Source organism: Struthio camelus, chromosome 22, assembly GCF_040807025.1.
Source record: "Struthio camelus isolate bStrCam1 chromosome 22, bStrCam1.hap1, whole genome shotgun sequence".
Taxonomy (NCBI): Eukaryota; Metazoa; Chordata; class Aves; order Struthioniformes; family Struthionidae; genus Struthio; species Struthio camelus.
In genome coordinates, this window is record NC_090963.1 from 7,671,499 (window position 1) to 7,815,677 (window position 144,179).

The following is a 144,179-nucleotide window of genomic DNA, read 5'->3' on the forward strand; positions in this document are numbered from 1 at the left end:
TGCACCCTCTCCTTTGATATCCTACTTCGTTCCATAATGGAAAGTCTACAGGTTTATCTTTTCATCGGGTTTTTGGGCATAGGCGGTCCCAGTCCATAGTTTGCTAAAACCGAGCTGTATCACTGGGCACAATTTGGACGAGAGAATTACGAATTAAGCAATATAACAGCATTATACATAAGGATTAGGTGTGAGAATCAATTACTTTTCCTTCTGAGCCAGAAGGCTCCTAAAGGGAAAAGCCCGACAACCTGATGCAGCCCTAGCTCTTGTAATTCCCCTACCAGCAATGCACTGCCATCACTAAAGATCTATGCTTTCTCCTCCTAAAGTCTATGATAAAACTTCTGCAGAGTTGAGAACAAGACTGAAGCCTAAAGAGGGAGGCCCTAAATCAAATTTTTGCTACTCCAGAGCTCCAAAGCACCAGCATCGCAGAAAGAAATCATTCCTAAGAACATTTTTGTGTCACCTTCAATTGGGAAGGGCAGCATGCCAGTAAGGGAAAAGCAGTAAACAATTAAAGCCCCCCAGCACCTCCAAATCTGAGATGCAGTAGTCATGTACCAGCTCTTTCGAAAGAGATCATCATCCATAGCAGGTGCAGGTCCCTTGAAACGCATGGGTCTCTGGCTGGGGACACAATGTCCTTATAGATGCAGCAAATTCAGAATAGCCTGTGAGTCACCAGTGAGGCTATTATCCTTCATGTTCTTTATTTGTTTTTAAGCTGAAGCATTCTGCCCCTGAGAAATGTGATTATAGGACACAGCGAAATTTAGCTGCCTGAGAAGTATCTTATTCAACAATGGCTGAATAAATAAGAATACAGTGTACATTTTGGGGGCAAGTTAGTGCTGTGTGCTAATCTAACAAGTCTTCTCTGGCAGTGGAACATATCTTTTGCTTGTAGAGTGACCAACTCTGCCAGCAATCACTTCTTCCTCTAAGAACACTCCTAAGTTCTGGGTCAAAACCTGACCCTAGATCTGCCTGTGAACGTAGCAGGCAATCTTCAGCTCTACAACAGATCAACCTCTCCCTATGCCTGCGTGTCTGAGTACCTCCAAACCTGAGAAATTTCCAAAAGTGGATCTATTCAAATTCCAGTTTTAGCACATCATAGCATCTTCCTCATTAGTGACTCACATTCCTTGGGTCTCTTGTTAGCACTGCCACTCATAAGGGACAAAAAACAGGGACACAGAGCTAGAGTTGGTCCCTTTAAGGAAGGATTCCAAATTCTGACCCTTTTTTAGCATTACCTCTGGAGAGGAGGCATAATTCTCCCATTGAAGTTTAATCTTTTTTTAATTCAGACCTAAGAGTCCTATTCTAAATGCTTTTGGAATTTCAAAGTTTGAAACTCACACCTTCAAGCCCCATCTATGAATATGTTAAAAATAACTGCCTCGCCAGCTTAATGATGGCAAATTTCAAGATGCCTTCTGCATCTCCTCCCATTTCTTCTCAAGTTCACTGCCCACATTGCATCCAGGGTCTCCTAATGCTGATGTACAAACACATACACTTGCTTAGACAGGCACTGCTCCATCTTCTAAAAAGGCAGAAACCTCAAAACCCAACCACTCCCCACCTGCTTCCCTGATGTAGGTCTATGAAGAAATTACCTGCTTCTCTATGCCTCAGCTTATTCAAATGAGTAGGGTACAATATTAACAGCTGACTTATTCAAAGGAAGTTGTAAAGTCTAATAATTTGTTTCCAAAGTTTGCCTAGCAAACAGCAGTGATTATTTTCTGCTGGAATGCTCCTTAGGCAAGAATCTGTTAGTTGCCTCTGATACTGACTAAAACTTTTGCCCACTAGCTGAGGGAAAATATGCAAATGATATAACTTTTTCCTAAACAAGTGTCTTGAGACTTGGGCAGAATTTATTCCTTGCCTGCAGGAACAAATGAAACCTGTGTTACCCTTAATTTTTATTATTTCGCATTCTCCAGAACGCTGTCAGCAGAAGGAATGTTCAACTACCTCCGGAAACGCTTTACCAGCCACATCACAGAACGGAGCCGACGAAGAGCAAGGCTCGTCTCTAAAGATGGAAGGTGTAACATAGAGTTTGGCAACGTAGAAGAACAGTCAAGGTTCGTCTTTTTGATTGATATATGGACAACAATCCTGGATCTCAGATGGAGATACAAAATGACTATCTTCATTTCAGCATTCTTAGGCAGCTGGTTTCTATTTGGTCTCCTCTGGTACGTTGTGGCATACATACACAAAGACCTTCCAGAATTCAACCCTTCCATAAATCACACCCCCTGCGTTGAGAACATCAATGGCCTGACTTCGGCTTTCCTGTTCTCCTTAGAGACCCAAGTAACCATTGGTTATGGTTTCAGATGTGTCACAGAACAGTGCGTCACAGCCATCTTCCTGCTGATTTTCCAGTCTATCTTAGGGGTAATCATCAATTCTTTCATGTGTGGTGCCATCTTGGCCAAGATATCCAGGTCCAAAAAACGGGCTAAGACCATCACCTTCAGCAAGAATGCTGTCATCAGCAAGCGTGGTGGGAAGCTGTGCCTCCTTATTCGGGTGGCAAACCTCAGGAAAAGCCTGCTGATTGGAAGTCACATCTATGGGAAACTGCTGAAGACCACCATCACCCCAGAAGGAGAGACCATCATTTTAGACCAGGTCAACATAGAATTTGTAGTTGACGCTGGCAATGAGAACCTGTTCTTCATTTCCCCACTAACTATTTATCATGTCATAGATAAGAACAGCCCGTTCTTCCACATGGCAGCAGAAACCATTCTGCAGCAAGATTTTGAATTGGTGGTCTTCTTGGATGGCACTGTTGAAGCTACTAGTGCTACTTGTCAAGTAAGGACATCCTACATCCCAGAAGAGGTGCTCTGGGGTTATCGCTTTGCTCCCATTGTGTCCAAGACCAAAGAAGGGAAATACAGAGTAGACTTCCAGAACTTCAGCAAGACAGTGGCTGTGGAGACTCCCCACTGCGCCTTCTGTCTCTATAACGAGAAAGAAACCAAAGCTAAAGAGAAGAAAGGTTATGACAACCCTGGCTTTGTCATGTCAGAAGTTAGTGAAACCAGTGACACAAAAATGTAGTTCTGAATGTTCGCGTGATTTAACTTCCATCATAACGAAATCAATCTTGACAGGATTCATAACTTAGTAAAACAAGAGAAACATGCAGGTTCATTTTAATTCTAAAAGAGCATTTATCCTCTCAAAAGCCTTAAATCAGGATGAGCACAGTGATCTCCAGAATCCTATTTAACTACGCTAGAGATATATATTTCACAGAAGTTTATTTTTATACCTGTGGGTCATTTTATGAAGCTGCTAAGTTGGAACGTCCAACTCACTTAAGCTCCCAGAGGCATACAAGCCTGTTAAAAGGCCTGAAAAGATAGAAAAAAATTTAGGGCATGCTAAAGATACACAGCTGTTGGAATTAAAGAACAAAGGAAACAGAAGGCAAAATTCTCAAAAAACCTAAGAGACTTAAGAGCCAAAACCACAAAAAAGTATGTTTCTAATTGCCCAAGTCCTCTCTAAGAGCAGACTCCGGCTCCAGAACACTTAAGCACTTTTGAACATTTCAAAACTATCCCTTCTTTGAGGCTGGTACATCTACAAAAATGGAGCATTAATGGACGGTATGTGCTTAGAAAGCTAGTAGAGAAGACAGCTTCAGCCATACTGCTGCACCTAGAGTTGGTTAAAACACCTCTTCCGTGAAAGTTTTTGATTCCTTTCATGAAAAGGGAACTAAATGGAAAAGAAAAGTGAAAAAGAACAAGGAAAGGCACAAAGAGACCCACTATGCGAGAAGAGGAATTTTGTAGCTTCTTCCTAATTGTCTCACCTTATGGTGATTCTTTTTGCCATTTCTCCAGGGGCTGGCTACCTGTGAAGTCAGGAAGCATACGAAGAAAGAAGGCAAGCCACAGCAAGGAGATCCAAAATACACTGATTCTACCATGCATGGCAGAAAAATAATCTACTGGGAGGAGAAAGGAGGAAATTCCCTGGATGTATCTTTAGGAAAAAACACAAAGCAAATACAGATTCTCTTTTCTCTTTGAAGCACAGTCGTCTTAAAATAAAAATATTGCAAAGATACACAGATGCTTCCCATCAACAGTAGACTTCAGATTTAGTTCCAAATGGTTTGTCTCATCACAACAAAACGTGCTGTTCTACAGGAAACAAATTCTGCTCAGTGGTGTTAAATCAACTGAGTAGTGGTGAACATTTTCCTAGTTTGATTTTTTTAATGATATTTAAGTTTCAAAAGCGACAAGAAGCTTCAGCATTGAATTTCCACTTCCTAACAGCCTGGTTTTTTTCAATCGCTTCTTTTGCTGAGAGTTCAAATGACACACCATAGAGGGAGTTTTTCTGGGGAACTCTTTCCAGTGATGAATTGACTTCATTATTCTCAACATTATGGTAAAATGGAAGTGTTTAAATGATGCTGGACTGATTGGTTTTAAAAGAAAGGGAGAATTAGGCAGGCCAAACTGTAACAAGACAGTTATTTCGCGAATGAATGGAATGTGCGTGGAAATCAAAATCTTGGACACAGGAGCGCTCAGGTCTCAGTCCCAATCTAGTATCAACTCCATCAATGGGAAACAAATCATTACATTCATCAGATTTGCTATCTGTAAAATGGAATGTAAAGTACTTTGTGCAAAGAACAACGGTAAGAACAATTATGTCTCCAAAGGACTTTAAAAGCCAATTTTCAACTGTATCAATCTTTCCTCTTCTATGCACCGCTGCTGTACCCTTCTTCATTTCCAGATGGAAAGGTCAGCACAAAGTTGTTCTCATCATGCTGTGTCAGAATTACTAAAATGAATGCACTATGGTTGACTGCAGAGAATGCTAGAATTACCAGCTAAGATATTCAAGGTAATTCACAGATGCTGCCCAATAAGTTAAGTGTACTGTTTTTGCTGTCTTGCAAGTAACATTGGTATCTGTAAAGATGCTTTTACAGTCCTAATCACCGCAGCATCTGAGCCTCTCCAACCAGTAGACCATCTCACAGATTATCTGTTCGGAAGGACAGTTTTATTATCCTCGACTTACATATGGTGTACCAAAGCACAGAGTGAACAATTAGTCACCTACAGAAACCTTGGAGTCTGAGTTGTCCCAGGCCTGTCTGAACCAGAAGGCCACACTTCTTCCTCAGTTGCTACTACATGCCCTTTATTAAGCTTCCAGTACAGCCGCTCTGTGAATAACATCCATGGAAAGCAGAACTCAGGTATTCAAGAATTACAAGTTACACTCTTTACCCTTGGAAGAGAAGCACCAAGATGTCTCCTTACTGAAGTCAGGAAGACAGTCTCCCTTGTACAAGGAAAAGTGTAAATCACTAGCAAATCCATTCAAAGGCCCAACCCAGTCCTGCAATGAGGTGAAAGGAAAAAAACCCATTATCTTTAATAAAAGCTGGTTTGGGATGTTAAGGCTAGGAAGATAATCGAATACTACTTAGCACCTGTTCAAGAGCCAATGTACATCCCCCAGCTGAAAGGATCCCTAAACAGTGTGCTTTTAGTCACTGCCCTTGGAAAGCTGGCTCAAAGTCCTGAGCCTGTAAGTGCTTTATGACAGTTTTTCCATCCTTTTGCTCTATGTCACTACAGCACAAGTGTGAGGAGACTTTACTCCATGTCTAAGTCTTAAGCGGAACCGCAATTCAAATAAAAAGACGCTGATCTCATTGCAAGGATGATTTTCTGTTGTTCAGTCTCTTCTGAAGTTACACCTCCTTCAATAGCTATATTGCCTACAATGAGTTGGCACAATACAGGCAGGGCAATTGTATTTTTGCTTGTGTTTTGCTACTACAGAGGTAAGATCAGCTACTGCATGAACAGAGAAGATCAGGGTGACAAATCCCAAGCTGATGGGGCCATGGCTGAGCTATCAAGCTGTTACTTAGAGGGGGATCACATAGCGACCTAAATGGGAATCTAGAAATGAAACGCTCCTCCCACAAGGCTCCTACTGATTGTCACTTCAGGAAATGCTAGCTAGTGGTGCACCAAGCAGCAGATAGAGCACTTTAGTCAGACCCCAGCAGCAGGGGAACAATGAGTGGAATTTCCTCTTTCTGTCCAGAGAGGGCTGTTTGTCACCAGAGAGATAAAGTCCCAGGGCAGGGAAAAAAGGTTATCGGGAGACATGCTGCATACAGTGCCACTCAGGACAGACTCCATAGGAAATCTATTTTGGGGCCTGTCACCCCTACTGCCATTAAAAGAAAGTTCAGTTAAGAGGATGAAAATAAATTTAATCTCGCTGAGCAGAAGTGGCTGGAGAGAACCCACAAACTCGATACTGGAAAACAAAGACTCGTTTCTTTATGCTGCCCATGACAGCATTTCATTTTCACATCACCACAGCATTCTTGAAGCCTTTTGGTTCTCTCCTCCTTCTGTCTGTCCATTCTGCAGCAGCAACAATTAGCCCTTTTCATGGAGTGGAATAGGATGCACAGAAGCTAACAGCCTAGTCAAAACAAAAGACTGCTGTAGAGTTAGACTTCTGCTTGCCCCAAAAGGACTGATGCATGTCCACGCTAGATTACGTCAGTGAAGTTTTTCACACTTGCTACTACTAGTTTGGCTATATTGCTCAACTAGGATACCTTAGAAGACCTGCAGTCTCCACAGTGGTCTAACCACTGGACTTGGACCACTTGAGATCCTGATGACTTCACCACGAAAAGAAATCAGATCACGTACATCTTGAGAGATTAAGGCCTAAAGGCTTTAGCTATGAAAGTGCTAGCCAAGCTGCTAGGCTTGCAAATAACACATCTACACTAAACTTAAATTATCTTCTCATTTCACAAACATGTTTCTTCTACTGTATTTATTTTAAACATTCATTCAAGCTGTGCATAACATTTCAATCATTTTGAAATAGATTTGCCCTCCTGCCAGCAAATGAATAAGGCATCCTGCTGGCTGCTGGAGAAAGGGCCATGAATTAAAGTAACTGCTTTTAGTAAACTGACACATGCTAGTTAGCAGTCTCCACAAATTCTTTGGTAGTAACGGGTGGAAAGAGACTCCTAAACAACACTACTACTACAACCTCTGGCAAACTGTTTAGATACTCATAGTGACTTGCATTGTCAGAATGTGGCAGACCACTGCTAACCAGCACATAGCAACTGAGTAGCTTCTGCATGTACATACTTGTAAACTCAACTACTCACCCATAAACAAGTCAGTAGTGTACAAAGCCCCAACACGAATGGGGGCAGTTGAGGTGTCATATCCTCCTTCCTCTCCCCAGGCAGCAAACTGATGTGGTTATACTCATATGTGAACTCATCTGGGAAGAGCCTTTATTTCCCCCTCCCTTTCATTTTGCCCCCTTTGATTCACCCCCGCCTTGAACTGTCATGGTGCTGGCCCCAATTCATGTTCCCAGCAGAAGCAGAGCAAAACCACAGCACAATGCAAGGAACGTGAAGAGAGTTCCTGCCACAGTAGGGATATGGGGAACAGAGCAAGTTCTTACACCCTCCAGTAAAGCTGTGCCTGCAGGTTATTGCTGCAGCCTGGGGAACCTCTATGACAACACTGCCACGGGCCCTAAATCAAGCACAAACCTGTGACAATTCTGTTGTAATGAGAGCAAGGAAGGCTCAAGCCCTCTCTCCACAGTTGCTAGAATACACAATATGTTTCCTGAGGCCAAGTTGACATTCCTGTGGTGGAAGCATCTGCCTGGGGAAGCTTATGGCTTGAACAAACTCTGCTGCACAAGAAATAAATCCTCCCTGCTCCAGAGAGCTGAACAAGCAAGGGGAGGCTGGAAATCAAAGTCTCACTTCCCACCTCAATCTGCATATCGCATTACTAATCAACTAGCCAGCATGAAGCACAAAGTATTGAAGCCTTTGCTCCCCCGGGTGACTGCATTCCAAGCAAGCTCCGCAGCTCAAAGGCAGTTACTGCACTATTCTGTCACGACAGCCTACCACGAAGGCAGGCTGGGACGCTAGAGACCACGCAGGGGTGCTATCAGTCGGATCGGGAGCTCCACTAGTGTCTTCTGTCTTGCTGCCGCTGGATGGCACCCCTTACCTCCAGATCGACCAAACAGCCAGCTCACATCTCAGGCAACAACCCTAAACTTAACACTGGCAGTGCAGCAAACCTAACAGCGCTAACTATGGCAATCCTGAAAGAGCAAAGCAAGAATTTATTGGGACTGTTCCTTATTTTATTACACGAAGTTTAATGCATTTAGTGACTTATTTTTGGCATGAGCCCTGCTAGCTGGATATATTTAGCCACTTCACAGAAGCGCTGGGAGACTTAATTCACTGCAATGAATTCAAAGGTGATATGTAAGTGGAGGGTTGGGGGCTGTAAACATCATGTCTGTAGTGGCATCTAAAGCACCCTTAATCTAGGTGGAGCTGGAGTAGTAGGTGGAGTGGGTTAGTAGCAGCGAGGCTGGGTCTGGGGAGACCCATATACCATTTGCAACTCTGTTCTGCAACTTCAAGCAAGTTGCATTCCCCATTCAGAGCCTCAGTTTCCCCAGCTGTAAAAAAAACAACCAAACAGGCCACCTTGGGAAAGCTTTGAGTTCTAGCTCTGTGTTAGTTTTGCAATAGTGCCCAAAAGTGCCTTTCAGCTGAAGCCCCCGCTGATTTCCAAGTGTTTCTGGTATGTTGCAGAGCCTACGAAAACTTCACACAAAGGATCTGCTGCCACTGTCGCAATGTTTGCAAATCATTTTATCACTTGTCCAGCAGCTCGAATTATGGCTCTTTGTGCTCCTGTGCTGGGGACTTTACACACACAACCAAGAGAGGCGACCTGAGCCCATTAATCCCTACGGGGTTACTACTCCTCTGCACTGCTGCAGCCGAGAGCAGACCCCAGCCCTGAGCCATGCCAGGTTTCCACCACACTCCCACCCCAAACAGGACCCTCTCAGCCTTACAGCTGCCCTCGGCCACGTCCTTAAAGCACCTGAGAACTGGCACCTAACCCCCAACTCGGCACACCCCACGGGCCACGGGCTAAAACCCGCTTCCGGGGGCAGGCGGAGGCTGCGCAACAGCGACTTACCGGGGGCAGGACCGCGGGGCGGGGGAGGGGGGCGGCGGCGCCTCACGGCGGTTGGCGACCGTTACCTCAGGGGGCGGCCGAGGCGGGGGGAGGGGCGCTCGCGGGCAGCGCCGCGCGCAGGAACCCGCCCAATCGCGTGGCGCCCCTCGTGCGGGACCCCCCCCATCACGTGCCCCCCCCTCGTGCGGGACCCCCTCCCATCACGTGGCGCCCTCCCCCGCGCCGTGCAGCGCCCGCCCGGCGGCGCCCCCCAGCGGCGGCGAGCAGCGCCGGACGCTCCCGCCCGGTTCCCACGGCCCCAGCCCGGCCCAAGGCGCCTCACCGGGCTGCAGGGTGAGGGTTTGGGCTGCTGCCCCCCCCACCCCTTCCCCCCCGTCCCGGGCAAAAGGGTGCTGCCGGGCTGCTTTTAAACCACTCTGAGAGTTTCACATCACCCCCAAGCTGCAGGAGCTAGAGCTTTGCAGAGCACATCAAAGGCTTTGCAGTAGCATTCACCCTGAACAGAAGTGCCTCCGATTTTTAACTTATCACTGTGGTCTGTTAAGCTTGCAGGGCCACCGCAGGCAGGCTGAATCCCAACCAAACCATGCTCCTTCATAGCCTTCACACCCTGACTTGCCTTAGCAGGCACATCCTGCTGCCTCCTGCTCAGACCTCTCCACAGAGCCCCCACCACATCCCTATCTCCCTCCCAGCAGCCCAGGCCCAGGCACACTCCGATAGCTGAGCGCTCGTGGCCATGAGGGTTGCAGAAAGCCCAAGGGCGAGGCTGAGGTTATTTCAAATACCAGCTACCAAGAGTCATAGCACAACCTCCTCCAGCAGCCATATACAGACACTGAAAACAGACCTTGCACTCCACAAGGGCAGAAGATGCAGATCTTTCCCACACACAACTTGCACAGCAGCAGCCAAGGCAGGAGAGGCTTCACTGGCTTGTGGACAAGGCTCTACAGCAGCAGGGAAGGTAAAGCAGATCCAGCATCAGGCTTTACAGCTCCAGGAGACAAAGTTAACAAAAAGCCAAAGCAAATAACAACTTTGCAGCAGTTCCTGGAAAGGGAGAAGCAACTTCTTGTGCTGAAGAGCTGTGCATCAAACAGCCAGAGCCCCTGTACTTCTCTACCTTTAGCAAATATAATTTAAAATAAATACAGCTCTCCACCCCTTTCTGCCTGCTCCTTAGCCACATAGATAATGAGCAGCCAGGCCCACTCACACTACCTACCCCTGCTCACAAGAAACCCTGTTGCCTGCTTGGTGCAAGTATTTATACTGGCTGAAGTGGCTGCTCAGCTGCAAACACACCTGGCCGTCACTGACACACCTGCTTGCACCACATCTGGCTTTGGATGCAGCTCAGGTGCCAGTGCTGGTAAAAGAGGAGTAGTGGTTCAGTGAGAGATGTTGCTGGGGCAGGAAAAATAGCCTCCGAAGACTTCCCCCCCCCCCTTTACTTTTTTTCCCTTTTTAGTGGATTTAGTATTGGGGTCAGTTTGGTAGCCTTGGAGACTGAAAAGCTGAATTTGTCTATGTAGCAAGCGTAAAAAGAAAGCACGTCATGCTAACATCTCTCTCATCTGAGTTAGGAAATATGAAGAATGCGTAGCTCTGACTTCTTGCTATTGCTATTGCAGGATATAGGCATGGTCTAAAACTGTGTGGAGGGTATGGGAGCTCAGGGATCGGGGATCCAACCCTGATTTTTTCTCTTAGGTCTCTGTATGACCTTACGCAAGGATTTCTAACTTTTTTTCTAATGTGATAGAAAAGTCGGAGCTTTATTTGCAAGCATTTCTGCTTCTACAGATGAAAATCATAATACACAAATTACTTCTCTGTCTGACCTTAGGCAAGGATTTCTACCTCTTTTCTAACGTGATAGAAAAGTCTGAGCTTTGCTTCCAAGCAAAGCTTGTACAGATGAAAATCATAACACATAGGTTAAGTTATGCTAGGTACTGTGCAAACATATACAAATAGGGTCTCTGAAGAGAATGTATAAACTACAGTCTGTGCCTCTAGATTACAGCTCTAATTAGCACCAAATGGAGCAACAGTTAGTGTGATGTGGGGGTCTGCTCTGCTCAGAAGCAGGCTGGATTCTAACAAACTAATTTCACAGAGGTCATTAAACATACTATATCAGTATAGCAAAGCAGCTTGTAAAAAAGATCTATTGTAATAAAGTGAACCTAGCCCCTTTACCTAGAATTTGCAGACCAGTGGCTCTTTGCTTCTGACAGTAGGGGTAGGAAATAGCAGCTGGGCTCATCAGTGCTTTTGATATAAAGCTTCAGGCATAGTCATTTACCGTCACTGTGATTAGTAAAAATGCATGTGAAATATTATTATTCACATCATATGTTTGCACCAATAGAAGTTTCATGGCTAATATCCTACCCAGTTAATGTCTCATTAGGGCTGGAATTGTCTGAGATGTTTGCTGGGCATTTATATGATAAATACTCCCTTCTCTTTACTAACAGCAAGATGTCAGAATGGGCAAATACCTCTCCACTGAAATAATATTAAATGCATGTTAGAAATCCACGACTGTTTGGAAATTCAACATCAGGTCTGAAATATATAATTCTTTGATATATAAAATCAGTGAGCAAGTCTCCCAAGAGCTGATAGTGCCAGGTGCTTCTGAGGAAAGGTTGCCACTCATGTATGCGCAGGATGGGTTCTGTGAGCCTTTCTTTTTGGTCACGGCTTGCAGTCTACTTAAGTCCTGGCATATGAGGATTATAGATGGGAGTAATCTTAGATGCTTGACTTAAGAAAGACTTGACATCTCCTAGCATTAGGCATCTAATAAGTGCTTAAGCTAGGAGCTCCATCCTCTAGACTGTAAGGAGTGATTTAGTGGCTTTTTCAAAGTGTAATTGAAAGCAAAAATGTCTTAGGTGCTAAAGTTGATGCCTGTAATTAAGTAGTTAGAATACCTCCTGTTCTCCCTTTCCAAGTTCCTCTCATATGTGGACACAGTGACAAGTACATCTCAAAGGGAAAACTGTCACGAAGATCCCAGCCAAAGGAGCTTGAGTTTCGAGTCTGTAAAGCCATGGTTGCTTCTACTTTATAAGCTGCAGTATCTATGTACAGAAGGTGAAATAAAAAGCTAATTCCAGATTTGCATATTTAAGCTAGATCCTTTACAACGTTTGAACTTGGAATAGAACAGAAATCCTGGGTGAATAGTAGATCTCCAGAAATAAATAGCCAAATTCCCACTGATTTCAATGAGAACAGGGCTTTCCTGGTGAGGTTTGAATTCTGAGCTTCCATGCGGAGCAAAAGATTTTCTGCTGTCCCTGTTGACTCACAGCTCACAATCATGTGATCCCAACCATCTGTTTTATAAACTTTCTGATATAAGTCTGAAATACTTGAATTCAGTCTGACTTGTCCTCCTGGGAAAAGCAAAAAGTACTGTCAAATTCCTTGTTTATTTTCTCTCAGTTTGTCTCAGAAACTTGTGTTTGAGAGGGAGAAGATGCCCTCATCATCATCCCTCGAGCTTTCACCACTGCAAGGTCAGCCTGCTAGCTCGAGGTAGAAATGGGCTGCTTAGAGGTAGATAGGTTGCTTATCACTTGTTCTTAACCTGAGGAATTTAAATTAAGATCTTATGAAAATGCTAAAAAGTGCCTGGAAGGCATCTCACCAGTCTGAGGCTGTCTGGCACACTGGTATAACCTCTCCTTGCTCCAAGTTAGAGTCCGTGGGAACGCAGCCTGTAGTGGGTGGCAAACTCCATCTAAAGCTAAAATACTAGCAGAGATTAAAGTCAGCAAGCACTATGAAGAAAGAGTTCAAAGGAGATTGAAAGGACCTGATGCTGCTGATCACCTTCCATCTTCAAGCCGGCGTCCTTTAGGATCTTTCAAGCTGGACAGCCAGAAACAGATGCTTCTCAGATCGCTGGTTGTTTTCAAGTGTGTTTTCACCAAGGATCCTTCTAGCCAAACTTTGCTGTCAAAAACATCTTTGCACTCTGACAAACTTTATATTCTGCCTTGAGACATTTTTGTGCAAACTCAGTCTTCAAATTGTCCTTCAAATTTGCCTATTACTGGCAGATGGGCAGGCACGCTGTATTAAAAGCAAATACTCAATATTTCTATTGATGAGGCATAGCCAGAATGAATCCAGATCACGCTAAAGTGAAAAACAATATACAGAGATAAGCAACAAAACACACTCTTATGACTAAATTGAGCAGCTATGGTTGAATACACAAAGGGAACAGATCTGTGGTGGTTGAATGTACTATTTAATGTAGCTGCTTTTCAGAGCAAAGGCTTGCTAATCAAGCCTATGACCGCTATTGTACTAGAAACTTAGCAACAAAAGGTTGTGTGTGGAGGAAGGAAATGGTGTACTTGTGCAGTTATGCATTTCTAAGGGTTTATCAAATCTGTAGAAAGATCAAGCTATCTCTCAGGACCACCGTGCGTCTGCAAAAATACAGGAAGTGCCTTTGCCTGACCTTTATACACAATCAGAAGATTCCTTGGCAGGGCTTGTTTATGCAGCCTCTTACTCCGTCTCAGGAATGCTTTGGAGCACTGGCCTTCCCTGGGCTTTGGGGATAGGTGAGAAATATGAGCAGACAGGCAGCCTGGTACTATATGTCGCATTGAATATGCATGCTGTCACTGACTTGTTGAGGACCCTGAAGAGTGAATAATCAGAGAGACATTGGTTAGCTCAGTTGTGGCTGAGGGAGGCTGTGTGTGCTGGCACTCGGCATGGGGCTGTCCCTAGTCGCCGGAGCACTGGGCAAGGCTCTGCTCCCAGCTCGGCCACCATCCTTGTGCAAGACACTCCACCTCCCCGAGGTACAGCTACTCTATCACTTCTTTCTCTCTCTCTCTCTCTCTCCACATGGACAATAGATAGGTTTCCGATTTAGACATTTCAGTTAAGTACCTAAAATAAGCCTGATAAACGCAGGCTCCAGCGACGTAAATTTCCTTCAATAAGAGGTCGACAATGATGATGGTCACTCCTACTACTATGGAGATTCGTTGGTTTCCTTTTAGCTAAATTTAATTTAGAGGCAAAGTTCATGCTTTATCTGCAAGTATGAGAGGGGAGGGAGAGAGTGGGACAATATGATGCCTCAGAGAAGAAAACGACCATTTATTTTGTCACATTTTTTTACATCATACTCCTCATACAACAGCTTAATTGTAACACTTAATACATTTTTTAAAAAACACCAAGATTACTTGCAAAATTATATATATTTTAATATCCAAAAAGTACATTGCATATATATAGTAGCAAAAGCCCCATTTCCATGGGTAATTTCTTCATACTTCTTAAATTTTGCGATTATTGCAGTAATGTTACTTATAAACATCCCAAAAGCACTAAGACCTAAACTGATTAGCTTGATCTTATTTTTCCTTTTTGTTAAATAATGGCATCAGTGCTTCTGTTTAAAGTTATGAGCAGACTATAATGTTCTGGTTTTAGGCTCTCGTCCTGCAACTGGATGCACATAGACCAAATCTTGCACCCACACAGAGTCCCAGAGGTTATGTCTAGACTAGACGTTTGTGATCCTGTTAATTGGTTGCCAATTAATACTAGTTAGCTAATAGGTTGTACATGTAAGTCTACCCCCGCCTCGACATCTGTTCTAAAACGCAAATGCTTGCGGTTTAGCCTTCTGTTTATGGCACCAAACTGCCATTTGCAGCTCATCAAATTAACATCTGCAAAATTAGAAGGCTGAAAACTTTAAAATGTTTAAAATTTAAGTGAAAACACTTAGCAAAAGTTTTCAAAAGATGCACGAGAAATATCTGAGAATTTCTTTAAGTGGTCAAGATATTTCCAGAGTTTAAGATTCAATGAAAAATAATCACAAAATATTGAAAAAGTTGCTTTAAAGTGTTGATGCATGTTTTCAGTCAGCTTTAATACAAACATGTTAGCTAAATGAGGTTAATTGGCAGACAGTTTTGATGGGCTAGTACAAGAAAATGCTCTACTCTAGACAAACCCAGAGAAGTCTGGAAGGTTTCTGGTTAGTTTGGGGGTCATTTAAGGATCCAATTGCAGCACGGAGGCTATCTCCAACATATACATTACTCATGTCTTATTTTTTTAATTTTTTTTTTTAGTAAAAAGTACAAAGCTACAGCCCAAATGTACAGATTGAAAAGATGTACAAATTACATTAAAAAACAAAAACAACCCACAAACAACTGAGCTGATAGTAAAAAACAAACCTGCATTTGTGACCGAGGTCAACTCGTTTTATTTAATCTTTCTTTTAATACTGTGAGATATAGGGAAAAATAACTCTGCATAACTTATACAGTAATTTGCCTTCTGATTTGTTGACCCTTTGCATGACGGTCTGACAAACGCACAGCGTTCGCGAATCGGTAGCATTTAGCGATCCCTAAGACTCTGGCAGAGCTCAAGGGCCTGCTGTCATTTATTTCGCTTTACTCTTGCTTTCAAGGAATGTCTGTGCTTGACATTAGGTTACTTTATTTTGTTCTGGTCTCTGATGTTTCTGGAGTTAATACACAGTCTAATGAAGTTGTATAGTCTAGAAAAGTTCCTTCAATGCCCTTTACTTCTTAAAATATACATGTACATATATATATATATATATATATATATATATATATATATATATATATATGAATATATATATATATATATATATATATATATATATTTAATTTCCAGTTGGGTGAAACTCCTCATTTGCCTTAAAGCTAAGATTCCAGTTGCGGTCCCCTGCAGCCCAAGGTCCTCCTGACTTAATGGTCAAATTGCCTACCCTCTGCAAAGCGAGAAAAAAACCCATGTAGTCATCTTTTCCTATGACCCACTGTTGGATCTATGTCTTCTAAAAAGCCTTTGAATTCTTAAAAATTTCTGTGCTCACAATGCTAATAATCATTCCAGGTTATGGTGAACAATCTTCATAGTCAATTCCTACAGAGGACATAAGCATTAAAACCCAAAGAAAATGCAGAGTACTGGCCCAAAGAAGCATCCATCTCTCAGTTCAAGACACAAGAGGCAAAGTTACAAAAGTAAAAGGTTTGATCCAGGAATAACCAATATCCAGTTTTAATAATCCCCTAGAAAGGCCACAATTATCCATTAAGGGTCCCCCCGCAAAAAAATAAAAAATCCCAGAAGTAAAGAAAGTGTCCAACCAGACTGATAAAGGCCACTTGAAGATAAAAGCATCTAGTAATAGCTGCCCAAGTGTGGTGATACATGGGCGTTGGGATGGCGAGGGACATTGGGGTTTGGATAAATGCTTCCTGTAGGGGAGGTCCAATAAGGTGAGGCTGCTCCAAAGAAACTGGATGATGTGACAGGCATAGAGGAAGGGTGCGGGGGTACAAAGTTCACCTTCTGCTGGTGGGCATGGTAGGAAGGCATATAGGAGAGATCTGATGGATACTTGTATATCGAAGATTCAGTGGGATGAGGCTGAAGAGCCTGAGCAATGCCATGAAAGTCAAATTTGTAGGCATACCTTTTGCCATGCACTTTGGTCATAATGCTCTTATCATAGTAGTATCGGAGGGCTCGGCTCAGCTTGTCATAATTCATGTTGGGCTTGCTTTTGCGTTCTCCCCAGCGCCGTGCCACTTCATCAGGGTCCGTCATCTTGAATTCCCCATTGGTCCCTTCCCACGTGATACAGCTGGCATTGGAACTGTCCGACAGCAACTCGAGGAGGAACTGCCACAGCTGGATCTGCCCGCTCCCTGCAAGGAGCAAGCCAAAGAGGAAAGGAAATGACATTGTGTTTCCTGCTTAAAAGCAAAGACAAAGGCAGGAAACAGAAGGACTATCTCGATCTTTACTGGGAACTACTCCTTCAAGCCTTCGAAACTCTTACGTAGGAATGGATAAACTATTCCCAGCAAACAAGTTAGTCAACCCTTTGTTCTGTTTATGAGTTTGAGGTCAGATTAGATTTCATAATGGTCGCCTTTGGCCTTAAAAATCTTTGGGCTATTCATAAACAGGCTTTTTCTGAGCATACTGTTCTGCACAATTTTTCACTGAATGGCTGACATAGTATATTTTAACTCTTGATTGCTTACTGTTTACCAAGGATATTGTCTTGGATACCTACAGTTTCCTTTCCAGCTGAGCTGAGTTACATAAGATTATGTCTTCCCCAGACTAGGCGACTCCTAGTTTTATTCCATGTGGTTATACTAACAGCAAAGGTAAAGAACCTTATGGGGATGCTTCCTCACAAGCGTTCAGTCCCATTCCAGCAATAAACAGATTTGTCATCAATATCAATACAAAATGCCTACAGTTGTCATCCTCTAATGATGTAGTCCAGTTTTTTGAATCTCCGTGACTGCTCCGGAGCAGTATATTAGCTTGTTTAGTTCAAGTAAGATTTATTCAAAGTTTTTTCACAAAAGTCAGGGTCAGTCATCCTGCTGCGACTTTCAGAGTCGTTTTGTGCCCTCCTTTGCATTAATCCTTAGCTGGTATTGGAGAACTAACCTACCCTGCCAATCTGAGAGACTCAAATTCTAGTCCTGTATAAGGCTGTCCTTAGGGAATGCTAGTTTTGTGTAAGCACATTCAGGAAGGTGATTTCGTTCAGGTAAAGATGTTGCACGGCTTTCCTCACTTTACTGTAAGGATTTTTGTGGAAGCAGTTGTGAGACCACAAGTACTAAAACCAATGGCCCTGACAGCTTACCTAAATAGTGGAGGACAACAGCTACTCATCTAGTAGTCTGGAGCAGTAGATAACAAGAAAGCTAACTCCTCTGATAACAGAGGATTGCCTTCAAAATGGTGGTTTGAGTTTAAAGGTGAACTCACCTGGATTGGCAAGACGGCTACTAGTGGGCCCCAGGATTTGATAGGGATCTAAAATAATAATAATAAAAGAACAAAAGCTATTTTAACACATGTTTTATCAAAAAAGAAACAAAACTTCATTATTACTTATTCTGGAAATGTAAAAAATTTTTCACGTTCTTTCTTTACTTGTACTGCCTTTTTCTAGCATTAGGGGTCTGGAACAGTCCTGAGGTGTTCCTTATTTCTTTTTAAGCAAACAACCACCAATTAAATATGGAATCCAGAATGGCACAGTGGTTCTGGCAGTGGTTTCAGAGTGGCCCATTTTCAACGGTCATAATCTCTTTCGGACATATCCTACACATTTTGTGTGTCAACAAGAATGTTCAGTTGTGTGGAAAAAAAAAAACAGGTGTATGCTAGTATAGCAGTAACAAATCGGAAGTGAATATATTCCTCCTAATAAAAAGAGCTCGACAGCAGATGGGATTTTCAAATTCACTTGTTAACAATTCAGTTTGGTATCCACTGAGGTCAATGAAACACTCACCCAGCTCTCCCTTATTGAAGCAAACAGAGCATTAGACAAATGAGGGTAACAGGAGTTTTATCGCTGGCTCCAATGAGGCTGAGTGTTTCTTGAAAACCTCACAATGCATTTATTAGGAACGAATTCCTTCTCGTTTTGTGGGGCCTCCACAGCCCTAATCTCTACCCTTCTCTTTGCTTCTCTCTGTTTTTTGGTGATTTGGATCTATAGCATTTGCTCGTGGATTGAATTGATGCCAAAAGAACCAACCCCCTAAAAAAAAAAAAAGATAGAAAGCAGCTGTGCAAAGCAGAGAAGGTGGTATTTAGCTTTTCAAAAGCCCCTTGGGAAACTAGCAGGAAACATTACTGCTTGCTGTCCAACAGGGTTTGCTTTTCTTATTTGGACTGCTTTGACACTGGGGAAGCCCTGTTGATTCTAATTGGAGATACTTCCACTGAACATTGTTGCAACAGAGGTTTGGAGGTAAGAAGCAGACACGCCACCACCGCAGCACAAACAACTCCGTGCCCCAAACTGCATCAAGATCTATTACGCTGCATGTTGTGATGCTTCAAAGGAGATGCTAAAGCAACTGATGCTAGGCATTGCGTGTGACTCAGCTGAAACAAGGATGTTTCTTTTGAATGGGGAAGGACAACGCAGTAAAATAGAAACAGTTTGGAACAATTGCTGTCACTACTTGGTCACATTTGACTCATTATTCTGAGACTTCCCTGTAAGGCTCTGCTTTTTGTCCTACGCTCATGATTACTGCTGCTTGACACGTTTATCCTCCCAATCTAGTACAAATATAAATACTTAGCAAATGCAGTGGGGACACAACTAACAGTTACCTGGTTGGGGCCGTTGCTGTTCTGTTGTCTTATTCACATTTTGTGTCCCTGCAACAGGAGGGCCTGTAAAAACAGGAAAAGATCTTATATGTACAGGAACAGAAGAGAAGGAATGAACAGAGAACAAAATACATACAACACATACTGAACAGCAATAATACAGAGATTGCGATGGGAAATGTTTTCTCATCCTAAAAACTGATATATTTGAGATTTCACTGGATAATTATTAAAAATCTCATTATAACATAAAAAGTATGCAGTCTAGACAAGGAAAAATATTATGTAGATGTTTTATTCATTTTCCAGTTTTTGTTATAACTTAATGGATATCCTAATTTACATCCATGTTTTGAACAGAAAATTGGAAAAAAAATTAATGTATAAATTTTGACCCTCTTCCATGTTGGAACTTTTTCCGTATCTTTTAGAAATGGGAAAATTTTTTACATCAACCCTTTTATGCAAAAAGTTGTTTTTATCAATTGAAACACTTAGTTGAAAATATCATGGCCATGATCATGATTTCTATAAATCAGGTCAACGTTGACATCTGCTTCTCCTAGTCATGTAATTGCTGATAGCAGAAAGCTGTAACTCAAAGAATAGTCTTCACATTCAGAGTGCACATACTTCAGAAAGCTGCAAAGCAAATGAAATGTAATCTGACCACCTGGTTCTGCCACATTTATTCAAACCCTGTAGTATCTTGCTGAGAGCCAAACGTGCCCATCTTGCACTGCTGTACAGGGATATGCCCCAGCAGTGGAAGTAGGGGAAGAGTATGGCTTCATACCAGCTGCTTATGTTAACTAAATACAATCTCTAGAGGTAGGGAACCGATATTTCTAAGGAGAAGTCAGCTCATGACCCAGAGTCTACTGTGTACTCAGGGACACAATAATAAGAAAAAAACCTGTTGCATGAGTAGGGGCTCGTTCATTTAATAATCTCAAAGTAACTTAGTTATTAAGGGCCTGCTAGACTTCATATGTAGAATCTTACTTTCTCAAAAGTAGTAAGAAACCTTCAGAATCTGCCCAAGCTGTCTATATTTGTCCCTTAAAAAAAATTGCACCTCACTACAGGCTGGTGGATAACATGGAGTCTACCTTTGTATGGAGCATCCAGTCCTGGCCCCTTAATCAAATCCTGGAAGTGGTTTGTTCCACTGTAACAGCTGCTATCATCTTCAATACATGATTCAATTATAAAATAATCTGTGCTGATTTTTTTTCTTTTCACAATATAATTCTAGCTTTTTTATGTTATGGACTGTCCTCAAGTCTTCCACTGTTCTGCTGCTCATAACACAAGCCAGCCAAGCCCATCTTCTCCCACAGTCTCTCTTTCATTGCAGAATTTGTGATTCCCGTTGGGACAACTTACTTTTGGTGAGGCCAGAATTCATATTACTGCCCCATCCTGTTCTCCTGACTGCATCATAGGAGGGATCTAATGACAAAAGAGAACAGGCACAGAGGGGTTGAAATCAATTCTTCCCAGACAAACTTGCAAGAATCTAGCTTTGTTTCTTGGTCCCCCCAGCTTGGTAGTATACATAAACTATTGGTTTTCCTTCTCCCACATGTCCTATGCTCCCTTGGCCCCCTTACAAAGGCAAGGCCCTGCTGAATAGGCTGCAAACGCAGTGGTTTGGGACTTGTTTCCAGCACGACCCCAATCACACACCTTTGTGGCTAGGCTGGGCTCCCTCAGGCTTTCCTCCTGCTAGAGGTGACCTTGCCAGCCGTGGACCTTGCAGCAAGGGCATGAGGGCGTTTTGGGCAGTGCTCGAGCCTGGCATCTCTTGACCAGTGAAAAACCAGTCGTTACAGTCGATGGAGCTAACAGCACAACTCATCTCTCCCCAAAGCAGCCCCCATCCGCAAGACCTTCCCGGCTGCGCCGCCGGACAGGGGCGGCAGGAGGGCCGCTGCCCGTGGCCGCAGCGCTCCCCACGGAAAGCTCCGCGGGCACTTGCGCATTCCTCCAGCTCTGGGAAAGCCACTTCAGCTTTGAAATTACAGCCTTTCAGTCATCGGCACGGAAAGGAAAACAGAGGGGAGGGGAGGGGAAGAGAGGGAGAGAAAGAGGAGGAGGGAAGAGAGGGGAAAGGGGAAAAAAGAGCTCATTTAATGCGCCTGTTTTTATTTTTATTTTACTTTTTATTTGTGTGTGTGTGTATATATATTTTTTTTTTTTCTAGAAACCGCAAACCCCACTGCAAATAGATCAGACTGAAAAACAAACTGCTACGGTTTCAGCCTGGTACAAAGAGCGCGTCGGGCCATCTCTGCAGAGGGACAGGAGGCTGCAGCGGCGGCCCCGGGCAGGCGGGCCCTGGAAGGGAGCCGGTCGCCGCTCCCGTGGCCGGCCCTGGGAGCCGAGCTGGATGCTGGCTCGCAGCCTAGCGCTGCCGGGGTGCTCTGTGCCCAAGCTCAAGCCTCAGCAGTTGCCATCGTTGTAAATAAGCAAAGCTGTTATTTGCATGTGTGGCATTTTTCCTTGCCGGGAACCCATCGTGCAAACGCTGCCGCATCCGAGCGCACCCAGAGCTTGAGCTGCTGCTGACTGAGATCGGCACCAAACGGACGAGGCCTCAAGCAACCACTGGCTTTTCCCATGTCCCCTTTGCAGCCAGTCTCTGATTTTCATTTCTCCCCTGGGAAATCTTTCAGAAGTATTACAACTAGAGCTATTAGGGAAATGTTTTGGGAAATATTTTAAGGAAAAAAAAAAACAGTTCTGAATTGGGAGAGAAAGACAAAACCTCAGAAATGTCCACAGATCAAGGTGCTGATGTACATTTTGGGCTATCTCAACCAAAAATAGTTTTATCATTATGTAATTTTAAAGCAAAATGTCACTTACATGGTGATCCTTTGTTAAAAGTAGAGGTAGCAATTACTTTTCCAACAGAAGAATTCTTTCAGATTGAGGGGGAAAAATCCTTTCTAAAAAGTGGCAAAATTAACTTTGAAAATTTTCTTTTTTTTCTGATTTTTTTTTGGGGGGGTGTCAGAAAAGAGATCAGAGTTAATCAACTGCTAAAAATGGGTTGGTTGATTCAGACGCATCAGTATGTCTTGAGTAAACAAATAGGCCATCATCTGGATAGATGATCATCCTCCTCTTCCAGATGGAGAAACTTTGGCACAGAAGAGGACTCTGCTTTGCTCGCAGTGTCACAGAAAAAGAGTGTAAAATGCATCTCCTGAGGGTTTTTTTTACTATTAAGTGACACTATTATAATCAGATGTGCTGGCCAGGTGTGTATTGCAGTGCCTGCTTAGGCTTTAAAGGAGCAAGGCTTGGCCCTCCAGATGGATTTGGCTGAGCCTGTCCAAAATTATGTTCAAGTCATGAATCGTTCAGAAGCTCCCTGAATGGGTTCCCTTGTAGCGTACATTTTAGGTCTTAAAATGTCAGCCTAGAAGGATGGTATGCATGTGACTCAGCCCAGATTTAATCCAGATTTAATGCACCTCAGATGATTCCCTTTGCCTCACTTTTCCACATATAGGATGGATTAAAGGTACTTCTCTATCCCACTGGAGTAATGTGTGGGCATATATATGGGCGGCTGCACTTGTCCTGTTATGATGAGGCCTAGCTATGAGTATGACTGCAACGGTGAGAAGGGTTAAACAAGGCATTCAGCAACGCAGGCACTGCTATTGAAACAGTGTGTTCACTCAAACAGTGCAAGTTTCTAACGTTTTTCTCTCTCTCTCTTAAAAAAAAATCAAATTCACTAAGCTATTTTTGTTTTGCTTTCACAAAAATCTGTGCAACGTAAATGAACTACACCAGCCCTCCCGGCTTCCAGGCCCAGACTCTAAAGCTGAACGTGTTTAAAACAAAATGGAAAAGGCAGGGCCAGGGAACCTATCCAGAGACTCGAGTTTCTGCAAAAACAATATCGTTCTCAGGACCTGACGCCCAGTGGCTCGAAGAGATTCTACAGAACTCCAGCCAGACGGTTGGTTACAGGCAGAGTCTTATCTGTCATTAAAACCACTTGGATTTTACACCAAGACTTGCCGAGCTGGGGAAATTCAATTAAAAGATTTAGGCTGAGGTCCTCTTTGGGTGTAAATCAGCAAATAGCTACAGTGAAATTAGGGGCCAATTTATACTAGCTAAGGATCAGGTCCCTAAGTCTGTTTTAGACTTAAAAGGCCCAGTGGAACAACAGTCCTATGACAAATGTGTGTTCAAAACAAAATGGAATTAAAGAGCACAAAATAAATCATAGATGCTTTCAAGAAATGTCATTCTGCAGCTGTCTGGTTTATGTCCAGAAATTCCCCAGAATGAATGCATACTCTATTATGAGTAAGGTAAAGGATATTAATAACGCTTTGCACTTTCACAGCACCTTTCAACTAAGGATCTCACAGCTTTGCAAACTTTCACACTCATAGCACGCCTGGGAAGAAGGTTAAATATCATTTTATTTATTTACATGCATAAATGTACTTTCCTAAGGCTTTAGCTGCTTTTTCCAGATGAAGCGCCTTTCCCAGAAGTCGGACTGTGTGGAACAGAGCATGTAGCATTGGTCTCTGGACCTCCTCTAACCTTTGTCTGTACTTTCTCAGTCCAGGTCTCACCTCAGCTCCTGCCACCCACTATGCCATTTGGACTTTCTCATCCTCTGCTGGGTACCTCCCCTTTCAAAGCCTATTGATTCCCACGGAATCGGATGTAAATGTGAAATAACGCGACTGCTAGGCTATGCAGAAGGCTAGGAAAAGGCTCAGAGCATCTCAAAATCCCTGAGATCCCGACTGGGCCTTAGGCAGGTTGTCCTATAAAGTTCAGGAGATGAGCGTATTATCTGTGTCTCTGGAGTTTCTCCTTGTCAGACTGTCTGGTGCGACAGGGGGCCATAATGTAAGGGGGAAGTTGATGAGTGTGCCCCAGGGATCCCCTTGATGAGTTTGTGGGACATGGAGGAGGAGAAAGGCTGCATATTATACTGCATAAGTGTAGGAGTCACGTCATTGCAGTCAGGAAGATAAGGCAGGCTCTGCTGAACCACAGACCCACCTTTACCGATCCCTCTTCCCCATCTCCTTTTTCTCATCTCACAGCTTGAATATTAGTTTGCTCCTGTTCCCAAAACCTCTGGATCATATTTGGCCTAAATAACTTCATAGGCTCAAATACTGCCGTGGGCTAGGGTCAGATGGACAGTCACCCACAGGCTCATTTTCTAGGAAACCAGGTTTAAAATCCCCACACAGATTTTCACGCCACAATGAAAACCATCCCAGATGTCTTGCAGTCCTTTAAGCTTGAATGCAGTCCCATAAGCAAGACGTTAGTGAAGCTGTGTTTAAGATATGATATATTAGAAAGTAAATCCTCCCTCAAAAGCTTTAAAAAGTTTTTTTTTTTTTTTAATTTAAAAATAGTCTTTTATAAATCTTAAAGCTTAGGGTGGGGAGAGAGATGTGAGGGGGGTTCAGCTGTACAATAGGCTCACAGTGCCTGGCCTTCCTGAGCTGCTCAGTGAGTGCTGACAGCCCTTCATCCTGCTCTCCCCCTAGGAACCTTATTCAGTCAAACCAGATTCAGACACAAGTTTGTGCTACTAGCCCTGATAAGGCTTTCCAGGGGAAGGATGGCCATGGGACCTCTAATGTGTTTCAGGCCTCCTCGCTCTAGGATCGATACAGTGGGGCTGGCTCATGTATGGACTAAACACTTAATAGGCACTAGAGGAAGATCTTATCCAAAATACTATCTCTCTTGGCGTAGCAGCATCTAATTCCCAGTCAGGCTGGGAAGGAAAAACATGGCATATTGCAATCACTAGCAACAGCGGCAGCTCTTCTGCAGCCAAGCACCATCTGCTTTGTGAACGGCTGGAGCTCCCTGTCAAGGTGGGAAGTGACTGGTCTGAACATTGGCTCCCTCTGTCAGACCCCTGAGCAGTATCATGCAGGAGTTAATGCCGTAGCCATGGGACTGCATGTCCGAACTGAACAGGGTCCTGAAATGCCATACTCTCTGTAATACAGCAGTGTCCAGATGCTGAGCTATGCCTGTGCAACTACTATCCCCATCACACTTCCCATGCGAGGAGCCCTGGGAGGTATTAGAGAGGCACCTAAAAAGTGCTAGAAATCATGCTGTCACATATCACAGGCCAAATCCCAATGGGGGACTGCAGGGCTGAGCATGCTTGAAATCTCCCAGGAAGCCTTCGTCCCCCGAGATGGGATTTCTTCCTGGAGACGACTTTTGTAGAAGTTGTCTGGTAATACACGTATGCAGCAAACTCACAGGGGCACCTAGGTTTCCCAGCGTGGTAAGTGCTAAGCGATAGAAAGAACCCACTAATCCCTGCCTAACGGAGCTGATACGTCCAAAGAGATTAGTCAGACAAAAGATGGAGCGGGATAAGAGCTAAGCTGACTTGTCTTAAGTCATAGGGGCAGAGCTAGGAAGAAGATAAATGCAAGTCTCCCAAGTCCCAGCAGATCATCTAACAACTTACTTATGCTGCCTCTGTTTTCTTTTGAGACATACGGGCAGCCTCTGGCCAAGTCTGTCATGCTGTCTCAGCTGAATAATAAAAATGATAATAACTGTAGTCATTTTGTCATCTTCTTTTGGAGTCTTACCATGAGATCTTGGGGTGCTTTACAAAGAAGACCCAGTTTACATTATGAAAAGAACCTGAAATACAGAAGGAACTGCTCCTGAATACCCCATCTTATCTACTCTGAAAGACCATGGGGTCCATAGCTACAGTGGGTTAGGGAATGCAGGCATCTTATTTCCAGACAGGACTTGGCCTTACAGATTTCGGTGATGCAAATCAGGGGAAGGAGAAGGCTGCAAATTTGAAACGGGCAACGGGATCTATGAGATTCTTCATGCAGAACCCATTGTGGTTTTTGCAATGAGTCCTTCTGCTTCAGAAGGAAGAAAGATCCTGGCTTGGTGGCTGGAATTTAAATTAGCTTCTCTAAATAGGGAAAGCAGAACCAGGTGTCCTAGGGGAGCCAGACTTGTGATTAATCTAAGTGGTCACTTGGGGTCTATTTTGCAGCAAGTAGTTTAGAGAGAGAGAAAGGAGGGCATAGGACGTCTTTGCTTTTCCTCCTGAAGTGGGGTTGTGTGTGGTGGCTAGCACTGGCACTATTCGGGTATCTTGGAAAAGTCCCAGCCTAAGCACACGGGAACAAAAAAACACTAGTGCTGCAAACCAAACATGTAAGCGAGGCCTGCCAAACTTCCAAGCATCCAGCCCTCGCACTCCCATCATTTAACCTCCTGGAGTTCACATTGAAGAGGTGGGGTTGTGTTTAAAGCCAGTTGGAGAGAAGAATCCCAGACTGTGGGTTTCTGGAGGGGCAAGGAAGCCAAAGACACCTCCGACTCCTCCTAGAAACATTAGAGGCATTGTTTTAAATGACAGCAGCAAATATAAAGATTATAGACTCTTCCCAGGCCCCCTCTGGCTCAAAGGGTATGTACCAAATGCTCAATCCATACAGAACTGGAGAGCAGAATGGGATGTGAAGAGTCCTATGGCCTAGTTAAAACTGCTGTGAGAGATGGTTCACACCAATCAGTAATTCACTTCTCATAAGATTAGTCCTATGGTATGCCGAGGGAGGAATTATTATGAGTTACGGTTGCCTGAACTGCGTACACCGATGCCCTGGAATCTCACCCACAAAGCTGATTGTCTTGCAATGAATTACTTTTCAAATTACTATTTCTGCTAGTTATAAGAATTTCCAGCATGTAACCCCTATGTCGTGCTGTACGTCATTCACAACAAGTATTACGATGACTGTTCTCATGATTTTGTACGACTTTCCAGTACCTTCGAGCCCCTGCTTCAAGCTCACAATGTCCTGCTCCTCCTGCTAAAGCAAGCTACCACTAACATCAGCAGTACAGGGACCAGATGTAGAACTAAGTAATTCTAAGTCTCTCCAGTAAACACTTTGCACTAGCTGAGTGCCAAAATAATTGTAAACTACATCCACTTCAGCGTATCTGTTTTACTGCCACATTATTATACGATTTGATTACTTCACAATTTTTGAAAAACACATTTATCACCAAACATCTCTACATTGCTATTGATCTGTTTTACAGGTGAGGAACTGGCGCACAGAGATCAAAGTCCAGGCTTGTAACACACACACTGATTTTTTGACTCCAAGTCATCTCGAACAGAGTGAAACTGGCCTAAGTAACTTGTTGCATTTACTTAAGAAATCTGTGGCAGAGCATGGAAGTGAGGAACAGGTTTAACACGCTGACCACTGTGGAGGTAGCTGAGAGCCCTGAATCTGCATTGCTGTGCTTATGGAAAGGCAGAACGTAGCTATCAAACATTTCCAGTTTAACTCCTATTCTAGATCCAGTTTGGGGTTAAATTACCATGGCTCAGGCCCGCTTATAATTTCCAGCATCAGCCAGGGTCTGGAGTTGTGTGCGTGCACAAAGCTAGAATTTGGGATTTTCAGAGGGGATTCATTCAGCTTGCACAGCCTGAGGCATGCTTAGGGCATCTCTGATCCCTTCCGCAGCAGGTCACTCCTGCTTGTGCTCTCTGATCCCTCTCCCTCATCAGATGTCGCCTGGCAGGGTGACACGGAGGAGTTGCTACACACAGCAGTTCCAGAGCCTGCAGTGCTGCTCCCCCGCTCAGAGGAGTGCTCCTGCCTCCAAAACTTGGAGTCACTCCCTATTTGCTTTGGGCCATAGGCGACAGCCCCCAGTTGTGCGAGTGTGGCTAGAAAAACATCCCAGAGCCGTGCAGCGGTGGAACTTCCTGATTCATGTCTGAGTTGCCCTGTGCAAAGCTTACAAAGACACATTATGAAGAAAAGGAGGAAGTACTGAGAATTTTTTTGTTGTTGCTTTTTTTAATATCGGCAGCAGAAGTCCCGATGCACAGGCCATGATGAAGACTGAAGTATGTGCCCTAAGAATCCCTCCCAAAGCCTGCTTTGAAAGGCAAACAGTCACTTTTCAATTAGCACGCGCAGTCACATACACGTTACTGAGACGTACAGTCCTGCGTGCACGAATCGCCACACGTCTGCGCGTGCGTGCATGCAGACAGGCGTGCTCCTGTGCAGAGATGCAGACAAACAACTTGCATATCCTGAAAGGCAAGTTGCTGAACACCCGTTCACACCTGTATACTCGCACTCATCCAAAAGAGAAACATATACCAATAACTGTGTGCGCAAATATGCAAACAGCACCGTGTAGTCCCAGAAACAGGAGAAAACCCAGCACGTTTGCAGCATACGCTTATTGAAAAAGACACAAACACAAATGGAGAAGTAAGGAGAAAGAAAGGCGTATTCATGGAGAAAAAAGCTAGACGCAGCAATACACACATGAGAAAAGGGAAGAGAAGACACACATGCGCACACTTTGCAGCTAGCGTTTTTACAGCGGTTGCCCATTTAACCCATTATCAAGAAACAAATTTACTCTTGTCTTAGGAAACAGCCAAAGTGGTTCCAAGAGCTTTTCAAAGGAGGGACTGCACCCCAGCAAATGTGTAACCCACACACACATGTGCAATAACATTGCTTGCAGTGCACCCTAGGCAAAAAAATAATAGCTCTTTTGCTGGGAGAAAAGGAAGGATAATGGTTACTTAGAAAGTGCTCCAGACAAGCTGTCAGGTTGAATTCAGAGAACTGGAGTCTACTCTGGGACAGCGCTGGCTCAGGGTGATCCCTTGTGAGTTGGGTTTCCTGCCTGCTACAGCTTAAAGACAACGATTCTTTGTTTCCAGTTTTTCTGGTGAAAAAACACACGGCTGCCTCCGAAGAGGGTCAGGGAGAAAGCAGACAAAACACTAACTCTGGAATTTCAAAGGAAAACAATTAAAAAAAAGGAAGAAAAAAGAAAAAACCAAGAGCGCTAGCTACTGTCTCTCCTGAAATCATAAATCCTCGGGTTGGCCACACAGTCGCAATATCAAGAAACACCAAAAAAGCTGCTACAGAGCTAAATATGGATAAGGGATATTTCATCACCAGGCACACAAATATCATCAACAAATGTTGCCGCATGTTCAGGCCAGTCAGAGGGCATGAAGCTGCTTTCTGACATGAATAAGACCAGAGGGCTTATAACCTTTTCTGCGAATGAGGGGCCTTGCCGAAACGCTGGAAAGAGCAGTTTACTAGAAGTGGTCAATCTTTTTCAAATGACAACCTCTTAGAACTGAAAAATGGCCTTTTTAAGAGAGGAGTTTTATGCAGGAATTTGAGGCTGTTTTCCTGTGGGAACCAAGCTTATGCAATCCTGCTGCTCGCGTGTCTGTTTTACCCTCTCTCACCAACCCCCAAAGCTTTTGAACCTGTCACCTGGTTGCCACCAAATCTGACAAGGTGGAGAGGTGGTGGGGGGGAGGTTAGTGAGTTCCTGCCAGTTTAAAGGAAACTGCTGGGGAAAGGGGAGAGAGCTTGCAGCCCCTGACTGGGAGAAAAACAGCAGCCTGATCTCATATTTTATTAGATATCGGAGAATCTGCATGAGGGAGAGCTTATTAATGCTCTAACATCAGGAGAGTCTTTCTTTAGGAGCTCACACCAAACATGGGTTACAAACCAAAGCAAACCAGGCTACTTTTGTTTCAGTGCTCACTGCTTTGTTTATCTTTTAATTTGCCAACTTGGAGCAAAACATGGAAGCAAATACACCTTATACCCAAGCAAACAACCTTATTGTTCACATGAATGCTTTTGTAACGCCTAACAGCTACTAGCTCTCATTACCAAGACTAAATCCTTAAAACTAGTCTCCTACATCTGTATTCATGTATTGACATACAACTCTCTCCCTTCCTTCTCTGAAATCCCAGGTTGTGCATCAGCCTTTCCTGTGTCCTTTTGCAAAGGCAGATAGTTGCTTGTATTTAGGCTGGATTTACGAGGCTTTGGGCTATCTCTGATCTACCACTATTCTAAGCCGATTACATTGCCTTAGGCTGAGACTAAAGTATGAAGGGGACAATGCTGGAGAAGGATGAAGACTCCTGCTGTGTGCAGCATTTTAAACAAGACAATATGTAACCTGCAATCAGCCAAACAGCCAATCGCTCCACTAAATTCTTGCACACAACACATTGCTATGGCTCTTACCAGCCAAGCCTTCCTTCATCCTGTGCTGACAACTCGCTGCTCAAATACCCACCTAACTGTTAATCTACATATATGGCGATGTGTTACATATACAACACCAGATACATACACATGTTTGCTTAGACATATGCAATTTTGCACATCAACATGTAACAATTCTGCCTGTTTGGAAATGGACGGCACTGTCCTGCTAAGAGCTGCTCAGCACTTGGCTTCCGCTCCTTTACACCATTTAGGCTTGTGTATTAAACATGCGAGTTATGCAGACCCAGATATGCTTAAAAATAAGCATGGACTTAAAAAGTGTGTTGGACTGAGGCCAGAATGCTCACAACCATACAGGACACGGCACTTTGGCCTTCAAAATGCTCTTGTATGTGAATAACTTTCCGTTTCCCTGCGGAAACCTTCTTCAATGACACCATTCTGAAGGCGAGCAATTTAAAATCTCCGTGGACTTGTGCAGATAATGTAGTCTCAGATTCTCCTCCTGTGTCTCCAGTACCTACAGTAGGTCAGTCATTTCTCCAAACAGTCATGGAAAATGAAACAGACCATCTCTCCAGTAGAGCCCTGGGAGTGGGACACAAATCTTTCCATTCAGCAATGAGAGCAACCTCATTTCATTTTCCAGAAAATTGTTCTCTAGCCAAAAAATACTGGTGATTTTCATTAGAGCAATTTATTTCTCAAAGGCAGCTGAAGACAATTTGTACCAATGACGCTAAATACCATACTTTTGAGTGTTTATGAGGCTGAGGAGCAAAGCAGCTCAGGCAGCAACGAGAGCGCTTTGAACACCACAGAAGGATTCTACCTGTATGATCTGAGAACAAAACGAATATGTTTTGTGCACCAACTGTCCACATTTACAGTATCTGCTACTGCCACGAAAGCGCTTTAACTCTCCTGAAGTAGTGCGTCAGGTTCTTCTGGCATGTAGAGCTGGCATTGCAGAAGAGAAGTGAGAGGGAGAGAAAATGGAAAGAAAAGGGGGGTAAAGTCTCCAGCTGCAGCTAACCAAGATGGTTCTGCTGTCTCCAGAGCCATGATATGAAACCCTGTCCTGGCTACTACCCTCACCAACTTCCCTCTGGTGCTCTGCACCCGGAGCAGCTACACGGCAGTCTGGGCTAAAGCACAGACTATTGCTCCCGGGTGATGCTGTCACTGCTGCAGCTACAGAACATGCCCTGCTGTGTCACGCAACAGACTGGGGAGAGGGCAGCAGCCACAGGCTGCATCCATCGCAGCCTCCGAAACACGTGCATCTGTCCGTGCTGCAACTGTACCTTTTTTTGCCATGTAGATTGTTTTTTATAGTATGCAGATGGACTATGATTCATAAAGCATAGTGAAACCATATGCAAATAGCATATAGCATTCCCCTGGAATTTGCAAAATTACAACAAACAGGTTATTTGTATTTGTTATGCGATCTTAAGAGAATGTGTAAGAAAAATTACAGTAGGAGTGGAGAAAATAGTATTTTTTTTCCTGTCCCTGACATGTATTATATTGTTCCATCATGCCCTCCTGCTCTCCTTTAGAATCCTCAAGGAGAAGTGGTTAGAAAAATTTGCCTGTTTTCATTTCATAGGGGGAGAAGAAGAAAATAAATTTACACAATTAATAGATTAAAGATGCATTAACATAAAAATCACATTTAATCTTCTGAGGAGCTAAGGAGACAATAAAATATCTTAGGAAAAAATATATGATTTTTAACCTAAAATTCCTCTTTCAAAGGAACACCATCATCTCAGGACCCATGAAAAGACTTAAAAGGAAGCAAGGAAAATCTTGTTGTTTAACAGGCTAGACGAGGCTAAGGAATTCCAAGTCCAGTTTTATGTCCATCAGAAATTTTTTGAGTGATACTGGACAATCACTTAGCTCTGCCCCCCAATTCCTTATCTGCGAGCCTGTGATGTTCACATGTTTTTTTATCCTGCCATCTTATCTCACCAATAATATCTGGAGCATGAATCAGTTTCAGCAGGTTGACATGGGTCACCATATCCTAGAACAGCATGCAAATGCTAAATGAATGCAGAGGTAATTTCTGCATTGTAGGAAAAGATGGAAGAGGACTACATGGGATTTCAACATTTCTCTGCTATTTCTTAATTTTTATTTGTATATCCCATGGGTATGTATAGTCCTTTATTGACAGATGATGAACATACCACATAAACTAAAAATGCCTCGCTGACAGAAATCAAATGCAAGTTTCTATCAGCTGCACTACAGAAACACACTTGAGGGCAGTAAAAGTGGAGGGAAAGGGAAAAACATTTTTTCCCTCAAATTTCTTTCTGCTTGAGTGACTCTAGGCCCAACTTGCAAAGATAACAAGTATAAAAAATTTCAGAGGAGTGCAATTTTACCCAGAGCATTTCTCTTTAATAAAAATCTCAGCTTTCTTCCCTTTTTTTAAGCAAGCACCTGGCCTGAGACAGAAAGAGCACGGTCTTGGATGTGTGCGTATGTTTATGAGGGAAATAGAGGGGCAGCACGTGCATGTATGTCTGCTTTATTCAAATAGGACCTAGCCAAGCTTTTATTAATTTTAAATAGATGACTGTGAGCACAGGAAGAGTCAGTGACAGAAAAGCCTCAATGGCTTTGTCTCTGTAATGTTCTATGTTTTATCAACTAACGCCTGTCTTGGAGAGAGAGAGAGAGAGCAGCATGCTAGGGAACAGACAGCTCAAGTGGATGGTTATAGGTTGGACAAAAGGAGCTGCTGCAAAAAGCAGCACTGATATTGTGTCCAGGGTCCAAAACAGATGCTGGAGATGAAATGCAGCATGGTGCAGCGAGAGAAGTGCTGACTCCGAGAGCACTGCTGGTCAATGAAGCAGCCAGACGCACCATGCAGAAGCTTGTTAGATGTGTGATCGCAGTTTGCTGTAGCCTTTCAGGGAAATAGGGGTTTTGTCCCTCTCTCCAGCTGCTTAAATAGAAGACTTTTTGCCTTCTCCCACTACCCACTGAAATACAAACTTGTGGCTCATCAGTGAAACCATGTTGTCCTAAAAATGTTTACTGCTAGGCAAAAATCCTGTCTCAGAACAAGAGCAGGATGCTTCTAGGTGGATTATCTCATGCATGAGATTTCAAACTTTTCACTAAAGTTTTTCAAATGGAAGAGCTGAACCCTGTTCAGTGAATGAAACCAATGTTCCTGTGGTTACAGTAGGGGAAGGACAACCAAACTCAAGGTTCCTAATCCTAGGCACCGTGAAAGCAAGTTATAGTGCATAGGACAGGATTTCTGATCTTCAACTCGCTAGTTGTTCTTTATCAAGACAACTATCTCTCTGTGACTTACTTATCTAGATAAGGGATGTGCATCATACCCATCACACCAACTCTCATAATTTTATCATGACCGAGAATCCAGGTTTTCATTAAAAACAAGAAAAAAGAAAAAGACTATAGCTGCAGAAGAAAACTTGAAAAAACTGACTGAAGGACATACAAATGCAAATGACTCAAAAGCCTCAAGAAAGTGGGTGACTAACTTTTAAACCTCAAAGTTTTTAATCCCCATCTACATGATCTGTGAATCTTCAGAATTTCTAATGGCAGAAAAACTGCTGTAACTGAATGATATTTTGAAGACAAGGATTAAAGGTTCAGGCCTATATCTTAATCCTTTTGTTCTTTAGTTAGAAACTCATAAATGTTTTATTCCTAAATTTCATTAGTGGCAAAAACAGTTGTAGCAGATGCCAGAGCTGTCAACAGCAGATCTTGTCTCCGCACAGACAAGCGCTACCTGGAAGTGGCTTGAGTACCACTAATTATATACATGGCAAAGAGGAGACATCCCAAAGCAGTGGAGGGAACCTCTCTTCCTCTCCTCCTCCAACACCCCATTTTCTTCTTTCAATAACTGAATCATTGCAGGACCTCTGGAAATAAAAGAACTCAGTGTAGTGAGCACCTTTTTATGGCCCACAGTGCCAGCCAGCAGCCAGGTCTCTGTGTGCCAAAGGGTTATTGACAGGATAAGAGAATACACTTATAAAGGTGCATTCAGCCTACAAGCATGGTATCTCTGTGTACGCTGATGAGGCAAAGAGCAAACACTACATCTGTAGCTTAGAAAAGGCCCTACGTACATTTAAAAAAAAAAAAGAATGTTATGAAAAGAAATTGTAATTAGATTCAAGCTTTTTTACTGATAGCAAGATGTAATTAATAGCCTGCCAGGGAGGCCTGTGTATTTTAAAAGAGCACCTAAGTAACGCAACAAAATAAGATGATACAGGTTAAAATAGTAAAAAAGAGTCCAGCACTGTACCAAGTCTTTCTTAGCTCCCAGTCTGAGTTTTTAGCAGGATACTTGGGCTCATTGAGAAGACTCTGCAAGCCTTTTGTTCAACACAAGCGTATGGAACATATCAAAGCCCTTACTGGATGTTGATACAATTTTGATAAACGAATACTCATACACTAGAGAAACAGAAAAAAGTGGGGGAGGGAATTGCTTTGGGGGAACCAAAAACAAATCACAGAATTTCCATTGGCCAAAAAGAAAAGTCTCAAAAATTTTATTTTGGGTCAACTTAAAGGTTTAAATTATTTTAAAGTCTTAAATAAACATGCTAAATTTGGGAATCAACTGTTATTTGAAAAGAAAAGTCAAAATGTTCCAAAATGAAAGCGTCAAAAAGATATAATTGGCCACCTTCTCTGTTCGTTGAAACTACCTGCCAGATTCATTAATTGTTTTTGAAGACCTAAGTGACTTTTATTCAGTAATGTAATTTATTGTGAGAAAATTTTATCCTGCTTAACTACAAACTCACTTAGAGAGAAATACTGTCTCAGTCCTTCCTATGTGGAATATATGAGATTTAAATTGTTTCACATAAAGAACAAAGCATGCAATCAGTTCATCAACTCAGTAATACATAAGTGTAAAAACGACAAATTTATATCTTGCGCAACAGTATTGGATGGCAAAAGCATATATGTGGATTTCTGCATGAATGGTGCTGCAAATTGTGAATTATTCCATTTTAACCATGCTGTCCATGAATAAGAGATCATGCCATTTTCGTGCCAATGATATTAAAAAAAAAAACCAAACCTTCTTTTAACCCAATCAAAAACATTCTGAGAACAGAGGAAGCCAGCGCATTTGTATACAAAAGACTGACCTTCTTTGGTGGCAAGACGTGAGGAAGCTTCTGTGTGGGATGGAGTATTGTAGACCAGCAATGAGCTACCTGTAATTCAAAGAAAAGGGGTTACTGCAGTTTGAATGTAGTCTGCTAGTGGGGGAACAAAGCATGTAGGCAGAAAATGCTGTCCCTAGGATGTAAATACCAAATTTTTCACGCAGTTGGGCACACAATTTCCATGGTGGACACAAAGTTGTTCTTAAAGTGTGGTAGCCATATGTCACACACGTGCTACTGAGTGTAGACCAATGAAGAAAGTTTTAACCTGCATCAGGTGTCCAAGTAGGAGCTGAATTCTTTAGGAAATCTTACTCTGACTGCGCCTCCTCATGCCCTGGTTATCCTGATTTCTGATCCCTTATGGAAATCTGTTCTTCAGCGAATGCATCATTACATACACCCGGTCAGCAGGGTTTCCTATGCCTTCTAATAACCACTACATGACATGGCTCAGAAGGCTCTGCCATTTCTATATCTAGACTATTGGATGTCTCTCTTTCTCCTTTTGGTTTGCTTGTTGGCACTGTCAGCCCTTTGCAGCATGGACTCTCTCTTTACATAGACAGGAAGAGACCAGAAGACCTGAGTTCTGTTCCTTGCCAGCAGGACTTACTTGGTGACCCTCCCCTCTTTCCGACTATTTCTCCACTTGCAAATCAAAATGAAGACATTTGCTTCCTTCATAGAGTGCTTTGAGGTCCTCTGTTGAAAGCTGCTATAAAAAGGTAAGGTTGTATACTACATTTATGCAGATACAACACCTGTCACACCTGAGTGTCTAGAGATTACTATGGCATAGATTGTATTACAGGATGAGGAAGAAGCTTTCCTCTTTGCTAGCTGTGATAGAGAAATTTCCTGTTTGAGGAACATACAGTAGAAATGCCACAAATTGCATTGTCAGGATCCAAACATTTTTAGTGGCGCATGCTTGGTTTTGGTCTTACAGCTGCACAAATCTGATCAGTATTCCAGCATCTCTCCTGATCTGTGGGGTTTGACAGCAGCTTTCTTGATTCAGGGGGGCCTTTCGAGCCAGCCCCATCTTGAAACAAAAGTATTGCAGAGGAACACCAAGAAGAACCCATTGGAAGGGTTTCTGCTTTGTACTATCTACAGTGGAAATGTTTCTTTCTAAGCATTTCACTTTGATTCCCCTGCAAACTCCTCTGGAAACAGAGGGAGAGGCCCTGTGAGCTCTTGGAAGCCAGCATGTAATACACATTTCATGGTTGTCTAGTTATATGTATTTACCCTACATAATCTTGTGGGCTCACTTTTCACACAGATCTTTGAAAGTTTCCACTGCATGAGGTGGTGACATTTGTAATGAGGCCAAGGGCTTTTTCCAGTAAGGACTGATGATGTAAACTGGAGCAGGGCAGCTATCTTGGCATGGATGGGTATCGATGAGAAGTGCTCTTACAGACACTTTCTGTCGTTCATGCCTACACATCCCTCTGTTCAGGGAGATTCTGTACCGTTTAAGGTACTTCATAAACCTGGTCCTAAGCAAAGCACAGCAAACTGTAGCTTTCTGTGCGTGATGTGCTGCCCCTGAACATCCCCAGACTCTATGGCAGGACTAAGAATACTGCTTTTGCAGGCACTATCATACTAACTGATCAGGATCCTGCGACTAAGCTACACAGTCTCCATATTCCTCTAATTCACATGATCCCAAATAGCACTAACCTCACCTACCCCTCAGTAGTATTCACAGTATGTCTTGCTGTCCTGTGAGAGCTGAGGATTAAGCAGTTGCCTGTCAGAAGTAATAGCTATTGCAGGTGCTGGCTTTAATTAGCCCTGCGTTTGTATGGATTTCTTTTATTTCCCCAACACAAACAAAACCAAAGATGTGCACAAACCAGCTTATACACAAAGGTAGAAGGTGTTGGAAACCAGGACTTTGCTAACTCGGAAAACAAAACCTGCTCACATGAGGTAAGAGGATGGATGCAAACAGATGCTGCAACATAGAGGATGTTCCAAAAGATCAGGATGGATAAGATGGCAAATCAGGAGGGAAAGAGTGCAAAGTGATCCCAAGGACATCTTGGTTGTGAGGGTCACAGATAGCCATAGTGAGTGGTATGAAGATTCAGAGAGATTGGCTGGTCTTTTGCTGCTGCTGGAGGAATGCAACAGTTTTGTAGATGTTTTCTGGCTTTGGTATTTCTTTCTTGAGTATCTGCAGGAAACTCCTGTTCCCTGCTCTCTCTTTTTCAGGTTAATTTGAACTAGATTCTGAATGTGAAGCCCAGCCCAGCTTGCCCCAGCCAGACGGGGAAGTGCTGGGGAATTCAGAAATGCAGCTTTCTATGACTAAATAGGCTGCAAATGCTTGGTTGCCTGACTGGCTGAGAGGTGGGGGTGGGGTGGTGAATAGCACAGAATAAGCTTGTAAGATCAACCTATAGCTACTTTATGCTAAAAAATGCAGCCCAAGCCACTGGAAAGGGATGGCGCCTCCCCCAGTTTAATTGCTAAAAGTTCTCACCTTTGCCCGACAGTCTGAGGTTTCTGGTGGGAACACCACAGAAAAGGAAATGTGTTTCCTATTAAGGGTTTTCAATGAAGAAGGAAAAGGGAGAAAGCCAGAGAGACAGATCAGGACAGAGAGAAGCAGACAGACAGAGGCCAGGCTGCTCCCTCCCTTACTCTGATCATTCTTGGGCAAAACTCTGGCTGTGATGAATTTTCATTTTGTTCTTATTCCCCCTACCCCCACCTGGGGTAGGGGGAATAAAATAAAATCAGCGCTTTCTGGAAACACTGGGATTAGTAATTAAGTGCAAGGCTATTCTCCTGTAATTAATACCAAACACGTTATCTTATGGTTCCCCCCATCTTCTCCTTTCTTCTTATATTTCTTTTGTATTAATTAAAAAGGGAAATGGAAAAAGAATGAAAAACAGACAAGGAGAGTTCTTTCCCCATAAAGCCTTCCCTCTCACAAGGCAGCTCATCCTTTTGAGATGCAGGAATATCTTGGCTTCACAATCTTGAAGCCTATTTAACCTGGCAGTGTTTTTTATCCTGTCCTTATGGAGGCTGTCTGGACTTGCCCCCATAGAACCAGGGTTCCAGTGCTTTTAGCACTGAAGTTTTGCTTGGCATTAATATATGGGTCAAAACCACAAAGCAATTTTCTGCTTCCACCTTTATCCACAATCTATTCTTTCCCCTTCAGCCTCTTTTCTTTTGCACACACTGCATGCAACTGAACCCCCCCATGACTACAGAGGAAAAGGACCGGGGTGGGGGGGGTGTGTGACAGTTCAGGCTTCTTTTGATGTTCATCCCAAACATAGCATGAAAACGTCTAAATCTCCCTTCCCACTGCCCACTGAATGAATGGAGAAGATTCACCAGGCAGACTGCGTCTGAAAAAGATACCAGCACAGCAGTCAGTCAGTCTGGAGTCTGAAGGTACAGAGGAATGAATGAGAAGCAGAAAAGGACAAGGCATGGCTCTAAGTTTGACTTAATCATCACAATTCCAGACGGGAAACTGGAAGAAACCCTTAAAGAAAGATGATCTTTTAGGGAAAAAGAATGGTATATTTCCTGGAAAAACTAGTGGCTGTTTTGGGAGACTCAGACGGATAGCTTGTGCTGCAAAACTGTGTTCTGCAGGTCTGAAATTTCCTAAATATCAGAGTGTTCTGAATTTCTGACTTTAGTTTGATAGATTATGAAAACAGGAAACAACTGCACAATTCTGACCTAGACCTAAGTTTTGTCTGATGACTTTGCTTTAGTCTCATCTATATTAAATAACTCACCTAAGCTTTCTATCTCCAAAATTAAAATTGAGCTTTTGTTGAGGTCTGACAGATGCTACCTGTTTTTTTTTTTTTTCAATCTGGACTCAGATGTGCCACTATAACATATTGCATTGACTCTTTTCAGCATGCTTTCACTCTGGTCAGGAGTGTGAAAATTGAAAACCTTCTGAGGAAGCTCATTTTCAGAGCTCTTTTGCCCGACGAGCAAACAGGTTCGGAAATTTCACATCAGCTTTGTTTCCTTCTTGGTTCACAAACACCAAAGTTTAGGATCCTTTAGATGTCACAAATCCAGCTCAGCACCCTGAGAGGACAAACACCTTACGTGAGAGAGACTGGGTAGAGGTACTCTAGCCTATGGACCTCCAGCTCCTGAAAGGTCTCCTGTGTTTTGTTACCACCACCTCTTCTCCACCCTAAACAGTAATGGAGCTGATATCTCTGAAACAACCAATCTTACAAAAGGGGAAAATTCAAGGAAAAAACCCATCTCCCCATGGCACTGAGCTCAGAGGCTCGGCACTAAACATCCGCTGGAAATCAGTCTGGAAAAACAATAAACTCCTTCTGAAGGCGTTACTCCATGAGGGAGTTAACCAGCACTCCAGAAACCAGACTGCCATTAGGCAGTGCTAGGAACAGCTGTGTGGAAAGGAATGCTCTTCAGAAGGCTGCCCGACCTCCACTCAGACAGGAGCTTGCTTTAATAAGGACAGCACTCGCATGACATGTTAGAACAGCCCAAGGGGCTGAACAGAGGGAAACTTATAATCATAAAAGCTGGGAATGGACTGGGATTGAATTCTCCTTTCATATACATCTATGTAAAATTGGAATGAGTCACTTCTCTGAATCCAGCAAAGTTGCTCAGGTTTTGCACTAGCTTCATAGCATGGAAACCACGGTAGGCATTCCCCTGGCAGAACGTTATATTTTTATGATTATTATTCTACATGCATTGCAGTAGCACGTAAAGTTGCAACCGTGATTAGGGCTCCATTATACTGGGTCCTGAGAGACAGGAGACACAATTCCTGTTACACAGAATTTGCAATCTCAATAGACAAGGCAGATAAAAGGACTGAGAAGGCAGTATTATTAGCTCCATTTTACAGACTGTGAAACTGAGGCACAGAGAAATTCAGGCTGAGGTTCATCCCTCCTTCTTTCAGGCACTGAAACAGGATACCTATGCTAGGGGCCTACTATCCTGAATTTCAGTGTGCCCTTCTGCTCTTCTGCTTCTTTTCTATAGATGGAGACCAATGTGACCAGACTTCTGGTTTAAGAACTTTGGGTGCTTAAACTTAGATTGTATCAATCAGAAAGTTGCTCCTGAATAAACAAAAAGCAGCAGATGGTAGGGGCAGCAATAGAATCCAGTTCTTCAGGCTAATGCCATAAGAGTTAGGATGTTATTTCCTCTAATACTCTCTTTAAATACCCCAAGTGATGAGAAATGTAACGCTTGACACCACCACTGAAGATGCCTTCTGAAGCAATGAAGAATTTAACTCTTCTATCAACCTTTTCAAATTCAGCCTCATTCACTGATTCAAAAAACATATAACTTTCTTCATCTTTCTCTGTGACTTCTCAAGTCTTATCAACAAGACAATTCAAAACTAAGTGTCTCACTTGAGTATTTATCTTGTGGGAATTTAAAAACATTTCCGCTTACAAAGCGCCTGATTTGCCCAGCCGAAGACAGCATGCCTGTCAGAAGCAACACTTGCTTCACAAAACTGCCTTAATAATTTCCCTCAAAAGCGTGTAATTCTCTCAGCTAACCTTAGTTAGAAAGCTGTTTATACCTATGATAATCTTGAAGTGTTCTGTGAACCGAGAGCTCTTTGCTGATGAAACAGGATGAAATTTGCAAATTATTTTGGATAGGAAATTTTTTTATTGTGCAGTCACAAGGGACAAAAACCACTCAAATCCAGCAATTTGTTGTGAATCATTTCCTTGGCTCCACTTCCCTAACAAAATAAAGGTGGGGCTTACAGAGGCACCCATCTGTGATCTAACTCTTCTCCCACTGTAATCTGTAAAAGTCCCACTGATTTTGACAGAGGCAGGGAGAGACTAGTGCTGAATAACTTTTGAAAAACCCATCCTAAATAAATATTGTCTTGTTGCATTATTGCACTGGCCAGATGGAGGCATCTTAAGCTGCTTTTATTTCATGATTTGATTTCCCAGTGGAGACAATATTTTTCTTTCTCTCTCCTACTTTGTTATATGGCACCTTCCCCTGATTTTTCAGTCCTCAAATAATTATACTCCCATAAACACTGTTTCACTTGCAACCTTCACGATTCCAAACCCCGAAGGCATGAAATGAAGGGCAGGCGATTTAACCAAAATTTTGGAGCATGTGGGACTTAGCTCCAGTGCTCTGGATTCAGAAGTTATGAACATGGTCATGGTTGCCCAGGAAGTCTTAGAAAGGTCCAAGTCTAAGACTCCCGGCCTCAAGAGTGTGTGCTGAGCATGAGGTGATCATTCCTGTTTTGGGCTGCTGCAATATCCTTTCCCAGAAGTAGCTCAGAAGACTGCCCACAGCTTCTGTCTTAGGGGCTTAGTAAAGCAAAATGGAGTATTATATTCATCATATACTCTAGTATGGGACAGAGAGAGTGGGAATAAAGGGATTCAGCATAACTTGTCGTTCTTTGAGTACTAGGCTATTTGCACTGTGTCTGCTTCAGTGCAGTTGTATTTGGGGAATCACTCCTGTATTTTTTTTTCTCTTTCCAACAAATCCAGTCCTCAAGGAACATAGAAACTCTTAAACTCTGGCCAGACTCAGGGACAGTCTCTACCAGGAGCCTCAGGGAAAAGTGCACAGCCCTCTAACTGCAAAGCTATGGAATAATTTGCCTGTGACCCATCAGTTAATATTTGGTTTAATCATCACAGCAGATGGATGTATTTTTATCATATAGCCACAGATGTTTTTATTATCTATAAGACTATCTAATCTTCTTAAGAATCCTGCTCGGTTCTTCACCTCCCTGATATCTTGTAGCACCATTAACTCCATCTAAGTTAAAATTAACTTTCCCACACACTTTTTATTCCTTTCTTCTTTGTTTGCTTTCTCTTCTTACTGTCTTTCTCTGTTCTTTTTCCCTTATCCCTGCCTCTGTCTCTCCTCCAAGAAGAGTCCCAGAAGTTCAAACCTCATGGCAGCTTGTCTTACCAGCATGTCACACCAGAGCTGGGTTTAGTCAGGGCAATACTTACTTTCCCTGAGGTAACTGAGGTGAGACAACAGAACTTCTGTGTTGTAGAGGGAGGTGGTTCGGAGGAAGTCGTCCTTGTTCATTTTGCAGAGTTCTTTGCCGTCCATATTCTGGAAGAGGGAGGTGTCAATCTCCATTAATCCATACTCTTTTATAGCCCATTCCAGCCACTGGCGCACATGTTCCTGTGTCCATAGAGTGGGATCTGGCAGAAAAGCACAAAGGATGGTAACACTATACATAAGCCTCAATCCTGTAGCACTCACTGTAGTCCAAGCATAGCATTAACCATTGTTTCCATAGCCAAATGCATTTAATCTACTGATTCCATTGCATTTTGCCAAGATGAGCAAGAAGTGTGTTTTAAAAGGGCAGAAGGCATAGGCTGATCACACTGACCCCCTGGCAGGGTAAGTTTACGTGACTGTCTCCCACCTGCCTGAATCTTATACCTACTGCTTGAGAGCAATCTCAGCACCATTTGACTGTGACTTTTCTCTCTCTGGAAAAAGCTTCCAAAAGCTAACTCATCCCTTCAAAAAGGGTATGTTTGTTACAGCTTCAGTTCTGCAATGCTACATAATTACATCAGTGCTGTGTAAGTCATACCATCCTTTGCAAGTGCATTACAAAGTCCCAACAGATGGCATTTTAAAATTTGAGGATGGCAGTATTTATGGTCAGCAAAGGGACTCTGAAAAAATTACTGCTTAAACAGAACAGCTTGCCATGTATCCCTGAGTCACATTTGTTTGCCCTGCTGACAAGAACACAATTCTACCTCTGCTAGCCTTGTAAAACCAACATAGCTATTGGAGGGCGATGTGGATTTTATACTGTCTCATGCATCATTATCAACTGTCAGCAAAGTTCCAGCTGTGGAATCTTTATTACTGGTGATGACGTAAGAGAGAGATTGAACCCGGCTGGAGTTTCAGACCCCATGGTGATGGTTTGCTGCATCAGTAGTTAAAAAAAGAAATCATCCTTGAGTTTTGAAAAGAGCATTAGATCAGAAAGTCCTAGCAAGAACTTGTGCCGCGATGCCATTTTTACAGAGTCATTTTTCAGAGCATATCTGCATTCTCAGATGTTTCCTGTGCTACTTCTCCCCACGTATTCCATTTGAAAATTTAAGCTGCAAATTCCTGTTCCATTGCGTATGGAGAGAGTTGTGAGGCCAAGCTCATAGCCTAAACTTTGGAGAAGTCTGGATGTGATCTGTCTATCACCACTGGCACATTCCTCTAAGATAAAGCTCAAACACTTCAGATCCCAAAGCAGGTGAGAAAATCAGGTACATGTAGTCATTGCACAGCTGGTAACTTGTGCTTTGGGGAGGGACAAGAAATGCCTGTATCATGCTTATAGAAGCAGGACATAAAATAATGCCTTGGTTCAGAACTGTAAGCTGTGTGTGCTTGGGCTGCAGGGATCCCTTGCACAAAAGGTCCGGTAGTGGCTGTACGTGGTACGTTCCTGGGCAGCTGAGTTCTAGAATAACAGCGTAAAATGAAGGAGTAAGAGCAAGGAATGTTACTTATAACAATGATGTTTCATCACTGATTTTCTAATAAACGTGGGTTGTTAAAGCTGAATTTTAAACATGGAACTTACAATCACATATGTTTGTAAGTCTGCTCTGGGAAAGATCTCCTTTAACGTTCAGCAACAGTCAGTTTAAGTTCTGCTTTCTAAGCACTGGCAAAAAGCTGCAAATTTTACAATGCAAGTATCAAGGGAGGATCCCTTTTTAAATTGGAAGAGTTATTTGTCTTGTTTTCTAAAACCCAACATTTAGGGGCAAAGTGAATTTGTGGTCTCCCTTCAAACAATGATTTTGAATTTCAGATATCCGTTCAGCCTATTTATCACTGCAAAAGATGCTGAACAATCTCTGAAAAACTGCCTTCTTGAAACATTGCATAGAGTTCATTATTATGACTATTGCAAGCCTAATGTGACATTATTTTTGCCTATCTTCACCCTAATGTGCTGTAAATCTTTTCTCTGGATTGTATTACCATTTCCAAATGCCTTTCTTGGATAATTTGGGCCTCATATCCTGCAGCCAGAGATCTGGGATGATGTTCATTATTGTCTTCCAGAGTCTGGTAAATCACTGCTATTTCACAAGTATCTCAGGGTTTTGATTTGAGGGTGCTCATGAGGAGAAAAGTCCCTTTTTCACTTTCCTTCAAAGAGGAGATTTTAAGCCTTCTCTTCCTCTGAGGGCACTAAAAATCATTTCTCCCATTTCAACACGAATGCAAAAAATTTGGCCCACCCTTGGTCTTTTTAAGTATGCATAAATAGTGTGGTGAAGAGCAGGATAAGTGTTCCTTCTTCAATATCTTTACCATCCTTTTTAATGACCAGTTGGTATCACCTAACACCTTTCTAGGCAAGGCTGATGCTGAAAACATATCTGATCCTGTCACCAATTAGGCTAGCCAGCCTCTCTAAGCAGATCCTAACAAAGGCTTAACTTGTACTTTGAGATTCACTGTCAATCTTTTATTGGCTTCCCTTCACTACATGCAGTTCAAGCTTTTCCTTTTCATCCCAAATGGCAAACAAATGCTTGGGAATTGTCATCTGTTCGTGGTCAAGCCACGATCAGAAAACAGAGCTAAATTCCACAAGTACATTTCTTTCTGCCAACAGTTCATCTGCTTGAATCAGCCGCAACCCTCAGCACTTTGGGTGAAAAGCTGGACCCCTGGAAATCAGTGGAAGTTTTGGTACTGAAATTGGGCCAAGACTTGACTCATAATATTTCCTTTGCTGGAAAGTTCCCGGGCTAAACTGCTTATATCCATGGTGTATATAAACTTTGCAGGGGAAAGTCTCTCTCTCTTTCCAGGTTTGGACTTCACAGGTTGCCTGCCACAGCAACTCTCATCCTTGACTATCCAAATACATTTAATGTATCCTACCAACTTCAGATTGCAGATATGAATATCAAATAAAAACCGAGAACTGGACAAGGACGTTCCCTTCTAATAGTTTTTGGAAGGAAAACGCAGGTTCTGCAAAATACAGTTTTTCTGGTTGTCTACTACTAACAAAAAAGATGAAAACAAAATAGCTCATTTTGAATCAATATGACATGAAAGTGCATCTAGATCCTGCAGAGCGTCATGGGAGTTATAGTCTGGGTGCACTTCGTGCCTATTCTTGCTTACAAACTGCGCTCTTTTGTCACATTGTGCTTGTCCCAGGAAGCACTGCGGATTGTCCTCTAACACATTACAGGAACCGCATTTGGTTCAGCACACCAAAACAATACTTCATTCCAGGAAAAAAATGCCAATAATTGACTTCTCATTCTGATTCAAGGTCAAAACATATACTCAGGTACAGGAAATTCCCACTAGCCAGAAACTTGGATTTTTTCCCTCACTTTTTACATGGTTGGTAAGAATTCCTTAGAGAGCAGATAAACAAGCCTTATCTATTCAACTGGATATTTAAGACAGTGCAAGGAAATAAGACACGTAGAGTTTGATGTTGGGGTTACCTGCTGGGACAATGACTCTCCTCTCGTTGGTGGTCATGTTGGGGGGAGGCCCGTTCTTCTCATCCATGTAGGTGCTGTAGCTCATTGGGTTGGACTCTGTCCCTGCTCCGACAAGTTTGCTGCATTTGTTCACGCTACAGTCTACTGGGGACTCCCTGAAATGGGAAAGGAAACAGATGACTTGTCATCATGGTTGCTATTATGCACCTTTTACCTCTGCTGTAGCAGAAAGAGATTTGGGTTACAAAAATGTTAGCAGAGGAAGGGCAAGTGTCCTGGAGGTGGAAAGTTTGGAGGAGTTTCTTTGTATGTGGGAGAGGCTATGCCTGGGCTGCCACATGAATGTCATAAGGTGCTCTATAAACCACAGGTCTCATGAAAGGGATCTCTGATGATGAAATCAGTTGGAGGAAAGAGAGTTGGAGGGGCAAGGAAGAATGACTTCCAGATAAAACCAATCGTAGCTATAAGATCACAATACATCTGAAATATCAAAATTTATGAACCAGACAAAAGCAAGTATGTATAAGTGTCCAACAGTAGGTTTTAGGTCTGCCTATCGGTTACATCCTCCCTGCATCCTGTATTGCTCAGTTCCATTTTAGTGGCCCTTCAGATACAGCCTGATACTCCTAGGAGTCCTTGTTGGACTGTTTCACTCTTGGGCTGGATCATAAACAATTCTGCATGCTGTCTTTTTAATATAGTTAGGTCTGTCTATCAACTGACACAAAGGCCGTGCTTCTCAACTTATAACCTAAGGCATCTCTGCAGTGTAAATCAGATGCACCGTCCCCTACCCCAATTTTATTAACAAAGGATACAAAACACCCATGCAAAAATGATAGGTTAGTCAGAGAAGAGTAATACAATACTAGCATAGTATCTAAAGAGTCTCATTTATACAGGGCTGAATGTAACTGATCTTGTCTTTTCTCAACGGCTAAACAGTCCCAGGCTTGCCTACTACTTGCATGGGACATCCAGAAATCTTAGGTGCCTTAGGCACGAGTCAGGAACTTCAGACCACAGAAACTGCATGTGAAAAAAGACTTTGGCCCCAATTTGACCTCTGAGGTGATGGAGTTATGAGGAGGGGGCCTTTAGCAGCTGAGGTCGCACTGTGCTAAGACCTGGACTACATGCAGAGCCTTGGCAAGCAAGCGCTGTAGTCTTTCTATGTCCTCTTTTGGTAGAATTATAAGCCTACAAACCACAGATAGGGAGCACTGATTTTGTTTTTCTCCAGCTGCCATAACTCATGCTTTTAGCTCTAGAGGTCACTTAAAATACTAGTCCACAGCCTGCTACATGCACCCAGCACACCTCTAACCTGAAGAATTTACCAGAAAGGGGCAGGATTATTACCTTGATCCTTACAAGGGTGTATTAATGGGCAGTCTTACTCTCTGTGCAAAGCAAGCATGTAGCCTGTATCCAGTACAGTTCAGTCCACTGCTTTAATCACACAACCATCCTTCTTCCCTGCCAGAACCAAACTGGCTTGGGAGGAAACTATTCACTGAAGGGTAAGAGCTATGACAGTGCACCAAATCCCACCCTGTGAGTTCAGTTGGCAAGACTTCCAAGTTTGGACACTAAACAAATTTGCTTCTTAATCTGAACAGGGGGGAGAGAGAAATTACTGAAATTCAGTTATCATGGCTAGGAGATAAATGCTCCACCGAGATATTCTAAGGCAGATGGTAATTTTTTCCTCATGTCTTGCTGAGGGAATGTTGCTTGAAAATGGAAATAAGATGTATAACTTACACATGTTCGAATTTAAGGTTTTACTATTTCGCCTACTGTTTTTCCAGGCAGGGAACCAAAACCCGCCTTCAGAGAAGCAAACTGCTGAAGGTTTAATGTCCCCATGGCAGTCAGAGGAGAGTCTGAGCAACTGCAGGGACACCAGGGTTTTCATAGGGAATGTGATCGTTTCTAACTTTCTGTTGAAATTCTCTGTGTCAGGTGTTAAATGCTGCCTGTGCTGGCAGAGAAAAAGTCCTGAAGCAGCACAAAGGATCTTATTCTTTGCTGAGGTACAGGCTGTCCTGAGAAAACTCAGTGAAACAGCAAAAGCATCAGTGCTCAAGGTGCTGGTTTCTGTTCGGGTCAGTCCTGACCGTCTCCAGGAGTGACCAGCCTGCTCACGTGCCCTGGCTGGGGCTGGAGGAGGCTGGGTTCTGACTTTAAATGGTGTGCGCAGCCCAGCTGATGCGGCAGGCCCAAACACACACATCCTCACACAGTGAGGACTTCATGGGATCAAGTTCTTGCTCCTTCAGAATCAACAGTAAAATTTTCTTTGACTTCTCTGCAGTCAGCACATCTCACCTGCTAGGAGTTCCAGCAGCTGCCACTGCTCCCTGCTGCCCAGGGTCCTTCTAATAGGTCCATCTTAACTGCCCTGTAGTTAAATTTCCTTGGAAAATTACCCTCTTAACTGAGATAGGCAATATTTATGATAGTACAGTTACATATATAATTATTTATACAGAACAATGGAATATATTCAGACCCTCAGATAAGTATATCTTCTGAAGAGCTTATCTGCCTAGGAGTATAAATACTTGGTAATGGAATGAAATGACACACATGAAGGACTGCAGGGTCCTTCGCTGTCATTATTCTCCCTGCTAAGTATTGCGCATATTCACATGACCGACACAGCAAAGTAACACAAAAAACAGCAACACTGTAAGATATCCCCACAGCGGGTTTGTGATGATTTTTCACTTTGCAGACACAGTCATCTCCCTTGGCTTGGCAGCTAAGGCCCTGCCTGTCCTCTGTCTCGCTCTGTACATCTCAACAGCCAAAACCAGACAACCAAGTATCCAAGGCTGAGATATGAAAAAAAGTTCAAGGGACTGAGGTGTCCTAACCAACTCCTGATTTTGCCCCAGGAGCATACTGTGGGAAGAGAGACCGTTCCATTAATCATGTGTGATATGTCGAATGCTCTCCAGATACATGACAGAGTTGTGCCCTTGTGGCTGTATAAAGACCTCCCTTCCCCCTGAGAAAGTTTTCAAGACGGCTGGATCCAGAGCTAAACCCAGTGGAAATCTGATAGGAGGAGGAGAAACATTCCTGGGAGTAGGATTACCAATGCTTAATTGGGCAGGAGACCAAACTGTCCTTCTCTTAAGAAAAATACCATGAAATGTTTAATGACAGCAAGCGGGAAGATCCTTACTTCCACATCCTCTATAACCCATAATTTCCTACCAGATCCAAATGGGGCCTTTTACTGGGAAATGAGACAGCACTACCTGATTGAATCAGCTTTGCAGCTCCCGGAGGTCCATTTCTGTACTGCCTCAGCCCAGCCTGTTCTAAGATGGGGAATTTAACACTATCCCAGCAGAAGACAGGTGAGCTGTGGGCAATACAAAGAAGAGTTCAGTACGAGGAACAACTAAAAGATCAAATGGGAGTGGGGAGCTGCATGCCGTGAATAGTGTATTCATTGAATATAGCTCCTTTCTTGGTGTATGCATTACCCACAAGCAGATTTAGATTTCTATAAAAATTTCCTCATTATTTGAAATGGTTTGTGTGAAAGCATTTCAGATGCCAAATTACTCCTTGACTATTAACAGACACCCTCTGCTTTAGACTTTCGAATGGCTGTACATGCTGGAGTTGCTCAGGTTCTGGGCAGAAAATGCTGTAGATCTACTAAAGTAAATGGATATAGGCTGCTTTCACAACATCTCTTAAGTTTTTTTCACTGTGACAGTGGCAGAGTCCAAGGAGTATGAAGCAGTACTCGTTCCCACTGTCTGTCCAAAGACTCTTCATTCCAGCAGCACCAGTAGCAGTCTCTGGGGATGCCAAGAGCTTGGTGTTTTGGGAAAGTTTCTGCTAGACTGGCCAAAATGGACAAGCAGCTAGCCTGGCATTGACTAATAAATCCTCTAAACAGCTTCATCCTGTGCTCCGGATACCTGGAAATAAAGCAATTACTGTCCCAGGGCCTCTGTCTAGGAATTGCTTTCGGCTTTCATTCAAAAGAGCAAAATAAGGGATTACAGCGATTTCGGAACCTGACTCAGCTGTGGTCAGTGGGATATTTCCTCCTTCTTTCTACCCTTTTCTTCTTACCCTTCTATTCCGCCTCTCTTCCCATCATTTTTAAGTATCTATCATCTCACTTATTTGCCTAGGTCCCCATTTGATCGTCTCACTTTCAATCTTTACACTTGAATTTCGATTCACATTGAAAAAAATAACCTGCACTGTTTCTAAGACTGTAGAGAGAAGAGAGAGCTGAAAAAAAGGATGAGAGAAGAGATATGGTTTATAAAATTCAAATTGCATGAGGAAAGCCCAGAGGCTCAGTGAGGTCTAAACCAATCGTGTTTCCCACACACAGGTAACACACAGACGCTAGGTGCTTGCACAGTCTGCTGCTCTGGCTGGTGCCTACAGCAGAGCATAGTGAATCCCACTAGAGGGCTCACATGCTATTTGAAGGAGATTTTTTATTCTCTCATCAGAGCTTATCCCTTTGTTTTATTTTGGGAAAATTGTTATGGCATAAAAATGTTTTGAGATTCCTGAACCTTAACATTATTTTAATATTCTGAAGCAAGAGCATGTTTTCAGAGCATTTTCAAAGCACTGACTTCATTATTTTAGCTAGACAAAATTCTTAATGTCAGTTGGAATTGCACAGCTAAGTTCATCCATGTCCATGCGTGCATCAAGCACACTGAAATATTCTTTCATATTTGAAGATTATATAGATTTTGTGATATCTTTTTAAAGATCAATCTCTGACCTCTGGTACAAATGCAGATCTGCAGTAGATCAGCAAATACAGTCAAAATTTGGAACATCTGTTGTTTGGTTCACTCTCTGCATTTGGGGTTGGTGGAAAATATAAGGAAAAACCTATCTATTATTTGTTAAAACTGACTGTAAATTGCGTTAATTTTTTACCCAGCACTTTTTTCTAAATAACTCTCATCCTTTATTCTTTGAAATTTAACATTTAAAAAAGATATTTGTTTTTAAAAAGACATATATAGGATTGTTTTTACATTACAACAGAACCTAAGGGCCTCAACTGAAATCCAGGCCTAGTATGTTGGGAACTGTACAAGCACATTGTAGAAGACAGATTCTTCCCTTAATGGGTTATAAACTAAATAAACAAAAGACACAAAACCAGCAGAGAAGACGATTGCAAGCAACGCTTTCAGTCCCAGACTGGATGCAAAGAAAGATGAATGGTATACACAGTATCTTTCAGTAAACCCATGGAAAAGCTAGACCTCTATTTTTTGTGCAACAGGTCAGCACTATAAATACTGAACTATTTTCCTTTGCTAATGCTTATGATGGGGTAAGAAGCACAAGAATTTTAAGTTTTCTATGTTGGATTTTAACTGCTTCACGTTTGGACACTAACCACTGTAAAATACAACTGTAGCAGTGGGGTTTTGTCTGCACAAGCAGCTGTCTATAAAGGCAAGGACAGATTTTGGGCCTGTATACTGCATCCCGGGCTGATAATAATCACTTGAAACTTTCACAAAGTGTCTACCTCTGAATCCTGCAGTAATACAGAAGTCCCATTGTCTCACCTACAATACAGATTTCTGTCACTGCCCAAATATCCAGTATACCCAAGGGAGTGTGCTGCTATCGGGGAAATTCTTTCCTATTTGAGAGTAAACCAGGAAAATGTGACATGGGGTAGAAAGCTGGTCAGTGCTGCAATACTGTTTAGCAGTTAGAGGGACAGCCCGGGAGAACAGGTTTGGAGATGTTCTTTCTATGAACCACTCTCTTCAAAGATCCCTGGCTCCCACCCACCTAGGGACCAAACCAACTCATCACACTACCCCTCGCCACTATCAAACCTGCTTCTGCTTGCTAAGAAAAAGAAGAAAAGCTGGACACTGTCCCTTACCGTCATCCAGCTCCCTCCACTGTCAGGTTTCCTATAGCTTTATCACTGCCTAGAGTACACAAACCATTCTCTCGACAGGCAGAAAATGCTAGTGCTTCATGTACAGGTGAAACACAGAATAAAGGCTGCCCTCTCTAATGAGGCAGCTGGAACCGGGTAAGAGGGTGTGCTTGAAAAACAAGAGAGAGAAAGAGAGGGAGAGAGAGAGAGGGAGGGGGAAGAGGTTTTGTTATTCAGCCTGCAGTTCAAGTTAATCTGTATTGAGACTGGCGTTTGCTGCTCAGATGGTGTCAGTTTTGCCAAGCAGCTGATGGGCAGAGGAGCAAGCAATGGAGCAGCCCAACCCATAACAATGGACTGGGATGGACGTGAGGGGAAAGAGCAGATTTTTAGCCATGAATTGGAGGAGAGGATGGCTAAATTAGATGAATGAGAGATCAAAGATCACAATGGAAGGACAGCCCAATATGTCTGATTCCCAGGTGCTTATAATACACATACCAGAAGGATGTTACATAGACTTTTGGACATACAGGTACACATACGCGCAGAATCCATACAGAGCATGTGCTTACAGCATCCGAAAAGCACAAACATGTGCTGTGCTGCCTACGGGAGGATGTGACAGGACTACTTGTTCAGTAGGCCTTCTGACATTTGCTAGAGTGGGACTGACAAGTAGAGCAATGGGAGGAAACACAAAAACATCTAAAGTCTGACCAACCAATGCACTGGTATAAAGGGCTTCCCTGCATGCTTGTGGGAGCGTGTTGCCTGTACCATATGTGAGGGTGATGCTGCCACCTCAGTTCTCATGACTGGTTCACAACTCCATGGGATGGAGAGGTCAGACCTGTGCAGCACCATGCACAAGCCTCTTCTGTTAGAAGGCAGTCCCTTCTGTACTGCCTTCATGAAGACCGTAGACACAGCTTAAGAAGACTAGCCTTGCTTGCCAAAGGCAGTCCTTGCGACTAGCAGAAAACGCCAACCTGCTTGTACTTTCGAGACCCCTCCCCATTGCCTGTGTTCTGTAGGGATGGCATTGTTCAAGAAATAACTATTTTATATAAACATTTTCCTGTGTTTCAGTCCTGATTCTGAGATTAGAATGAGATTAGAATTGTGAAAAAATCCATACAGATCTTCCAAAGTCCAGAAATGATATTAAGGTACAGCCAGGGCAAGATCAAATTCAGTCTGTGAATTATCACCAGCAAAGACCAACTGACGCAAAGACTTTTATCTTACAGTAAAATCAGCATCTACTGTATACTTACGAGGAAAAAGACATGCTGCTGTTTGAAATCTTTAACAGCATCCTCTCTCTAGAGAAATCTAAAAGTGTGAGGCTGCTTTCTGTTTCAAACTAGACTTTGCTAAGTTCTCAGAAACCAAGAAAATAAGTTGTTATGGAAGTCCTAAACTAACAAGAAGAAAAAACTCCCCCAAATGAACCCTTGTAAAGATGCAGGACAAAGGGAAGAAAACCCTACTGCTGAACACTTTTAGCTATGACTGTTATTTACAAAGACTTTGACATAGCCAAACTTGGCATGAGCAATTTATATAATTGTTTAGTCTCTGAAAATTTATGTTGAAAACTTCTCCCTTCTGTTATGCGTGCAAAACAGTTTGATGCTGAGCATGGCTAACAGGAATCTGAGTGAGGCCTTCCGGACAAAATCACAACTTTAGTTTATTCAAATAGTAATAACTGTTGGGTTATTTTGCTTTCAGGGTTTTGGAAATTTTAGGCCATATAAAGGTTAAATTTGTATATTTTTTCATAATCACAAAAGCAAGAAAATCTCACCTTTCATATACCAAGAAAAAGATTCTCCTATGTGTCAGCCATTCCAGCATGTCTTTTTAAGGTTCTAAACAACATAACGTAACATCATGAGGGACTACAAATGTTCATAGACTCTTTCATCCACAATGCAAAGCCGCTATCAAAATGGCCTATCCTTAAGACTGGATTTGCAACTGTTTAAAAATGAAGTAATTTTTCATTATTGTATACATTTAAAACTGAAATAATTTGAAACTTTTATATGTAAATATTTTGTCCAAAATAGAAATGTTAAAAAAAAGACAGTTTGAATTGTGGTAAGAAAATTCAAGTCTTTGAAATTCTTATTGAACAACAAAACTGTCCATCTCCCCCAGCTCTAACTACAAATTCTGGTGGGCAGGCCTCAGGCTTCTATGGCTAAAAGCCATAGAGGGTACATCATAAGCAGTGTCTCTTTGGTGGTTAACATCACTACTCTGATCTACTCCTAGATTCTCTTTCTCACAAACGGCTTTCCAGTGAGGTGATACTTTGCCCACTGGTATGGTATAAGTACTGACTATTACTGCATGGCCAGCTCCATCTTGAGGAGCCCCTTGAACCATTGGCACATTTGTGGGATGCTGAACCCAGTGATGAAATGGGTAATTTACAATAGTGTTTCCAGCGTGAACTCTGTCCTGGCAGTCCCACTTCCCAGTCTGTACAGCGTTCATGGAGACTGGTAGGGATGCATGCTGCAGAACTGCAAGAGCCTGAGGCCATTAAAAAAAATCAGTGAGAAAGGAACCCTTGATTCCAGGGGGAGCAGAATATGGTACTACACAAAGAGGTGATTTGGTGATATGTAGGACAAGAGCACAAACGGATGACACACACTTTGCTTTTATTTAAGATTCAGCACATGGAGAGATGGTCTTTCCTTACCTTGATCCATTCATGTGGTCATACTCCCTTTTAACATTAACCCGGACTGGCTGATTAATCCACTCTTGCTGAGGTGGCAAAGGGTTGATTTTGTGCGGCTGGCCATAGTCAGGGTTCCCTGAGGCTGTCATATCTGCCTTGGGGAGGTGAGTGGCAGCGCCGTATGTGGAGTCAAAGAGGGACTGGTCGTCGCTCACCACCGACAGAGCCTCCTGAGGAGAAAAAAACAAGCGCTCAGAGTCATGACTAAACTAGTAACTTCACTCTCATTCTCTCTTTGAGCTGGTGAGCACCTGCAAGGGCCCCACAGCTGCCCAGCTCTGTCTGAAATTGCCATCTGTCCGGATCGCAGATTGAATCAGATTCTTTGGGGTCCATTAACCCGTATGCAAAACTAGTGGGTTCCTTTGCTGGCTGTTGTGTGTTGCTCTGGGTGGGGCAAGAGTTAAGGTTAATTTGACTTCTGCAAAGCAGTAAAGGTGGCTGCTGGATGCCATACTATTCTCATTGCTTGCTATAAACAGTCTCTGAAAAGTATCTTCATCTGTGAATTTCTGTAGTTGTATGCCCACCTGTCTGCATTTGCTGGTCCAAAAATAACCAAAGAGATATGGAGTATGTAACATTTCTGGAGTGTCATTTGAAGGTGCATATTATTTCTATACATCATCTTTCAAAGGATTTTGTGTGATGTTTATATTTTGAGGTTACTAGTGAAGGAGCAGCAGTCAGTACAGGTCAGAGTTATGGGTGTTAGTGGTGGAGTAAAATATGCATTACTTTACACTTTTTGTTTATTTTGTGGGAAATATAGGGCTGGTGAGTTACCAAACCAGGCATTTCTAGGAACGCTTAAAAACAGGAAATTGTTATCCCATTTTTTCCTGTTGAAACTCAAAATGTTGACAAAAAGTTTTGACTATCAATTTCCTTGTGCTGATGCACTTCGGTTTTCTAAATGAAGCATGCCAGGCTCATAAAGGCTTTGGCACAGTCCTGCCTTATTCCAAGTGCATCTGACAGGGTCTGCGTGTTCTCTGTGGAAGTACACTGAGCACATATAACACAGCTGCCATTATGGCTGGCAAGTCAGAAACTGAACGAGGAACCACCCAAACTAAAAGCGCACGCTACTTTTAAGTGAGTTAATGGACCAGACCTCCAAAACAAAGACAGTAATAGACTCACCTACGCTGTGGACTGAGCAATCAAAAGACCTGTAACATCTGTGTGTATGCAGCGGTGGGTTACTGGTGAACATACAGAGACTGTTTTTACTTTGAAAGCTGGTGGGTTGCTAAATCCTTGGTGCTCAAAATTCACAAGACACAGTCCAAATCATAAGGTCTTAAAAATAATAAATTATTGCTTTCCCCCTTCTCTCCACCCCCCCCCCCCCGCCAAGTTGTTGTTTTAGGAGTTAGACTTTCGACGTTTTTGCACAGCCCAGGAGGAAAAAAGAAATTCTGAAAATGTATAATCTCAGGTAAGCAGGGGATTCCAGCAGCTCCACATTTCTAAGTGAAAATCATATTATCAGGCTCATGATATCATCACAAAAAATGTCAATAGTTACAGTTTACTGGGCAAATATGAGAATTCCTCTCAGCTTGAAATTAACCCACTTAGAAATAATAGTCAAGTCAATGCTCTGAATTTACAAATATCAGTACTTTTCATCTCCGATCTCAGGTCACGTAACAAACAAGCAAACTTGAGCAGCCTAGAATTTAAGTGGGCCTGACTAAGCTGGAATTCAATGGAACCCTCAAACGTGTGCAGAAGTCCTGCTGAGGTCACAGTATTTGCTATAATAATGTTGTGAGCAACCTCTCACACTGATCAGCTGGGATGGCTACAGCCTTTAAACAACAAAAATGAGAGCTCTGGCCCCACACTGCCTAATGCTGCGGGTGGCGAGGCGCTCGGCCTGCACACATCCTTTCCAGCTGCTTCAGCTTGGTGGGTGCGTAACCTTTCAGAAGTGCCTTCTCCTGTTCCTCGGTTTAAGTGCAGTACTCTTGGGAGTGGAAGACATCCCTGGGAGGAGTTTCCTTCCAGTGCCATCATGCATCTCACAGGCTTGGGTCAGAAACTCCTCAAAGAGATTTGAGAATATGTTCAGGCTATTAACTTTGCCTGTGTAGGAAGGCGTAAGAACTCAAGATCTTCAGGTGACAGCTCCTAAAATAAAGAGTATGCGTTTCTATCAATCAGAGACAAGGATATAGTGACTAGCTGCTTCTCCCTTTTGCCAAAGTCTGGATGTGTCAGATGGGGCTTCTGAAATGACACATCTTTCATAAGGCTCCGCTTCCTCTCAGTGCAAAAATTGTGGGGCTCCCCTTACTATGGCATGAGGTGGTGGGTGAAACCCAAATACCTGGGATGCTTTGAAGGAAGGACTTGTGACTCTCTAGACCCAGCCTCAGCTATGCATCTCAGGGCAAAGGTGATCTTTACTGGTCAAAGACAGGGAAACTATGAGTGCCACTGTGAAGTCATGGAAGAAAATGCCCTAAAAAGCTTGGCTGAGATTCCAAAAATGTTTAATTCTGGAGATTTCCAGTTTAAAAAGATAAATGAAGCTTTTTTTTTTTTTCAGGAAGACAAACAATATCTGGGAAAATTCTGATCCTGCCAAAAGTCATTTTTGTTCTGAAGAAAGGTTCTGATGGACAAAATTTGGAAAACAGGGATCTTTCTGGCAAAAAAAAAATAAAAATAAAAATAAAAAAAGGGCAGGCTAAAGAGCAGACCTGGACTAGGATCAGTTGTTAGGCCTGCATCCAAATACAGCTATCTTTACATACATAGAGCTAAGAAAAAGCAAGTACACACTTTTTCTCTGATACACAGAATGTCAGATGGAGAAGTCTGCCTTCTCAGATAAATATCTTCCTTGAAAAACAAAGTGGCTCCTAGGCACTGCCTACAGCAGCGATCAGAGTTAACGAGAATAATGGTAGTCTTACACCCAGACCGCAGGTCTGCTGAGAAGCTATGCCTTTTGCTGCTTGAATGCATCCAGACTGCAAACTCTACCGTCTTTTAAATCCTGTCCCACACAGGAAAAGAAATTCAAATGTGATGGCTGCCATCACGGCAGGCCCAAACAGTTACTGAACCAGGAATCGTTTGAGCTAAAACCCTGAGTTACAGCCACAAACGCTACAGAGTCAGGGCTCTGGGGGAACCGAAGACGCACAGAGCTTCTGCAGATCAGGGAGAGATAGTGGCTTGTAACACCTGCTCCCTCTCGGGCTGCGCATGCAAATAGCAAACAAGTATTGCCGATTGCATGCAAGGGAAGTTAAGTGGCACGCTGCCAGCCCCTGCTGCAGTCAGCTTCTCAGTGTGTACCTCTACATCTTGAGAGAAGAACAAAGGGGCGTCAAGCAACAGGTAGCCTTGAACTTGCAGGGCGTACAGGGACCATGCAGATAACATCCTAGCAGAAAGAACTACCAGGAATCCAATTCATGCTCTTGGAAGAGGACAGGGCTGGGCTGGCTTCACGAGGATTTTGGGCTACAGACCCAGATGGTGAACGTTTAGAAGCGTCTTTGTATTTACTATCAGCGACTCTGCGCGGCTAGATTCAATTTTGAGGGGCCTAATCTGATCAGGAAATGTTTAGCTTCAGTTCTGGCTGACGAAAAGATCAACAGTTAAATCAAATACTGGAGGGGAAAATTTCCATCCTGTTGGGATCTAGAGTTACTGAGTGTTTGGAGATGGGCAATTGGGAAAGCATGGCAAGGCGTTAAAGGTGCTAACATAACCTAGCCAGACAGGCCCACCTCACCGGAGATCCCCCCCGTGCTATCACCTCCTGGGCTGTGTCCTTGAGCTGGCCAGACTGAGTCTAAGACAGGAGTCTTGTGTGTATTACTCTGGCATATACGTTACGTTATATTGCCTCTGGGAATACACTGGCTTCAGCTTTTCCAGTTTTTAATCACATTCCTGGCATAAATGTGGCAAGTCCCATCTACGGCAGCTCCCAGCACAGCAACAGGCTAGCCCAGTTCCCTGCAAAGCACAGCCCCAGCCTCTTCAAGGCAGCCTGCTGGTGGACTGCTGCAAATGAAAGGCTGCTGAAATGACTTGAAACAAAATGTGCTATGACTATTAGCTTTAATAAAAGCTTATAGTTGTAGAAGGTCAAATTTGCAGGGTTTTTTTTTTTAATATATATAGGCAAATCATCTAGACCCATGTCTGGAGAGGTGTTTAGGTTCCTGGCTACTATGTAAGTGCCTAACACCAACTGAAATCAACTCATCTGAATTTAAGTTAAATGCCGAAGTAGCTGTGAGGAGCTGGGCTTTAGTGCCATCAGCTGAAATTTTGCCTGAGGAAGAAACTGGAAACTCGGTGTATTCCTCCATTTCTCCCAGAATTTTCTTCAGGCACCCAGCTTGGGTGGCTATGGACACCGGCCTCAGGTCTAAGTGCTTCAGTAAGGTGAGGTATACCTTGATTCTGTCCCTGCGTGCTGCAAGAAAGCCAATCCGCTCCTCCGGTCACACAAGTAACTCTGTGGGGAGGCCTGACAGACTAACATTTCAAGCAAGTTATCCTGTTCTTTTATTGCATAGTGCAAATGGCACATCAGCTTTAGCAAAAGGTTGCACTTGAGTTAATGAACTGAGCAGGGCACTTTGGGCTCTGTATGAACGGAACGGGCCTGGGAAGTAGCCTCGGATTAAACGTCTGGGTGAACTGTGCAGTGAAGACCTATGATGTGATTCACCTCGCATTGGCAAATGCTGCGAGCAGATCGTTTACCTCGATATTCTTATGGTTGCTGACACAGCCTTTATTAATGACTACATTAATAACAGAGCTAGCCCTAGGATATTCTAATGTCATCTCAAACCTCTGGAGGTTTGCTTTGGATGAGACTCTAACATTAGAGGAGTTTAACCTTATCCAAAGTTCACTGGCAAGGAAAGCTCACTAGAGGTTCCAGATTCCCTGGTTTGGGCTCTTTGAGAAAGGCCATGAAAACAAGAGTTGGTGAGGGGACAGTAACTGGTGTTTTCATCCCAGGTATAATTCACCAGCTACCGTAAGAGCTCTTTCCAGGTGCCTGTAATGCATTTACACTGAATATTGACTTTGAGCTCTCTACATTCACTTTTCTGGCCATAACCACATTTAAAAGGCATTGCTAAAGATCAAAGATTCATCCTCCTCCACAAAGGCTGACTTCATAAGAGAAAAAAATGCTGAGTACTTGAACCATCGTGCCATGCATGGAAAGATTACTTCCTTCTCTTAGAGGGGTGATATTTTTCTTCTTCTTTCTTCTTGTTTTTTTTTCCAGGGGGAAAATCACTCCAGAAATTTTTTTGTAAAGAGAACCTTACCAACTCAAACCCATCCTCTGCCAGAACCCAGTTGTGGGATGCAAAGCACCAAAACATTAGGTACCAACAGCAACTAGCTTACGCATGGCTTGAGGTTAACACAGACAGTCTATTCCTTGAATGTAAATGACTTTGGAACTGCACTTTTACAAGTCAGCACTTCTACTGCCAACATCTCATACAAGTAGAAAGGAGATAACATCAGATTTACAAGAAAATGAGTCAAATATAAAATTTAAAAAGGAACAGAGTTTGTGTTGATCGGCAGCAAATTCTAATGGCTTGAGCACTGAAATAGGAGTCAGGAAGGCAGAGTATTATTCTCATCTCTGCCCTTGATCTTTGGCCTGACTTTCAACAAGGCATTCCCCTATCTGTGCCTTTTTTCTCCCTTCAGTCCCCTGCTGCCCTGCACGCTGTAAGCTCCGTGGGGTGTAAAGCCTAGTCCAGTGATGTTGCGGGAACACAAACAGGAATTTCTGAGATAATTCAAAGCAAGGCCAGGTCTGCAATTCCACACTTTCAGAAATAGATCCCATCTTTACCATATACCTAACCAAAACAAAAAGATACAAAGACCTTTGCAGTTTTTTGAATTCCACATCTTTCCAACATACTTTTATTGAGGTTTGTTCATGCTGTTCCACCTTCCTTAGAGGATATTAAGTGATTGGTGCAGAGACTCCACATAACTCTCCCTGGAAAATTACAATCACAGGCATTTTATTGCTAACAACCACAATCCAATCTTGTGCCCTTCAGAATCGATTCAAGGCCTGCTTCTGTAGCAGAGGATTTGTGGGCTGCAGCTAGCATCAAGAGATCCATCATGATGCTGTAGCAAAAACAGCAGGCTGAGACTGCCGAGCTCCATTGCTCTACACCTCTTCCACCTATTTACAGTGCTGCACAGCGAGTGACAAATCACGCTGTTAACAGTATTTTCCAGTTGAGCTGGTGGCATTTGGGTTGTGGCAACGGCTGCCGTGGGGATGTTGGTAATCCATGCCACAAAGCTGTCCCTGCCCTGAGGAGGAGGGACGGGAGCAGATGCTTTCCCTGCAGCAGCAGCAGGACTACAGATTAAGGAGAGGGCAGCATATCTCTTAAGGTTATGTCAAAGTTTCTGCAAAAAGTTTCTCTCAAGGCTTTCTTCAGATGTAAAGGAGAACTACAACATGCTGTTTTGGCTTTCATTTAATTAATTTTTCAATCAATTATTTTGTAAAATCCCACACTCTAATAATTTTGTTCTTACTCTTCACTGGTGACCTGCTCAAAACTACAAAGCAGGTCAACTACCCAGAAAAAGTGCACTGCAGGCTTTCCTCTGCAGCTCACGCTGCCTTTCTTTCACTTTCCTTCCAGGGTTAACTTTGCGATCTTAGAGTACAGCATCATTTCTTCACAATTCATATACATGTGAAACCGTAACTTAGTAACTCATGCTAGGAGGAAAACAAAGCAGGAAGAAGACAGGCATAAATAGCAAAAATATGCTGAAATTGGGATCCCATAAAACTGACTAAAAATTGGGGTAAGATGATTTTGCAAATTCTCTCAGGAGAAATTACATCTTTTTTCTGAAAGTTTTTAAATTCACTATATTTCAATGAGATTTCAGGTCAAATGGATGAAAGGAAGACTGCTAAAACGTATGGTATATTATTTTGATCTCGAGATCCCCAAAACCTGAGTCAAAAAAGAAAAAATTAAATCATGCTTCTGTCCTTCACTATTCAGAAGAGCATCAGAACAGCTACTCGACTTCACGCACACATTTGTAAGACCTAGACCAACGAACTGTTTCTCAGTCTGTAACTGGGCAAAAGTCAAAATAGACTATAGCCTGATTTATGCTAACAGGCTAAACACCAAGTGGGGATAAGTGGGTCCCAGTACTCTTCCCCAGCAACTTGCCGCATTAGGACTGATGACATGGAGGCTTAGGAGCACCAGCTTCAGGTACATGCGAAATCTCTAGGAGGTGGTTCTGTGCAGTCTGAGCACAGGACAAGGAGAGGAAAAAAAAGTGAAAAAAAAAAGAAACTGTCCCAAATTCCTGCTGTGACCTCTTGACCTTTTAGAAGTAATATGGTGTAATATAAGGCTAGAAAGACTGGACATGTCTGATAGATGATTGCATCTCTTGCCATAAAAGCCTCTAAACCTTGGAAGCATACTGCACCTCTTCCTTTATGCAGAACGGCAGCTGTGCTTTGGAGCAAGTAACCTCTCAGTTAGTGCTCTAGCTGGCCTGGCCTGCCTTCCTGGGTGCACAGATGAGGATTCCCCTAAGGATTCCTAGCTGTGTCTGATGTTTCACACCCTACCTAAATTGACACACACTAGGAGTAGCGGGGGAGGCAGATGAGGTGTCTGCCTGTTAGCAAATGAGGGACAAATCACAGCTTCTGGCTTCTCTTCCCAGTGCTCCGTCCTGGCAACCAAAATACTGGAGATGATTTAGGATGAGTGCTGAACCTTGGGGGTAAAACTTTAAGCCCATTAAAAGTGCTGGAAGCTTTGGCATCGGGATCAGTTAAGCCAGATTTAATTCTTGGCAGCTAATTTCACTATAAAAGGATTCACATCCATGAACTGATCAGCATTAAGACTAGGGTTAGCACTCTTTGAGGTGGGAGGACTATATGATCTCTCAAGATCTATTTCAACCCATATTATGTTTCCAGGCAATCAAGCAGCCTTTAATGCTGTCCTGGGCCAGTTTACCATGCTTATAACACCACTGATCTCTGCCCACAGCTTTTCTGCTCCAAAGTTGCCCATGCTCATTAAAAATACCTTGACCCTGCATGGGCAATTGCCATTCCAGAGCGCAGCACTCAGATCGACCTAGCTTTAGTTCACCTTCCTTTAATTTTTTTTTTTTTATTTAGCCTTGTGAAATAGCTGTCTGACTTGCACTGAGCAGATGCATTTGTAAACAGAGACACATGGATATAACTGTGAACATACACACTTCAGTAAATATTATTGTAGCATTTTTACGGTCTTTTCTGCTGAAGACACATGGGGGAAAACTGCAAGATGGTTTCAGAGTCTGGCTTCCTGACAAACCAAAACTGTATCCTGAAGAATAAGTGCAGTCTATTGCTATGCAGAAACTCTGTGCTGACCTCAGCTTTGTCCCAAAGCACCCGCTGCCTGACTCCTTTCCCTGATTTAGCACCAGAGGTTGCTTTTCAATGGCAAAATTCTGATGGGCAGTTTGTGGACTGACCAAGCACTTTGTTCAGAACAATTGCCGATCCCTAGTCCCCAGACCCCAACCTGACTGGAGAAAGATAAAATCCATCTGGAGAAGCTTGAAACCACTCCTCTAAGATCAAATGGAAACTGTTTCGGAAAACTCGAGCTCACTTTTAATTGTATTTTTTTCTATTGCAGTAGTGCCACCATTTGTATCAACGGAGAGCTTTTTTGGTGGCATATTTACTCATACCAGAAACTGAGACTATATAATGATCCTGCTGTTTTTGTTTTCCACGTGTGAAGAGCAATCAGATCTTTTCAGTACAAATGATTCATCCTAGAAAGGGGCAGGGTGGGGGAGAGAAACCCAAAAGCAGTATGGGGACTTTGTTATGAGCAAGGGTACGTCACCTCTGTATGTCTCCTCTTTAATAGGCTGCATTGGAAAAGGGCATCAAATGGACTCGTAAAAGCATAAACGGGGCCAAACCACAAAATTCTATCTTTTCAGCTTAGGATCCTACTGCCAAAGTACTGGAAACCTTGAAAAGAGTGTTCTCCCAAGATTTCAAGACCTAGGAGGTGGCAGATCAGAGAGACACAAATATTTCAGGTTCCTCCGAGCTCTGACTCACTGCTACACCAATGTCCATTCATTATTTTTTATTTCACTTTGATACCATTGTCCCCATTACATTCACAAACACTGCAATCGTATCCTGTTTTGTTCTCTGACACCATTCCCTTCACAATCGCAGGAAGACCATCAGGAAACATTCATCGGGCGCTGTTATGTTTCCATCCGCAGAGAACAAAACATGCACTTTCAGCCCAAGATGACTTATTCCAGACTAAGGAAAAACAACAGCATGAAAGAATCAAATTAGAGTCTCCAGGAGAGAGCAAAGTATGTACTTCTCGCCTGGAATAGGGGTAGAAGTCCTGAGCACTGCTGAACTCTGCCTACCTAAAGAACACTTAGAGATGGAAAGGTTCAGCCCAAAGGAAATAAGATACACAAACCATCACTGGCCTTTACAGTGCATATTACAAGCCGGACCTTTATATCTGGATGCTATACCAGAGGGGACGAAGACAAGTCCAGTGCGGTTCTAAACCAGATGTGGCTTGAGATTTCAAGTGTTAAGGCTCGAGCCAATTTGCATTCTGGGTTTGGCCCTGGCCCCTGAGCTACCTTTGGATGTCCATGATCAGTTTCTGAGTGCTTGTGACATTCCAAATACAGATTTAGTGCTTCAGCCTGCACCTGGTTGCTTAGGCTTGTTGTCAAGTGTGTATCATGTGAGGTATGGAGATAAGACAAAACAGGGGAGGTGGTTCAGGACTCTTAGGAACCCACCTCTTCCCTTAGCTCTGCCTGCACATTGCACAGCTCAGTGCACATACCAGTCAAAACTCAGTTTATGCATGTGTTCGATAGAGCGTTGTGAAACAGTTACCTGCCTCTTCACCAGAAAAACAGCATTTACTGGGATGAACAAGTCCCAAGGTTGAGGTCTTCAAAAGAGCCTAAATTTCTGCAAATCACATTTGGCAGCAGTTGGGAAGCCAACTTGAATCCCTTTAAAATGTTAAAGTTAGGCTTAAGCCCCATTAGAGACACCAGCCAAAGAGGAGCAGTTAGTAACAGTACCCTGACCAGGTTTTCCCTTTCCAGCCTTTCCCACCGATACTGACTGTCACCAGGGGGGCATGCCAATCCAGGTGTCATTGCTGCCCAGCTGGGGTGTATAAGAGAGCCCTGCATTGATGCCTTCTGCAGAATACCCAGCCTCTGCTGGCTCCTTATCCAGTTCCCAACCAGTCTCCTCCACTTGGCAGTGGAACGGTTGGCTGCCACCCTGCTGGGATGGCATGGATCTATGTTTTCCTTATGCACCAAGCCCAGCCCCTGTGGCTCCAATGACGAGATTGTTTCTGCATACGCCTATAGGAAAAGCAGAGATTTTGTGAACAAGCCTGCTTGCGGCATTCCAAGGAAAACAACTCAGCAGGATTACACCGAGATATTTTGTCAATCTCTATTGAGATATTTGAACAGGAAAACCCAGCTAACATCACTGGAAGTTCCCAGGGGCTTTTCATTTGAGCTCATTTCTTTAGGAAGAAACATTAATGTTTTAATCTCAGCGCATGAGAAAGGTCCTGGAAGGATTCAGGGATACCCAGCATTCTTGCCTCTTGGACAAAAAGTTATGGGTCCAAATCCCATACTGGTACCTGGGCTGAAACTCAAAGTTAACATTACAATACCAAGCATCACAAAGAAAAGACTACCCTACCAACGGTTACGTTTCAGGAAGCAGCAACAGCAAATTAGCTTCTAACATAGACAGCTATAGTGAAGCTACTCCTAAAGACAAATATGTTATTTCATGAATGCACTGACTGAAAACATGCATCTGACTCCATCTCTGACGTCCATCTACTGGAATCACCCAACAAATCCTGCTTCCTGGCTAACGGGAAAAAAGGCTCCTTTTATAGTTGTATTAATGTCTCCGTGTCTTGGTTTCCTGATCGGTATGATGCATGCCCCTGAAAGAGCACAGATTTTGTAGAGCTCTCCAATGTCCTTGGAAGAAGGAGGTCAGAGAAATGGCAAGTGTCCTAGGGCTAGACTGCTAGCCAAAAGCAAAACCTGTTCTGTTGGAAGGCTGAGCAAGAAACTTAAAAAATCTCTTATCAGTAACTATTAACAGAAAGTCTGTTGGTTTTATCAGCCTGGTACTGAGAAGGGCTCTGCGCCTTGCTTAGATAAATGGCATCTCTTGATCCTGCCACCCCCAGAAGTCTGCTCTCACAGCTAGTTTTCCACACCTGTGAGAACTAATGGGTTTTTCTTCCCTGCTCCCCTTGGCCCCCATGAAGTAGACGAGGGAGTCAGAGGCCACAAAGGAGTTCACGGCAGGGAGTTTCAAACCTTTCGCTGCAGTGAAAGTGCACAAGACGCAGAGCACAGGCTCACAGTCTTGTCTGGGAGGCAGGGGGCTGGCAGCCAAGGCTGTTAGCAATCAAATCCCAGCACTGAGACTGATTCAGTGCTGTGGCTTTACGTAGGTCACTTAACTCTACATCCTGGCATCCTCTTCTGCAGAAGGTGATGCTAAAAACCTGTGTACCCAAGGCCCAGTTTTGGGCTGAGCCTAAATAAAAGGCTTCTGTCATCTATAGCACCTTTGCTTAGACCTCCACATGATCCATACAAAATTAGCCCAGCTCTCCATGAGCTTATTTGCAAATCCTCACCTGTAGCAATTAATTTCATGTATTTTTTTTTAATGAAGCTCATTAGCTCTGCCTTGATAACAGGGAAAATACTGAGCTGTCAGAATCCTACTTTCATAACAATGTGCCTAAGAGACAAAGCCAGTATTGCTGCAGTGCCAGGCAGATAGGCATGAGTTTCTTACTTCAGTTTTACAGCATGCAGACCAATGCAAAGCAACCAAATGTTCTGCTCAGAGTCATTTGGTAGAGTGTAACAGGCCAAAAAAAAGGTCTGCCTTTACATGCAACAGCTTGCGATATTTTCTGAGATGACTGCAGCTTGTTTTCCTTTTGCTGAAGAGTTTTTTACACTCAAATCATGCTAACATAAATAAGAAGCAGGCCTCTCGGCACATCTCCATGTTCTTAGCAGAACTGATATGGCTGGCCTTATCTCTTACAGGGCAAGTCCCCTGAGCTGTGTTGAAAAGCCTTTTATCAGATGCAATTTAAGGAGAGCTCTTTCTGAGATGTAATTCTGCAGCTCTGGCAGGAAAGCGGGGCTTCTGGCTAAACCTCCTCTGGTTTTGTTTAGTATTGGGGTGATGGAGTAAGACAAGGTCCTATTTGTGGGGCCAGCAAGACAGGGCTGCTCCCTATGCCTTCCCTGAAACAACGCTCTGCTCCCTCAGTAAGAGGAAAACCCTGTCAAAAATGGCTTAACGATCTTCTAATATTTCCATGCAATTAAAGGCCACATCTGTCTCACAGACCCCGTCCTCCTTTGCTAATGTACAGACATGAACTAAACAGTCTGTCTTGTCGATTCGCAGGGTAACAAAGGGGCCTATTCATAACACAGGCACTTTGGCTATTTTGTGTGTGTGAAATGAAATAGAGTTTGCATTTGGAGAATAACCTGTGCTGGAGCTAGCAAGAGATTTCTGCTCTAATAAATCAATCAGCTTTACCGGCTAATAAACTAGCCCCCCTCCTCATTCTGACTGTGCTAACCAGACAGCCACCCTACAGAGAGGCAACCATGGTTTCTGTGCCTTTGCAAAATTGAGAGCCTATGGTAAGGTACTCTTATAACTCTTACAGGAATAAAAAAAAAGTAGGTATCAGTTTGGCTGGGATTTCTAAAGCAGCTTAAGAAAAGGAGGTACCCTGGGTCCAAGGAATTTAGGTGTCATCTCTGTAGCCTCAGCTGCATCAGTCAGTAGGTACACATTTTACTTTTGCCTTTAGTTGGATAAGAGTCAAATCCAGTACCTTTTGTCTTTGCTCCGTTCTTTCTAAAGAAAATGGGAGCATTACAGGAAAAAAAGAAAACTTTCAAAGACCTATTTCTGATTTGTTAGTGAAATTGAGGGCTTAAAAAAGAAAACATATTGAGGCACACATTGGCATAGTCCCAAACCAATACCAGCATGGTGTCAGCATTTGACCTGTGCAAGTTTCAGGCAAATAAAGGAAGGAACAGAGAAAATTGTTAAATTTTAGTACCGTCACCAATGGGAATCTCTGTTGTGAAACTATGGGGCTCCTACCTGTTTATAGATTTAAAAACAAAACAAAACAAAACAAAAATCTACTGAATCTTGCTATCAGGATGGAACTTGGCTACAGAGTAGTGACATTTTGCGTTGACTCAAATTCTGTTAAATTGTCACATGGATACTAAAAGGATGGGAGTAGTGGCTGTGGACCAGTCAACAATAAAGTGCATTGAGAACACTTCAGCTGACTGTAGTGCTCACGCTTCAGCCCTTCCCTTTGGACCCTGGTGAATCTATGCCTGTCTTTGGTTACTTACTAGCATTGTCTGAGCACCTTGCGATCTGTAGCACATTCATCATCACAACAAATTGTGAAACTGTGAAAGTATTATGCCTATTTTGCAGATGTTAACCTGAAAGCCTGTCCTACCCACTTATGCCCACCCTCACTGCCAGATTCGGATGCCAGGTTGCTATGGGTTGGGAGGTAGCAGGGGTGCAAGTGTTTGCTGCTTTCTGTGCAGGATAAACAATTCATGGGGTGGCCAGTTCTTAAACATCCACTGAGAACGTTGCCAAAGCTGATCTCCTAGCATCCTCTCTTTCCATAGAGCAAGACTTGTGATTAAGCATGGATTTCAAAGCTTCTTCCCCAAGGGCTAGGCTTACGCCCACAGACACCAACCTATTCTTCCTACTTCCAATATATACGTGGGCATAGACTGAGTAACAAGAGCGTCTTTTACTATGCTGAATTCACAGAAAAGTTCCCAGGTAGCAGAGCTCCTTGAAGTACTGGCTCTAAGAACCTCTCAGCATCAGACACACCAGTGTTTGCTTTCTTAAAGACTCAGAAAACAGAACAAAACAGGTAAAACAAACTACGTCTGTTAGCATCATCACCTTACTTTTCTCTCTTCCTGGAGTGCCTCAGAGCCCCTAGATGACTTGCTAAGAAAACGCCTCGTTATACTGGCTGGTCCCACTTGACCTTGCACTATCCTATCTGTCTGCATCCACCTATTATTGCTCGTTTGACACTTCGCTTGTAAATGCTTTGGCAGAACAGGCTGGTTTTTTCTGTTCTGAGCCCAGTATATTGGCAGGCTGGTCCATTTTTGGTCATGGTCTCTACCTCTGCCTTCTAAGTGCTTTCACAATACAAACAAATACACTAATAATGTTCACACCTCAACATAGCTCATTTCCTCAGCTTTCAAGTGAGCAGGAAGTGTACAGGAAGCACAGAAAAGATGGTCCTGTGGTTAGAATACTAGAGCGATATTTGGGAGATGTGGGCTCATTTACCAGCTATGCAGCATACTTCCTGTTTGTCCTTGGGCTTTCTGGGTCTCTGGTGCCAACCAGTACAACAGTTTACCACCTCACCAGGATTTTGTGAAGGTAAACACAGTCAGTTATACTCTCTAAGATATGAAAATGAAGATAGAAGCATATGTTCTGTGTTCAGGCTGTAAGCGGTCTCAGCTCTTCAGTGTAAACTAGGGAAAGATTTGCCTTATTTTTTTCGTAAGAGTAAATGCTCATGAAGCTCTCTGAAGCTAGGGACAGTTGCAAGTTCTTACGCCTCGGACAAAATCAAACCTAAGCTCCTTATCTGACAAAACAAAACAAAACAAACACAACTGAAATTAAAAGCAAATCCCAAACAAATTCAAGCAAATGCACTGATGAAATTGCAGTCGATGCACAGATACTCCCTAAGGCTACGTCTGTCAGCTGAACCACTTGGGGCAATTTATTTGTTCAACTCAAGTGAAAGTTCTCCGTGTAAAAAGAGGGGCAAAAGTGGGTGTCTAGGTCACAGGGTAAGACAGAGACAAACACAGAACATGGCAAGAGACTGTCTCCCATTCCAAGAAAATTATGGAGATTGTGAGAAATTTTCTAATTCTGATTTTGAACAAAAGGTCAAAATGATTATCCATAAAAGTCCACATTGAATTAACGGAAATTTTTTCGTTCCAGGTACTCTGAATGTCTCGTTTCAGTTTTAACCTTTTCAGTTTTCTTAAAGCATTGCAATTAGCTTTGATTCTAAATGAAGAGCAGTTTCAAAAACTTGGAAAACATTAGAAAGTACTAAGTAGGGCTTTCAGCAATTTAAATCTTTTTGCTTTTTCAAAATGAGAAAACTGTCAAAAACTAACCTTTCCTGTGAGTAGGTAGGGTTTTGACAAATTTACATCTTTCTGATGAAAAGACATTAAGTTGAAAATGATCAAACCATATCTAATGTGAATCTTCTTATATACATCCCCAACATAAGTGAATACTGTTAAAGGTTTTGGAGAGAGGGCTAAATTAAGTTTTGTAGGCTGGCTCCCAGGCCAGCAAAGCCAGCGGAAATTTTGCTTTTGTCTTTGGGGGTGGTGTTTGGTCAAATCTTCCATGCAGATGGTTGCGTATTTGTGCACTTAAATGTGAATACATGAATGACTCCCACACAAACGCACAAAGTATGCACTATCTATCCTGGCAAAATCTTAACCTCTAAGGAGCTATAGCCGGACTTTTAAAGATTCTTAAAGATTTTACACAGACACCTAAAGAAGCAATTAGGTGCCTGGAGGTATTTTAAGAAAAACTGCATAGTTCTTAGCTCCGACTGATTTCATTTGCATGCCCAGGTACCTCTCCATACCTTTAAGATTTGGCATATTGCTATAATGGTGACTAATAAAACATCCCAGATTCCTACCCTGAAAGGAAGCAGAGGTCTATAAGAGACATAGAGAAGAACCTAAAGAAAAACTGTACCCCACCCTTCCAGGACACCAGTCACAGACTGGGCTGAACACCTCATGCAAGCCTGAGCTGTGCCTGTTGGGTCTGATAAATGAACATCCACGGGAAGAAGCATGTTTTCCTCATGGCAGGTCTAACAGTCACTGCCTTCATCAGCATCCTCTTAAAACAAGTTTTTTGATAGACAGTAATTCAACAGTGTCTCAGCATCTTAGCTGCTGTGTCTGTTCCTGTTAATTATGGAAATTAAGACAATTTCTCTTCACTGGGGATAACCAAGACATTTGAAGCATTGCTTCACATAACATCTATAGGATGGACATTAAGAAAGAAACACAGCTCCTTGCTCTCTTTCAAGTAGACAGTCGACACCACATAAAGGATCGTTACTGTTATTATTGAGACAATACTGCTTTGAGAGGACCTGGGGTCTATTGGGTGTCTTGATAACAATACATGTTACCTTATAGAGCTGCCACAAAACAGGGGTAATAGCGAGAGTGACCTTTTTCGTAAAGCATTTCAAAATTAATGGATGCAAAACACTGTGTGAGAGCTAGGTATGAACAATCCAGAGAGTCCAGGAAGAAAGAGTTCGTATCACCATGCTGTGTACTACTCGCACAGCAACTGCAGTTCTCAGAACAAAGCTATAAGGTGGAGATGGTGGTATTACAATAACACCCTAAGAGATTTTGAAAGAGTTTAGGGCCCTCTTGTGCTCGGAGCTGTACACATTCAACTCTTCCCCAGCTCAAAGAACTTCAAAATTACATGTACATGACAGCTAAAGAAGGGTTCAAGTATTTTATTGCCTATTCAAAGTCCTGTTTGCTTTTTAAATGCATTATTTCAGAGCGTCCAAAATTCAGGATGACAAAATTATGATGTCACATCATAAACAGATTCCCGCTTTCATTCCCTCTGGCTGGGAATGAGACCGTAACAGTGACAAAACAGGCAGAGGTTACCTTGCAATAGTCACTGACTGAAGACAGGGGCATCCACTACCTGGCTACACCGCAAATGCTTACTGAAAAACTTCTGCATCAAAGGTAGCTCTTAATAAATGACAAAAGGCTACATGATTGGAAGTCTGGCATGCAGAGATCAATACAGCTAGTGAGGGATCAGAAATAAATTTTAACGTTGTCAAATCCCTACCTGCGAGTAAATTGGCCTACCTGGAAATATGAGCCATCTCCAAACATGAGCCGGTACGGTGAAACCTAACACGTGGTAATTGCTAGTGATACTGATAAATGCGAGTGTGGGGAAACACAAATCGTGGAACGCCCACTACTCTGAGTTCACAGAAGAGCTGGGTAATATAAATTAGCTTCTAAAGTCTACAGATCAGATCAGACCGGGCCTCTGATTCTAGGGAAACAATGAACTGGAGTGGACACAGATGAGAAAACAAAGGCAGTGACAATACTTTGGTTTTTGCTCTTTGGTTGTCCTTTCCCCAGCGCTTGGTGCCCACTCTGTCTTATTTTCTCTTCTCTCTCCCATACACATAGGGATGCAACGACCCTAAAGTGGTGTGCCCAGAGCATATCCCACAGTTCCCCTGCCACAGACACCTAGGCTGGAAAGGACCTTGGAGATCATCTGGTCCAGGCCCCTGCTGAGAGCCAGTCATCATCTGCACACCCCCACAAAAACAGGACTCCCATTCAGAGGAATAGGGAATTTCTTTGCACAGGAACTCACATGCCTTAGTATACCACTCATATCCATAATGGTTACACGGAAAGATATATTTTATATCTATTACAGTAATATGTATGCTTTACTCTCCCCTGCTACTTCATTTCATGCTAGACTTAACATGTTTAGAGATGCCAGAGGATCTCAGGATTAATCACCAGGAAAGCAACTTTCTTCAGTATCATCAAAGAAAAATGTCAGGCAGTTGTTATTAAATACACTGAAAAAATTGTCTTGCTTTGTCTCACATACTAAAATTCACATGTAGGGGTAGATTTCATGCCATTTTTCTCATCTGTGAAAAACTTCATCTTTTTTTTTTTTTAACATACAGGCAAACAAGGACACAAAGGACCTACATAATTTGCCAAAGGTCAAACAGCACAGCAGTAGTAAAACCAGGCTGAGAGCCCAACTATTTGGATTCTCTCCAAACGCCTCAGATCCTGAGCCATAATGCAACATATAAAATGTTTATTTTAGGGACATCTCCAAATGCATAAATATGAATTAGGCAACCAAAATATATTTTAACTTCCTTTAAAGCTTTTGAAAACTGTTCTCTCTGCCTTAACTCAGTTAACAAGGTAAAAAGGTAAAAAAGCACGAGGGTGAAAACTCTGTACGCAGGAGCAGACACATAGCATTCTGTCTCTGTTTCATTCATCAGGCCTCTTTCCCCCAGTATTTGCCTGTTATTCCCATTTCCTTCCCTGCCTTTCACATGAAACATATCCATTGCACACGCCCACTCCGCCTCATGTGTTCGTAATCACAGGCAAACTGTTTTGCAATGATCTTCTTTTTTTAAGAAAATACTCTGCTCATTTTTCTTTGCTCATGGTCGGCAATGAATAAATTAGCTAGTGGGACCTAGTTCATTTCACAAATGCGGCAGTTTCTGTTCAGTTTGTGCATTTCGTGCGATCTTAATAAAATTCTGTTCTTTAAAAATTTTCCCACATAAACTGAAAGAACTATTTAACTGCTTGTGCAGAATGAAGATGGGATTGCTTCTCTGACTGCATGCTTAAAAGGCAGATCCAAGGAATGACACAAAAATAATCTAACTCTAAAATAGCAGTCCAAAAAAATGATGGCCAGCAATTGCTTACGTAGCTATGGAAGTGACAGACGTTTTGACCTGAAAGATCCCTAGATACTTGCAGTTCTGCCTTGTTAAGAAACTCAGAGATCCCTGCAGCTGGGAAGCTGGACGCCTACCTCCTGCGCAAGCACCTTGGCGATACAGGAGTTGAGCAGAGCAGTGCCTGAAGGGCCTTAGACCCTCGGCATGCTCTGACCATACTGCAGTACTGGGGTAAACAAGGCACAGCAGAGACCACAGGGATCTCTCACTCAGATGTACTGGAGGTGGCAGGAACAGCTGTCTATGGGAAGTCTAATTGCTAATGATATTCATCCAAGGAAGTAGGAGACCTTCTTCTGTGCTGCCTAGACTCAGACTGACATCTCCTTTCCCTAAACGTGCCTCCAGGATGGTGGAGGAGATTTACCAAGTGAGGTAGTATACTTCAAACGTACTTACCGGCTCAAGTATTTGTTAGCATGGCTACCTCTGCATGCTCCGGCTATGCCCTGATTCTCTCTGCAAGCTTAGTAAATCTGGGTTTGTAAATCTAAGTTTGTATTCCACTTTAGCAGCCAAGTTTTTAAAACTTTAGCAGTAGAGTGTCTCCTTTGGAGATGCCCAAGTTCTTTTTTACATCTGGCCCCAAGTTTTTGGCTTACTTTAGATGGAAAGTCTAAGCCATTCAGCAAGTATTCACAATCCAGACTTTTGCTTTGTCCTGTGTAGTAAAAAGCACGTTGCCAACTTTATTTAAATTAATTATCTGTGTAAAGGAAATTGCTAAGTTAAAAGTGATATGGTTACAGGAACTTTTGGTCTAGTCCTCTGAAGACTTAATTCATACATTTAAAAATCAGAGGCCTCCCTCTGAAGTCTAATTAATAGTTTAATTTCTTTGCTTCCTTTACCTCCATTTTATTTACACAATTAACAACCAGAGGTACACGTAAATTTTGTTTCTGTAACTGTTTCACTAAAATAACAAATCTACTTAAATGAAATAGATAGCTCAGTAAATATCAAGCATAAAATACTCAGGAAATAGTTTGAATTTTTCCCCATCTCATTATCATGTTTTAAGGTGTGTTTAATTCATTTTAAGTATGACAATTGAAATTAAGAATATATATGAAGTCTAAATAACCTCGGATTAGAAATGTGTATTACCATGATTACTTGTATTAAACTCAGTTAATCTGTTCATTGGCATATGAGTTCATAGCCTTGGTGCCCTAAATCCTTTACATAAAAAATAAGTGACTACTACTCAATTCATTAGTGATGAATTCCATGCTTTGTGGAATAAACCACAGGTTAACTGCCAAAGAACGCATTTGTCTAGAGTGCAAAAACCATTTTTTATTCAAGACCATGACACGATCAGCAAGAGATGCAGAGAAAAAGGTTAATGTATGTGTTACTATGCGGATTATAGTCACACCCTCACCCAGACACAAACCCTGTGCAAGCTGCAGTAAGAACAACAGGAAATGGCCGGGGGTATTTATAGCATTATTGTGTTTATCCTGAAGTGATGTTCTGCACAGATTATTATGAAGTTTTTCGTGGGAGAGGATACAGCTTGTGTCAGCTGGAGATTTGCATGCACTTCACCCAATATGCTCTCTGCTAAACTTGCATAGCCCCCCCCCTCAACCACCACCACCACCTTTCTTCTCTTTTTAAAGATTTGCTATATATTATGGCTTCTCTGCAGCTGATACGATGGGCCAACCCCCCCACCCCCCCACCGGGCGCCGCAGTGCAAACAGGAACCCTGGTAACCAGTGTGTTTGGCCTATCCCTGATGGCCTCAGCAGATTCACAAGTCTGCCATGAGATGTCATGAAAAAAAACCCTTCATGTCACTGCTCCTGTATTTCTGAAAAATGCAGCCCATGTTACACCAGGTCAAAAATTCTGTGCGTTTTGGATCCTATTAGCAAAGAAAGAGAATCCAGGTTTCTTTCTTCAGGACAAATTTGTCCTCTCCTGGGATTCTCTTTGTTCACATAATCATTTCAATGTCCTTTATTTCCAGGTGGGGTACTGAAATACCTTGCTCAGTGAGTTTGCAGAACCTCTTTCTTCTGGGCATGCATTTAACAAAAAGTAGTAGTTTTCCTGCAAAGATCATCTACGGGTGCCCAGCCTCAATCTTGCAACCTCTCTGCTGATTTGAACATAGTAAAGAAACCCTTTCTAATTCATTCCTATCTTCTAAATTTGGCCTGAAGTTCTATAGAAAAAAAAAAAAAAAGCATGAGAGATGAAATAGATAATGTAACAACTTAATATCTCTGTAGGGTAAAAAACCCTCCACCCACTCATGAAACCCATGCCTGCATATATCCATCTATGCAGACCAGTTTATCTCAGTGAGAGATACAGAATAAGGAACAATAAAATAAGAATGATAAAAAACAGTCTTAACTCAGGAAGCAAAAAACCTGTTATTATTTCATTGTCAGAACAGTTTTTCTTATCTTAGTCAAATCTACTGAGGTTTGTTCAGAGCCGTTCAACAGTTGCTCATTTCTTTGTTTACACCCCATGATTTCTAAAAACCTCGATTAAAAGCAATCAGAAAAATCCATCATATGACACTTGGGCCATTTACAGCCTGTGACTGTTATTAGCAAATGTTAACCTCTCCTTTGAGAGAACAGAAGGAAATCCTGCTTTAATTTAAGCTTTCAACCATCATCCCCTCTCTATCTCTGGAGTAAATCAGAGCATCTCCATGATTCCATTGTTTGCAAATATAATAAGTCCCCTTTTTGTGTGTTTAAAAAACAAACAGCAACAGAAAAGCATCAGGAAGTCCCAATGAATGGGAGCAATGCTGCATTTCTGTATGTACCGCATTAATTAATGCAATTGAGCCAATATCCGAGCAAAGCTTGTTCCTATGAATACTATTCAAATCATTATCAGTTCTATTAGCGCTTCATTATGGTTGCACTGATCAAGACTAGATTTGCGGGGCTAATTTGCATCATATTCTGACAGGTGCTAGTCCAGGTGTCCTATTGTCACTCTGAAGCATGAATTAATAAACGCAGTTCAGCCCCCTCCTCCTTTTATCGTTTGCGTGACAGAAGGAATAATAGAAATGGAATTGGGGTAAGGGGGAAATGGGATGGACTGAATTCATCTCCCAGCAAGGCCTCTCCTGGAGTTTTGTCAGGTTTAATTTAAAAATGACAAGCTCATGCACCGCTTCCTTTTCATCACCCTACTTGCCAGGTTACTTCCATAGCTTCTCCTCATTGGCTTGCATTGCAACCTTAAGGCAGGGCTGCCCATAGGATAAGTCTGCACAGTTTCAATGCTTATTTGTTCATCAGTTCTCCAGTAAACTGCTAGAGGAGAATCCAGCTCCCAGCTATTTCTAATCTGTACAGCCCTGCTCTAAGATACAAGCCAACTTGGGTTTTCTTGTAGCTCTTAAAATCGTTGCTATGCATCCTTTGGCCTTAGGCCCTTGTCAGCACCTACCGATTCTATACCGATTTCCAGACTCTTCTCAGTGGTGCCCAGCAATAGGACGAGAGGTGACGAGAGGGACAACGGGCACAAACTGAAACACAGGAAGTTCTGTCTGAATATGAGGAAAAACTCCTTTACCGTGAAGGTGACAGAGCACTGGCACAGGTTGCCCAGAGAGGTTGTGGAGTCTCCTTCCCTGGAGATGTTCAAAAGCCATCCAGACACAATCCTGGGTAATGTGCTCTAGGTGACCCTGCTTGAGCAGGGGGGTTGGACTAAATGATCTCCAGATCCTCCCTCTCCAGTCCTTTCCAACCTCAACCATTCTGTGATTCTGTGATTCTACCTGTCCCTTTCCTTGCCAGTTCAGTACTCACAGCTCACAGCCTAGAATTAGACCCTTAAAACCAACATGCACTACAGTTTTTTTCTTTTTAAGATGATGATAATTAGGAGAATGGATTCAACAAGCAATGGAGGGTTTTGGTTTTGCAGCCACATGCTTCACAATCGTGCCATCCCAACTTGCCAGCTCAGGTCTGCAAGCAGCACACACCCTGTTCATCCAATTTTCCTGCTTTTAAGTAGACCCAGCACAAGTGTCTCTGCATCATGCTTCACGTTTCATGGTTTTCTGGTTCAGAGCCTGCTGGGGGTGCCCGCGTAGACATGCACCAAAGGCATTTTTACATAATCGTCATTAAAAGTCTAATTGCATTTATATCCAGTTGAAACCTTACAGGACATAACTCCTAGCTCTTCCCTGCTACCATCAGAGATAAACTTGCTTTTCTTAAATAAATGCTAAGATTCTTATTTAATTAAAATGCGATTTAGGCTGTTTCCAGATAAACACCAAATATGACGAGAACTGGCAGCAGTATTGCCAACGTCATCCAACATTTCTTTCAGTCCTTCCACACATGTCAATTAGTCCCACACTCCCTTGTTTCTTGCTTCTCTTTTGCACCTGATTATTTCTCAAAGCCTCTTTGACCATGTGGTATCCAGAACTAAATGCATTCTGACATGTGTACTCATATCATACAGAGTATTTATTATGAGCCCAGCCTGGTGACAGGTGAGTATTAAAGCAGAGGCCACTCAAAACTGCACTGGCCTTGTTTGCTGTTTTCATCTGCCTTTAGTTTCTCTCTTTGGCTGAATTGCTCCTTAAATTTCTCAGACCTTTTCTGACAAAGAGGAAATGAACTTGTGCCTAATCATGGGGCTGCCCTTTTAGCTTCTGGATGGGTGCTGAAGCTTCCCTCTCCTGGGGTTTCTGCAGGTGTATCTCACTTGTTTCTCTGTGTCACTCAAAACATATGCCCCTTGCCTCCTCTTCTGTTTACCCCAGATCTTAGCTATTCATTGCTCATCGAATCTGCAATATAATTGTCCATCTAAAAATAAAGGAGTCAAAGCTTTTATATAGGCATAAACCAGGCTTTCTTCATTATCTTCACTAAAACAGGTTATATCAATTGAAGCTCCAGCTATTTATATTCAGGTATATATCTGAATTTCCCATTGTTTCTGTAAATTCATTCTACCCCAGTAGCTTCCAGCTGGCCTCACTCTTCTGAGGTGCAAGTAGAGAGAGAAAACTCAGACTTTGTGGTACGTTTCTCAGCTCTAGCGCTAAGGTACCGTGTGATCTTAACCAAATAAGATAAGGGGCACTTGTCTAAAACAAGCTAATGCTTGTGCCCAGAAGAGCATATGAAGGATCATCTTATCAGGAGATCAGGCCTTCTCTGCCTCAGTTTACCTCTCTGGCCCACCTTGTGAATCTTTTTATTAGGATGAGTAAAGAACGAGCCTCTTTAAGTGAAATGTTAGCATCTGAGATCAGGGCTTCCACTACTGCAACAAACCTCCAACCACATTCGAGAGTTTCATGAAACAGGGGAAGGCTCTGAGCTTGCTCAAAAGACAAAACACATTTTAACTGCGTTTTCTCCCCCCTTCCCCGCCCCCGCTTTGTTTTTGAAGAATCAGCTTGCAACAAATAGCACTTGCTAAATGACTGTCTAACAAGATGAAATGGTGCAAGTCCCCCTGGCTCCCCCATTGGAAAGCACTTGTCCCTAGCAACCCCAGCGCTGTGCCCCTGCACACAGACACTGTCAGGTGCACGCAGAAAGACGTTCCCATTTCTATAGAGCATTGAGAGACAAGAGCTGTTTCTTGTTGTTGCGGCCTCTAATGAAAATTTGCTTGCCACGTATCCAAGTGTGATCTGGAAGCAGATTTGCACCTGTCTCAGCAGGCCAAAATCAAACAATAACAGCGCTGAGAGAGCAAGTCAGTTAGCAGCAGCAAGGGCAAAGTGAATGGGTGAGGGCTCCCGCCTCTGCTCAGACACTGCCCCTCAGATTCTTTAAATCAGGCCATCAGAGCAAGGATTTTTTTGTGCATGTTGTACACTTTTGTGTGTCGTACACATGTCGTACCTTTCTGCTCTGGAAAAGCAACCTCCAGCCAACGTGACCTTTACATATTTGACTGTCAGGGCTGGAAAGAAAAACGTGTCCGCGAGAGAGTGTAGTACTGAACACACGATCGATGGCTACTGCTCCCCAGTAGGCTTCTAGAAATACAGAGGTGGGGTACAGCTACCAGCCCTCTTGCTCACACTGAGAGGGTGTAACTATACGAGCTCAGTATGATGCATGTGTCATGAGACTTCTGTTAATGTAATTGCTTTAAGTTGTATGGGTTTCAGAGCAAAGACTTTTTTTTTTTCTCTGTGTTTCACAAGCGACTAGAACATTTTAGGTCCTATAAATAGTGTATTTCCTCTCCTAGCTGCAAATACCCCATCTCTTGCATCCAGCTGGTTTGAACTTTATTTCAGAGGGGATTTTCTGTTGATGCTTTAGGCATCTATAGCACTCTTTATCTAGGGTTTACAAAGCTCTCTGTGAGCATTTCTCACTTCTCAGCCTTATCCCAGAAGAGTGCTACCTATTATCATTATTTTACAAATAGGAAAATCAAGGCACAGAACACTATGATGATTTACTCGGGGCCTGAAGGTAAGAAATGACAGAAAGAGGAATAAAGCCAAGGAGATTCTACTTGCAGACTCCTGTTCACTGAACAGTATTTTTCAGAAAGTCTAGCTCGCTCAAAAGGAGGAACATGTGACCGTGATAGTTATCTGCTGAGCAGAATAGATACTAAAAGAGAGATCTTTCCTCTTTATACTAAATAATAGATGACTGATTATGATCTGAGATGCTAAGAAAACTTTGTTACAGATAATTTCAGGTTTCTGAGCATTTTCCTCTTATAGAAGTATTATTTATAGTAATCCATGAAGTTAGCTGTAACTTAGAACAAATAAGCAAATACATACATCCTGGACACAACTGCTGGTGAAATACTCAGCCACCTGCCTCACAGTGAGTAAACCTCAAGCTGCCAATGCACTAGCACTGGGCAAATCCATTCTGGAAGATCCTGCTCTAGAGAGCTCTAGGTATGGCAAGATAGTAAACAGGGAAGTGAGTGATCGGTCCAGCTTGCAGTTCAATAACTTCCTATGGTCATACAGAAAGTCACTGGCAGAACCAGTAAGCGAAATCAAATAACCTGGATCATAATCTCATGTTTTAAGCACCAAACAGCCCTTTCCTAAAACAGTTGTTACTGTTACAGCAAAACTATCTTTCAGCGCTTCTTTGTAGGATTCCCCCAAGCTGTGGCAGCTGGCCATCCTGCCCCCTTTCAGCGCCTTATCTGCTCCAGATGGTATAACCTGCACATAGGCAGGTATGCAGCTGCATGAATCCATATTACTACAATACTGGGTTTAGCAATAGAAAGAAATTCAGACGAACCTGTCCTTCAAAATGACTTTTGAAACATTCTGTATGTGTCACACTGCAGAAATCAACAGCATCTAGACCTGCTCACCTGCTGACCCTCGTGAGAATCCAAGACAATTTTGATGGAGTCAGTGGAACAGCAAGGGTGTAAAGGATATATATATGTGTATGTGTATACATACATATATATATATGAAATGAGCATTGCCTCAAACTGATCCATCTTTCAGCTGTTTGCTAACTCTGCTAGTTTAACTCCCAACATATACTGGAGTAAGAGAACAGCCATAATCCTTATATCCGGTGTAGCTCATGCTACTCAAAAGCACTTTGTTTACTTCATATATTGTACATTCACTGAGTCTCGTGTCAATAAATGCTGCATGTACTGATAACATCTGTACCAAATATTGCTTCATGGACTAAACACTTTTGCAGATAAAGTTTAATATTCAGCTGCAGTCCATTCCCATGTACTACACTGGATCCTAACCTTTTCAGGTACCTTTTATAGCATTAGCCCTAGTCTATCCAACTTTTTCACACTTTAGCAAAGGTTTTCTATAGGCACAGCTGACAGCCATTTGTACCCTGAGAAAGATTAAAGCAGGTACCTAAGTGGCAGTACTGAGTAACATAGCAATAGAGATGGAGGGACTTCAAGAAGCCAGCTAGTCCACCCTGGTCCAGAGTAAAATCAACGCTCTGTATGCCACTGCTGACAGAAATGTTTTTAATCTGTTCTTAAAGACCTTAAAGCTAAGCTCCTTAAAGCTTTTCAACTTGCTACCTGAATTAAAGCTATGGCAGGCCTGCTAGTCTGTAAAAAAAAAACAAACACACTTTCTATTAAAGACCTAAGTTCACAGAAGAAGAGAAGCGATAGTGTCTGTGAGCACTTGTGTATTTGTGCACGTGTGCAAGGTAGAGGAAGGCTTGGGAAGACACATCTCAAAGCAGTAATGTGAATGTTTGTGGGGGAGCCCAAGGGTGGTCCTTTGCGTGTGGAGGTTCAGTCTCAACAAGGCAGGGTTATCTCTGCAGAGCTGAGCCCTCAGGATCTGAAAGTAGCTGGTGCTGTTGGTGTTGTGGTGCTTTACTGAAGCTGTGTTGCTTCCACCAGAGGAGCAATTTGTCCACAGCATGGAGCAGGCAGTATGTGAATAGGCTGGAGGCTGGACATAAGAGCAAAGCCTAGGGTTTAAAAGACATGCGTTCAACCCCTGCTTCACCACAAAGGAAGTCACTGTGCCTCTTGGGGGTCATGTTTTCACCACAGTTAGCTCTGGAACATGGCACTAGTACATTTCAGAGGAGCAAACATAGCTAAGATTATGAGGCACTCAGCTGTAAACCATAGTAGGGGCCATGCCAGGACTTTTAAAAGATGGAATCTGAGCATAGGAGAGAAAATAAACTCAGGGAGAGAGCGGGTTAGGGAAGGGTAGGGGATCTAACCCTTGGATTTCATAGGAAAAAGAGCTGGATCCAGTTCTGGAGCACCTGAAAGCGAAGAAAGACCCAGGCAGCATTTGGGAGGACAGCCTGTCAGGACTCAGGGATTTCTTTCCACAGTCAGGTCTCTTTCTGCTCCTTTGGATCTTGCTACATTGACCTCAGTTACATATACGTTATGACGCTCTGCTGGCATACGCTCACTTTCCACAATACACATCTCCAGTCACATTTGCCTAGCATGTCAGCTAACCCCCTACCCCTCCTTCACCTTTTCCGGGCTGGCACAGAACAGTGCTTGATGAGAAAAGTGCTGCTCACAAGACAGGGTTTCTGTGGTTTAGGGTTATTATAATTAATTAATTGGGGGGGGGGGAGGTCTGCAGCTGCTAGTTTTGAAAGGACGAATCCTAGAGCTGCAAAAGTATGAAAGAGAGGGCAAGAAATTGATGGAAGAAATAGACAATCAGAGTGGGGTTCTGACTGTGTAGTGGCTGCTGTTATTTTAAAACACATAAAAGTTTGGCTTATGTAAGAAACCATCTGGTATTTAGGCCTAGTTGAAATCTTAGCTGTGTGTGTGCTCTGTGTATGAATCCATGGAGCAGCTTCACAGGCACATGCACGTACTCAGCTGGACTCCTTCACCAGGCAGCACAGGGCGCTTGCTGAACCAAACAGATCTGGAAAATCATTTGGACTTCACACCCTTCTTACTCCTTCTGCACAGCTAGCGATGGTCTTTGATCTAAGGGAAAACACGCATACCAGCCACAGCTGCAATGCTACAAACCCGCGCTACAAATGAGTGCATGGCCCAAAAGGTTGCTAGCTTTGCCCATCTCAGAAGGATGTTGAATGTTTATAAAGAGTATACTGGCAAGAACCATTTGGTTTCTTTCTGTTGTAAGATATGCCTACAGTGTCACTGAGATCATTAAAGCTGCTGCCCATGAATAGAAATGAAGTCAGTCTTACCACCTAAGAGCATCTACTCCAAATCAGCTGGACAAGGTTGAGAGAAAAGAAAGTGTTTGCTTACTTGTACAGATGAGAAGCTGAGACAAAGAGAGATGAGACACAGTGATCTGCCTAGACTCATACGGTAAATCTGTGGCAGAAGAACTAACTGAGCCAGGTTGGGCACTGCTGAGGATAAAAATGGAGTGAATTAAGTGTTCACAGATTTTTCTGACTTACCAGGAACAAAAAGAAAAAGAAAAAAGCCTCACAGGCCCAGAATTGCATCAGGGAGGGTTCTTGCAGTATGAAGTAGCAATGCCGGACGCAAGGAACTGTGTGTGCCACTGGTCACTCCTGCTGAGAAGAGACAAATTCAAACTGAAGCAGGTGCAGACTAGGGCTGACAGGATAACCAGGAGAAGGGTCTTATGGAAGAGATTAGAAGATTTTTGTTTATCCTGGGAGAACAAAGGCTGAGAGATGGTATGGCAGTAGGCTATAGCTACACCGGGAGCACATCAGAGAAGAAGTGCCAAGCTAGTAGACAGCGCTGGTATGAGAGAAAATAGGTATAAATCAACTATGTATGCATGTCAGTTCAAAATCAGAAGAAAAGAGTTAAACATCAGAATAAGGATGTTTTATAACATCCTTTTCAATGGGGAGTAGCATTAATGGGAAAAAATTATCTATCCTTTAGAGAAAGCTTGAGGAGTTTGTGAAAGGGATTATAGAGCATGGTCATGTCTGACAGTAGACTGGACTCAGCTCAAGAATTGCTTCCACTCTGGAGTTCAAATTAAGTGCCTTAACTTTTCTTCACTTCTAAGGAATTTAGGAGAAGAATCTCTTGTTACATACAGTGCTTAGCACAACAGAGACCGCTCTGGTCTCAAGGCACTACTATAACACAAATAATTCATAACACTAATGATCAACCATAATTACATCCTTCCTGAAATAGAGATGACATATGAGAATACCAAAAATGAAGAGCAGAGAACTGCAAGCTTATTTCATCCGTTAATGACAGCCCCATATTCTATGAGAGTCAGAAAATGTCTGCTCTTAGATACAGAGGTGTAAATCCAGAGGAATTCAAAAAGATTAATTGCAAGCAAGATTGAACTTCAGTGGCATGTTCTCTCTTTCTAAAGACAGCGAACTCTATCCAGTCGCTAAAACCTTTGCCCACTCCTCCGCAAGTGCTGTGAAGGCAAAGGACTCTCATGACCACAAAGCTGGGTTTGGGGTGCCTTGCAGAAGTCAGCAAAGTGGACAAAGACCAGTCTCATCTTTAATGCTGACATGCAGCAACTCTGTGTCCCAGCATGATTTTGTTGGGGCTCAGAGTTAAGGTGGAGATAGCCTTTTCCTGCCAAAAAAAAAGTTCCACGTGGTGATGCATCTTGGGTACATTTTTTACACAGCCTTCCACAAAACAGTACTCAAAATCCAGAGGACCCAATACCTTCGTCAAGAGGAGGAGAGGAGGGCAGAGCTGCTTTTCAGAAGACAAAAGACCAGAAGGGACACTGGCATGGCAAAGTCCTGTTCCATATCTTCCTCTAAAATGTTTGAGCAAAAAGTAACACTTTTCAGCCTGGATCTCTCTCTGCTTTGTCTTCCTCCTTATTCAATGCAGAGGGAAGCTTACAACACAAAACCAATATACTATAAGATTCTGAACAGACGCTCAATCTGCAGCTAGACTGTTAGGAGCTGGAGTTTGGGCCATGTGCCATTGGAATGGTAGCAGTTCCCTTCGGCTTACGAGAGACATCTCAGATTTCAAGTATAATCTTAGTGTCACAAGGGAGTTCACGATCACTCGGGTAGAATGTCGCACACACATTTCCACACACGTTTGTCTGGTAGAAAAGGCACTAAAATGAGATTCAGAAGAAATAAGTTCAAGTAAAACCACCCCAGATCCTGATAAAACACACTGGTTTTCTCCGTGCGTCAGTTCCTCACTAAACATCCTTTCTCTTCTCAGAGTGGAGCCATTATGGACAATTTTGGTAATATTTGCAGGATGATACTGAAAATCCTTGCCTTGATCTAGCAAATCACTTCAGTGCATGCTTATTTTAAAGTCTGACTGGTTTTAATGAAGTCAAATGTAGTAGTTTATGGCTCTCAGAAATATCACCAAAATATAAATGTTTGTGCTGTTGGAAGATATACATGTATATATTAGATCTAATTAAGGAAGGACATTACCACGCACGTTGCGTGAATTTTGCCAGCAAGTTTGGGTTAGGAGTGTCATCATCAGAAACCTTATCCTTGCAGCAGCACTTCATCTCTCAAGGATCGTGACTTGCACAGACTGTAGTCTAGATTCTCAGTATGCCTCAAAGACACCCACAGCAACTGTGATAACTACCCAATATAGCTTTCAGTCCTTTGGGATCAATTTATAGATGGCAATCGACCTGGCTTTTGAGCTTGTGCATATATCACTGATTTCTGACTCCAGTGACTTTTTTTTGTACCAGTGGTAGAACTTCCCTTTCCCAGCTTGTACAAGGGTGTTTTGGGTCCAAGAATCCCTGAGCAATTCTAATGCTTGAGAATGGCCACCAAGACTCACTTTCTAGCTCTGACTCTGACTTGCTGAGTGACTGGTTTCTTCCTACGTTTCATCTCCTAGCTTTTTTTTTTTCTTTGCCTGTTTGGATTATGGGCTCTTATTCCTTCTGTGTGCCACGCTTCATCTTGGTGGGAGCCTCTAGGGACAGCCACCATAATACAAGGAATTAATCATCCAAGTCACAACTTCTGGTTCTAATCAGGAGTCCACCATCCTAGAGGCTGATCTGCAACATGACCCTCATGGACAAATCCTTAGAATTTAATAAGGATTAAATCAATGGAGTTTTTATAGAAATTGAATTAGACTGTATAGAAACTGTTCCATAAGCAGAACACAGCAGAAAAGGCTAACCTTGCTTGATTTTCCCCTGGATTTTACAGAAGGGATGTAATCTTCTGTTAACTTTCCTGAGGTAATCCAAAATTATTTGATGAAAAATTACACTTTTCAATGTAAAGACGTAAGATTTTGTTAGTACGTGAGAAAACCTCAAATCAGTCCTCTGGACCTGTGAAAAGGCCGTTCTGTAGGAGGGCAATGCTGTTTGTTCTCCTCCGTGCTTAAAGTGACATCGGTCCTCCTCCTCTGCCCTGGCGAGCAGGGCTCCTTGGCAGCATCGCCTTCCTGTTAGCTGGTGTGGTGTAGTAATCCTCTGCTGTTTCAGTCTATTTTAACCACTGCTCATCCCTGGCTACCCTTTCAAGAATATACACCACAAACATTAAGACACACACAGAAAACAGGCCAAGCCCAGATGCCTTTATCCTATTCCATTCCTACCGTTTCTGGTTTGTATAAATGAACTCTGGATCTAAGCCACCTGTTCTGGAGAGGCTGCATTTGCAAACGCAGTTTGCCCCTGTGGGCAGAGGGGCAATGTGCAGTGCAGTTTTCAAATTTCCCACCCTCCTCTTGTTAAGTCTGCTGAACTCTGGTGGTTTGGAACAAGAGGGTCCAAGAGCAGAAGTTCCCTGGCTTTCGGTTTTGAAAATACGGCCTGGTCAGCCTCTTTCTGCCCCTTATGAACAAGCTGCTTTGTGACACTGTAGTTAGCAGCTGCAGCTCCAGTGCGTTTCCTTCCATGTCACTTCTAAATGTCTCTCAGTTAAAAGGCCTGATCCTGATAAACTCCAAACATGAGCAAACTGTACTGATTTCAGTGGAAATTTGCAGATATCCAGTATATGTTTCTCAGAATTAGCCCCATATTGGCACTTATCTCTATGCTACCATATAACTCTATTTCTCCGTAGCTGCCTGTAGTTGCATTCGGTAGCATGTTTATTGGCATCTACTCAGTCTTGATCCGAGGTCACATTCCTCTCTATCTGAACAAGAAGACGAGTGACTAAACAGCGTAACTGTGCATGAGATTGTGTGTCTCTAATAAAACATAAGATTTAAATCACTGTGGACTTGTGATTCGTATAAGGAGTAGAGTATCAGATCAGACATGCCAAGATTATGAAGGCACTCAGTAAAAGAGTACACTTGTCAGCTGGGTGGGGCACAGCAACTGGGAAAAATAACACTTCCCCAAGGGAGAGGCTCCCTACAGCACGGAACGATTTTGATTTTGCATTGATTCTTTCACATACGCTGTATGTTCCTAATGTGATTTGCAGGACTGAGAGAAAACTGCAGCTCCGGAGCAGCTAAGGAAAAAGGAGCTGTGAGAAGAGAGTAAATGGTGTAGTCGTTTGTTCTAAGAATCGCTCCTGTCAGAACGCGAGGGGCTGCCAGTTCCAGTACCGCCTAGGGCAATGGCCGCTCATGCAGTATACGTGTAACCGTTCTGGGGAGCATTCCTGCCAGGAGCCTACGTATTGTAGACGCTAAGTTTCAGTCCCAAGTTCAAATACTGAGTATCTTCACACTTACAAGACTGAAAAAAGCCTGTGCAAATCAATGAGATCTCCACACCTGATTATTTGCTTCCTTTGCCAGAACATTAAAAATCCTGTATCGGTACTAGAACGCAGTCTTTGGCCAAAATATTCCTTCTCTGCTTTATTTGGGTGGTCTAGAGCGTGGCTGCAGCCTACTACTCTAAATGTGATTGCATTTCAACAACACAATTCTTGCCTCTCGGCAGTTGGCGATGCAAAACTCAATTAGAGATGAAGAGGGCACTATCACTCTAGGCAGCCTGACTCAGAGACTAGGCAGAAAAAATAAAAGGCAAATGTTCGATGCTAACATTATATGAAGTCCCAAGGAGATTTGGAACAGGAGCAGCAGAGGAGTTACAGTTTCCTTTGTTCTGTTAAAAGGAAAAAGGAAACACATCAGGAAACCAGACTGTGGAGCACAGGAAGTCTCACTTTGGCTGATAAAAAGGAACTGATGTGAGGTTGGTTCAGATGCAGTTATAAGTCAATCAAGCTTGGAACAACAAGAAGAGCTATTCAGAAGAAACCAGAGAGCCAAACTCTGCTTCTACCTATAAAAATGGTATTTTAACCTTTTTAAATCTCTTGCTTATCCATTTTTTAAAAAGAAAGATACTATAAAAAACATTCACCTAAGAATTTTCTCATCATACAAAAGTCGGTTTCCAGAACTCACCACACCTTCCACTGAGACCACCATACCTTACCCCAGTTTCTTTTTTTCACTCATCAGCTAACTTAAAAAAACGTATTCTTGCTGATTTATCTCCTTCCCTCAGATCAAAACCAGCATTAGTTAAGAATGGCAGTTTTTTGCTGAGTGGGAAATCAGTAGATGACTAATTAAAGGCTCTCCTGCCCGTTATGTTATTTTCACTCCCTCTGCATGATTGACAAGCGTGGGCCAACAGGCTAACGTTCAAGGACTGCAGCTTGGTCAAGTTTGGGGGTTTCCTGCACTTTTTTTTTTATGTCCCTTGTACCTTTACAGCCCTGTTTTTGCTTAAGCTCCAGGTTAATCTATGCTGGAAGAAATGGATCAAGAGGTATGTAAATAAACCAGTAGGCTTAGCTATTTCCATGGTGTTTAATACAGAAGACTGTACTGAGCTGTGTTTCTGAACTGCATTTTAGAAAAAAAAAAAAACGAGAAAAGAAAGAATGCTTGATGCACATGAAGAACCAGGGTCCTTTTCGTTACTGCATCATGCCAATGCTGAAGGGAAGCAAAGGCTGAGATTTTTGAAGGATGGCCGTGGGATTTAGCCTTATTTCTCCCAGTTATTTCCAGTGAGAGTTGTATATTCAGGACCCCTTAGCCAGCTTTGCAAATCTTAATCAACATGTTTATATATAGAATCGAAATACTTAAATAAGCACTAGAAAGTGGCCTGGTTTTCAAAGGGAACAGTTACCTTCAAAAACTAGTAAGAATTACAGGCTGCCAGTACCTTTGCAAATCGAGCTGCTTACTTAGTTACACAAATATGCACTTATATGCCTATTTTTAGGGCTCTGACTTCAAAACATGGAAGCAAATCAGAATTAAATACATTAGTGTGTCTCTGGTATCAAATACTGTGGGTTCCTGCTAGGTCATTTTTTCAAAGTTTTGCCTTTGGTACTATTTGTCACTTGAGAAACAAAAGGCTAATCAGGACATACCTAACTGTCTTCAGCAGTAACATACAGTAACATGCATCCCTTTTGTTTGGATCTCTACCTTACAGCTAAAGAAAAATCTTTTTGGTAGCGGGGGTGGGGGAGGAGGGAGGTAACGTTTGTGGCTTTACTACAAGAGGCAGGTTTCTAGATCAGTGTTACTAGCTGTGTAGATACGCATCAGTAATTATGTGGCCTGGGTAATGAGAGGAAGAAAGAAAATAAGTAGTAGTTGCATTAACATTTTGGAGACTTTGATATTTTGAACTCAGTAGACTAGATTCTGCATATTTCGCTGTTTATACCAGTGCAATTCAGATTGACGATAAATTATATTGATCGCCCTGGTGTGTATGATGGCACAGCATGCATGCAGGTTAGCAAAGACCTGGGCCCATAATCAGGCAAATTATTTCCAGAAGAAGGCAGAAATCCACATTTGCATTGTGATATTTTAGCTTGCATTTTCAAAAACACCTATAAATATGCGCTAACAGCCTTGTAAGAAAATGTTTGTTCACTCAGAAAGTGTTCTTAGGCATCACCCATGGAAATGCAGTAAGACTAATAAATTCTTACAACCTGAGAAATGTGCTCCAAATCAGTTCTTTTTACATGCCAGTGCTATATATATTCATTGTGTGCTCATATTCGCATGTGCCTGAGAGCAACAGACACAGCCACTGGAAATAGATCAGTTGTTCAATTCAGAGCAAACCAGCTAAAGAGAATTTTACATATAGGGGAAAAGTTGGCTTCAAACCAAGTTGTAGAACTAAGCTGCATGTTTTAGGCCCATCTCTTCTAGGCAAGGCTAGCCACACATCCATGCACGCTCTAGTACTAACACCATGCTCCTGGAATGCTGGGTGTCTAGCAAACCCACAAATGTCTGGAAATCTAATGTTAAGGCTCCCTTGGCTCCTTTAATTTTCCTGCTTGTGCATGTTTGCACTGAGATGGGACATAGGGTCTTTCATTAAGTGGTCAAGTAAACTCAAGCAGAATGACAAACTTTCATTTTTCAAGGCAATCTATGTGGCGCTGTAGAAATACTTCGCGTGCTGATGTTTCAAGGAGAGGAAAGAATGAAAGATGCCCCGTATTATAAGGTTCTGTGTTCACATGTTCGTGGCCTAGATCTTTCAAAGACGACATGAACTGAAATCAAGAGGAAAGCCTTCTATAAAGACAGGAAGGAGAAATCCGAAGAGAATAACTTTTCTGGTTTCTGCAAAAATTGCTATAAAGGCCATTCTCACGTTAGGAGCATATCTCACCTTATCAGCATGTCATCTAAGACCTCACTTTGAAGTGTGATCTTACTCTTTGCTTCTCTTGATTTCTGTCCCTTTCTCATAATATTCCAATGAGTAATTCTACTCTTTTACATCAAGACTCCAGCAAAACTTTCCTTAGGGTATAGGCTGCAGGGAGTGATAGAACCTGGACCTTTCCCTCATCTCACAGCAGGAGCATCACAGAATTAAATTAAATAACTAAAACAAAAGCATGAAATCCTCAAGACATGCATGCTACTACTCAAAGTGACCACATCCTGTTAGGGTAAAATCCACAGTGGTGGAGAGAAACTATAAAAGGCTCTCAGCACCTCTTTAAAGCCTCCGAATGAAACTCCAAGTGCCTAAAATCTAAGTAGTTGTGCTGTAAGTTGTGTATTAGGCTTGTTTCAGACCACTTTTCCTTCCTATGCCAGGAAAAATTCTAATACAGAGAGGAAGAGCTACTCAGTTCTTATGTATTCGGAAAAGACTCTTTCCCCATGTTTTATTTGTGTAGCAAACAGGAGCTAGTGCTGACTACCTGGAGTCGACAGCACCCAGCACTAAGGCATGATCGTAAGTCCATACCATGGCAAAAGGCATTCATTTGCATACAGGTCTTTGAGGGAAAATGAAGCAGCAAAATAAGTAGCATTATGAAAATATCCCAATTACAAAATGTTCCTAACAGGTTTGTGCCATTGTATATTAGAAAGCTATTCTCCAACAGCAACAGGTGCAAAACCTAAATATGGACTAAGCTATCAGGGAACAAGGAATTTATATCTTGGAAATTTCAGACAGTTTTGTTCAAAACTGCTTTTGAGGGGCAGCACCTTAGAAATACGCCAGTGAACAAACATCTATGCAATTTTTTCAATTAAGATTCTTGCCCTGCGAGTCAATGCCTTTTCGCCAGGAAAGGACATCTCTAAAGGGCCAAAGCCAGGGCAATTTAAAAATGGCCAAACAGACATTCAAACTTGCTCAAAAAGGAAACATATTCTTAGTTCGAGATCTGGATGGCCAAGTTTCAGGACGAGAGCAAACGCCTACAGTTCACAGATGACAAGAAACAGTGATTGCAATTCAAACCCTCCCCACCCTTTGCTATAGTAACACCAACATACAAGTTGTCTTCTCGTGGAAACTAAAAGAGACGTGCATGGTTGTCATCTACTTGGGTAATGCAGAACTTTCATCATATGTCCTTTAAATGGTCTAACTCTCTCTTATGCCCATACTATAAGGATCAACATATTTTCACAGAACAAAAGCAACAGTCACATCCAATACGCTTTTTTACTAACAGTCAGGTTTTAGCAAGTATATTTACTTTAGCAAGTATATCTTGTCCACATGTAAGGTGGAGCTGAAACAGTTAACAAGTTTGAAGCCACACGGTGTGTTACTGGGAAGAAGTCCATGCATGGGCATCTTGTTGACATTAGAGGTGCCCTGCTTTGATTTAATTTGAGGCAATAAAAACCAAAACCCCCAAAACACAATATGAATTAAGTCAGAGGAGGATGTTAACCCAAATAAGATATGGATTGAAGTATTTGGATGCGCAAAATAGAAGTGTTATAGATTGTTTAAAATTAGTCCAAACAGAAGCCATCCTCAGTTTCATTGGCTCCCAATCATCTTCTGCAAAGGTTGTTCACCGAATATAAACAGAATATGGAAATGAATTAATAAAGAATGAATTAATACTTTTTTCTCCATAAAAAACCTTAAAGCACTATTCTAGAGGTCGCTTTTCAAACCAGCCAATCCAACCCCCAAATTAGGTATTAAATAGATTATTTGAAGAATGCAGCAAAAATTGCTACCCACCACCTCAGTAATTAATTTAAATCCCCTTAAGATAAATAATTATTTGTGAAGGAAAAAAGATGCATTCTAGTCCTGATGCTTTGGCTCAGCAATACTGCATGTGACATAAGTCAGTGCACGATAGCAAAAAATGTCTTCAAGTCCTGTGCTGATCCTGCTGATCCTGTAATAATTCTATATATGCATTCCCTGAGCTCTGTGTTAAAGAACTGTGATGACAACTTCAATTCACACTTGCATGCAATGTCCACAGAGGAAGCAAATGTAGCCCAGGATCATCCTGACCACATCTGCGCTCCGACCACGCTCCCTTTCCCCAGTACTGCAGCAGCACGTGACCGTGAGCCCTTAGGACAGCTCAAGGCTACAGAATTAATTACCCCTTACCTAAGAAGTTACCCTGCATTTAGGCAGGTTTACAGTTAAATTATTCCATGTCAGCAAAGCCAGCCATCAGAGAGTCTGTCATCAGAACTCTTTCTGAATGGCGCAATAAGATAAAGAGGAAGGTACAAGTCCAATATTGGGGACTGCAGGGTGAAGGGAGATATTTTTATAGTAGACTGGACTCCCATTGTACTCTGAATTTTACAGCGTATTTCCCTCCTGCATCAGGCAAGTGTGCAATTAAAATCTTTTACTCAATTAAAACAATTAGTCTGTGGAATAGTTTTGCATAGGACTTGGAAGAACAGTCACTTGTGTTATTTCAATTGCTCAAAAAGACAGAGTAGAAAACAGTTCTGTGTTTCTTCTCAAAGAAGACAGTCACCTGGAAGATGTACCCCTCTCCCACTTCTATTCTGAGCTCCATAGCACTTATCTTCTATAAAGGCAGGTACATTTCTGAGTTTCTGGAGGGAAGCACTGCTTGATCATTAGAGTTATTTTCTCCTTTTTTTTTTTTTTTTTTTGGGGGGGGGGCTCTCCAATCACCTCTGTGTATCTTTCTGCCATATTATTTCCCAATTCAAATGCACGGTTTGAGAGAAAACAACACATACAAACTTCAGGCAAACAGATCCAGGAGTAAGATTGCTTTTAAATTGCTTTCCCCTGGATACAGTACAGGTTTGCTTTAGCATGTCCTAGAATTTAGAAAACCTACCCTAAAGCACAGGTTAAATATAGAGCTCAACACATTAGAAACATTTAAGCATCTCTAGCCACATCCTCTCCCGTTGCCCTTCACCTAAGACAAACCAAGCAAGGTGGCCTAACCTCTTCCTTTTAGTGGTAAACTGCAGCAAATTTATCAACGCATGGGGCTAAGACTCATTGGGAACCCACTCTTTCTCCCTGGTAATAAAATTTGCAAGAAACCTTATATAATCCTGAGCGCACTGCAGGAGAAGCTTTCAACCAGTGATCTAACTGCACATTACAGAAAAGAGTAAGTTATAGAAGGAGGTAAACGAGTCATGGGGACCGGCAGCAGCTTGCTTATGATCCTGGAATTTCTCAGTAAGGAAACCCAAGATGAGACTCTGGGGTGTCTGGATCCTGTGTCTCTTAGCTCAAACAGCCAAATTATTTCTGGATTACAAGAGAAGTGGGAAAATATAACCAAAGGCTGCAAAGCAGTGAGCGGGCAGATCCAGGAGTCAGGGTAGTGACCTGGGATGTGGGTGAGTTCCTCCTTTTGCCACAGCCTGGCCAACGTGACTGTAGGCCCAGTTGCTATGTGTTGCAGTTCCTCATCTCCAAATCGGGGGGGGGGGGGGGGGGCAGGGGGGAACAGCAATAATACTTTGCAACATAGGGTGACTGAGGAGAGGAGGAGCTCCCAGTAGGCACCATGAGCTACGTGGGTCATGTGAATACTCTAGTAGCTTTCTGAGGATGGTGCAGGGGGCTTGTGGCCTGCTCAGAAAAGCAAGTCTGTTTGTGCACTGCAGCAAGTGTACAGATGGGAAATTTCTGCGCTTTTGCGATACAGTATTTAGGGCTCCACAAATCAAAGAGGGTTGTAATGCACTAAGCATATTCTGAATGAGGCCTGGGTTACTTTTGCTACAGAACTGAGGAGGTGGTAGGGGAGACGTGTCTTATTCCTGCCATACCTCCCAAATTTTGTATTTTCAGTGCTCTCGCTTTCTCTCGCCTCCTTTCTGACTTTCCCCTTTTCAATCCCTCTTTCTTTCCTCTTTTCATTTCTTCTTCTTGCCCATCTCCTCCCCCCACCCTCCCCTTTTTGGAGGCCCTTCCAAACAGTGCACTTGTCACAAACAGCAATCTAAGGGAGAAAGTTTCAGTTCCTGCCAGTTTGCAGCTTCTTTCTCCCCAGGTCAGCAAAAAGGGGAAAAAAAGAGAGAGAGAGAGAGAGAGAGAGAGACTTTTAAGAGATCAACACCCCACCCAAGCGATAGGCATCTTTCGAAATCCTCCAACCCAAACACACCCACAGCGTCTCTCGCTTCTAGGCTGGTCTGTTCGAGCTGCTTCTGTGCTAGAGTGCTCCCTCAAGAAGAGCCCATAAGAATTGCACAAGGGTCCCCAAAAGCAGGCAAGCCAAGCCTCTGCTGCCTAGGCTTTGAGAAAAAGCATAAGCCACCTCAAGGGGCTTGGACAAGGCTTACTTTATCCTTGCAAAGCGCAAGTTTGACGGGGGAAAAGGAGGGGGAACCGTTCTCCAAGTCACAGCAGCGTCCCCGCTTGCTCAAGGCCACCAGAGGTTGGTTATGTTCGTGGTTTTTTGCCACACTCTTTGCTTCCCCTTCCCCCCTGCCTCGTCCCAAGCTAGGGTGATGTTTCTCCTCCAAACCGCCCCGTCCCTCGCTCTCCCCCCAAAAACTGCTAGAGGAAACGCACGGGCGACCATCAGCAGCGGCGCTGCGTGTCAGGCGGGGAAATCAGAGCCGGCTGACATCTAAGCGCCGGGGGCACACATCTGGGGCCGGCTCGGAGCCACTCGCGCCCCCCCGGCTCGCCGCCGGCCCGAGCCGGCCCCCCGGCGCGGCGCCGCGGGGCAGGAGCTGTCACTGCCTCCCCGGCGCGGCTCCCCCGGGCCCCCCCGCAGCCGCCTGCGGCCCCTCGCCGGGCCGCAGCCCCCGCAAACGCCCGGCGGGCGCCGAGCACCGGGCAGGGCGAGGGGAGAGGTGCCCCGCCAGGAGGCGGCGGCGGAGGAGGAGGAGAGGGCGGCCGCGCCGGGCCGGAGGGACGGAGCCGGACGACCGGCGCCCCGGGGCCCCCGGGCGCGAGCTGCCGGCCCCTCCTGCCCCGCTTACCTTAATAGTGCCGTCCATCTAGAAAAATTTCCAGCCGCTGCCAGCAATATTCCACACATTGACCCGGTTTAGCCTGCAACCGAAGCCTCCTGAAGTTCTTATCCTTCTCTCTCTTTCACTTTTCTCTCTGTCCTTCCAGTGATTTTACTTTTCTGCCTTTATCCCCTCTCTCTCCCTCCCTCTCTCTCTCTGTCTCTCTTTTTTTAACTTTGGTTGTTGCAGCAGAGCGAAAAAGAGACAGTTAACCGGATGAAACGTTTTTTTCTGCTAATTTTGGGAAGTGAAGTCACTCGAGGAGGAAACTTTCGTCTCTCCACTGGTCCTGCCTTCTTGATCAAAATATATATATATTTTACATACAGGATATTTGCTCCATTTAGATAAGAAGGGGCAGAACAATAGCTACCTCTGTCAGCTCTTGTTTGTCGCTAGCGCAGCCAGTCCAATGGAGACCTTGCCTTGCACCCCAGACTGTATTACCGAGCTCTGTGTGTCATCCCACAGTTTAGTTTAACATGTTTTTTGCAATTTTTTTTTCTTTTGGCTGGAGCAACTTTAGCCTGACTCACTGAATTTCCGTCTCTTCCCACAGATTTTTTTATTAATGCGTTTTCCAGTCACAGGCGAAATGAAGGGGAGAAAACCGTAAATACAATTCAGTCGGAGCACGCAGAGAGAAGGGGGGAAAAAAAAGACTGAGGATTAAAACGTTGCATTTAAAACATACTGCGGCCCCTTTCCTTCACGCCTTTCTCAGGCAGGGCTCCCGGCGAGGAGCGTGAGACTGGAGTCCAGTCCCTGCCAGAAAGGAGCGGTAAGTGTAATAATGCAAGACAGACAAAAAGCCAGCTCAAGTCAAAGATGTCAAGTGCTTTCTTACGCTCGCAGATGCAGTGTTTGCTGACTTTCCTACCAAAGGAACCAGCCGTTCCCCGTCGTTTTCAAAGAAACATCGGGTTTGGGGAGGGCGGGGGGGGGGGGGGCGGGGAGGGAGAAAGCGTTACTTCTTAAATACTCTTATAAGAAAAAAATAAATGTTCAAAGCCTAGCAAGCTCGAGTAGGTGGTGGTTTTAGGAGGGAACAAAAACAAAACAAACGACGCTACCAATTAAACACACGCTGAAAATGGTGCTGCGGGAAAGTGGAGGCGCTTTTCCTTAGGGCCACTTTCATCCCTTTTCCCTTTCCCTCACTCCCAGTCATTTCAAGCCGTGCGATATCGGGGACTGAATCAAAGATACTGAAATCAATGGAAGTCGATCCGTTTCACTTAAGGGGCTAGGAGCACCTTCCCCAGCCTCCCCTCACAACGCAGTTTTCTCGCTAAGCTGTTAAAAACCCCACTGCGCCGCAAAAGGCTTTATAAGTTGAAAAATGACAAAAATTTACAATAATTGTCAGATCAGCTGAAATTTCAGTTCCCGGATGCTGTGTCAGAGTGGGCACTGCAGTAAAACCAAACCAAAACACCAGCCCTTAAATCTCATTTTAGACCTGGCAAGGCACTGACATGAAATTCTCCTCTTTCATTCAAACGAGAGCCATCACCAGAAAAGAAACGCGCTTTCCTTTCCTTTTTTTCTTTTTTCTTTTTTCTTTCCCCCCCCCCCCCCCGGGAAAGAATGAAACTCTCCAAACACCCCAAGGAGACAATACCCGCCTGTCCTGCTAACCCGCTCCACTTCCCCCCCTTGCAAAAATAACAAGCAGCGAGCAGCGGAACACATCATGCAACACTTTGGGCGTCCTTTATTCCCCACTTCTGCAAACTGCTGCAGCCCCAGGAAAATAGCAGAGGTTGTAAGGGAGGGTGAAGCCAAGAAAGAAAGTGTCAAAGTAGGAGGACACTCCTGAACGTCAGATCTCTCTGTGGAGGGGATTACCTTGTCCAGTGCCAGTTGTGTCCAGTCTTTTTGTTTCCCCCCTGTCTTTAGTCCAACCACAGGGGGAAAAAAAAATCAAAATTATATCCAAAGTTACTCTGCACCCGCCCCTTCCAAAAGGGAAATACAATAATGCCACTAGTGTTTCTACTCGGCTGCGGCAGAGATGCCTTATTAATACTTTATTTCTCCAAGACCGAAGCTGGCAGGAGAGAGCTGTAGATCCCCCTTGCCCCTCCCTCCCTCCCTTCCTCCCTCCCCCCTCCTCTGAAATTAGCCTCATCAATTCAGCTACAATTTTTGCGTTCAGATGCAGACACGGGACTGAACGTGACCAGACCTGGAGCTTTGGGCTTGCTGCTTGCCAGCGACGGAGGCCGTCTGCAGGCAGGAGGTGAAGGGGAGGGGGAGCCGAGGGGACAGCCCGGCCGCCTGGCCTCGCCCCCACCCCCGTCCTCTGCCGGCTGCTTTACAATCCAGGGGTCTGCGCCGGGGTCCCCGGAGAGCAGCACATCTGGATGCTGCTAGCGGGGTCAGCTCCCCCCTTTGCCTAGGGCCACAAGAACTGGAGTTCAATTAAAAGAAATCGTGGTTAACCCTTTGCTTTCCTCGCTGCTCTCTTTCATTCTCTTTCTCCCCGCTCTCTTCCCCCGCCCGTCCCCGCTCCCGTCTCCACTCCCCCTTCAGTGTTACCACATGGCAGGCTGCAGCAACCAGAAAAGCAAGAGGTTAGGGGAAGAGTGAAACGCATCCTTTCAAAACCCAAATGGTTTCCTCTCTAGACAACGTGCTCTACCAACCTCCGAACAACAACGGGGGTGGGGGGTGAGGGAAAGGACAGGCTGAGGAGCTAAACCACGAAAGGAAAGGAAAAAAAAAAAAAACTGGAAAGAGCCTCTGTCATCTACGGACCTCACAGAGCATTTCGTTTTAGGCTGCATGATCGACAGGTCTTGGCTGGGCTGGGGAGTGACGAGGAGCTGAGAACGGCAGGGAGAAATCACCTGGGAACGGACCCAGCGGATCGAGGGGAGCCCAACACTTGCAGAGCACCAACTCCCCATCCCGGCAGGAAGAGGCAAGCGAGTCCAGCACTCGCAGTGGGTCCCCAGGGCTCTTAAAGACTGGAAGACGTCAAACAGACGCCCCCCTCCACACACATACACTTAGAGATATTTTAGGAACCTAATTCTACATTTTATTGCCAGATGGGCACCGTGATCAGAAGAGCTTATTTTCTCTGTCTGAGGATGACTCAAAAAGCCTGTTTGGGTTACACTGGACCCGTCACGGATGTTCCGTGCTTTACCTCTGGTCCCTGTGTTTGGTCTAAAATCAGATTTGCGAAAAGTCCAAGAGATAAGGTAATGAGCGAAGTTGTTAAACATTATAGCAGACAAGCTGAACAATCTATTATTTTCCTCCCAAATAATGTAACAATAGAACCTTTACTTCATCTTTTTTTTTCTTCAAAAAAAAATTGAAGTTATCTCAAATTTTTTGGAAAAGGCTGGAATATTCATAAACTTCGTGCGCCAAGTTCTGAATCATCCTAGGTGATTGTTCAGTGTCTTTTACATTTAACTGTTTGGTAGGAAGGGTGCAAAGGCAGGCGGCTCGCGTTCAGAGGAGCGCGAAGCCATCTCAGGGCAGAATGTGCGAGCACAATGCTGATAAATGTGCGCGACTTTTAATCCGATGCTCAATTTTTGGATGCATGTGTATGTACAGTAAAGGCATTATGATCTGTTTAATGTGGTTACCACCGGACATCTGGAAAATCATTTGATCTTGGCAAGCACGGAAGATTTCAAATGCTTACATCGGGACAGGCTGGTAGAAATCAGTTGCTCATCAATTATTATTTTTTTAACTGCACTTATGAATGAAACGAAATTCTCGTCCAGAGTTTTTAATTAGTTCAATACTGATCAAAACACTTGGCATTTCCCCACCTCACCTCTTCTCTTCACCCTTTAGCTGAATGACAGCGAGTGCATCTGCACACACAGAAGGTGAAAACGTCATTTTTGGGGTAATCCAGTTGAAATTAAGGACACATTGGATGGAATTTGGCCCAAGACCATTTCCCATGTAGTATTAAAGGAGTTAACCCCTCAGTGTAGTTCAATGCCAATCTTTCGTGGGAGTACATACTCAAAAGATTTGGGGTTTTTTTGTCTCTAATGCACACGGGATTAGCAGTCACAATTTCATAATTTAAAATGTCAATTTATTCTATAGAAATAAATATAATGAAACATTCTCGGGTCTCAGTTGGAGGTCACAAATATTCTTTTTGGAGGACGGGAAGGAGGATTGGCTTACTCCACTGTATCTCTTATCAGGACAGTGTCAGCTGAACGCTAGTTAATACCCTCGCCTAGGTCTGCCGCTTTGAACTAGCGTGGTAAATACTAGAGTAGCCCCCAAAAAACAGCAGCCCCACCCTGACCTGGTCACTAGAAAGCGGCTCATTTCCCACTATCAACCCATCAACTGTGACAAAGTTTCCTCTTCTTAAACTAGCTCTGTCTCTCTCTATGTGTGTTTTTATTCCCTACGCTAGGTATATTGTGTGTATATATATATATTACTTTGTATATATAATATTCTCTATAAATGTATTTATAATGTTTACCACCGTGCTTTTCCTGGAGCTGTATTTGCAGAAGGCCAGGGTCTATTCTGCTGCAGCCTTTACTAGACAGAAAGTCCCCACCAGCTTCAGTGAATGTTTAAAATTTCCGGGTCTGAGTTTCCTCTGGCATTGACTTCGTTGCAAAATGAAAAACGCAACGTGTTTTGTTTATTTCTAAACCCACTTTCTTACAAGACAAAAAGCCCAAACTACAACCCTGGGACTTGATCCCCAGAAACGAATCCCAATTTAGATTAAACTAATAGGGCAAACCTCTGCTTTTCAGTTACAGTAATAAAGGGGGATCAGTTGAGTTTTCCAAGCGTATAACTGAAGGATCGGGTACCTCCTACCTCACATCTCTTGGTCTACAAGAACAGCTCATGGGATTTGGGAACTAGCAGCCAGAAAGTTATTCACTAATAATCACTATTAAGTAAAATGCGTCTTAGAAGTGGAGAAGATGCAGGTAGCTTTGAAGCTGCAGAGCAATTCTGTGAAGAGTGGGTAAGCAGCGTCCTGGATAGTTTTATTTTGAGCTTCATGTCCCAGTAAAACAGCCCCCGCCCTCCCTTCCTCCCCCATCCCGCAATTATTGAAAAGCTAAGCACAAAAAAACAAAAATACTGAAGGCCAAAAAAACAGGCTGCAGTGCACTAGCTCCAAACGTCTGGCCCCTCGCTTGAGGCCATAATTAATTTGAGATTTATTTTTATTGGAGAACCCAGTCTCGTCTGACCTTAGCCAAACAAGACTTCAGCTAGACCCTTGATGCGCTTGAATGGAACAGAATATTTCTCTCTAACTTCTCTTCAGGCGTCCGTGCCTGCTTTGAATTTGTTCCTCAGACTTCATATATTTGGAGATTTGCAGGAAAGATTTAAAGCATTTTTCCCCCTTAGCATTCACTTTCTTTTCCTTTCCTTTTTGCTCCCCCTTTCCCTCCACACCTCCTCTCTTTCACGGGGCTAGGAGAGCATACGGAAGGCTGACATAGAAAATACATCGGAACTAGCATATTGATGGAGGGACGTTTTTCTGCAAATTGTGAAAGAATAAAGCCATTAGAAGGTCATAGAGTTAGGGAGAGGAGGCTGGTTGCTTGAATTCTGGTTGCTGTAAAGGCAGAAGTCACCGAATGTAAAAGCTTGTCCCTTGCGCCTGAGAGCCTGTTTTATTTTAAAAAGTTTCGACATGCTACATTTCCACCTTCCCAAGTTAAATTCAAATCGCATCTTGAAGGCAAAGCAAGGAAGAAATAATGCCAGTTCTTCGCTGCGCAGTACTTGCATTGAGCACGGGTAAGAGTTGGGCAGGGTTCGCTGGATCCCGGGAAGTGGAAGGGGATTTTAAGAAGCTAAAATAGAAACGTAGGTGCAAACAAGAATGAAATCCTTTAGTACCAAGTTGTCAGAACGCATTAATCAAAGGCTTGCAAGTCTAACGACTTAGCAGCATTTATTCCTCAAGAAATGACTGTTCAAAAAAATGAACGATTTGGTATATACGTATGTGAATCAGTACTAAGTCTGAGCGTGACATAAAAGTTCATGCCAGCGCCCATGCTCCAAGCTTGGGCGTTGCTCACAACTGTCCACTCTACCCCGTCGATAAAACTACTGCAATTCTCAGCTTCCTTAGAGAAACCTGCTCCCATCCTCCCGAAGCTAGGTGGGAGGAACTGAAATTCTGCTGGAAGCCAGTGATTGCGAACAATTCTGCAGAAATGGATAACCCTCTAAAGGATACTCTCAGTAGGAGCAATGCTGCCTGAATTGGAAAAATTCAGTCCATGAAGCCTTTAACTTTCTCCTTGCTGCGAGACTAAGGCTCCCTAGCTGTTCTAAAGAGCGCTTCTGCCTGCTCCACACAACTGCGTTTCCAGCATGCATGTGTCCCTGAACACCTGTAGGATGCGTTCCTCTGTCAGGCTGACCGGTAGACACGTCCCTCAGTTGTGATTTCCCCTCAGATGATTCATTAGGCATGATCTGCATTGCGAGATTTCTGCTGCAAAAAAATAAAAGAATGGAATATTCTTTCCTTGCAACCTGTCCCCGGGGCAGCCTCTGGCTGCTGCTGTAGAGCGGGAATGATAACGTGTCCGTGTTAGGGTTTGTCAGTAGCCTTCATACTTCCCTCTCCAAAGAAAATCTTCCTGTTTTGTTCCTCACCAAAAAAAAAAAAATCTTTCTTTAGGGCTTCTGTGAACTTTCCAGGCAGAGTGAAAGCAAGAACAAACCAAATATTGTTTCCAGCCACCCAGACTATTTTGCCTCCATGAATATGCTTCTTTGTACAGTACCACAAACATTATGGCTGCATGAAATCCATTTTTAAAGCGAGAACTGTGCTTGCGCGGTGGTTCCTTCCTCGCATCTTTTGGAGACCAGAGTAAAGTCCGTCTTCATGCCCGTTCAAAGGTCTGGCCTGGAGACCATTTTCTGCTCAAGCCCGCGAGGGGAATATACCCAGTTGCTTTGCGTCTCTTTCCCCAAACCGGCCAAGGGGTCGGAGTGGGAAGCAAGCAGCCTTGCCTCCCTCAGGAGCGCTGCTCTGCGCAGATGTTACAAAACAAACCAAGGTCGAAGGCGTCCCAACGCGCCTGACCTGAGCTGCTTCTTGCGAACTGGCTAAAATTTGCCTTATCGGGTGACTGTTTAAATACTCTCCTCAGGCGAGAAGGTGGTGAGAAGGGGAAAGCAGAGGTAACTCCCGGATATCAAGCTCCAAATTGACGGGGCTCCCAATTCAGCCACACGCGAGAGTTCAATTATTAGGGATCAAACCAAAAGCGCCAGCCCAGGGGCATCCAGTGTTTTGATCCTTGCCGCGGCAAGAAAGACACCGCCCGTAAGGTTCACCCTTTGCGGGGGGAAGCGCAACGGCCCAGCCCAGCTGGGAAGGAGAGCCTGCAGTGGCGAAGCGCCCTTGCCAATTCGGAAGGTGCGAAGGGAGAGTCCTCCCCACTCCAGCAGCACTTCGCAGATACTAAAGGGCAGACGGGGCCATTACCACCCTCTTGTTGCCCTCCTCTCCGACACAGGCCAAGGAACTTTGCCCAGCGAGGAGGCTTGCCTCCGGCTCGCACGGCTGGTACCGAGGAAGGAGCTCGGGGCAGAGCAGCGCCGCGCCGGGAGGAGGGGGCTCGGCCGCGGGCCGGGGCCGCGCCGCGGGTTGCCAACGCCGCCAGCCGGGAGGCCTGAGCCGCGCTTGCGAGCTGGGGAAGCGAAAGCAGAAGCGGCGACTTTTCTGTGCAAGGAGCGGAGCGATAGAAAAGATGAGCGTGTTTGGATGCTGCTGCTGCAGGGCATGAGAAAAGCACTGGTGAATGACACCCCCCTCCCCAATTATTCTTGTACTGCACTTACACACACACTAAACCACAAACTGCCAGTGCAGGGAGGGGAGTGAAGACTGCTGTGGCAATGGTAATAATTAAAAATTTAGTATTCAGAGGTCATGTTGCTTTGCTTATAAGCCCTAATTCTTTCCATATCCCTACAGTCAGGATTCCAGTGCTGTCTTTTAAAATTTAATTTCCCAATTATATTACATGTTTCATTCTCTAAAGTTAAATACTTATGTTTAGATGAGATTAGCACCCTCTGATAGACTGCAAATTATTAAGTACTTGCAGATCAGTAAGTCCCATTATGGTATAAAAGATACAAATACATTATTAAGTGTGTAAAATAAAACAGTAAGGACCATAATTAATTTGTAATATTTATGATTTCCTACAGCTCTGTTGCGGTAAGGCCAATACAAGAAGTGTGTATGAGAGGAGAATGAGTAGTCCTGTCATGCGGTTATATAGGACCTTTTAACAGACAGATACCGTTACATATGTTCTATCTGATTGTGATGTAAATCAAGGTTACAACACTGAGAAGCTGAACTTTGCCGGTATGACTCAACATAAACTATTCTTGTTAAAACAGACCATTTTAAAATTCAAATCTTCCTCTTCTTCCTCCTTCTCTAACTTCTTAGCCCCGCCCCACCCCTCCCTTTTGCATTTTGAAAGGCATGAGTAGAAAGCCAGTGTGGCCTGAAGATGGTCATAGTCAGGCTCTTTTGTACCCCAGGGGTAGGACAGCAAATTTATTCCTCCTAGGACCGTCCATGAAACACCCCGATAGCAAACTCTTCTCAGATACAACACATAGAGATGGGTAATTTTTCTGCACAATGCAGAGAATAAGCTCTTAACCTAAAGCTTACGTACATGATGCATTTGAGGAAGAGGATTTATAGCAGACGTTGATCTCAGTTTTGCTTTTCTTCTGCATAATAGAGCTACTGTACCAGTACTCAGTCAGGATTCCACCAATTTTATTTTAATGAATAATTAAAATCAAAAATTCCTCCCTCCCACAAGATAGGCAAATACATTTTTGCAGAGAAGGAATAGCATGCTTGGAAAAAAAAAAAAAAAAGACCTGGGAGGAGAGAAGGGATTGGAACTCAGAACCTCCTACTTTTTAATATTCTTGTTCATACTGCTTGGGAAGTCCTCAAAGAACAGTGTGGGGAACAGGAAACAAAAGGTAGGAGCTGTCTAAAACTGAATCATGCATGGTCCTTACAGAGCACTTTCATCCATGCTTTAAAGTTGGAGATACTGAGGCAAGGAGAGTTGAAGTGTCTTGCACAGGAACCCCAAGTCCACCCTGGCAGAGCTTGGATCAGTTTCCAAATTTCCTGACTACCTTCCTAGATCACTAGCATCACCTCTTCTACGTATAAGCCAGTTAACAGCCGGAATCACTCTGTGGGCACTTGGTGCATTGGAGTCAGCAGAAGCTTTGTCACCAAAGTTTGGTCTAACCTGTTTGTTTAAGGCTCTGATATTCATGAATGTAAGCATGTTCTTACTTTCACAAACAACTCCACTAAATTGAATGAACTTCCCAGGTACCTTTTTGCACCACTGGGCCCAAACTGCCTGACTTAAACTTTTTAAAGCCTTTGGGAGATATTTCCTTTGTCTTCAAAGGATTTTGGATCAGTTCCTAAGAGACTTCTGTCAAAATCCTGTTGATTTTTTAAAGCACAGGAACAAGTCATTTCCCCAATGACATTGGTGTGAATGAAGCTTTACAGACAAAATACCAGAAGACAAGGTCCTTGCCCAAAATAATGGCCGTTGAGGATGAAGGGTTGTAATAAAAGGCAGAGAGTTCAGCATCATGCAGCTCTCTTATCTCTCCACCACTGAAACACTGGATATAAGTCTAGCCTTAGAATTTCTTCTTAGTTGATAAAACATAGGTTTATGTAAAGAAAACTTTGTCCAAGCGCTTTGTCTGCAGGATTCTACTTAAAGAGAAGGCTGTTCCGATGCAGTTATGGCTTGACGCATTCAATCCTTTTGTGAATGATGAATTATTTAGGCCTGGGTCTTGCTTACACTTAATTCAAAAGGCATTTTTCTACTAACTGCAATGGCAGCTGGATTTAGCCTCACAACAAAAGGCAATGATACCATAATATAGGATGTCAGAGGGCCTTCATCTTTTCATTCTAAACAGAACACATATAAGATCATTTCCCATATATAAGGACACCAAAGGAAAATTAATGCTAAAGCTGGGCACAGACTGCATAACACATTTCTCTACTTGAACTTCTTGTGAATTCGCTTTCATGATATTTGCGTTTCATTTGGTTTCCACTAAGTTTCTGTTCTTCCAGAATCTGGTTCAAAACTATCTGAATTTAATAAACGAAATCTAATCACCAGCATTCCCTGAAACGCTGAGCTATGAGTATGTTTTGGGGGATATTAACTGAACATGGAATCTTGACAATTTCCAGTAGAATTTACTTGAAAAACTTGGTCCCGAGGACTGCGCTAGTTCACCCAATCAGGGAATACAAGTAAAGCCACATGACCTGGGACTCATCCCACGAAGCTTGCATTTCAAGTACTAATACTCCTGACAAACTGTCTGCAAAATGAGCTGCAGCTTAGGGATTATATACAGGAATCATTCAGTGAATCATTTCCAATAATGTGTATGTAACACGAACATCACAATCGGCTCATGGATCATTGACTGAGGGAAAAAGAGAGAGAGACAAAATTCCTGTAATAAATTATTCATTACAAATTATCCACCCAGCTCTAGTTAACACCCTTCTGTGTTTCTTCAGCCTGGGAGAGAAGAGGCTTGTGTTTTAGATTTTCCCTAAGTGCTGTTGCATGCAGGGTTTGCCTTAAACGTGTAACCCAGATGTCTCAGGCTTGGTTTATTTACATTCTTGGGAACTGTTGTGGAAAAAAAAACTATATGATGTCAAATATAATATAGTACTCAATTGAGCTATAAAGGGACAAGGCTGTGCCAACCCTTCTTTGGAATTTGTTTTAATCTTATGGAAAAAGAAAGAGGCAGAAGTGGCCCATCGAAAGACATTGTAAGATTCATTTTTTGCTTAATAAAAAGAAACACAAGCAACTATTCAGAGTACAAGATATAGTAGTACCTGGCATTAGCCATTACCAGTAAGGTTTTTTAAAGTCAGTTTACCTATTGAGTTGTACGGAAGAATTGTTCAAGGTAAACTGTAAGTAACACTGTGAAACAAATCCCAATATTATATACCATAGCCTGATGTGACAAGCAACTGAAAGAGATGTTTTGGTTCAATTCATTACAATTTTTTTTTTTTTGGCGTTAAACCCATTTTGAAATGTACCTGTCAAAAACAGAACTATACACATCATCTTGCATATTGAATCCAGTGGTTGGCTCAGCACAGAAGGAGGGGGATATTAAATGAAATTTAGCTTTGGTTCAAGACTAAACAGTATCTAGGAAATCAGAAAATTGGAAACCAATTTAGGAAACCACTATGATATAATAGTGGTAGCACACCACCACTATCATATTGGTTTCAGCATAATAAACCACTACCATAATATAATTCAGGACACTCACTATAATGCTAGTTACATTATAACCTACCAAACCAAGCATCAATGTATTATAAAAGACAAGACCACTCTAACATACTGTTGGTCCCTAATGATTCAACTTTTGACTCAGCCCAGAACTATACCTGAGATATTTCAGACTCTAACCCAACTCCCCTTGAAGGTAAAGGACATTCTTCTGCTAACTTCAGTGAGAATGGGAACGAGATTTTCAACTAATACACATGACTGTGAATTTTGGAGGATTGAAATTTTTGACATTACCTGTTTAAAGATGCTGTCATGTCTTACCTTGACGTAAGACGAAGTGTCTGGTACAGTCTGAAACATCCTTACTTGTTCAATAGAGATCTTTAAAGGTCCTAAAATTGACCTGAAATTAAAAAAAAATCATATATGTATATACACAAAAGTGAAAAAACAAAGCATTGTTTAAAAAAACAAGGTTAGTGATAAAGCTTAATGAGAAGCGATCAAGCATCTGAGTGTACCCTTTAAAGAAATAACACAGAAAAACGTTCCCCACAATAACTAAATGTCAAGTGATAGACAGGACTTCATAATCAGGGTTTTATTTCTATGTTTTAACAACAGTTTGTTTTTGTTTTTGGGGTCCTCCCCTAGGAAAGAACCTTCTTCACTTTTGACCAGACCAGAGGGAAATGTTTGACATGTGATTAACTGAATTTCTTAGCCAACAATTAAAAGCCAGCAGAAATACTCATGTTTTCATGTCGAGACTAGTTAACCCTATTGACTTTATATCTAAGGGTTTCACTTGGCTGAATGAAGGGCAGTTGCCTTTCGTGACTCATTGAAACCATTCCAAGCCATTAGCCTGCCGGCCTTTATTGATTTAAAGAACCTTTCTCACTAATGATAATTAAACAATAAATTTAAAAAATAGCGAAAGGAAGTATCATTCCAAATAGCAATAAAAAATTCAGAGTTATCAATCTGAGTCCTTTCTGTTTTGGATAGTGCCGTAGCTTTGTCAAACGTAGCTGTGCTTTATCTTAGGCTTGCATCAATGCAGTGCATCTGTTTTCCTGTAGTTATAAGACTCGATGATCTCCCGATGAGCAGGTTTTTTGTGTGCTCCCCCACCCCCGACATGACTGCAAATATTAACAATGGTCGTGAAAAATGTAATGGTGTGTGGGAAAATAAATTTGTAGTCACCACAATATCTGGCACCTTGTTTCTCTATCCGCTTTGCTCAGGATCTTTAGTCCCTCGGAAAGCGCTAACGATTAGCTAACTATAATTACTCCATCGTTAAAACGCGTGAGCCCCCGTCTTAGCATGCAGCTCGTATTTGCAGCTGTTCCGATGCTCCAGTTTTCCCGGGGTAGGAGGGAAGAGTCAGAATTTTATCCAGAACTTGGAGCGGGAAGAAAATGCAATTTAAAAATTATATTACAAAATTAGAAATATGCATAAAGAGTCGCGCACAAGTGGGCAATAGTTGCAATAGTTTTTTGTTCTTTTTTTTTTTTTTTAAAGCTCTTCAGGAAAAGCTGTGGGGTCCTAACCTTGCAGCTAATTCAGTCTATCCATGCATAATACAACACAGACATGCTGGTTAATCATGAAATATCCTCGTTTGGTTAATGAAGAAGTCCAAAGTGCGATGGAGCTGTCTGTCCCCTGCTCTCTCTAGCTGCCACCCCAGCCGCCCTCGCAAGCCCCCGCGGGGAGCACCCTTCCTCGCCCACAGCCTTTCCCAGCGCTCTGCAGCGGCAGGGAAACACCTCTGTGCCTGCAAAGCCAGGGCGACGGGGCTACTCTGAAACATCTGCTGATTTAAAAAAAAAAAATACAGAGAGAGAAAAAGAAAAGAAAGAAAACCCAACAACTCTGGAAAATAAAGTAAGAGTTCTCTATCTGCACGTAACCCCCTTTTATTGATTTTTAAAGCATTTATTACGCGGCCAGCTGGCACAGAAGGGCAACTGATTATAAAATCGACAATGTGTTTCTGATAAGTACAATTCCTTTTTCTGTCGTCCTCCCTCCTAACGCATTCCAGTTTCTTTTGCTTCTGAACTTGCAACGGGGGGTGGGGGTAGACAGAGTTGAGGGACAAGGTAATTTTCCTTAGCCAGTAAATTTTCTGGGGTCAAGGATTCACATATCAATTTCCCCTGCTCCCCTCTTTGCCCCTGATTATCCCCCCTCCACTTACCTCCCCTATATAATTACACATGTCCGTATAAATAAATACATCTGCATATTTGGAGTCAGTCTTAAAAAGTCTGCTGTGGATTATTTATCAATCATATTACCCTGCCAGCATCAGTCCAAACATAAAAGGGCCTCTTAAACTGCTTTTAGATTCACCTCTCGCTTATTCTTGCTATTATTACTATTATTTAAATGACTCACCTTTTACACCCTTTCCCCTCAACCAGTGGAAGACCAGTTTGTAAAGATCCAGATTGAGACCAAAAATAAAATTCCCCACCAGTTCTGGATTACTACCCTGCCGCTGCAGTTTTGCAAAGGAGAGATTAAACTTGTTAGATCCAAAGCAGCGCTGAAGTTAAAATTCCCAGCCCATCCAGACAGGCTGCATCAACCAGGCATTTCCTCAGGGGGCTTCTGTAATGCTCGCAGCTCGAGTACGTGCTTTTCTTTCCCTCTCTTCTATGCTCTCTACTTTTCATTTGATTTCCGTTTTCCCCTTATCAATATTTCGGCTGCGCCCTCAGATTAATCATTATGTGACATCTTCGCTCGAAGAGCCTGCCTTACGCTACTTGCGACTTTAAAGAACAACAACAAAAAAAATTCACAACTTTCTTAAAAAAATATCACTGAGGAGTCAAGCCGAAAAGAGACGCTGAGTGGAGCTCAAGTGCTACTTTAAATCCCCTTTTTAAATAAGGAAGTTTCAAATATCCGTTTTTAAATCATCGTTCCTTACTTTGAGCTTTTTTTTTTTTCTCTGACTCTTACCTTGAAAATAGTTAACCCATTTCCCCCTGAAGCAGATCTGAAAATACTACACACCACACTCACCGAGTTTTGCAGATGCAGACGGCTAGAAAAGCGAGATGAAATAGTCTCAAAACTATTCTCTCTGTTGGACCAAGAATTTAGCCATTCTCTCTGCAAGCCAAAACCTCCAGATCGTTTTAGCTATTTAATAATACCCTACTAGATAGTAACACATTTAGGGAGGGGAAAAAAAAAACATCTTCAATTCAGGGATAATTTCTTCCAACGGGATCACATTTCTGGTGTGTACTGTTATCTCAGAAGGGTTAGCAGATATAATATTTCGCACTAACCTGGGGAAAGAAACGCACAGGGATTTTAGTAAGACATCAATTCTAAATGTAACCCTCATAAGGGTTACCAAAACTATTTGGAAAATGTCCTTCCACTCTCTATTCTGTTTCTCTCTTTCCCGGCTTTGCCCCAAATTCCAACATATTGAAACATTTTTCTCCTTAATAAGAGGAACATATAAAGTGAAGGGGTGAAAGGGCAACTTGGGAGCCGTGCCTAGAGCTCCGAACACAATTTACTCGCTGGTAGACGAGGCGTTTAGCATTCCTCCCAATTTCCAAGGAAAACAGACTCAGACCTGTACCTAGTGACCAGAGACCTCGCCAGAGCCACTTTTTAATATAGAAATTCTTCGGATTCCTTGTTATTATTGTTGTTAAGAGAGAGTTTCCTAGACCAGGTAAGCGTCAGGGTTTTTAAGAGGAAGATCTCAGGAAGATAACTTCCGATGGAAGGAAAATGAGAGTTCAAAGCGACAGGAGGAACTTGCGAGGTGCTCAGGAGAGAAGGCTCTCCCTTTCGGGGATCGAAAATACCGGCTGAAGAAAACCCAGCGTTTTCATTTTTAAAGGGCTTTAAAAAATCGCATGCATCAAAGTTAAAGCTGCTGTTTCCAAGCCTTAATCTCATTATTCTGTGGGGACGTGAATACCTCTTTCTGCACACACACACAACCGAGCTAACTAGCGAATGAATCAGATCACATTTCAAAGTCATTTCTCATTCTTTTCTCACGTTTCCACGTGTGAATTACACAAAACACGTAGCTGAAGAGGAACCCCGAGGGCTTACTATTTTGTTAACAAAACCTTCTCCCTATTATTTTTGTTGAGAGGGTGCTAACAAACATTTGCATCTCTTACCGTACGTTTTCCTGTCAGTTTCCTTTTATTTTTAAGCAAACGTACCCAAAATCGCAGCCTAGTTCCGTCAGAGATATATACAGGGCACTATTGAGCGCACACACCTAATAAGTTGCAATGAAATAAACTTTAAAGGCTGGTGTTAACAAAAAGCTAGGACATAAAGAACTTAGAAGTTCAGGGAAAATACTTCCCCTGAATCCAGAGCTGTGTTCACTACCTCTTGTAATCAAACCCCACAGTTGAGTCGAGAAACCCATGTGGCTAGTTGCAGTCATCTTGGGAGCTTTACTAGCCCAAAAGAAAATTGCTGGCAAATTGGAAACAGCTGCAGCATTGAAGAAGGAGGGGGGAGAACACCCCCCCCCCCAGCCCCTGAGCAGAGAAAGTTACAGAAGTTTTGTTTACACAAATAGCTTCAATGCAGACATGACATTTCAAGTTTTCATCAACAAACTGTAGGTGACTTGAATGTAAGCAACATTTCAACATCCATCATTGGCAGTGATTTTTTAAAGATGCCTATGAAATCTCTCCCTCTCACACATGCACACTTCCAGTTCACTTTTGTGGCAGCTGCTCTCGCCTGTGCCTATGCCCCCTTTAACAGGGTGCTAGCAACACAAACAGTGACTTAAAACCCACAAAGAATTTTATCCAAGGGGGGGAACCTGACAAGTGCTCAATTCTCATAAGCCTGTTGGACAATTGTTAGAACAAATGAAACGGTGGAAAAGCTCAGAGTCCTGCAAAATGTGCTCTTTTCATGTTTTCTATTTATTAGATACGTTAAGAGAAAACAGACTCATATGAGTCCCAAATGTAGGCAGAGTATTAAAAGAGGCATGTGTAGCTCCAGCAATTACAGCTGAATTTGATTAAAAACGTCATGAGGACTGCAAAAGCAGGAGTTACCTGATACACTAACCCTGAGGTTGCTTTAGGATGAATTATAACACAATTCATTTTATTTTAATAGGTCACTATAAGATTAACTGTTTAAGGATGGAGCTATGCTATAAATGTTTACATCAAACCAGAAATAAGCAAGCTTTACTTTCTGGTTGTTTAGAAATAATGTTTATTACATTTTAAAATTCCTCAACATGTTAATTAGAAATAGGGGGAAAGTATGTGAAGTCAAAAGGAGTTCCAGTACTGGACATGTAACCACACACACACTTCTGTGCTTCAGTTTCTCTTTCCTAAGAGGAAAATGTAGTGACTTTTAACTGGCCATCATCCTTTCCACATGCTATGGGAAAACAATGACAACAACTTTTTTTCCTTCTTTCTCTCAAGGTCTCGGTCCAAAATTTGAAGGTACTTAGTAGCCTGGGCCCAAGGCATCAAAAAGATAAGTCCAAGCCTGGGGTGATAATTCTGTCCCAGTAGCACAGTGGAAATCAGTCACCACAACAGCCAAGTTTGTGTGTCCGGGAGGGAGAGAGCTGGAAGACCTATGTGTGATTGCGGGACAAAATCACACAGGCGTGAAGGACTTCAACATACCTTACCACTTTCTGTTCCCAAAGCAGGGACTGTGTCTTTGAACTTGCTAGTACAAACATACCACACAGATAGGTCCAAGAGACTGAATAAAAATAGCCTCATAAACTTCTCCCTCAAAAAAGAAAAGGAGAAACACAGAACTACCATGGAGAGATGTTCATCTGATTTTTCATCTGGTGTACTGCTGGGGAATTTCTGGATAAGACATATATATAACACACACACACATATATATATATGTGTGTGCATGTGTGTGTGTGTGCGCGCGCATGTGTTTATATATGTATATTTTTTTCGGTGCTATCTTTAAGCATCATCTAATATAATATGTACTTGTGCATGACTGGAAATCTAAGAAGCAATTGACTTTAATTATCATTAGTCATAATAGTACCATATTGTTGAAATTAAAATATTAATTCCACAGGAAATTCCTACCTGTTGAAATGTATTTTCATTTGGAACCCAAGAGAAGGGCAACTTTAGAATTTTAGCACAAAAAGAAACCTCTGTAATATTTTCTTTGAGGAAAACTGAGGTGATCATCTCAGAAAGTTTCGTTTAGAGAAATCAGAAAGGCCCATTTCAATGAAGATAGGATGTTTCAATTTCACTAGTCAATATAACTAAAAGCACTTTGAGAAATTCAACTGAAAATCGGCAATATTGATATAGATATTTTTGGTAAAAATGCTTCAGCTTTGTTAAATCGCCATCTGCCAATGAAAAACATCTTTGAAATAAGATATTTTTCACTCAGCTCTAGTATTAATGATGAATATGCTTATTATAGTAAAATAAATGATCATAAATTATTGATAAATAATTATCACAACAGAAGAAAAGTTTTAGTAATGGAGATGAAATGAGGGGATAGGCTAAAAAAGTGAATTGTCATCCCATAATTGCTAGATTCTATACTGTTGTTAAAAAAGGAATGTTAGATGAAAGTTCATATTATCTCCTAGGCAGTAAAGATTCAGCTTAATTGGAACAAGAATCTCTCACTTTTGCTGAACTGTCTGGGTTTGAGGTTGTGGTGCTGTTCACTGCGTTCGTCTTCACTGATGTTCACTGAGAAGTTAGAAAAGGTGTGTTTTTTGTTTTTCCAAGCCATGACCATTTACAAAACACCTCTGCTTTGCCCCCGTTGTTTACAAATATTTCGAGGAAAATATTTTTTCTGTGTGTAGGGCGTTATGTAACTGTCCCGCTCCACCAGTCTTGGGTCTGTGACTGGGCTCGACAAGTTACTCCGGCCAGGCGGACTCTTTTCTCGTTATTTTTACGGCCAGACCTCGGAGATGCTCTCCCGCAGGTTGGGGGAGGCCCAGAACCCCCCTCCGGCGGGGCCTACCTGCGCGCCGCGGCCTGCCGCCGACGGGGCTCTCCGGGGAGGGCGACGCCGCCCGAGTGCGATCCCTAACCGCGCCGACCGGGGGGCCCCTTTCGAGGCAGGGACGTCTCCGGAGCGCCGAGGCGGATGCCTCAGCGACGGGCCAGGGCCTCATTCCCTTTGCGCCCCCCCGAGGGGGCTTCAAGCTTGTGAGGGGCAAGGAGACCCTGCCGGGGGTGGGGACGTGCGGCCGTTGAGGGGAAAGAGGAGAGGAAGCCGTGCTGCAGGCGGCCTTTGAGGGGCAGGGAGAAGAGAGACCGTGCTGTGGGGAGGCCCCTGCGGCCCCTCACAGGCTGGACAAGATGGCGGAGCGGTGGCGAAGGCGACGCTCCTGCCCTGTCAGCCTCACCCCATGGGTGGGGGAGGGGAGCAGCTAATGTGATTGGCTGTCTTCCCCCAGGAGGCGGGGAAAGGGCACAGGCAGCCAATCAGAAGCGAGGAGAAGGGGACTGAGGTGCTTTTCCTCAGAGGCGGCGAAATGGCTGCCCTCCCGCTCCCCTCAGTGCGGCGGGGCTGGCCTGGTCTTCAGTCACCGCCGCCGGCAAGCCAGGCGTGGCACTGGCTTTCCGGGCCTCACTGTGAAGCCGTCCCCTTGTGTTTGTCACCACGGCAAACCCCAGGCTAGGCAGGCCCCGTCGGAGGCAGCGTGGCCCCAGTGCTGAGGCTGGCACCAACCCCGCCTTGGAGCGCTGAGCCCCGAGCCGGGCTCGTCCTCGGCGACGGCTGCAAACCCGCGGAGTGGGAGAATAACACCCCTAACGCCACTACTTCCCTTCCCTCTGCGTTTCCATATTTAAACCCTTCCCCCCCCCCGCAAGCCCCTATGCCCCCACTTTCCTATTTCCAAGCCTCAGTCTTGCTCCCTCTTTTGCCCCGTATGTCTATTGACCACTTTAAATAAATATTCCCAATATTTATTGTCCTAAATAAACCTTTTCCACTGTTTTCTGCTTCCAAGCTTCAGCATAAATGCCTATCTAGCAGCCTGTAACTAAAACAATGGAAGAATAAAGGCTAAAAAATTAAAAACAAGCCTCTTGCTCCAGCAGAGTTTTGACTCTTAGAAAAAAAAGACGTAGCGGTGGCTTCAAGTTCACTGCCTGTTCGCTGCACTGTTACTTTGCTTTTTCGTAATCGATTTTATGTGAGCCGCTTGGTTGCAGCGGTGATGGAGAGCAACACAAAAGCCTGAGAGCGTCAGAGCTGCTATATTAGCCTGAATCGAAGGCATTTTTGAATACATCCCATCTGTTCTTCTAGGAGAAGAGAAATTTCAAATGGACACAATCTTTTCCGAAACATATAAACTCGGTGTGATGCCCGTGTCTCATACACAGCTCCCCTTCCCCGTATAGTCCCGCTTGCCTGGCTGCACAGTTCAATTCACACAGTGCTAATGGGAGCCGCAGCTCCCCAAGAGCCTCCCCAGTCCTTTCTGGCTTGAGTTCCTGGAGAAACCAGGCCGTCTGGGAAGACCTGGACATCTGGAGCTCTGAAGGGCCTCCATCTGCACTGGTGTCTGCAGAAAAACAAACAGACGGAGTGATTTTTTTCCCCCTCAGAACTTAATTTCTTGAAAACATCTCACCTTGTGTTTGAGCCATTGCGGCTGGTAAAGGAAAGGAGGAGGAGGGAAAGGAGAAAGAAGGAGGTCAGCTGCACAAAAAATGCAACATAAACAGCTGAATGCATGAAAAGCAAATGAGGGGAATTTTTTAAAAAAGTAAATGTCTAAAACAGGAGCTTGATGCGAGTCCAAGTTTTTTGACATGGAAGCATGTTTCCCATTCCACTTTTCTGCAGAGAGGGTTTCTCTTCGAATTAGATGAACCATAAAATAAAAAGGAAATTCAGAACAACACTGTAAAATGGTGTTTTACAGCCCTTTCCACAAAAGGCTTTTCCTTGAAGAGTTCTTATACCTCAGGCCTTGTCTTCGCACTATCATCAGACAGCTTGGAATATACCAGTCAAATTAAAGTATTTCAGTGCCCGCTTCTCCTGAGTGAGGCTGCAGTTCTTTTGGTATAAAGGTGCTTTATGCTAGACTAACTATTCCCATATGGAAAGGAGTGATGATTTGGGAAACCTCTCTGGTTAGCATTATGAAGTGCTTGCTATGAGCATTTGCTATGTCAGTGCATATCTCTGTTTGCTGATGAGGCCTCTGGTCCATCCCTACCAGAAGAGAGAGAGAAAGTGCTGGGTTCAGAAAAACATATTTTGACCAGCAGTTTATGGACCAAAGAGATTGCCTGTGACAAGAAGCCAGGGCTTCTGGAGCCCTGGCAAAGTTTTTCTCTTTGTGTCACATCCTATACTTATGCTGGTGACCTGGCACAAACTTCTTGTTTATGCAACTCATCAAAGAGCAAAAGCTATGACTGTCAAACCTGGCCACAGCCACTTTGGAGGGCAGTCATGTTTAGATTTGTTTCCTGTCTCGGGTAGTTAGTGCGAATTAGATGTTGCTGTGTGACAACAGAGGGAGATATTTCCTGAGTGCTCTCCTCCGCTTTACAGAAACATGCAGCTCTTGTTTCTCACCTCAGTAACTAAAATATGAAAGGTTTGTCATAAATTACAGATTTTAAGGTAAAGAAAGACCATCTTTTCTGAAAGACGTGGTTCGCAAAACTTTCCTGGTTTAGAAATAACTCTCAGTGCATGAAGATGTTTTCCAATTGGAGAAGAGTATACAACTTCACTTTTCCATTCCCTGGCCGTACCTAGAGACAATTTTTTGAGCTGCCTAGAACAATGTGAATTACTGTTCTCTGATGTAACTAATCCAGATATTTTTGTCTTTGAAATACATTGCAGATGAAGCCTACACACTTTTCCAGTTACTATCACAAACTTTGCCCACACTAGGATAAATGGTGATTATAAAAATATCCTAGTGACCATGTGAACCGCTACTACCTCGTCCTGTTGGTACTAAGCCACATTGCTCTAGGTGCCATGTGAACAAAGAGCAGATGATGATCCAAGCCCCAGAGAGCTTCTAGATTTACACAACACATTATAAAACTCTGTAGTGTGATAGACTGACCCGTGAGCTGCTGTTGAAACCAGCATGTGCTCTGCAATCCTTGAAAATCAAGCAGTTTATTTTCGGAGCCTGACTATGGATAGAGGAGCTTAAATTTGGGCTCCTAATTGGAAAATATTCCAAGTCTATAAAGAGATCAAGATGTTTCCCTTTTCCATCCCAGACACAAAAGCCCCCTGAACGATTACAAGCGAATCCCCTTTAAGTGCTCCTGTTTGCTGCGGGAACTAAAGTCGTGACACTGAGTCACACATCCTTGGGTCTTTAGAGGTGTCCGGTTGCTCACTCAACTTGTTGACTCTGCTCCAGTCACTAGCCCTATTTCCTGGACTTATCTCACCGACCAGATTTCCCCTCCTCTCTCTCCCTCCTGTGGCTCATAAACACTTGAAATCTACTGTAAACCCAATCTAGGCTCACAGCTTGTTGTGAGTACAAGCAGCAGCAGATAGCAGGAGATAAGGAGCAAGGCCACATTGTCTTTTTCCAGCCTGCACTGAGAATTCACTTTTAAATCTGAAAATTGTTTGCTTAAGGAAGAGGAAACGTGCATGTGTGTGCTGGGGGGCAGCGAGAGAAGGGAGGGAAAAAGAGGAAGAGAGCTGTTTTAGAGACCAAATTGGGTTGTACGAAAGGGAGGATTGATGGAGATTGATGAAGGAAGTTCAGTGACGGTGCCAGTGCAGCAGGCACTTGTAAATCGTGTGCTCCTATTATCCTGCCCGGTTCCTAAACGGTTGACCATTCCCAAAGGGGAGGTGGCGTTTCCGCAGCTGAGCCCTCGGATGACCACCTCTCTCCAGGCATGCTGAGGCCAAATTTGGCCGGAGTGACACCCAGTGGAAAGTCACTCAAGCTGTGGGGAAGGATTCTCAGCTCTGTCCACATGAGAAAAGTTCTGCCGAGCTACCACGTTAGTGGTGTGAGTTAATCGTTAAATTGGTAAAAATCCCAACGTGAAAACACTCATAACCAGTGCTCAAAATGGCACAGCAGAAGTGTGGGTAGGAAGTCTGTATCCCCCATCACTTGCATGCCTGAAAAGTGTGATACATCTAGTGACCTAGTAGTGCTGGGTGGCATCTTGTCACTTGTCCCTATCAGCTCCTGCTCCGAGCAGCAGAACTTATTTCACTTCCTGGATGAAGAGGAGGTCAGGCCTAACTGCAGGCTTTGGTAAGCACAGCTCTGTTGATGTCTGTGAAGCAGCGTGATTCCTGCCTGAGAGCTCTGCTGGCAGAACAGTGCTGGGGTGATTGTAGGGACAAAAATATACTTTTATGGGTGCAGCTTGCTTTGCTCGTGTGGTGGCATTATTGCAGAGCTACAATGCAGAACTGGAGCAGCTCTCTCTGTGTTGGGGGGCAAGCAAGTCTTCCTGTGCTCAGAGTGAAGGAAAATTTGAGCTACGCAGCTGTAAACACTTGTATGCAACTGTTTCTGTACAAGGCAGGGATGATCCCTTTAGCTGTATCACAACAGCCAATGCAGCAAAGCTTTCTAGCATAGATTTTGATCACAGTGACAAAGCTCCCACTGACTTCCATAGGAGCAGATATCCGCTCAAACTAAGCACATCCAACAGCCCCAGAATGCTTCTCTCTCAACTGTGCAAATTTCCTTTTGATCTTTGAGGTATCGAGATATCCCGACATCGATGGATCAGATAATGACTCAGGGCCTGTGGCAGCTGAGGCCTGAAGGGAATGATAAAGAGAGTTGGGATCCGTGCATGGGAAGTGCTATGTAAATTTATGAATTGATCTCCTGATGCTTCTGAGGTCAATAAAACTGCAGTTGACTCCACTCGCGGCAAGATTCAGCCCCTGTTTTGTGATTAAGTCTGGCACATGTTGCTCAACAAGCTAGAATATAGCAGGGATACAATCAACACAGGAAAACTTCTGGGACTGATCCTCCTCTCCATGCACCCCTAAGATCCAGGCAGCTTCAATAAGCATGTGCAGGAAGTACCCACATTTTCACAGCACCCTTCAGACTAGCTGCCTCTTGAGAATTATCTTTGAGAGTAAAGGAGCAGGAAACAAGCAGAAACAAGGAGAAAGGATGGGCTATAAGAAAGAAAGAGATTGGGATGGCCACTGGCACCTTCCTTACCGACGGATCAGGCTGGCCTCATGTGGCAAACTTTGGGCTCATTCCCTGGGGTCAGAGAGTCTCTAATAAAACTCCAGGAGCTGAAAGAGGAGAATGAGCTGCTGGCTCAACTAGTGACCAAGCATTCGGTGCCTCGACTCACAGCGAGCCAGATGCAGAGAGATATTTATTTACCTATAGATGTAGATGGGACCTAGTGGGACTTGCAAAAGCCCCGGCCCCAACAAATGGTGGTGGGAATTAAGTACTAATTTGCCTTGTCACATGCAATTTAAGAGTCTCCGTACTTCTCAGATCTGTCCCTTATTTCTTCTGTGTTTTAGTTCCCCATCTGCAAAACAGAGATAATAGCACGGCTCCATTACACAAAGTCATTGTGGAGATAATATGTTCAGATGCTATGGCAACAAAGGCTGTGTAATACTGAAGATAGCAAGAGATGCTAAGGGCAGAGAGCTGGCTTGTGTCAAGCATGGCTTTTTGCTGGGAAAGGATGGAGCAATCAGCCTCCCTCCATCAGCCCTTTCCCACAGAAGCTGTGTGCAGGTCTTATATGAGGGGAGTGGGTGAAGTATCAGGCGAGTTTATTTTAGGAAGGAAGGAAGTGGACACATCTATTTACTGAGCAATCTCAATCCTCATGGATTCTCTGCTCCATCACGTCCTCTCACCTCGCCACACTACTGTCTCTGACCTTCCTCAGCCAAGTCCTTCATCTTCTTCATGTTTACACAGTGGCATTGAACTAGAAGGATAATGAAAGGAGACAGCAGCCCCAAAACCCCAGCTTTTGGATGAGAACCTCCAGGATGTCTTAAGATGGTTGCCTGTGACCGATGACGATTTCACCTAGTGAGATAGCACTCTGACATCCTACTTCCAGAGAACCGCTGAATGCCCACTTCAGCTGACCACATCTCTTTGAAATGCTCACAGCTACATTTCCAAAGACTTGGAGGTGTCCAGAAGTGCAAGTCTCTGTGCAGTAGGAGGCCACCGTTTGGAAATGGTGGTCTTAAAAATGCAAGGTGGAAATCTGAAGGCCTGGGGAGATGCCAAAATAGCACCTCCGAGTCTTTAGCTGAAGTTACGTAAGGCCTTTTGGGGTTTCCCTTGCCTGCACCCATTGTGGTGAATGGTTTCAGCTCCTGTTCTCTATCCTAGCCCATTTCCTGGCTCCCGCTGCGACACTTTGATTCATAGGGCCCAACCACCCGTAACCACCCAGGGAAATAGAAGCAAAGCCATGCAGCCATGCTCATTCATTTTCCCCTCAGGGGGAGGAAAACAGGCCAAAGATAAGATCGCTTCATTTAAGCCAGAAGCCATTTTTCACTGGCCAGTTCTCACAAGTGTGATCCTACTGGGATAAATGGCGCAGCAGCCACTGTCTTCAGCAGAGCCAAGATCTAGGCTTCAGCACAAAAATGCCTGGAAAAAGATTCTTTTTAGGAAATAGCACATCCATGTGGCTATTGTGTACCCAGTTAGGAGAAGATAGCAAGACTGCTTGTGGCTCTGGCTGGGAAGGCTGCAGAGAGTTGAAAATGTGGAACTAATGCTGCTTTGGGTGCCTGGTAATCTGGGTTCCCCACCGCGCAATGCAGATTTTTCCTGGGAATCAGAACATTCAGCTCTGCCATAGACTTACCGAATGCCCGCATGCCTCAGTCTCCCCATCTCTATTCATCAAGAAATTTGAGATACTGAACTGTCAGGCATCTCCACCTGCATGAAGATCTCTGATGACAGAGTTCATCAGCAGCTTAGCAGGAGAGGGGGATTCAGACACATTTCTCTCTCCTCTTCCCCATCCCATTACCCTCTTCATAAAAATGAACTTTCATCAGGCCTATTTTAAAATGTTTGGGTTTTGTTTGCTACTATAATCATTAGCTAGCCGCCAGATGGCAAGGCAACACAAGGCAGCAAGCTTTCCAAGTTTCTGGTTAAGACAATGACACAATCGAGGACAAATAAACAGAAACAGAAGAGCAGAACGTTAGCGAGCACCAGGACGTGGGAGCAGGAGGAGGCCGGCCCTGGGGAGAGGATCAAAGAGCCACCAGCCCCCATGGAGGAGTCCCACCACGCTGGGCTGCAGCCTGGCCCAGGACCCTGTCGGTGACACTTTTCACTTGCAAGATGTTCTGCGGACAGGAACATGAATAAAGCCTGGTTTCCCATGGACTTGTGCTCCTTGCCCCCTAACTCATCACCTTCCTCCCACCATGGCCTCCATGATGGGCAAAGAGTAGGCCAGAGCCGGGCTGGTGCTGATGAGCTAGCCGCTGTCGAGCAGAACGCTGAACATCTGAGCTAATTTGGGTCTCCGCCCTCAACCCAGCTGCTAGTTTTCACAAAATCTGGATAAATTTACTTATCTTTGGGATGTCTACATTTTAGGAGCGATTTGGTCAGAGTCGGGCAGTGGGGTGGCGAGGAGAGGGGAGTTACGTGCAGATGGGTGGAAGATGAGATTGCTCAAGCTTCCTTTCGTTAGGGAGCTCGGTGAATCCTCCCTGCTGCCAGGAGCCAGCAACATCAAAACATTTCATAAATGCATCCCAAATTCAGACTTTCTCCCGAGCATTTGCAAATTTTATGTGTCCTGTTTCCACAGTTGTCAGATAAGGTGCTTATATCCCATCCTGAGAAACATATAGAGAGTCCTCTTAATTTTATTTCAAATAATACAAAAGCTCAATATTTAGGTGTTTCAGTTCTTTTAAAAATAAATATTTCCATTTTCGTCATCCCTCCTCCCTTTTTTAAACATTTTGAGCTGAAACAGTCAAGGCTTCAATATCACTGATGAATCAGAAAGTGCATTTTTACTCTGCTTTGCGGAATCGCCCGTCCTGGGGGAATCAGCCCTCGCTGTCTGGCTGATATCTGGCCATTTCCTCATCCTACTGTAGCTGGGATTTTGCTATTGACTTCAGTGGGACCAAGATATAACCAGCTATCACAGCAGAGAGGCATTAAAAAACTTAGTCCCTTTTTCCATCTGAATAGCTGAAAGGTGCTTAAACTGCTCCCATAAACAGAATTATTTGCCAAACGGGATGCTCACTCCTATTGCGTCTAAAATATTGCTGCATTTGGCATTTCACAGAATCACAGAATCGTTTAGGTTGGAAGGGACCTCTGGAGATCATCTAGTCCAACCTCCCTGTTCAAGCAGAGTCACCTAGAGCATATTGCCCAGGATCACATCCAGACGGCTTTTGAATATCTCCAGCGAAGGAGACTCCACCACCTCTCTGGGCAACCTGTTCCAGTGCTCTGTCACCCTCACAGGGAAGAAGTTTTTTCTCAGGTTCAGATGGAACTTCCTGTGGTTCAGGTAGGAAGGTTGCTGGTAGGAAGGACGAAGATCCCTGGGCCTGGGAGGCTGAGCACTGCAGGCTGCGGCAGAGCGGAGAGGGCAGCAGTGTGTGTGTATAAGCTTCCTGCCGGGGCTATATCTGCCTGGTAATTATAGAGACGGTCATGATGTCAGACAGGGTGGAGATTTACATTCACCCACACCAATTTTGCAGGAGCAGTTTGCAGAGCACTGCAGCCATCGTCCCTTTCCTCTCTCCCACGTATTAATAGGTCCGTGAAAGGCACTGTCACCCCCTTGCCATCGCCCCGTACCTCTCCTGCAAGCAGAAAGCTGCTGGTTTGCTGCAGGAAAGGGTGACAACGCTGCAGCTTTGCCCCAAGGGTGGAATTCCTTTCATTCCTCTCCAAAGCTGTGCCCCAGATTTTGCCCTGGAATAAAATCAAATTCTCTGAGGATTTACTGTGTTATTTATTAAAGTTTCCAGTGTGCTCTGTGTGCCTCCTAAGCACCTGAGAAAGATGAGCTTTACTCTGCAAAGCTTGCCATCTAAAATATCCCCTTACCAAGGAGAAACTTGGTCTCTGGCCACGTTGCAGGATGAGTAACTGGAGAGGGTGAATTATTCCTCTTACTTAACAGTAGCACTATAGTAATAGCCAGACCGCTTACTCCAGGGCTCCCGTGAGAGTCTGGACATGAGTTGAGTCATGAGCTGGTACCACAACCCAACAAGGGTAGACCACTGGGAAGTGACTTGCATACCGCTAGTATGTGCCCGGGGAGTATCTCTGGACAAAACACAGCCTGCTGTGTTGGGTCTTGGACAAATACACGCAAGAGGGTGAGTGGTACCTCCAGCATCTAGTTACTGGCTGAATCAGAAAGCGATAATCCAGGCCGCTCCACAAGCCTGCGGGGCCTCGACTTCCTTGTTCCCCTTTTGCATCATAAAAATGGCCATGGCTTCCAGCTGAGCTGGCTGACATGATTGCAAAATTTGAAACAGCAAAACTTGGAAAAAAAGTACCCACCCCCAAATCTGGAGCTGTCTGAAATATTTCAAAACCCCAGATTTCCCAGTGTACGTGTATAACTAGTATCACAATTCTTTTTTTTTTTTTTTTTTCATTTCCCACCCACACATGCACTTTAATAAGTGATGATCATCCCAGCTCCAGGGATGATTTTGCCCATACGCAGGAGGCACAGCCAGTTCTTCTAACATTAGTTGCATTTTTCTTCATGTTGAGGACACCTCAAAGGGCAATATGACGACACCCAGAGAAAGCTGCTGCACTTGGTAACATGTGGAAATACTGGCAAATATGTTCTCTGAGGACAGAACCTCACTAATCATCTCTTTAGTCAGAATCCATCTTTTGCTCATGGTAGTTTCACAAGACACAGACAGGTTTCCAGCTTTCAGGGCCCTAGGTTATTCACTGCCTGATGCATACTGAAAATGCCAAGGGAAGATATACATCTTAGTATTTTCCATGTGGCTGGGCAACATGAGATGGACCCAGTTGGAGGCAAGTGACCGGGGCAGACTAGGAGAAGGATGCTAAAGCTTCCCATGCTGGCTGGAGACAGGGCAGCACCACCCAGAGAAAGAAATTTTATTTGTGCAAAAAAACCAGTTTCTGCTCCTGGATCTTATTTTTCTTATGCATTTCACTTAACCCTTTGCTCCAGGGGAATTAAGTGATATAAAGGGTAGAGCTCAAACCTGGGCGGAGGTGGCAAATAAGCTAGGTTGGCTGGTGAGGAGAAATCTCCGTGCATTTCTGCTTTGGGCCTTCTTTAAATGACTGCAGAGGATTGAGCCCAGGCAGACCTCAGAAAGGGTTGTTGAGGGCACCAAATGGAATATCTGTCATTATTTAACTTGGAAGCGACACTGCTATTGCCTTTCTGCTGGTTACTGAGGTCATCGCTGCAGCCCAGCAGAAGGGCCCTTGTACTTGCTGGCTCCCAGCTGCTGGGACGCGCCACCTGAGACCTGCCGCATTCGCTGTCTGGCAGCCAGCCATGTTCAGGTGCTTTTCTTTGCACCACCAGTTCCCAGTCTCACCAGGAGACCTGCTCGCAAGCCAGCGCCTGTCACCAAACCAGAGCCCCTTTTTGGGCCTGTCTGCCCAAATGATTCATTCCTCTTGGCTTTAGTGTTTTATATACATATATACATATATACATATATGTATAACCTACCGCAGCGGCATCTGGGAGATGGAAGTGCCCTTTTGTGGCATGCTCTCCCTTGGCTCTGCTCCCAGGGATCCCCATCCCTGGCCAGGAGGAGCACTTGCTGGGGCATGGCATGGGCTGTCAACTTGAGCAGGGTTGCAGGATTGGGTTCAACTCCGAGCTGTAGTGAGACTCAGACCAAGCAAGACAGAATAGCATGCAGTTTGCCTCCAGCATCACTGCACAATGCACAGACGGGCAGATGTGGGAGCTTAACCATGGTACAGGTGTTACTCAGGATGATCCAGACTCGGTCACAACCTTAGACCTGTGATTACTGGACTTTCTTTAAGCAACCACATGCCCTGACATGATGAATATCATATGGAGGGTTGGACTCATCGTGTGTCCAGTGCAGTTGTGAGCACTTGGAGGGATAGGCCAGACTGGGCATCATGTCCACAGACCAGATATAGACCTGTGAAGTTAGGATGGGAAAAAGATGAATGTCTTCACATGGATTTACACCTGGAGGACCAAAAGTTGGAGTTTAAAGCAACGAAGTCAAAGCAAAGCAGAAGGTGGGGTGCGACATTTGGTGTAAGCTGAGAACAGGCTGACTTCGGTGCGGCTGAGATTAACCTGCGCAGAAAACTAAACAGCACAAACTGCTCTTTGCTGAGATCAGGATGTCCACACACAGGATTGCACCAGCCTACTGACACTGATGTAACCGAATGAGCTTCCGTTTCTGTGGGGACAAGGTGGCCCCCCCTCCAAAATTGGTAAGCTGCTGGAGTTTTCCTTTTTAGGTATGCTTTAGCCAGCAGCAAGAACTAACGCTCTTGGCCTTTCTCTGAATGCAACCAAGTTTCCAGGCAGCTGGTGAGGAGCTGCTCGTAGCCTGAACTGTCTGCAGATGCAAGGAGACCCCATGACATTGGCGTGTGCTCAGACCACCTAGTGAAGATGATCTGAGGAAGGACTTGGGTCTTGGCTTGAGAAACTTGGGTTTCCGTTCTGACTTCTGCATCCACTTCATGGGTGATCTTGGGCAAGGTGCTGGACCGGGAGCCACAAACACACTGAGGTGCCTCGCTCCTCTTGACTTCCGGTGTTCCGTGGATTTTTGGAGACTTGACCACACAATGTTTGCACTTTGGAGATGAGTTTGCAGAAAAGCGATGAGAACACTTCCTTACCACCCAGGGATGCTATAAATACAAGAAAGATTATGTCATGTGCAGATGAAACAGGCCATAAATGTCCAACACAGACACCCATACAGCAGGAGGGCTGGAGATCTGAACGGGGTTGCCTTTGGGAGGCAGGTATCCCAGTCCTACGGCATGTCATGGGCTGGAGCCTGGGGACGGGAGTACTTTTCCCTGGGAGCAGGGATGTTGCTCACACCTGTATTGCCAACGTGCCCTGTGGCTTTTGCGGAGAGTTCCATCCTGTCACGGCAAGAAAGCAAGCCATAACCTGCAAGCTTCATAAATATGCCTCCTTTCTCTTCTTTTCACAGTTGTTTTTTGTTGTTGTTTTTGCTTTATTGGTCTAGCCAGATGTTCTAAACATCTGGTGACGGCATGTTTATTTTTGAGGCTCTTCTGTGTTATGTTAGTGACATAGCAGCGGAGAAGGGAGCAGGAATGTTTCTGTCACATGTTTCGCCACCCGCGCCAGATGTTCCAGCTTCTTTGCTGCTGGCCAGCTGGTGCCCAGTGTCACCCTATGGCCGGAGGGTGGTGGCACTGTGCCATCCCCTGGCTCTGTTCCCATCGCCCCACTGAAACTAGGCAATCTCCGAAATTTCCCAATGATAGGAAACCTAATTTTGAGGTGTGGTACAGAAGGAGAGGAGTAATCAGCGGGGGCAGGTCTGAGGTTTGGCTTTGATACGGCTGCGCTTCCTGCCCTAGGGAAAGTGCCTCTCTAACATGCTTCGAGTGCCAGGTAATAAGTCACGTGACGAGTTCTGGCTGGAAGTTTTCCCTTAGGAAGCGTAATGATAGAAAACTATTTTATTCTCTTAAGTGGAAAGATTTCACAGATTTGCCTCCACTGTAAAAAAAAAAAAAAAAAAAGAAAGATGGTTAGGAAACTCCAGATCAATATGTTTTCATCATTTCATAGAAATAAGAGAACTAATCATTTTTTTACCAAAAAAAAAAAAAAACCAGTATAAAGTGAAACATTTGTTTTTCCACTTTTTAGTTGAGAAGTCCATTTTTATGCATGTGGGGAAAAAAAGCTGTGCCTGCGTTCTGGACAAGCTCCATTTATGAGCATCACCCGTCTGTCGCAAGAGAGCACACACTGTCAGCTCTCCAGCTGTGGTTTTGAACTGCCGGCCTGTGGCGAACAGGAAAGTAATTACTCTCGAGCGTCGTTTTCACAGCTCTCTTTTATGGAGACAGTATTGTCTGGAAGCAGGGTCTGTCTCGCTAAGTATCCACTGATAAAGCTGTGTCTCTCTGCTCCCTAAGTGAGACAGGAAATTTATCCAACACCTCGGTGGAGCTGCAAAAAGCAGAAAGCTGCAAGACTGGGTAGTGTAAAAAATTATTTCAAGATACAGAAGTCACTGGCCTGATCCTTGCTTTGTGAAAATTGAGGTTGATCTACTGACATCAATACAGCTTTGCTCCAGCTAGGCCAGGAATTTCACTGATTGTAAAGGCATATTCCCAGGCAAAATTATACTCCCTTGTGGCCTTAATAATAAAGTCCCCAGTCAGCTGGCTGCCCTGCCGTACCTCAAACCAAAAGGGGTTTTGCCCATCAACATCAGTTATATTTTTTCCCCTCCAGGTGGGAAAGAAGATCAGTACAAAGAGCCACGAAGGAAAGACATACTCTTATAAATGTGTTAATGCTGCCATGTGCCCATCTCCCAGAGGGGCACAGGTTGGAGTCAGGTGCCCTTGTTGATCGGGGTGACGGCTATTGCTCGTTAGCTGCTGGGGAGCTCATTTTGCCCTGCGGTTAGAGAAGCGGGGATGGTGATTCAGGACTGCTGGGTCTTATTCTTAGAGCTGACAGGAGCATCGTGGACCTTGAACCTACTTGTTTCTTCCTAGAAGGAGGTGGTTTCATCAAAGGAGATAAGCCCACCTGAAAGCAAGGAGGCGCAGTGAGGTTACTGCTGCCCTGCTGCGCTTAGCGTCTCCCTGAGGATTCAACTAGCGTGCCGAGGGGGTGCTATTTGCTGCTGTGCCTGGCACTTTTAAGGTGTTTTGGGAGAGATGAGGAATGATCGAGGCTTTCACCTGCAGTGGCAGGTTGCTGCATCCCGTGTCCCAGGTGCCTCAGCCCCTTGCAGAGGGCATGGTCTATGATAGCGCCTATCTGGAAATCAGGATGTATCAAGGCTTAGAGGAACTCTCAGCCTTGCTCTTCCTCCATGGAGAACTTGCAAGGGGTCATCAGCATGACAGAGTAGCTATATTCCTTGTACGTCTTTCCAGGAGAGAAAAGAAACTCGGCTGAGTTAGAAGAGGCTTGGCAACGGTTCTTCTCTGTGGTGCTGTCATCTGGGAGTTGGGGAACACAAAGGGGTGTCCTATCTCCTGGGGCAGCGAGCCTTGAAGGAGGAGCAGGCCTTGGCGGTGCCCGAGAAGGACCTCGTGGAGAGCCCAGGGTGGAGAGAGGACACGAACAGAACTGAAAGAGAGCTGACAGCTCTCCAGGGTGGCTCAGGGTACGTCTCCCCTGGTGCAGTGATAGCTCATACAAGAAAATGGAGAACAGCTTTGTCTCTCTCTCTCTCTCTCTCTGTTTGAGGAAGTGAGAGGGAAATCTCTTGCTGCAAACTGCCTGCAGATGCTGACATTTAGCTGATAAAGAGGTCCAGCAGCTGGCTTTGGATGGCCCTGGGGAAGGATGATGTTTCCTTCGAGCACAAGAAAGAGGCAGCCTTCAGCCCTGCTGGAGGAGCTGCAGTCCTCACAGGGACTGCAGGTCAAGCTGAGCCAGGCTGCCCTTCCTCATGTCAGCAAACATCAGGATGTGTCTCATAGTTGGGCTGCGATGGGCCGAACTCCCCAATGCTGTCCTCAAAGCCCCATGAACCAACCTTTCTCTGTGGCCTGGACAGCAATGGTTTTTAGATCCCCGTGAAGACTCTTTCTTCTGCTGCCTTTGCTCTCTAACAAACATAACCCATGGAGAAACAGAGGGGCTCCATGGCAGTCTGGGCATGGGTGGAGAGGATCTGCTGGAATGGAGGGGATTTCACACCATGCTGCAGGACCTCCGCTTAGGCTGAGCTCCATCATCGCTCTGCAGCTGGCACAATAGCACTCTGAAATGCTGGCACCTTGTGGCAGTTTGGAAATATAACATTTAAACTAAGGACAAACCTGGTCTTTGAATTCCACTGCTATTTAAGAACTGGTTTGATGAGGAGGAAATTTTGATAACCAGAGATAGAAACTAGGTGCATTTGCTTGTTTGGGGAGAAGGTATCAGTCTGCCAAGAGGGGATGTGGAAGTTGTGCTCCACCCACTGTGCTATTTCTGCAGCAGCTCTGTCCCAGCTGCACAAGCCTTTCATTGGATGTGGTCTTTCAAACAACAAACTTCCCAGATGCATTTTGATTGTGATTCTTCCTCCAACTCCATATTTTGCCCTCCTTGCGGTATTTGGGCTGGAAGTCTGTGTCTATCAGCTAAGGAACTGGGACCACACGAGACATTTTCCCTTATCCTGGAGATCTCTCTCATCTGATTTTGGAAGACTTGAGACCTGGGATTTGATGGCTTATCTGTCCCCACTGGCCAGCAGCACTAGATATCTTATGGGGCAAAAAATACTTGTGGGTCTGTCTCAGATTTGGTTCTACTTGACAAGGTATCAGCTGAACTCAGTTGCAATGCTGGGAATCCTCATCCAGCAAAGTAAGGGTTATTTATAACATAGGAACGAATGAATTCCCACAGATGCACTTTAAGGTTGATTCATATAGGTGCTTGGTTCGTGCCAAATCTCTTCACTAAGAGTCTGGACAGCCCTTCCACAGAAACACAAATTTTTGTCTTAGTGCATTAATTTGTCAAGATCCTGTGGAACAACTCCCATCCTTTCCTCCTGCCCCTACGCTGCCCAGCCTCCCAGCGACTCTTTCCCAGGCATGCTCCACGGAAGTGTTCCTAGAGTAGAGATGCTGTCTAGGATGCTCCAGGAGCTCGTATGGTCCTTGCCACTTTACAGCTTTGAAAATATCTTGGGGACCTGGAATCCTTTAATACAACAGGAAACGTCAAATATTATATGCGTATAAGTAACTCAGTTACTAAGCGGGTTACAAGAACATCTGGTTTTGCACACTCTCAGACATGCTGATGGCACTGGGAGAGCAATGTAGAGATAATTCACCATCTTTGTGTACGGCAAACAGGTTCTGGATGTCAGCGGGCCCGAGCCTTGGTTATTAGTTTCTGCTCAAGAGTAAGTCCAAGTATATTCCCTGTCAGGTACGATGGGAATTCAGGCTTAAGGATGAGGCCAAGTGAGGTGACATAATGAGTGGACATCCATCCTACCTCCAAGGCACAGTCATACTTGTCATCAGCTCTCCCAAATACTTCCTCCTGTTTACCAGGGTTGACTGTCCTGTCCGGGTTGAGGCTCAGCCAGCTGGCATGTAGCCAAGGGCTGGCTCACTCTGACGCTCGGAAAGCAAAGAAACTTGACCCCAAAAAACCCGGAAAGAATGACGTAGACTCAGGTGTTCTGATAACCTGGCAGGGCTGCAAGCAACAATCTCCTCCCTGCTCCTCCCTGTGGCTTCATGCCTTAGATAGAGACATGGGGTGGCATCATGGAGGTTGGGGAGCGCATCCACAGAGGTGTTTTTGGCAGAGCAGAGCATCAGCTTGTCTCTGAAGCAGCGGAGGCTGGACAGGTTGGCCAGGAACGGCTAACGCTCCTGGGGAGAACGCTCCATGAAATGTGCTGGGTTGATTTCGTGAAAGACAACCACGTTATAATGAATGTGCAGATCTGCTGTAGCAATGTTTTTATAGCCATGATGGGCTAAGGCAGATGAAGCTTGTAGAGAAAAGCAGTATCTTTTGATAGATCAGCTGCAACAGTGGGAGAGAACAGTGCAAGATCCTTCTTCAGTGACTGCTTTGTGCTTTTATTTTACTGGTGAGACTGCCTGCGAGTGTTTCTTTACCTGAAGAGGATTCTGACATGTTAAGTCTGGCTCTAAATAGCTTTCTCCTTTATTAGAAATAACCATTGGCACAAGCTGCCACGGGAAGTGATGGATTCTCCATCTCTTGAAGTCTTTAAATCAAGACCGGATGCCTTTTTGGAAGAGATGTATAGCCAAACACAAATTATTGGGCTCACTGTAGGAATAATGGGATGGAATCATATGGCCTGCGTTAGGCAGGAAGTCAGGCTGGATAATCTATGGTCCTCGCTGGCTTTAAGTTCTATGAAAGTTCAGATCTGCAGCCAAAGCATGGGACTCTTCACGTGTCTTTAAAATCAAAGCACCCCAGGGTATGGGAAAGCATCTGAACTGCCTGGAATGCTACCAGTACCTACGGATTTATTTTTGCTGGTACCTGAAACAATGCTGTTTTGCAGTAAATTATCTCTTCTCTAGAGCTGAGACGGGAAGAAGCGCCCAGAGGGCCAGCAGGAGACCTTGGAGGCGGTCAGGAAACTCTGTAGGATTCCGGTTCAGCAGGCTGCCCTCCTGCTTGGGCAGAGAGCTGCTGCTGGAGGCATCATCTGCATCTGCTTCACAGAGATGCCTGCGCCAAGAAGCACCCAATTCCTCTCGCTGGTCCAGGTTGCTACGCTCGGCTGCCCAGCTCTGCTGCTGCGGGATAACCGAGCAGGGAGAGAAGGAGGGACAGAAGAGTTTTGCGTGGTCAGCATCCCAAATGTTGACATGTGTCAGACTCAGCTTCTTCGCACTTACTGGCTTGCCACAAAGCAGAAACCCCCCGCGAGGAGCATTCTTCCCCAACAGGAGAACGAGACGTGGGTGTTCAATTTGATGCTGTAAAATAATAAGGAAACCAAAGCTTCATCGATCAGAAAAGTAGGGTAGACAGACAGGCTCGAAGTTCAGGAATGAGTCAGTGCAAGCGAGGTTTCCATAGGCCTGCCCACCACAAGCTGGGTGCACGTATGGGTAAGGCGGCCGGTGTGGCGGCTGCAGCGTGCAGTCGGGTATGTCACCGTGCAGGAGGCTCCGTCTCGCGCAGGATGACCCCTCTCCCCACTGCTTTCGTTGCCCCACACCTGCCTGTTTAGCCCAGGCGGTGGTTGTGGTGGTTTGAGCTGAAAACAGACTGAGAATCTGCCAAGCTTGTTTCATGCTACCCACCAAAAACCATCTTCAGATGTGTCACTGCTTTTTGGCTCCTGGGGATGGATGGGCTTCCAAGCCATGACCGCAAATGCACCTTCTCCACACCTGTCCTCTTTCCAAGTCTTCTACATTTACCCCTTGGAAGCGCCCCTCTTTTACCCTCCCCGTCCTCTCCTCCCAATAACCGCACAATAACTGCAGCAGCTGAAGCTAGTGCAAACATCTTGGCCCCACAAGCTCACTGGCCAAAATTAGGGGAGCTCAGAGAACAGATTTTTGGCTCCACCTCTCCTTTCCAGTGCTTGGGAGGTGAATGCAGAAAGCAGGCCAGAAAATCTGGTAGCGAATGAATCCATTGAGTGAAGAATTAAGATGAGAGGAATGACCCAAATACGTTAACAGCTACGTTACGCTTCAGATCTGACAAAGGTGAACTGAAAAGACTGGAGACCAAAGAACAGTTTGTGAGTTTAAAACCCCCCGTGCGTGTTTTCCAGCTGCATCAGTTGGTCTAATACAAAAAGAACCTGTTGTCCTGGGACTTTCGCCTCCCTGAAGGAGAAAAAGGGGACAGAAAAGGACTCTGTCTTCAGCTACGAGCTTGTCTGCACCTGCCAGATCTTGTGACCTCCGCCAAAGAGGAAGGACGGTTTGTGCTACACTTCGCTGAGGCTCACTCAACTCTAGCCCTTCGCAGCGCGATTTCTGGCTGCAGCCTGGAGCTTGCAGTGCCGGCCGGCCGGCACCAGGCGGCTCCCAATGATGCTTTTCAGGCCGGCGCTTGCTCTGGGTTTAAAACAGTTCGAGAAATGCATAAAAGTCAAGAGCGTCACTTGATAGTGAAGGGAAAATGTAAAGTATATGCATATCTTTAGTCTCACAGACAAGAAAAAAATACATAATGAAAGGTGCCTGGAGACGTGTGCAAGTCTGCCGTGGTGAGAGGTGCCTGGGAGTGCACCACGCTTTCGCTGCTGCTCTCTGTAAACCTGCTCAGATGTTGTTTCATGCAGAGGATATCTTCTTTTAAGTGAAGTCTCCAGATGACAGCTTAGAAACTCTCTTGAAGAGTTCAAATCCGCCTTAACCTTAAAAATAAGCTTCTTTTATACCTCCTCCCGTCCCAAATGCCTGCACATTAGCTACTCTCTCTAATTTAAATGAAAGCATGATAATGTTGCAACCCAAACACTGCAGCCTGGTGCTAATATTTGAGAACTTAGAAGTGGCATCGACTCGCAACCGATAATTAAAGGAAGTGAAACTGATTAAAATGTTTTCTGCCATTGCCCAAGCAGAAAGAAAGAGAGACAGAAAAGCACATTACCATTTGAGACATTTTTTAGTGGCAAGAAGGGAAGCTCTCCATTGCAACACCGGGGAGGGTGTTAGTCCCTCTTCCTTGGACAGGGTGCTTTTAGCACGACTGAAGCATCCGAAATGTGCGTGTGTTTGCTGAAGTCGGGAGTCTCTAGGCATATTGGACCGAGCTGGGGGGAGCCTGTCCCAGGAGCGCAGCACCGGCAGGGCCAAGGGACGGGTGTCCGTCCCCGGTGCCGACCTCCTCCGTGCAGGGGGACAAATCGTTCCCTGGCTTTGCATTCCAGCTTGCCCCGCTGTATAACGAAGACGACCGAATCCTCCATCTCCCCGGGGACCGCTGAAGCCTGCTGAGGACAGGTTTTCCCGGACGAGCCTTATCGAGCGGCGGGGGGCCGCAGCGTGCGGGACCGAAGTCCCTGGGCGGCGAGAGGGGCCGAGGTGACAGCCTGGCCGCTGGGGCTGGGACCTGGCTCAGGGCCACCCTTGGGTGCCGTCCCTTGCCCCAGGGCGCCGGCAGGGCCGGCGAGCCGGACGGCGCGGGCTGCCTTCAGGAGGCGCGCGCGTGTTTTGCGCGGCGCCCGCGGCCCTCCGAGCCGGGCGAAGCGGAGATGAGATCCCACCTGTTTATAGCGAAACGGCTCTTGAAAAACACAGCGCCTTCGCCGCAGGAGAGGCGGCTTTCTGGGAAGCTGCCTGCCTGCCGCAGCGGCGCGAGAAAGAAAGAAAGAGAGAGAGAAAAAAAAAAAGGTGCTTTAAAGGTGAACTACAAAGGTTTGGGGTTTTGAAAAAGCAAAAGCAGCTTCTAGGATGCCAGGTTAGGGGCAGAGCGTAGGTTTGAGCGTTAACAAATATGTGCGCTGGGGAAGGAGCGGAGCGGTCTGGCCTTCGGCGCTGGGAATCGGGCGCTGCCGAGCGGGGCCGGAGGACGAGCCAACGCTAATTCCGAGAAAGACCGAACCGGTCATTTTTGACCTTCATAAACAAAATAGTTGAATTTCCAAAGTCCCGAAGCGCTCGCTGCCTGTGCAAACCCGCCAGGGTCGAATGCTGGTAGACGTTAAACGTTTGTGAGCAGGACTCTCGCGGCCGGCCCTGACTCACCCGGCCCGGGGTGGGGGCTGCTCGCTGCAGCTCCTGCTGAAAGCCGGGGGGGGCGTTTGCATCGATAAGATAGCAGCGAAAGCAGGGCCTCGGCGCGTGTGCCTCCCTGTTATTAAATTGCTTGTAATTCGAGGCAACGTCCCAAGGCTTGCCGAAAGGGCCGTATTCATCATTCGACAAAATAATAGCCATCATAGTGAATAAACGCTAATGGGGAAGCACATAAGCCAGAGCGCAGGTAAGTGGCAAGGGCAGAGGATTCTTTTAATGACTCCAGGACTAAATCATCTGCGCTTGCCTCGTAGACGCCTCACAGCCGAGCGCTCTTCAAATATCTGCCCATCGTTTGCGCAGCCTTGGCTTAGCGCTGTTGCGTTTCTTCTTTACAGTCTTTGCTGTGCTTTGCATGCCTTTCCCAGGCTTTCTCGGCCTTGTGGCCGGTAAAAACCCGCAGCAAAGGGGACAGCCGAAATTTCCAGGAGCGGCTGGTGCCTCTGGGGGCTTATCGCCAGAGTTTGGGATGCTCCGTCTGGGACCTCGCCGGGCACCTGCGCGGCCGCCAGCCCGCTCACCTCCCCGGACGCTGCGCCTCCAAGCTGTGCTTGCGCGGCGAAACGCCGGCTGGGCTGCGAGGCGGGATGAGGCTGGGAAAGCTCCGCTTTGGGAAGCGGTCCTCGCGAGCCGGGCCGGGAGAGGATGGGAGGGCTGGCAGGGAGCAGCGGTGCTTAAAATACATTCATTTTAAGCATTAAGCGGCATTGCAGACGCGCTGGGTAACGCTGGGGCAGCGTCCTCCAGAGAGGAGGGCTGGCCGCCAGCAGAAATCCTCCTGACAACAATTAATGGCATCTAACTACCCTTCCCTTTGTCTTTTATTTAGCAACCGGGCTCAGCCCAGGAAACTCTGACCTCCACTGTCGGACTGTTTTGACTCTGCGATCGCAAACGGGCTCGTTTCTTGGACAAACACGAGCGTTAAGGTCCCCGATCGTCCCCTCCCTACCCCCAAAACACGCACAGCCGGCCGGGCTTGGAGAGCGGCCGGGGGGAAGCGCAGCCTCCGGCCGCGGTGCCCGGGCTCGGCTGCCTCCCGGCGCCCCGGCTCCTCGCCGGCGCAGGGAGCCCCCGGCCTCGGGGCCGGTGAGAAAACGGTGGCGTCGGCCCAAACCGACGGCCCCACGGGTGGCGGCTCGTCCCGGGAGCCGTCCGAGGAGAGGCCCCGCTCCTCCCCTGGCTCCTCTCCGAGCGCCCAGCGCGGGGATTTCCTGAACCAAAAGCGATTTATTTTAATGGCCCTCGACGGCTTTTGTTTCCTTTGCGTTGCTGCAGTTGCTTTCCGACCTGTAAGAGCGGCGGTGGCGGCGGCGGTGGCCCGGCGGCCCGCGACGCCGTCTGTCCCGTTTGCCCTCGCGCGAGCACGCCCGAAGCCGGCACCCGGCGCTGCTGGCCCCCCGGCTAGCGGTGGGCACAGCGGCCGGCCGGTCCCTGGTTACCTCCTGTCCGCTTGCCCGAGCCGGCAATGACCCCCCTGCTTCCGCCGCCGCCAGCCACCTCTGCGGCCCCCCCCGCCCGTCCAGCCCCGCGGATGCTCTTTGCCCCCGCCGCTTTTCTCCCGTTTCCTGGCCGTCCATCCTCGCCCTGACCCGCCGAGGACCGCGTCACGAGGCGGCGCGGGGACGAGCCGCGCGGCGGCCCCGGGCCGGAGGAAGGGGAGAGGAGCGGCGCGGCCGAGCCCCCCGCGCCGGCCGGCCTGCGCCGCAGCTGATAAGAGCCCTCGGCGGGCCGTAATGGGAGCCCTGGCTGCCTGCTTCCTCCCAAAGTCATGACTCAGGGATAATGTTCACATCCTCCGAACGGCGAGGGAGCTAAAAATACAGCCAGGAAAACGCGAATGAGCGAGCCGGCATGAATGAGAGCGTGAGCGAGAAATGCACTGGGGAAAAGAGAGAGGAAGCATGAATGAAAGAGCCTGGGAGAGCGAACGAAAATAGCTGGAGCCTTCCCAGCGCGTGAGCTGCAAAGCCCCGCTGGCGGCCGGCGCGCTGGCGTGCCCGCGAGCCGCCTCTCCCGGACAGCCCGGGACAGCAAGGTTTGATAGCAGAGCAAGGTTGTTTTTTTGTTTTTTTTCCTAGCTGGATGTCACCTAATATCTGCAGCTCCCTTCGTCCTCTGCAGCCCCGCGTGCCTCCGGGACCCCGAGGTCCCCATCGCTGCCCGGACAGCCAGCGTTGGGTGGTCACCGCTCGCCGGGAGAGGGCTGGCAGCGAGCGGGTCTCGCCAGCCGCGTCCCGTCTCCCGGCGCGTGCTGGAGCCTTGTTTCAATTATTTCCTCCGCGGGGCTGGGGCTGATCTGACACAGGCCCTCGCCTGCCACTTCCCCGCTCCTGGTTTTTGTTCCCAGTCGCTCCGGGCCGGCAGGTTCCCTCCGAGGGGTCGGCTGGGGAGAGCTGCCGGGGGGGGGCGAGCTTCGCTTTCCGCCCCTGCGCGGCCCTGCCGAGAGCCCGCGGGCTGCTGGCGGCCACCAGACCTGCGCCAAGCGCCTCAACTACCCGGTGGCAACGGCAGCGGCCTTACGGTAGAGGTCCTCCAGAAGAGACCAGAAGGTGCTGAGCCCCACCAGGCCATCAAGCATACCGAGCGCCTCTGCGGGCTGCAGAGCATCTTGCTTTCAGGTCATATTGCCCCGTAACCGTAGGGGAGAGAAACCTGCATGAACAGGAGGGTCTCCACCGCTGCCTAAAAGAGCAAATTGAGCCCAGCTCGTGCTAAAGCCGGGCAAAAGAGTGTTTCTCGCACCCCCGCCCGGCGGAGCTGCTCAGGAACTGATTCACCCAGGCTTTGGGCTCCAGAAGGGGCTTGGGTTCCTGCGTAGCCAGGCAACTTGCGGGGGGAAACAAATACAGAAGAATTGCAGCTTTCTTAGTCATATCGGCACTCCGCGGTGTCTAACGGCGAGAAGTCGCTCGCCGGCCCCCCCCCCGCCACCACGCGCCGCCGCGGCGGACGGTCCCGTCCAGCCACCCCGCTCGCCCCGACGCCGAGAGGTCGTGGAGGAGCGAGAAAGGCTAAGTCGGAGCCGCGCCACGGGCGGGAAGCGAGATGAGGCTGTTCTCCGCCATCGCTCCCGAGCCGGGCTCTCCGCACGAAGGCCCCCCGGCGTGAGCCGGGCGCTAATCCCACGAGCCAATTTTAGCACGCGCCCCGCGCACAAGCTCCGATTGTTTGCGCTTGTTTTGAAGTCTTCCCGGCCGCGCCGTCATCGCATCCTGTGACTTGGCAGGAAAAGGCTTTGCGGAGGCACCGCTGCCAAGGAGCCCAAGAGGTGCGACGGCCCTGGCCTCAGCGCCGCGATCCCCCACGGCCACCGAGAAGGTGAAAGGCTCGGTGGCCTCCTGGAGGTGGCCCTGGAAAGCGGGCTGCTCTGGAGAGCCGGCGCCTTGTGACCGCCTGCAGGGTGGCAGTCCTGCCGCCCGGACCGCGGTGAGCGGTCCAGCATCTCAGGGCCGCGGACTTGGCCATGGCGCTGGGGTCAACGTCTCCATGGGCTCAGGGGACCGTCTGGACACGCAGCGGGCAGCCACAGCCCATCCAGGGGCTCCGGAGCACCATGGAGAAGCTTGGCCTTAAGATCCCTCAGCCCAAAGGAGCCAGGGATTTTCTTTTGGTCCAAGGGCCCCATGTGGGAAAGCCATCACAATTGCAGAAAATCTCCTCCCCTTCCTTCTCTTTCAAAATAACGTATTTTTTTCCTCCCGGCATGGAAGCAAGCTGCTGGCCCCACGCGCCTTCCTGGATACCACGTACCCCCCCCGCTACCCCGTCACCCCCGGGGCTTTTCCATCCCTCTTCACGCGCGGCCTCCCCGCAGCCCCGAGCCCAATGTCCCGCGCCGACACGGGCGACCCTGCTCCCACCCTGCTCCACACGCCGAATTTCCCTTGGGGCCGTCAGCCGTTCTGCCAGTTCGGCCTTAAAGTGGGAAACGGCCGAGCCAAGGGAGAGATACCTGAACCTGCTCTCCACCCGCTTCTTGTCTGGACTCAAGATGTTTCAAAGCGCTCCCTTTTCTATTTCTATCCTCGTTGTCATCCTGCTTTGAGAGGAAGGTCTATTATTCCCCCCCTCCTTTTCTCCCTACAAAAATGGGACATTGTTTCTTCTTTCTTTGATTTAAAAGCCAAAAACAGTTATAGGAAACTGTTCAGCAGATGTTTTACAGTATGAACCTAGGAAAAAAAGAAAAAAAGAAAAAATAAAAGCTCTCCGATTTTGCTCGAGGATCTATATTTAGCTTAATGCTTCCTCCGATTCAGGGTTTGTGTTGGCATCGACGAGGCGTAGGTTTAAGCACTTTGATTGTAGTATTTATTTTATTTCTCCCATTTGCTGCATCCATTAAAATCTGGAACTGCCGGCATGAGCTCACGAAGCTCGTCCAGGGAGGAGGTAGGCTCAGGTCGCTCGGCGTTTCAGCCGGGTCCCCTTCAGCCCGCAGATGCTCAGGATGGGGTTAGAAAAACGCTTCGCCCGTTCGCATGAGGCTCAAAGCGAGGCGGTGTCAGCGCTGCCCTCGGTGCCCTGCGTTCGTGCCCCGGATGGCAGCGCGCGAGGCCAAAATAAAACAACCCCCCCCCCCCCACCCGGCTGAGTTTTATGAAGTCTCCGAGGGAGATTTATAGACAGCGAAGTGAAGAGAAGCTGTGAGCCTCCGTTCCTCAGGATGTGCTGAAAATTGCATTCGTTCACTTTTGGAAGCAGCTTCAATCAGGACAGCCAAAAATCACCCCGTAAGCCTTATCCAGGCCAAACTCCCGTGGACTTCAAAACCCCGCAGAGTCGGTACCAGCTGCGTAAGACCTTCCGGATAAGGACGAGGGTTAACAACACCAGCAGCGTGTTTTCCTCCCGCGAGCGGAAGGAACAGCCAGAAATCTCGTCCTTGCACGGTGGGATCATCCAAGGCTAGCGGGCACGGGAAATGCAAAAGCCCTCGCGAGCCCCGAGTTACACCGTTTTAGAAACTCATCTGTGGTGCCCAGCACCGCCTGAAGATCTGGGCAAGCCAGCTCTCGGGCAAGGGTGGCATCTAACACCCTGCGAAACCTGGGCCCCACCATGCCGGGTGCTCTGGGTACCCAGAGTCAGGAGCGGTGACGGGCTGAGCGACAGCCCGTCGAAAGCCAGGCTCCGCTCCGCGCCGTTTCTGGGCCGTATCCTGCTGCAGGGCGTCCGGCGCGAGCTGTGCCCCCAGCAGCCGACGGGTCGGCCTGCCGCCGCCGTTAGTCACTGCTGAGCCGGCGCTTTTAAACCCTGCCCTTCGGCGAAACTCCTGGGACGCAGGTTCCCGCAGCCGGCGCGTCGAATACGTGTCCGGGCAGCCGACGCAGTGAGCTCGTTTGCAGAAGCGCAGCGCGCCTGCGGCCGCCTCGCTCGCAGGGGCGTGTATTCGGGTCCCTAATGATGGAAGTAGGAGCAAGCGGCTCAGAAGTGTCTTTAGGAATCAAATTCTTCCCGACTTAAATGCCGAAACCCCATGTCTGTAGAGACTCAAAGATGAAGAGTCGTCAGCAGGAGAAAGCAGGCGTTGCTAAAGGGCCCATTCGGTGCGTGTTAATGAGCGCTTAGGCTGTTTCCTGCCGGCCTTGCAGTGACTAGCAGAGGTCCTCTGACAGCAAAAGGTTTTCAGGCGCGACTGCAGATCGTATCCTAACGCAGAGCCAAATGCTCAGACTCTAGGACCGAAAGCAAAGCCCGCACCCGCGCGCCCCTGGGAGCTTTATCAGGAAAGGCCACACCGAGCTCTCGACGCCGGTGCTCTCCGCGGAGACCAGCAGAGCGGCGAAGGGTCGTTCACCGCGCACGCGGTCCGCTCTGCAGCGAGGTCCCTCGCCACGCGGGGAGCCAGGTGGAAGGGCAGGGAGGAACGAGTCGGCGCCGGGACACGGGCAGGCCTTAAATGCGTCGCTGGGCAGCGCGAGCAGGGATTTGGGATGTGGTTTCAAAGCGGAAATCAAAGCTATGCCTCCAGACATTAATGGCTTGTTTGTTGTCTAAGAGGCAAGCTGGGGATGGTGGAAAACCATAAAAGTCGTAGCCCAAATGACCTGTTTCACTTCCAATAGCGCATTGTTCTTGCCGTTTCTGAGTAGCCTGCGCTAGAAAGACAGAGCAATTAGGAAGGCAAACTCACCCAAATTCATGGGCTGCGCTCCGGGATGGTGGAAGGATAAAGGTCTGATTCATAGAAACATCTTTGGCTCCTTTATTTAGGATTTCTGAATATGCAGATGACCGGGAATGTCATTTTTTCCGGACTGCTTTTTGGATAAACTAGGACTGTTTGCTGTTCATCAGCTAGCCCCCGTGTCCCTCCAGCCCCGCCGCCCTTTAAAGCCAACGGGCCCGGGTCTGCGAGCGCAGACTGCGGCCAGCGCGAGGACAGGGGCACGCCAGGGCCACCTTCTCGGAGAGCTGCAGTCAGCACGGGCACGTTAACGCGCCGGCTAGACGAGGTCTCACGACAGCAGCGAGGGCCACCCGAATCCTGCCCGCGCGGCTCTGCCCGGCTGCGTTGGACCATCTCAACCGGGCGATGCATCCCCTCGCAGACCGCCCGGGGGGCTGGTGGCCCGCCCGCGCGGCGGGCTCTGGAGTGCAGATGGGCTCCAGCGGCGCCTGGGAGATGCAAAACGCTCGGTGGCCCCCGGCTGGGTGGAAACCTGCCCGGCCCCGGGCTGATAAAGGAGACGCTGCTGCTTCGCCTCCCACCCACGCGCTTCCACTTTCACTTCACATGTGGGACCCAGCACCACGAGGCTGTAAATAACCCGTCCGTGGCCAGCCAGCCTCGGGGACGGCGCGCCGTAAGCCTTGCTGGTACCAGCCCTACGTTTCTCTTTGCCCGTCCCGGAGCTCGTGGCATCCTTCGGGCCGGGGGAGCAGCTCGCCTCGCGGGCGATGTCACCTGCGTCCTGTCATCCCGCCTCGCCGGCTGAGCTGCCCCGCTAGCGCATGGAGCTTGCGAAAGGGAATTTGTCCGAACGGGCTTGGCGGAGCGCAGGAATTAAACATGAAAAGAGGCAGCTGCTCATAAAGCCTAATCTGTTCCTAGTGTGGCGGACAAACTTGCCTTGACCTGGAACCACGTGGAAAATAAACAGAGAGGTAAAGGACACGTTAATAACTCATTGCCACAAAATCGAGCCTCGCGTTCCTGCTACCGTTTTTAACCCCTACGCGTGCCAAAACCAAAAGGATTTTGGAAAATAGAGACATTTTTACATTGGTTTATGCCGGAAGGCCTGCAGTCAAAGTTTGGCTCCTGGGCCCATCACGTAACTTCCCTGCGCGACGGTTCCTCCAGCATGAACGCAGGATAACAACGTTGTCTTGGCTGAGCCCGTACCCGCCGAGGCACGGCCGGTCTCTGGCCGTAGCGTCGCGCGGCACTGGACGTTGGAGGGCACAGGTTTCAACCGGGGCCTCCAGAGACTACTGTAAAAGCCACCGAAACATTGTTAAACTCTGCTGCGTGTTTGTCAGTTGATGGAGAGCAAAATGCTCTAGTCTGAGAAGTCAAAAGGGCCTCAAGCAAAAGAGAATTTCCCAGCTCTAGCCACTCGCCATGTAACCCAAATGCAATGAAATCTCCCTTAATCCTTACGTCATTCGAGTTTTTTCCTCCTCCTCACCCCACACACGGTGGCATTTCTGATACTGAAAAGATGTGAGCTGTGAAAGGAGGAGCCTAGCAACTTCAAAGGATCTGCTGTGCTGGGCCTGAGGCGAGCGATGAGTCACCAAACAGTGGGGCTGGGAAGCCAACAGCTCCTTTCGCCGGGCCTGGGATCACGCAGCGGGGCCGACCGCTGATTCACGGATGCAGGGGGCACGCCGCGCGCTGCCCTGCTGCTTAGGTGCTCCTCTCTCAGCACTAAGAAAGATCTACCAGGATCTTGAAGACCACCTTGAGGACAAACACATGGAAATCGAATTCTGGTCCGAAAGAGGGGCCAGGCTCTCCCTTCGCAGCCGGGTCTCCAGGCAGCGCCTCGAAGCGATGCTCAGCCCCACTGCCCGTGGTCGGACGTGCCCTAAGGGCAGAGCGGGACCTGTTCGCCGCTCAGCCCATCCTTAGCGTTTTTGGAGGTGCCGCTTGCTGAAGATCTTTCCAGCCCAGGACACTCGTGCCACTGCACCCTGCTCTCCAGGCAAGGCCACGGCCTGTGCGGACCCCAGCACCTTAGAGAGAAGAGTGCCAAGTTTCCCGTCGTACTTGTGCTGAGTGGATCTGTTTGGCCTCTGCCCCCAACCCAAAATCATCCCTGTGCCTCTCATCTGCTCTCGGTCCACCTCGTTAGTTCAATCTAGAGTAGCTTTGAAGGGAAGGGCTGTCAGAGAGAGCAGCTGCCGCAACGGCACCCAGATTTCAGATTTCACCCGGGGTCCTTAGACAACAGCCACAGCAAGAACAACTTATACTTTGGTATCATCATAGTTGAATCATAAAAAGTTGGTTATTTTTTTCAGACTCTGTTTTATGAGACATATTCATTGCAGTATTAATCTGACTTTTTAAGAGTTGATACAAAGGGAAGGAGTTAAGTGATCTCAATTCATTTTCCGTATTTTCGGACTGTCTTGAGAAACAGTCGACTTTTTTAAAATGTCAACATTTTCAGCAGCGTTTTGAATTGCACTAAAGCAAGACGAGGGGATTATTTTAACAGATAAAAGAAAATAAAAAAAAAAACTCTCTCTTTTCACTCCCATGCATGTCAAATAATAAAGAGCAAGTAATTAGCTGGCTGCTGAATTCTTTTGGAAATCTGGCCAGATGTGTTCTAGCAGGAACTGTTAGCTGATAGCATTTTGCAAATCTGATCTTTATTTATACACTTGAGTGGGAAAAGAGCACTTCTGAAATCTGGCTCCATAGTCCCAGATTAAATGATTTTGGACAAGGAGTTTAAATGACAGATTTGAAGAGGATAGGTGGGAAGAAACCCTGTCTGTTTTTTTTCCGAGTATATCAGATGACCTAATAAAAGATATCCCCCTCCACCAACAGGTCTAATTTTTGTTGACACGGT

The 144,179-nt window shown here is 44.8% G+C and overlaps 2 protein-coding genes and 1 long non-coding RNA gene across 7 annotated transcripts; 2 read left to right on the forward strand and 1 right to left on the reverse strand.

Annotated features, from left to right (window-relative positions):
• Positions 1-1,983: 1,983 nt before the first annotated feature.
• On the forward strand, positions 1,984-3,102 carry KCNJ1 (potassium inwardly rectifying channel subfamily J member 1). Its single transcript, XM_009680426.2, has one exon. The coding sequence runs from the start codon at positions 1,984-1,986 to the stop codon at positions 3,100-3,102; it is 1,119 nt and encodes a 372-aa protein (XP_009678721.2).
• Positions 3,103-14,264: 11,162 nt separating this feature from the next.
• On the reverse strand, positions 14,265-110,303 carry FLI1 (Fli-1 proto-oncogene, ETS transcription factor). Of its 5 annotated transcripts, none has more exons than XM_009680421.2 (10): positions 109,944-110,303; positions 107,820-107,928; positions 54,932-55,143; positions 46,275-46,429; positions 42,753-42,956; positions 35,683-35,751; positions 20,742-20,807; positions 19,353-19,415; positions 17,985-18,032; positions 14,265-16,894 (listed from the first exon to the last, which is right to left on the reverse strand). In XM_009680421.2, exons 2-10 carry the CDS (start codon positions 107,883-107,885, stop codon positions 16,365-16,367), a joined length of 1,413 nt encoding a protein of 470 aa, XP_009678716.1. In that variant the 5' UTR covers positions 107,886-107,928; positions 109,944-110,303; the 3' UTR covers positions 14,265-16,364. The 5 variants fall into 5 exon arrangements, with proteins under 5 accessions (XP_009678716.1, XP_009678717.1, XP_009678720.1 ...); XM_009680422.2 differs by having other exon boundaries at positions 107,847-107,928; positions 109,944-110,301; XM_009680425.2 differs by lacking the exon at positions 20,742-20,807 and having other exon boundaries at positions 109,944-110,302.
• On the forward strand, positions 94,606-98,665 carry LOC138061889 (uncharacterized). Its single transcript, XR_011135887.1, has 3 exons — positions 94,606-95,531; positions 96,677-96,898; positions 98,279-98,665. It is a non-coding gene; the product is annotated as an uncharacterized lncRNA (long non-coding RNA).
• Positions 110,304-144,179: the final 33,876 nt, after the last annotated feature.

Coding starts and splice junctions, on each gene's coding strand:
- FLI1 (XM_009680421.2), bottom strand. CDS start 107,885: ATGTTTCAGACTGTACCAGACACTTCGTCTTACGTCAAGGTAAGACAT. Junction 55,144..107,819: donor ATGACAGCATCTTTAAACAG/GTAATGTCAAAA, acceptor TTTTCTCCTCAG/GAGGCTCTGTCGGTGGTGAG. Junction 35,752..42,752: donor CCTCAGTTACCTCAGGGAAA/GTAAGTATTGCC, acceptor TTTGAATTACAG/GTAGCTCATTGCTGGTCTAC.
- KCNJ1 (XM_009680426.2), top strand. CDS start 1,984: ATGTTCAACTACCTCCGGAAACGCTTTACCAGCCACATCACAGAACGG.